Source organism: Gopherus evgoodei, chromosome 4 (genome assembly GCF_007399415.2).
Source record: "Gopherus evgoodei ecotype Sinaloan lineage chromosome 4, rGopEvg1_v1.p, whole genome shotgun sequence".
Classification (NCBI taxonomy): domain Eukaryota; kingdom Metazoa; phylum Chordata; order Testudines; family Testudinidae; genus Gopherus; species Gopherus evgoodei.
In genome coordinates, this window is record NC_044325.1 from 145,765,458 (window position 1) to 145,909,188 (window position 143,731).

Sequence of the window (143,731 nt, forward strand, 5' to 3'; positions counted from 1 at the left end):
CTCACTGCTGGAACTCATGAGAACGAAGGGACAAGATTGCAGCAAGAAGTCTTGAATCATTTCCTGGAGATGCAGGTATTGTAGAATAATTTTAAATATTGCCTTTTTCATTGAACATGCTGTTTGACTGGTAACTGTTGCCCCGGCTTTGTTTTCAGTGTCTATTTCCCCTTAGTAGTCTATTTTAATTTAAAGTGCATTGACCATTCTGAATAATGTTTTTATATAGGAAATATTTTATTGGCTTATTCTTATAAAAATTAGGGCCTGGTCATGCTTGGGTGGTAAGTACTCTCAGTTCTCAGACTTTAACACAAGGTGAGGAAATTCAAGCACTTTTTGACTAGGCCTTTAAAAGCAGACCTAAGATAAGGAAAAATATATATCCACTTTCTTGTTTGAGGGTAATAACACCTTTCACCAAACAGAGGCAAACCAGGTCTGTACTACTTGGAAGTTCAAAAACAGACATGTATTCTTCTTTCCAATAATGGTAAAATAACTGCTTTGTCTCATTATTTCTTCACCAATAATCTGTAAAATGCACTTTGATGGAAAGGAACCTTGGCTGTGTAGGTAAAGCAATACCCTCTTATAATTATAAAATATTACTTTGTTAATGTTGTGGGAGTCTCCAAATAAGAAGGTCCTAAATATATCTTCTTTACTGAGAAACAAGAATCATTAGAAGTACAGTATTCCTGGACATAAAGAACACCACCCCTGGCATATGGTTTTTATGAGATGCTCAGTACACTAATCGGTGTGCTGCAAGGTACCTGCTTCTAAATGGCCAATGACCCAAACACACAAGGTATGTGTGTATGCAAACTTTTGAAGTATTTTTCAAATGCCATTTTTTCGCAAGTTCTGTTTTTTATTTTTTTGCAATCTGTTGAATTAACTGAAAATCACTGTTATAAAACTTATTGCCCCTGGGGATCTGAACACCATCAGCAGCTTGTGTGCTATCTCTGCTATAGTTGCTCCATCTCTGGAATTAACCTTTTCTAAATTGATGCTGCTGGAAATATGCACACAGGCAGATGTATTAAAATAGTGCATTTCATGCTGAAACTGGACTGGGAGCATTGGAACAATCTGGGGATTTGTTTGTTTGTTTTTTCTGATGACAATTTTTATGTCTCAGTGAAACTGTGAACAGAAAGCAGGCTTTCATTGCGATGATTTTACAGAGAGTGCATTCTTCTCATATCTGTTCTGGAACTTTTTACCTTACTCATCAGATGCTACATCTTAATCCATAAATACAATCAATTTCAGACAGTGTCTTACAAGTTTTCAGATCTTACAGAATCTAATTGATCACCCACTTCTGAAAATGTTTAGTTATGGAGAGAGGGCTTACATGGATGCAAAATCTTTGGCAGCTGTGCAAACAAACTTGCTATTAGCTTGAATGAAAACACTCCTTTGTGCAGAAATTCCTGTCAGTATGATTCAGCATGGTCTGGAGGAATGAGTGAAGATGTAGGAGTTGGAAGGTTTTCCTACCTCCTCTATCCGAGACTTGCTTTATAGCTATGGACAAGTCATTTCAGCCCTCTGCTTCATTTCCCCATATATAAAATAAGGACAATAATATTTACCTGCCTCTTTTGGGGGTATTATGTGAATGTAGCTTGTAAAGTGCTATATTTACGTATCAATAATAAGTAGCATTTATAAACGGATTCAGTGCATAAACACTGTACCGATTGGAACTCTGTAAAGACCTACATGTAGATAGCATTCATTAATTTTGCCAGTTGGTTTGTGACCAGTAAAAATTAATTCTAACACTTGTTCACTAAGAAAAAGCCTCAGACCAATAACCCTTTTCATATAGGCTGTTGAACAAACATCAAAGGAGCACATGGAGTACAAGTTTGTGACTGAGCTTGGTATATTTGCTTTTGCAGGATGGTCCTTGGTGCTCTTTCCCTCACAACTTGGACATGGCTAGTGATACCTGAGCCCATTATTCGATGACAATCTTTAAGAAGGTCAAAATATGTCCTAGCAATCAGTAGGTAATGACACCTCTGAAGATCAGAATCCGGGTTTGAATCTAGAACCTACCACAACACAAGCTTTTAACAGCTGAGCTAAAGGAGTAACTTCACTAACTGGTAGCATTAGTAGGTTGTTTTCTTAGATTGGCCCAAATGTTAGACGGCATTAAAGACACACATTTTGCAAGTACATTATATGACCTGAAACTCACCAGTTTCTAATGTACATACCATTTCTAGTGCACATTGTTTTTGCTTTGCAGAATATACAGATCCAGACGTTTTGGAGCATGAGCTTTCGTGGGTGAATACCCACTTCGTCGGATGCATGTAGTGGAAATTTCCGGGGCAGGTATAGATATGCAAGCAAGCTAGAGATAACGAGGTTATTTCAATCAGGGAGGATGAGGCCCTGTTCTAGCAGTTAAGGTGTGAAAACCAAGGGAGGAGAAACTGGTTTTGTAGTTGGCAAGCCATTCACAGTCTTTGTTTAATCCTGAGCTGATGGTGTCAAATTTGCAGATGAACGGAAGCTCAGCAGTTTCTCTTTGAAGTCTGGTCCTGAAGTTTTTTTGCTGCAGGATGGCCACCTTAAGATCTGCTACAGTGAGGCCAGGGAGGCTGAAGTGTTCTCCTACAGGTTTTTGTATATTGCCATTCCTAATATCTGATTTGTGTCCATTTATCCTTTTCTGTTGAGACTGTCCAGTTTGGCCGATGTACATAGCAGAGGGGCATTGCTGGCATATGATGGCGTATATTACATTGGTGGACATGCAGGTGAATGAACCTGTGATGATGTGGCTGATCTGGTTAGGTCCTGTGATGGTGTCACTGGTGTAGATATGTGGGCAGAGTTGGCATCGAGGTTTGTTGCATGGATTGGTTCCTGAGCTAGAGTTCCTATGGTGTGATGTGTAGTTACTGGTGAGAATATGTTTCAGGTTGTCAGGTTGTCTGTGGGCAAGGACTGGCCTACCACCCAAGGCCTGTGAAAGTGTGGCATCATTGTCCAGGATGGGTTGTAGATCCCTGATGATGCATTGGAGGGGTTTTAGCTGGGCACTGTATGTGATGGCCAGTGGAGTCCTGTTGGTTTCTTTCTTGGGTTTCTCTTGCAGTAGGAGGCTTCTGGGTACACGTCTGGCTCTGTTGATCTGTTTCCTTATTTCCTCGCGTGGGTATTTTAGTTCTGAGAATGCTGGTGGAGATTTTGTAGGTGTTGGTCTCTGTCTGAGGGGTTAGAGCAGCAGCAGTTGTACCTCAGTGCTTGGCTGTAGACAATGGATCGTGTGATATGCCCAGGATGGAAGCTGGAGGCATGAAGGTAGGCATAGCGGTCGGTAGGTTTTCGGTATAGGGTGGTGTTAACGTGACCATCACTTATTTGCACCGTGGTGTCTAGGAAGTGGACCTCCCATGTAGATTGGTCCAGGCTGAGGTTGATGGTGGGGTGGAAGCTGTTGATATCGTGGTGGAATTTTTCCAGAGTCTCCTTCCCATGAGTCCAGATGATGAAGATGTCATCAATGTAGCATAGGTAGAGAAGAGGCATGAGTGGACAAGAGCTTAGGAAGCATTGTTCCAGGTCGGCCATAAAAATATTGGCATATTGTGGGGCCATGCGATGCCACTGATCTGGAGATATAGATTGTCATCAAATTTGAAATAGTTGTGTGTGAGGATAAAGGCACAGAGCTCAGCAGCCAGTTGTGCTGTGGCATCATCAGGGATACTGTTTCTGACAGCTTATATTCCATCTGTGTGTGGGATGTTTGTATAGAGAGCCTCTACATCCATGGTGGCTAGGATGGTGTTTTCTGGAAGGTCACCAATGCATTGTAGTTTCCTCAGGAAATCAGTGGTGTCACGGAGATAGCTGGGAGTGCTGGTGGCATAGGGTGTGAGTGGAGAGTCCACATATCCAGACAGTCCTTCAGTGAGAGTACCAATGCCCGAGATGATGGGATGTCCAGGATTTTCGGGTTTGTGGATCTTGGGTAGTAGATAGAATAACCCTGGTCGGGGCTCTGAGGGTATGTTGATTTGTTCCGGTGTTAGTGTAGGGAGTGTCCTGAGTAGATGGTGCAGTGTATTCCTCAGTGGGATCTGAGGGAAGTGGCCTGTAGAATTCCAATACCAAATGCCTTCACCTACATGTTAATATGCCACAGAAAAGTCATGCCCTCTGAAATTATACTGAGCAACCTTGCGCTCTCCAACCTCCTGGTTATCCTGACCCAGGGGATCCCCATTACCCTCAAAAACTTTAGGCTTCAGAACACATACAATGACCTGGTCTGCAAAATTACCCTCTATATTTACTGCGTGGGCAGAGCCATGAGCATTTGCATCACCTACCTGCTGGGCTGTTTCCAGTGTATCCTCATTGTCCCATCTCCTTGCAAATGGTTGCACTTGAGAGAGAACCTGCTGAAAAATCTCTCTTCAGTTATGATTTCCTTTTGGTGCTTCAACCTTTTTGTGTGCAGGACCCACCTGGCTTATTCCTCCTCCCAGGATGCTGCAAACTCCTCAATCATCAAAAGCCACACAGTGGTGTACAACTTCTGCTGCATGGTTTTCCCCAGCCACCTTTTGTACTTAGGAAACGGGTCGGTGTCTGTCACTCGGGACTTGTTCTTCCTGGGAATCATGACTCTTTCCAGCTGCTACCTTCTCTCCATGTTTTATCAGCACGGGAAGCAGGCAAAACATCTGTTGGGGCTGCACACAAAGCACGTGGAAATCCAGGCAGCCAAAGCCGTGGTGGCCCTGTTAATCATGTACCTTCTCTGTTTTGGGCTGGACAGCCTCTTCTGGGTCTATACCCTCTGTATGTACCCTGTCTCACTGAGCCTCATTGATGCCCGGATGTTCCTTGATTCCTGCTACTCGGCCATCAGCTCACTGCTGATTATCCTGACTAACAAGAAGGTACAGACAGGTCTGAAATGTGCAACCAGGAGGAGACAGTTACCAGGTGGAGACAGCATCTCACAATATATCCAATAAGAAACAAAGGGGCCAGGTAGCAACTTTTAGGCTTAAGGCTTATTCAACTTTGTTTGTAATATTGCAATTGTTTACACACACACACACACACACACACACACACACACACACACACACACACACACACACACACACACACACACATCCCCCCAGCAATTCATACTTCAAGTATCTCAGACCAACAAAACAAAAAAGAACAAAAGTAAATTCTCCATGAGACAGAGTGAAAACACAGGGTACAAAAATCTGTATTTGACAGTACACCCAGGCAATAACAAGAGAGGAAGGATGGTCTTGTAATTAAAGCACGACTCAGGAAACCTGGTTTGATTCCCACTTTAGCCATAGACTTGCTATGTGAATAGAGAAAGAAATTAGTTTCCTCCCATCTAAATAAGTACCAAAGTTTCAGTAAATATACCTGAAAACAAGGGTACATTTTCTGAAATAGTGAAATTGGAAAGTGATGCATGCCAATAACTTTGTTGTAAAATAACTTCCAGACTTATTAGATTGTTCCTTGATGCTTTGTAAATGTGCATTTTATCTTCGTATTACATGTCTAAACCCTGGAGAAGGTGTCACAAGCTTAATAGGCATATTTAAATTTAATATATGTCACTTATGCATTTTGATGTCTATAAACCAAAGATGAAAGCCACATCAGAGCCAAAACCAGTGGTAGACTTTTTGAATATATACAACACTGCAATATTTAATGTTTACAACACAAATCTCATTTTCAAATAGTAAAAACTAGATTTTTATCCCATGGTTCTGTGGCCTTGGTTTCAGAAGTGCTGAATATCTGCAGCTCTCGTTGAGTTCAGGTGGATATGTGGATTCTCAACACAATGCAAATCAGACTTTGGCAGGCTGCATGTCAAAAGTGTAACAGATGCCTATTTAAAATGTGTGAAAATTCCCCACCAACTATTACAGCATGTTAACCAATAGGCCTGCAGAATGCAAGTTAACTAGTTAGCTTAAAGATGACTGGTTGAGACACCACTACTAATGATGCAATTTCACCACCTAACACTGAGCTGTAAGGGATTGGTCCAGCAGCTTGTTAATATAGTATGTTTCAAAGTTGTGCAGGAAGTTGGTGCTGGTTTAAATGTTATAAAAAAATCATTCTGAAAAATAAAATGACAATTCTTTCTGAAAAATGCCACTGTTTTCCATTTGCTTGAATCACCAAGACAAGACTATTTTCAAGCGGATGTGGTTTTTAACAATGCTGTCCATGCTTGACACTGAAGATCATTGCACTTGTGGATCAAATCAGACATCACATAAAATTATTTGACTTTCCATCGGGGGAAAGATTCTGTTCTATTAAAATTTAATAAATAACCCCCTTGTCTGTTCTCCTGTTACCAAATACCACTTACATTCAGTGCAAAAGATTTAAGCTCCTCTCACCTTCCTGATGATAGACAGACACACACACATGTACACAATTCTTTTGAGTAGCTGTGACTAATTGTCTTGCATCTCTGTGCCACTGTGATCATTACTAACCTCCCTCATTAATTTAATAGGGCAATATTTGAATGCTGCTAATAGTGTCTCTCTATACTTGTCCTGATCATGCTCATTGATCAAATGAAGGTGCTAATTTAAACTTTGAAAAATGGAGTTTCTTGCCACCTTGCGGTGCAGTAACTCCTACACCATTCCGCTCAGGGTTATGGCCAAGAATAAACACCATTGCCTCTACTCTAAGGCATATTCTCTAGGATCATCTGCTCACATACTATTGTTCTACAGCAAGAACAGAGCCCTAATTGCATGTCCTATATTTTAAAGGTGAAATCTAAAATCCCTGAGGGAAAGGCCATCATAAAATAGCTTACGCAGAAGTGCCACTTATATGAAAAAAGTTTATCGTACAAATCTTGCATTCCAAAATCTATCAGAGAAGATTACTTCAGGTAGGTTTTATTTATATGGCTAGAAAATAATTTGTAGGAGTTGGATCAAACTTTAGAAAATAAACAGTGAGATTTGAGAAATTTTCTATCTATGGCATATTCATAAATCTGTAGAAATGTCTACAGTGTGATGGCTGGATCCAGAACTTAAACTGTTCCTAAACTGCCTCCCACGCTGGTTGTGTTTCACTAGGTCTAGTATCTCACTTACTAATAAGGCAGGCTTTTTAAGCATAGACAGCCAAGCAAAACCAACTGTTAAATCAGAAAGACACAATACATCTTCTGCTCCTTGTCTGCCAAGTGTATAAATATTCAAAGACCTGGAATTGATAAAGTTCATTAGAAAAGATTAATGGTTCACATGGGAAAAATTCCAGAAGGGAACTGAGTTGAATGTGTAGGTCAGGAAGTTATTAAAGATTTTAAAATATAATTTAATAACTATTTTCTTAATATATCATTAAAAATCAGATACTAATAGATTGCATACCTGTTATGGGCCTCACTGAAGTTGCTTTGGGTTTTAGAAATTGGAAGGCTAGCCTGTTATGGTGAAAATTGCCTTCTTTTCCCCCACATGCATCTCACTGGAACAATCCTCGCTTGAACTCATCAGTATCTGAGATATGTAAGATGAACAGCACATTTTGCAGTGTAGAAGGATCTGCACTGAAGATTCATGCCATCTCTTTTTTGGTGGGTCCTAGAAGAATCCAGTCACAACCGCAGTCGAGAACTGGAGGATAGCACATTGAGCTGGGAGAGAACTAGAGAGAAGTGTTATGGGCAAAGTAGCATTGAGTGCCTAGAGTATTGTCCTTGCTTTTCTCATACTGGATGGGGTCAATGGCTTGAAAGAAATATCTTCCAAACCCCCTTTTCTGGCCTTCAAACTACACTCCAGCCTCACCAAGCTCAACTCCAGAAGCGAACTCCCCACAGATCAGGACCCACCTACTCAAAGAGGCGCCAGACCCCACCAGAACAACAAATGCAAAACCTGCAGCCACATCTTCACTGCTATGGTGATCAATACCTTCCCCTTCCACCCCACCCCCAACACACATGCCTTTCATGATCCAACATGTGGTGTACCTCATCCAGTGCACTAAATTGCCCAATAATGAAAATGCAGGTGAAACCAGACAACCACTATGCTCTCTAATGAACTCACAGAGGAAAATAATAAAAGATAAAAGCACCATCTGCGCCCATGGGCAAAAACTTTTCACATAACGATCACTCTGTGGCTGACTTATCAGTCCTCATTCTCAAAGGAAACCTGGACAACAGTTTCAAAAAACGAGCCTGGGAGCTTAAATTTTTAACTTTGTTAAACACTAAAAATCATGGTCTTAATAATGGTATTGGATTTATGGCTTATTACAATAATCGGTAGCCCATTAACCCTCCCTTTGCTGTCCTATGATTGTAAAGATGTAAACAGGCCACTTCACCTTGAATGGTCTCTTACAACATGACTTACATAACTACTTATGCTAAACAATCTGTTCCACCTTGTATTTAGCTGTGAGGCTCAGGACTTTTCCTAGACCTGAAGAAGAGCTCAGTGTAAGCTTAAAAGCTTGTCTGTCTCACCAACAGACGTTGGTCCAATAAAAGATATTACCTTACTCACCTTGTCTCTCTACTAAGACTAAATTGTGCTTTTAGGCATAGCCCTGAGCACTGAATGGAACATGAGCCGTGCTGTTCCAGGGACAGCCTGAGAGGCAGTGCGACTCCACGTATCAGAGGGGTAGCTGTGTTAGTCTGTATTCACAAAAACAATGAGGAGTCCAGTGGCACCTTAAAGATTAACAGATTTATTTGGGCATAAGCTTTCATGAGTAAAAAACCCACTTCTTCAGATGCATGGAGTGAAAATTACAGATGCAGGCATAAATATACTGACACATGAAGAGAAGGGCATTACCTTATGAGTGGAGAAACAGTGTTGCAGGGCTAGTTCAATCCGAGTGGATGTGGTCCACTCCCAATAATCAATGAGGAGGTGTCAATACCAAGAGAGGGAAAATTGCTTTTGTAATGAGCCAGCCACTCCCAGTTCCTATTCAAGCCCAAATTAATGGTGTTAAATTTGCAAATTAATTGTAGCTCTGCAGTTTCTCTTTGAAGTCTGTTTTGGAAGGCTTTTTGTTGAAGGATGGCTACTTTTAAATCTGTTATAGAATGTCCAGGGAGATTGAAGTGTTTTCCTCCTGGCTTTTGTATGTTGCCTTCCCTGATGTCCGATTTGTGTCCATTTATTCTTTTACGTAGAGACTGTCCAGTTTGGCCAATGTACATGGCAGTGGGGCATTGCTGGCACATGATGACATACATTACATTAGTAGATGTGCAGGTGAATGAGTCCCTGACGGTGTGGCTCATGTGACTGGGTCCTTTGATAGTGTCACTAGAGTAGATATGGGGACAGAGTAAGCAATGGAGTTTGTTATATGGATTGGTTCCTGGGTTAGTGTTTCTGTGGTGTGGTGTGTAGTAGCTGGTGAGTATTTGCTTCAGGTTGGGGAGGCTGTCCAAGCAAGGACTGGCCTGCCTTCCAAGGTCTGTGAAAGTGAGGTATCATTTTCTGAGATAGGTTGTAGATCACTGATGATGTGCTGGAGAGGTTTTAGCTGGGGGCGGTATGTGATGGCCAGTGGCATTCTGTTATTTTTCTTATTGGGCCTGTCCTGTAGTAGGTCACTTCTGGGTAACCGTCTCGCTCTGTCAATCTGTTTCCTCAGTTTCCCAGGTGAGTATTGTAGTTTTAAGAAGATTTGATAAAGATCTTGTAGGTGTTTGTCTCTTTGTCTGAGGGATTAGAGCAAATGCGGTTGTATCTTAGGGCATGGCTGTAGACAATGGACCGTGTGAAGTGTCCTGGATGGAAGCTGGAGGCATATAGGTAAGTATAGCAGTCAGTAGGTTTCTGGTGTAGGTTTCTGGTATGTTACCATCACTTATTTTCACTATAGTGTCCAGAAAACGGATCTCTTGTGTGGACTGGTCCAGGCTGAGGTTGATGGTGGGGCGGAAGTTGTTGAAATTCAGGTGGAATTCTTCAAGGGCCTCCTTCCCGTGGGTCCATATGATGAAGATGTCATCAATATAGCGCAAGTAGAGGAGGTGGGCTAGGGGATGAGAGCTGAGGAAGCGCTGTTCTAAGTCGGCCATAAAAATGTTGGCATACTGTAGCCATCTGGGTATCCATAGCAGGATGACTTGAAAGTATCAGTTATCCCCAAATCTGAAATGGTTGTGGGTGAGGACAAAGTCACAAAGTTCAGCCACCAGGCCCACCATGGCCTCCTCAGGGATACTGTTCCTGACAGCTTGTAGTCCATCCTCATGTGGAATATTGGTGTAAAGAGTTTCTACCATCCATGGTGGCCGGAATGGTGTTTTCAGGAAGATCACCAATGCATTGTAGTTTCCTCAGGAAGTTGGTGGTGTCTTGAAGATAGCTAGGAGTGCTGGCAGAGGTGAAAGTAAGCAGGTACAGGCCAGAACGGAGGACCGGTAAGAAAAGCTGAGTGGGGGAGAAGCCTGCCCACTGCATAAAAATAGTTTAAACTCAGCTGTTCCCTGAGTGGTTCAGCCCTTGGGGTTAGGAGTGGTTTCTGGCATCTTTGTTAATTTCACTCATAGTAGCTGGGGGGAGTGGGGAGGGTGTGTTTGACCATGGCAGGGGCAGTCCTTATCTGCCCCTGGGATAAGGGGATCTCTCCAATACTAATATGCACAACAAATATAAGCATTTGGCTGCACAGCTTAAATCCAGAGCTAATAAAAGCAGATGGAAGGGGAAAACTCACTGTCACATTGGTTTCTCATCTCCTCCCTTCCCCTCCTCCAGCCAGGCTGCAGACAAGGCTCTGCATTCCTCCCCCCGCCCACCCCCAACAGGGGTTCTCCTCTAGGCTCTAGCTTGCAGTAGGGACACTGGCTGAGATGCCTGCTGCTGCTGCCTTCATAAGAATAGTTTAAACTCAGCTGTTTCCTGCGCAGTTCAGCCCCCAGGGTTAGAAGCCGTTTCTGGCATCCTTGATAATTTCACTCCCAGTTGTTGTTGGGGTAGGAGGTGACCATGGCAGGGGCAGTTCTTTTCTGCCCCCGGGATGAGGGGATCTCCTATACACAAAAAACACAATCAAAATCAGGAACCATTTCCAAGTTCAAATCTATCCCATTCCCTTCCCAGCAGAGGATCATGGTTGTGATGTCCAAACTGCTTGCAGATCTCTTTGAAATGTTACTGAACTGTGCAGGGAACAGCTGAGTTTAAACTGTTGTTGTGCAGGAGGCAGGCTTCTCCCTCCCTCAGCCAGTCTCCCTGCTCCCTGCTGCAAGCTAAAGGGAAGCCCCTGCAGCTGCTGCTCAGTGCCAGGCAGGGAGAAAACATGGAGCCTAGTGTCCACAGCCTAGCTGGAGGAGGAGGGAAGACACAGAAAAATGTGACAGTGAGTTTTCACTTTTTCAGGCTTATTCCAATAGCAAAGTTTTATTACTGACAGTACTGGTAGTAGTAATAGTAGCTTTATTTTCTCTATCTATGTCATGCAATGGGAGGGATCCATGAAGTACGTAGGAGAGGTGGGTTGCTTGCGATTGGACCATATGGGTAAGAAATGTAAATTACTTTCACCCCTGCCCAAACCCCAGGGCTCCCAGCTGCCTCTGCAACTGGTAGCTCTGGGAGTGATTTAAACGGCCCAGCCCTAAACTTCAGCTGAATCCCCGAGCCTTTTAAATCCCAATTTAAAAGCCTTGGGATTCAAAGACCCCACCTCTTCCGATAGAGGCCACACCTCTTCTGGTTGAGTCCCCTCCCCCTCCTCAGGACTCTGGAGTACCAGCAAGTCCTTTAAGTTACTTACACCCCTGAGTGCTGGTAGCATAGGGTCTGAGGAGAGAGTCCAAATAGCCAGAGAATCCTGCTGTAAGAGTGTCAATGCCTGAGATGATGGGGTGCCCAGGGTTTCCAGGTTTATGGATCTTGGGTAGCAGATAGAATACCCCTGGTTGGGGCTCTAGGGGTGTGTCTGTGTAGATTTGTTCCTGTGCTGTAGCAGATATAGATCTAGCAGACTCCAGAGATACCTCTGGGAGGAACAGTTCCCTCCTTTGCTTCCCCTTGATCCTAGAGAACTAACAATTTTCTAGCAATAGTAATTAATTCATAAACGTCATGAGTATATATTTGACTTTTACATTATCATTCACTCTGCTGTATTTCAAACTCTGCAAAGGATTTGCAAATGTGATTGAACCTAGCAAGGATCAGATTTCCCAGAAGATTTCATATGTGTATCCACTGGGCACTGAAGTAGATATTCTGCTGTTTCTAATACATCCAAATACAATTCTCAGAGGCACATGGTGTCTTTATCAATATCACCCTCTGATGCATCTCTGACTTTAAAGGGAAAACTCTGCTGCAGCACGAGATGGGTGTAGATGACTCCATCAGCAGGATGGACCCCAATGAAGTATTACAGTGTCCATACTGCTTAGGGGGCCCTCTGCTGCAATGGGAAGTATGGTCTTTCACAAGCAGTGTAACATCTAAGGGCTTTTACCACTCGTAACAAATACATGATCTCAAAGCACTTTTCACAACTGTCATGACGATATCCAATGTGCCTTAGCTGACGTCTACCTCCGGATGTTACATTCTGCCTCTCAATTCCTCCTGCAGTTTTCCATATATGGATTCCTCTCCTCTTTTAAGATCTTTTGCAGTGTTGTTATTGCTGATAGATACATTTTGGGGGGCTTGAATCTGAACAGGAACTCAACCTGACTCTAACATTTTGCATTTGCAACTCTTTACTTCAATTTCCCTATGTGTAAAATGGGTACAGTAATACCTACTGCCCTGCCTCTTAGTTCTGCGGGAAGGATTAACTGCTTAACAGCACCTTGAAAGTTACAGGGACAGATATTAAGCTTGAGAAAATCAGTGTGGATACACAGCAGCTGAGGATCTGATCACATAATGTAGTCTATAAATGCTTCTATGTATATAAATGAAGCTTTTTAGTCCCCCTAAAGCAGGGGTAGGCAACCTATGGCACAGGTGCTGAAGGCGGCATGCGAGCTGATTTTAGTGATTTAGATTTTAGTGGCTCACACTAAGGAGTTTCTGTAATATTACAGCTAAATAATGATAATGACCTGCAGCCACACTTGTGCCTTGATCCCACCAACTCTCACCAGCCCGGCAGGGTGTGCTGGTTGGTAGTCAGATGTGTAGATACAGTAGAGTACTGTAGGAAGGGTTATTACTTGTTTCAGAGTCAGGCTCCCAAAAGTGCTGAGCTTTTTAAAAAGAATACATTTGTGGGTTCTTTTTATTTCCCTTCTGTTTTTTAAGCATTGGGTGGCCTGTCATAAACAGATAGCTAAGGGTTAATGTCTCTTTCACCTGAAACACCTGACCAGAGAACCAATCAGGAAACCAGATTTTTTCAACTTTGGGTGGAGGGATTTGAGTGTCTGAGTTTTTTCTCTGCCTGCCTGCTTTCTCTGAGCTTTGGAGAAGTAGTTCTACTTTCTAATCTTCTGTTTCTAAGTGTAAGGACAAAGAGATCAGATAGTAAGTTCTATGGTTTTCTTTTCTTTGGTATTTGCATGACTATAAGTGCTGGAGTGCTTTGATTTGTATTCTTTTTGAATAAGGCTGTTTATTCAATATTCTTTTAAGCAATTGACCCTGTGTTGTATCATCTTAATACAGAGAGCACATTTGTATGTATTTTTCTTTCTTTTTATATAAAGCTTTCTTTTAAGACCTGTTGAAGTTTTCTTTACTTCAGGGAAATTGAGTCTATACTCACCAGGGAATTGGTGGGAGGAAGAAATCGGGGAGATCTGTGTGTTGGATTGCTAGCCTGATTTTGCATTCCCTCTGGGGGGAATAGGAAAGTACTTTTTGTTTCCAGGATTGGGAACAGAGAGGGGGGAGTCTCTGTGTAGTTTCACAGAGCTTGTGTCTGTGTATCTCTCCAGGAGCACCTGGAGGGGGGAAGGGGAAAAGGATTATTTCCCTTTGTTGTGAGACTCAAGGGATTTGGGTCTTGGGGTCCCCAGGGAAGGTTTTTCAGGGGGACCAGAGTGCCCCAAAACACTCTAATTTTTTGGGTGGTGGCAGCAAGTATCAGGTCCAAGCTGGTAACTAAGCTTGGAGGTTTTCATGCTAACCCCCATATTTTGGAAGCTAAGGTCCAAATCTGGGACTAAGGTTATGATATGGCCACATACTCAAGCTTTTCGCTGCTAGCAGAAGGGTGAGAAATGTCCTCTGCTTCTATGAAAGTGGAGATTCTCATTCAGTGCGACTCCAAATATTGTATCACTTGGGAAAAATCAGGGTTGGGAACAATGTTGGTGGTTCTTCTGTCTGGGTTAGCACTAAAGCAACCCCCCTGTCTGATGTTAAGGGCACTGTCTGTCCACACTCTTTATCTGATTCAAGGTGCCTTCATCTTAGCAAGTAGCGGCCACTCTTTTGTTGTTGGGGGTGCTGTTTATCAGCTGCAGCAGCAGCATCAGGGCAAATCCCAAAGTGATCTAGCCTCCTTGTAGATGGAGCATGTCCTAGGAGATTGATATCTAGCTAGGTCCTTAAGACAGTCTGGCTGGATGTTCACTCTATGTCTGTCACTGGCAATTTTACCACAGACCATCCGATCACTGATTGTATAGCGCAGGGGTAGGCAATCTATGGCATGCATGCCAAAGGCGGCACATGAGCTGATTTTCAGTGGCACTCATACTGCCCGGGTCCTGGCCTGGGGGGCTATGCATTTTAATTTAATTTTAAATGAAGCTTCTTAAACATTTTAAAAGCCTTATTTACTTTACATACAATAATAGTTTAGTTTTATATTATAGACTTATAGAAAGAGACCTTCTAAAAACATTAAAATCTATTACTGGCACGCAAAACCTCAAATCAGAGTGAATAAATGAAGACTCGGCCCAGCACTTCTGAAAAGTTGCCGACCCCTGGTATAATGGCATTCTTTGCTAAACATACTTTAATATAATTTTGTTGGTCTTCCTCCTAACAGTAAACATTTCTCAGCTGAAATGTAAAACTCTGGTCCTGGTTTCTGGTGTCTTCTAAATATCCCATGGCACATCCAACATTCCAAAATGTCTACCTACAGTTTTCCTGCTTTAAAATACCCTCCAGGTCAACAATCCCCCAGAAACTCCTCTGACCTGCTGTCTTGTACCCTGGCTGCTATTTCTATTGGGCTCTGAATACTGAAATGACTTAGGATTTTTCGACATTAGAGATTTTTGCAACCGTATCACTACATGGATGTGCAATGTGTAATACCCATTGTAATGTGCTGCAGTGAAGTGACTTACCCATTTTGAAGTCAGAGTAAGTTACATGAGTGTGGCAGCTTGCAGCCATGTAACTCTATAATGTAGATAAACCCTTAGAGACTCAGCTCTACACATACCCCTCCAGGCAGGGGCGGCTCCAGGCACCAGCACGCCAAGCACGTGCCTGGAGCAGCAAGCCAAGGGGGGTGCTCTGCTGGTCGCCGCGAGGGCGGCAGGCAGGTTGCCTTTGGTGGCATGCCTGCAGAGGGTCCACTGGTCCTGTGGCTTCGGCAGACCTCCCACAAGCGTGCCACCGAATCCACGGGACTGGGGACCTCCCGCAGGCAAGCTGCCAAAGGCAGCCTGCCTGCCGTGCTTGGGGCAGCAAAATACCTAGAGTCGCCCCTGTCTCCAGGTCAAGTTTGCTGGCAAGGGTCAGCATGTGGAGGGATTGGACTCGGTGCTGTGAATAAATAAAGGACTGTAGTCTTCAAGGGTATACAACCAGTAACTTTCACCAGCCATTTTAATTAAGGAAGGCACTCCCACACACTGACGGACAAAACCGAACACAGGGATTGTTTAGGGTAAGCTGCCATCGTGCTGGAAGTACAGGAATAAAAATTGTTCGGAGGAGAGGGGCCTATAGGGCCAGGAAAGTAATTTATACCAGTGCCTAATTTCAAAATGATGATTGAGATGACAATATTTTTCCCTAATATGCAAAATTCCCTGAGCCCTGTTATTAGCGTCAGGGACCTGTGATTGGAATGGGAATCCTCAGCTGCCTGTCACTGTACACTATCTTCTTTCCAAATCACGTCTTCATCCTGCATGTCATGCTGGGCTTCACTGCTCTTTACAGAACCTGGAGCCCCTTGGACTGTGCCTGTAAAGTCTCCATGTTTCCTGCTGTTTGCTTGAGATCACGTGTACATACTGTCTGCCTAAGCCTAAAGCATTGCTTTTAAAGATGGGACCCAGCGACAGCATTCAGACCCAGACCTGAATTTCTCCAGATTTCAGAGTGTTGTATAGATCCCGGCGTGTGGTAAGAAATGTTTTTTCCTATTACACATAAAGCCACACAAGCTGTGTACAGTGGTGCAGAGGGTTGCGTGTTTTCTTCAGTATTTCTACTTTCATCCACAACCCACAAGTGTAAAAAGTACAGAGGGGCTGAAGTCAGAGAAAATTAGATGTTCATCTAGATTCTTGTGAACCTCAAAGTTTTGGGGCTTGATCCTAGTCTCTATAGGTTCTTCTTCTCAGTGTAGTATCTGCGTATCTTCCAGTTGTGCAGTGAACAACGTGACTAACACCTGTCAGTGCGATGTGTTCTTTCAGCCTCTCCCAGGGCGGGGAGGACTGTGTGAGCAGTATAGGGTTTGATTTTTTCTTTTTTAATGTCCACACTACTCTGTGTTTATATAAGAGAACACAGGTCAAAGACATGTACCTGGCACTGGGTGCAGGGGGTGGGGAGGTTGGGATGGTCCTTAGTTCCTATGGGAATTTGTTGTTCATTCAAGTTCTGGCAAAGACTCACCAGTGTGGGTTAGAGGGATAGGGGTTCTAGTTGTTTTCCATATGGCTTTGACGGTTTCTAGTAAAAATCCTTTTGATAAACAGAGCAGTTGCTTTATTGGTGGTGATATTTCTTGCTAACTGATGCTGCCATCCAATTAGACATTTTGCTAATTCAAATTCATATTGGCTTCCAGGAGAAACTGACAACAACAACAAAATAAGAATTCCACTGAGGTTCCTCACTAGCAAATGACTGCATTCATCATACATATTGATAATAACCAAAGCTGTGAAGGGCTTTGTCCTAATTATCAGACTAATTAAAAACAATTCTGTATTCTGATGATTAGAAAATCAGTCAGCTGTAAGAAAACACAATTTTGGAGTGGTGTCTCTTTTGTTGCAAAATTACAACGCTTTAAATATGGTTGATGGATGATTCTCACAGCAATCTATAAAACCTTGTTTCCTGAAGTCTCATTACTGGAGTGTCCTGTTGATGGGATTCAGTGTTCCAACTTGGGAATTCAATATGACACAAATTCTGCTTTTGGGCACTTAAATTAACACTTAATCACTTGAAATGAGTAACAGTGCAGATTTTCTGTTAGGGTCTGGACCTGATATGCAAAAGTTTAGGCATGCAAATGCATCCATAAAATTGTGCTCACAATTGAGTGTCTCATTTGCAGCACAAATATCATAATTTGGGCTTGCAGCTGTGGGCAGAGTGCATGTAAAATTACCACCTGTGTCTAATTCTTCATTTGAGCATGCAGTAGTTGTGATTCCACGTGTGCACACAACTTCTGAGCCCACTATAAAGTAGCATGTATAAAAACTGAGTTTGTGATGAATTTCTTGTATTCTCCCCTGATATGTTTGCCCTTTATGGTTCCCGTGATGCCACAGAAATAATAGTGCAGTAGAAATAAAATACGTCATCAGGATCAATGAACTGGTGTTAGTAAAGCACTCTGAGGTCCACTAACAGAGGGACTGTGGAAGTGCAAAGCATTATAATTACTGGGTCAATTCCTAAGAGATGCCAACCTCCTGAACGACTCCCTGGTTTCAATGGTAGATGCAGGTGCTTAGCAACTGCTGAGGTGTTGGTCTGAATCACTTATTTTCCTGAACCCCGGAAACTGAGTTTAGCTTATGTTAAAGCAACTAAGGGGTAATGGTCCTTCCATTGTGCTCTGGAGAAGTCTAATTTCATTTCAATTCTTTTCTTTTGCACCCTGAGACAAAAAATCTTGCTGCCCTATTGCCCGTCTCCCTGGCAACATTATGAAGGTGTTTCTCTGTTTTCCTTCCTCCTCTCAAGATCCACAGAAATGTTTCCTGGCAGATCCTCAGCTGATGTAAATCAGCACAGCTCTGTTGTCTTTGCAGGGGCTGCCCCCTGTTCTTAGCTGAAGTATAGGGAACTCCTCAGCTGGTGTTAATTGACATAGTCCAATAAGTGCTGGATATTAGGAGCAGCTTCTGACTGCAGGGCATTGGAGTTGACCCTTCTCAGGTTCGGGATCTGAGAGCAGAGCCAGACTACTTCCCTTCCCAATCTCCCCTGTATGTTCTTACCCATCCATAATGGTTTATTGTTCTTCCTGATGTTCGTTGAGGAATATGCTGAAGGATACAACTCTTCTCCAATCAGAGTGCTCTAATTTCATACATGATGGTGAACAGTGAAGTGGCAAAGTTTGCAGATGATACAAAATCACTCAAAATAGATTAGTCCAAAGCTGTCTGGGAAGAGTTACAAAGGGATCTCACAGAACTGGGTGACTGGGCAACAAAATGCCAGATGAAATTCAATGTTGATAAGTGTAAAGTGATGCACACTAGAAAACATAATCCCAACTGTACATACAAAATGATGAAGTCTAAATTAGCTGTTACCACTCAAGAAAGAGACCTTGGAGTCATTGTGAAAAGTTCTCTGAAAACATCTGCTCAATGTCAGTGGCAGTCAAAAAAGTAAATAGAATGTGAGATACTATTAGGAAAGGAAGAGATAATTAGAAAATATCATAATGCCTCTATATAAATCCATGGTACAATCACAATTTGAATACTGCGTGCAGTTCTGATCACCACATTTCAAAATAGATATATTAGAATTGGGAAAGTACAGAGAGAGGCAATAAAAATTACTAGGGGTCTGGAACAGCTTCCATACGATGAGAAGTTAAAAAGATTGTGACTGTTCATTTAAGAAAAGAGATGAGCAAGGCGGGATATGAGAGAGGTCTATAAAATCATGAATAGTGTGCAGAAAGTGAATAGGGAAGTGTTATTTACTCCTTCACATCACACAAGAACTAGGGGGTTATCCAATGAAATGAATAGGCAGCAGGTTTAAAACAAACATAAGGAAGAACTTCTTCACACAATGCACAGTCAACCTGTAGAACTCATTGCCAGGGGATGTTGTGAAGGCTGAAAGCATAACAGAATTAGCAAAAAAGCAAAAAAGAATTAGACAAGTTCATGTAAGATAGGTCCATCAATGGCTAATATCCAAGATGGTCAGGGATGCAGTTCCATACTCTGGGTATTCCTAAACTTCAGACTGCCAGAAACTGGGACTAGTTGACAGGGGATGGATCACTTGATAAATTGCCATGTTTTGTTCATGCCCTCTGAAGCATCTGGCATTGGCCACTGTCAGAAGACAGGATACTAGAGTAGATGGATCACTGGTCTGACCCAGTATGGCCACTCTTATGTTCTAAATTATGCCTCTGCAGAAGCATTGGCTTTTCTTTTAACAACTGTTAGTTTTATTCAAATCCATTTACCACTCAGTGAGCAGCCCTGAATTGAATAGCCTATTTTCCCAGAATTCTAAGTGCAGGATTAAGAGGCACAATCTTGATACATTTATTTCACAATAAGGCACATGGGGAAACTTTTATTCCTGTTGCTTCCACTGGATTATTGATGTTGTTCTCAATACTTCTCTGAAGGTCAAACTCTGAATACAGCTGATGTAGGGAACTCGATGGCTCTTGTCTACCAAGTCTAAATAGAGCCATTCTGCTTGTTTCTTTGCTTGATCAACTTTCTTCGATGGCTGTTTCTAATATTCCCTCAGTATATTCATACTCCTTCTAAAGCTGCTATCATGGGCTTTGCATCATTTCTCATTCTGAATACAGTAAATACCACACAAAAGCCAAAGATCGCAGTGCAAAAAGTTTTGATTATTTTTTTCATGTTGCTTACTTTTAAACATGTTCACAAGGCAATCAAGTCATTCTGAGCAGTAAACTTTTTTTAAAAATTAACTCACATTTAACTGTCATGAAATTTACCAAATGCTGGCTGCCTTAATGCCCAGGCACAAGGCGCTCCAGCCATCAGTCTGACAGGGTAGAATCAATACCAATTCCCCAGCAAGCAAGGGGAGTGGTTATAGATTCAGTCAAGAGGAGGAACTCTTATCACCCCAGTGAAAAAAGAGGGGAAGCTGCTCCTCCAAGCCAGGGAGAGGAGGGGAGCTGAAACCCAAGCTGGGGAGGTATGTTTCCTGTGGTGTACAGTAGCTTGCTTTGAATTAATGGTTAAAAAGAATTGCTCTTAATAAAAAAACCTTGCTGTTTTGTTCAGTTTCTTCTTAGCTACACCACCAGCTTCCTTAAGGCATTTTATATTGTGCCCATCACTGTGATATCAGAATGTCTTATTCAAGTTTGGCTACGGTTAGGCATTCCCTTTTGCCAAGGTTGCCCCCTACTTAATCAGGGTCTTGGCTTACAAGACTGTTTCCTGAATGGGGCATTTTGTTGGCTGATGTGGGACTGGGGCTAAAGCATTGAGCAGTGTCATGGAGAATGTATTTTTTAGCCATCTGTGCAGGAAAAATGCTGTACAATTAAAGTGAGGTGCCCAGATTAACTGACTGCAATGTTTCCAGAGCAGAGACATAAACCAAACCCTGAACACTTGCCCCTGTGCTCGACTATGCTCCTCTTTCGTGCAAATCTGATGTACACTGCAAGATTATTATTAATTGTTTATATGCTACTAGCTCTTTGAGGCCCTAGCCAAGGCTAGTATCCCATAGTACAAAGCACTGTACATACACCTAATAAGAGAGTCCCTGCCTCAAAGAACTTGTGATCTAAACAAACAAGAAAAAGGAAGTATTTTACAGGTGGGAAACTGAGGCCCAGACATAAGTGACTTGCCCAAGGGCACAAAGGAAGTCTGTAACAAAGATGGGAAATTAATCTACATTTCTTGAATCCCAATCCAGTGTCTTAACTAGAAAACTGTAACTCCTTTGCTGCTGTCAAAATTCTAGGTAAGCTCTGCTTTGTTATTTTTTCTTTACAGAAATGAATTTTAAACTACTAAATGCTGAACATATTTATAAGAAGACCGGAATGGGAATTATGGTGAAGAGCTGAGCAGTGAATGCAACAGAGATAAATGACCATTAATAATGATGAAACAATAAAATTAATTTTTTTCCTTAAAACTAAGATAGACTCATAAACTCATAGGTCAGAAGGGACCAATATGATCATCTAGTCTGACCTCCTGCACAAGGCAGGCCACAGAACCCTACCCATCCACTTTTATAAGATGAAGGATAGGAACAGAATATGAAAATTGGCAGTTCTTTTGTTTCAGTAGGAGTTTTTCATGAGCAAGGAGTGTACATTTGGGCCAGATGTTTGTGGAATAAATGAATCTAGGCCAATTTAAACCAACTGAGAGGTCTGGTGCTTGCTTGGCTTTTAACCGAGATGTATCTGATCGGAACATGGCCAATATCTGCCACTAGAGGGCAGCATATACTTACACATTTAGGGGGCTAATGTAAACTGCCTTTTTGTGCCCTGGCAGGCTGGAGATTTCTGTTATGAAATCCATCTTTCTTTATTATCACTGTGAGGCAAAGTTATAGACTGAAGTGCCATTTGTTTTAGAGTGGAATGCAAATTTCTGAGACAGAGTCCTGCCCAATGAGAATCCTCTGGCATTTATATAGTCCAGAGCTATGAGCTAGGAAGGACGTTTTCTTATAAATACAGCATTTTTTTTTTAAGATTAACATTTCTGCTGATGAAATATTTGCTCTGTAGTGTGAGGGGAAAAAAGTTGAAATGTGCTTCCTGAGGAATAGAATTCATGGTCTCATTGAAGAATTGGCACTCAGTAGTCTGTGTATGACACAATGAACGGAACTGACCTCTTCTGACATGGGAAGAAGTGTGGGTTAGTCTTTGCATGGATTGGGAATGGGAGCCAGGGGACGTGGCAGCTATTATTTCCTATTTTTTACTATATGGAAGGTAAACACACGGTACGATTGAAAACTAGACAAAAAACATTGGCTGGTTTAAAGGAGCCCAGAGTCCCTGACAATATTAATACCTAGCTCCTCTGATAGCACTTACGGCCAGAGACCTCAGTGCACTATAAAGGAGGAAAGCATCACTATCCCAGTTTTACAGATGGGGAAACTGAAGAGCAGAGAGGCTTGTCCAAATTCACCCAGCAGATCAGTGGCAGAGCCAGCAACAGAACAGAGGTCCCCTGAATCCCAGTGCAGTGCTCTGTCTACTAGATCCCACTGCCTCTCTCTGAACAGTTCCAATGTAATGCAAAAGAAAGTCTGGCAATTTTGTATACCGAGAAGTTGAGTGTTTGAGAAAATCAAATTACTTTGCATTTGATGCAAAAATGTTTTGATATGAAGTGCTTTCCTTGAGAAAGGGCATTGTTGCTGTTATCAAAACCAATCCCTAGCTCACAAGTGGGGATGAAACTTGATAAAGCCTTGTCTGTAAAGTGCTTTGGGATCCTCAGATGAAAGGTGCCAGATATTACTGTTATTGCCAGAGGCGGAGGGGGTGGGGGGAGAGAGAGAGAGGTGCACACCCACAGACAAGCATATCCCGATAGTCAATTTACTCCCCTTTAAGTGCTGCCTGGTTACCATCTCAGGAAAGAAATCCCCTGCATTCCTCCCCTTTAATCTGAGTTTATTGCTAGCACCAGACCAGTCTCTAATCCCCACAGACCTGTAGGAGTGGAACAGGAGTCAGAATAGGAGCTGCTTCATCTGTGATCATTTGGGTAAGCAAAACATATTTTCTTAATAACCATTTGCCTTCCTTGCCTGTTCTGTGCATAAGACTTTAGGTTCTGTACAGTATTTTCTGTTTTAAGATCACTTTGATTATGTTATACCAAAGGAGTGGAGTACACTTTTGCAGAGGTGGTTAATATTTCTCAGCTTTCATATGTTACACATGTGATCTCATATAATATGGGCGGTACAGTTTTACTTTTAAACTATTTAAACTAACCTAATATATTTACCTGGAAAATGTGATTCAGCAGAAGTTCATCCCTGACTCCAAATTCATTCACTGCTTTTGTATCAGTAGTGTAGTTAGATGAATATAAGATGTTTAATGTAGGTTTGGTTTTAATGCATAACAGCTGGGTCTCTCTGCTGTTCACTTCCTCATTATGCTGTCCCCTGAACAAGTCTAACACTGTCTGTATCTGTTCATTCATTTACATGCAGAACACTTATTTTGTTGCATTTTACAAAGGAAATCCTTTTGACCCTGTATTCCCACCCTATCCTCTTTTGTATGTACTTCTTGTTCTAAAGATAAAACCACCTCTTCATTTTCCCCCCTCTCATGCATTGTTGTCGCAAGATTATGAATCAAGTGTTATGGCACTTTTGCTAAGGAAATTCAGAAGAAGAATGTCTGCAGTTGGATCTGCTACTGTCTAATACGAAAGCTGAACCAATTTCTCAGGGAAATATTTAAGCAAGATCCTAACACCACATTAAATTCTAAGCAGTGATGTGTGTCATTCCCTGGATCAGACTGAACAAAGCAGCAGTCCCATTTATTGCTCTAGACCCTGAAAGAGTAAAAAGGTTAGACGTGACAATTGAAATTACTTGTCATTTACAACACAGACACTTGTCAGTCTGGAGTAGCAGAAGGGATTGATATTATACAGTCCTGCATGGTTAATTAATTCATTGTTGTGTGGTGGCTAAATACATTAAAATAATACTTAGCACTTCAAAAGGCTTTACAAGTAGTAACTACTTAATGAGTATTTCCATTTTATTATGCAAACTCAATATACTGAAAATGAAAAGAAAGCCTATTGTTCTTGCATTGCCAAGAGGGTATGGAAAAGATGAACAGAGAAGCCTTTTCTCACTCTGACATCTAGGATTCTATAAGAATGTATTTTTCAAGTATGTATTGAGTCTATTTTGCTCCCGTTCAATCTTTCCCTGTGTATTTTCCATTGATGCAAATAGAAGATACACAAGAAACAAAAGGATAACACACATACTAATAGAGCGTCAGGAAGAGATTGGCAGAAGGAATATAAGTGTATGTTAAGTATATAGATATAACACATGTATGCAAAATTGTTAGAAAAATACACCAGGCCAAGCACAAAATCTGCTTTCCCAACTTTTACCATGATATTTTACTTCTCCATGGAAAAATAAAACTAATACAAACAAGTGAGTAGAATTAGTAAGTATTTATTTGTATTGTGGTAGTGGTTTCAGGAAAAGTCAGGGTCTGCACGCTAAGCACTGAATGAACTAAGTAAAACAAAGACAGTCTCTGTCCCACACCACACCACTTTCTAGGATTAGGGCAAATTGCAAGAGGTGCATAAACAGACCAGTGAAGGAAGGGTGGAGGACAAGGTAGGAGTAAAGATGGGTGAATTGCATAAATCACCAGCCGCAGGTCAGAGTAGTCCAGGGATTTTTGCAAGGCTTCTGTGTTGTGTGACTAGTTCTTTAGTAAATGTCTGGCGGGGGGAGGAAGGATTTTGAAAGTCTCTATGTTCTGCCATGAGATGAGGCAGATGGCCACTTTGTCAAGTACTTACACAGCCCCCATATCTTGGCACCTCATAAACATTCAGAGTATTTACCTCACAGTAATGCCTCCTATGTCACTGCTCTCCCCTCTGGGGCAGGTAGGAGACCTGGGATGGGAAGTGACTTGCTCAGTCACACAAGGTGGCCTGTGGCAAAGCATGACATGGAATCCGGATCTCCTGAGTCCCTGTCCCAACCCATCCCTAAAGCACAAGATCATCCTTCCTTTCCACAGGCACAGACAGGCAAAAAGTAACTGCCCCCATAAAATAGAGGGGATGGAAGGGGAAGCTAATCATATGATTAGATGAATGATAAAGGAATATGCAAACACATGATTCCTTATTTAAAAGCAGTATCCGTTAAAAAAACCTGTTGCAAATAGAATTAAGTATATCCCCCTTCCCACACCCTGGCCAGAGATCTAGTCTGAATGAGCAAACATCAGGCAACGCAAAACTAGTATTCTAATGAGTATAAGCAATAGAGAGAGTACATTGTGCACACAGATATAGACTTGTTCTGTTAGTAGGGAGACTAGGTAATGCTGGAGAGGGGCAGGGTATGAGCTCAGAGGTGGTTTCACGTGTCATAATTCTGCAATTGCCTGGTAGGTTTCAGATGAGTACTCACCCGGCGGGGGATCACACTGAGCCCAAGTGCTCTTTTGAATGTCACATGTTCAATCTCCTTTGTTTCTGGCCTGGGGACTGTCTCATTTGCTCTTCAGTGTTGCACACAGCTGGGTCCCAAGCGTCCCAGGAAAGGGGCTCCCTTTCTGTTTCACAGCTCACTGCCTCACATTCGAACGCTGTCTCCCACTTTTTTCACAAGCTGAATATAAGCAAGCCTGAACTGCTGGCCAGTAGCTTCCTTGCTGCTTCTCAGATGTTCCATTTCATGGCCTAGTCCAACCATCTCTCAGGAGCTTAGCTTCCTGCTGGGGCCCATGTGAGTTGGCTGGTTGCTCCATGTCGTGGGAATGCTTGGCTGGGCTCTTTCCACACACTGGCTGGTCAGTATGTCATTCCTCACATGTAAGGGGGCATGCGTAGTTCTGTTCCAGTGGTACCTACAACTACTTTGCTGCTCCGATGACAGCTGTGCAGTGGCTTGTGGGAAAAGGAATGAATGGCTGTTAGTCCATTTCCTCATGGACAGGTGACACCATCACATAAATCACCATTATAGCTGGAACCAGATGGCACCTGTGCAGCACAATGATTGGATGGGATTGGGATGTATGCCTTTGGGGAAGACAGGGCCGGCTCCAGGCACCAGCTGAGCAAGCTCATTCTTGGGGCGGCAGATTCTACGGGGCAGCATTCAGCTGAAACCTAAGGTGGCACGGCCACTTTTTTTTTTTGTTCACTGCTCTGGCCACCCTGTAAGGGGTGGCGGTGCGGAGGAGGGGAGCGCCCTGCAGCAAACTCGGCAGGGCAGCCTGCGTCCTTCCCTCCCCGCCGACCAGAGTGGCGCGGAGTCCTCCTGGCAGGCGGTGCGGCGGTCAGGGCCGCTTGGTGAGCGCCCCACTGAAGCACTGGCCGCCCCGCTTCTGTCTCTCCCCCTGCTCCCTCTCCTTCCCCCCCATTAGACCGGGTGCGCACTCTGCAGCACAGGGAGTCCCCTGGCTCCGGCTGCCCTGTAGGATTTTTTGTTTTGTTTTTCCCTTGCTTTGCCGGCCACGCCATTGTTTCTCCCCTCGCCCCCCTGCTTTCCTGCTCTAGCCGCACCGTTTTTGTGTTGTTCCCCCTCCGCTTTGCCGCCCCAGCCGCGCCATGTTCCCCCCCTCTGCTTTGCTGCTCCAGCTGTGCCGTGTCCACCCCCCCGTTTTGCCACTCCAGCCGTTCCATGTTCCCCCCCACCATTTTGCCGCTCCAGCCGCACTGTGTTCTGCCCCCCCACTTTGCTGCTCCAGCCGTTCCATGTTCTCCCCTGCCGTTTTGCTGCTCCAGCCGCACTGTTTTTGTTTTTTTCCCCCCGCTTTGCTGCTCCAGTGGCCCCGCTCCTTTTTTTTTTCTTTTTCTTTTTCTTGGGGCACCAAAAAAGCCAGAGCCGGCCCTGGGGGAAGAGAGGAGGCATATCGGAAGGGTACGGTCTCAAGGAAGTCTATGCTGCTGGTGGCTAATCTAAGTGCTAGAACTGGGCCAATAATTCATAACCAATTGGTCATTATTTTGACCAATTTCCTCTCCCCCACCCCAGATACAAAGCAATGATTTCCATCGTTCAAATTCATTCAAGCTTTGCAACTTTTACATTTGTATGCATCATATGAAACTCACTTTCAGTCAATCCTTAAGCATTCATGCTTAAAATTCATTTCTGCGAGTGATTTTTCAGAGAGCAAAGGTGAAAGTGTTGAAAGAATGATCTTGAATGAAAACCTGCTTACGAATTCAAACAAATATGTGCAGACAATGTTTTGCACTAATTGCTCCACGCTGCTAAGAACTCTTCATCAGCACTAATTAAATAAACAACAAAATAGGGCTGTTGTCCACAGGACTTGCATTGAATTGTCATGTGCACATCACAATCTATAAAGTGGATAAAAACTAAGTCTGATTTGGCCTTTAAAGAGTTTATAGACTGAAGCTGTCATTCTTTTGCAGCTGAGTCAATTTCTCTTTCAACAAAGTTGAATTAACCTTTGAAATCTCATGTTAGGGATCTGAGAATCATTGTAGCTCTGTTAATTAAGGTAACAAAATCAGCTTGGCAGGAATCAAAAATCTAAGCTAACTGTCATGAGACATTAGCTTCCAGCTTCTTTTTTTGCTTTGGTGCTCTCTGTCTCTTCTGAACACTTATTTTTTTCTTTAACAAAAGACTCCATTTTGTCTGCCAAAGATTCAGCCATGTCTTAAAGTCTTTTATGGAATGATGTGATTGATCGTGAGTAGTGAGAAATGGAGTGTCTTAAAGGCAGTGCTTTCAGCATGCAATCTGATTCTGCTAAATGGAGAATTTTTAATGCATTTCCTTAGTACATTTGACATGGGGGAGTCTCCTCCAGTATCCAAGGTCAATGTTGGTTCCAAAGATCTCTTCTCAGCTCAGCTGAGAGCCTCATTGATCATTTTCTAAATATTTCCCTCTCTGGACTGTTAGATTTGATCTTATTAAGAATGCTCATAGAATCATAGACTATTAGGGTTGGAAGTGACCTCAGGAGGTCATCTAGTCCAATCTCCTGCTCAAACCAGGACCAACACCAACTAAATCATCTCAGCCAGGGCTTTGTCAAGCCAGGCCTCTAAAACCTCTGAGGATGGAGATTCCACCACCTACCTAGGGAACCCTTTCCAGTGCTTCACCACCCTTCTAGTGAAATAGTGTTTCCTAATATCCAGCCTAGACCTCCCCCACTGCAACTTGAGACCATTGCTTCTTGTTCTGTCTTCTGCCATACTGAGAACAGCCAAGCTCCATCCTCTTTGAAGCCCGCACCCTTGAGGTAGCTGAAGGCTGCTATCAAATCCCCTCTCACTCTTCTTTTCTGCAGACTAAATAACCCAGTTTCCTCAGCCTTTCCTTGTAAGTCATGGGCCCCAGCCCCTTAATAATTTTTGTTGCCGTCTGCTGGACTCTCTCCAATTTGTCCACATCCCTTCTGTAGCGGGGGGCCAAAACTGGATGCAGTACTCCAGCAAGTGGCTGATAACTAGATTTCCCGAGTCCCAGTCCTATGAGCTGGGAAAATCAAGACAGAGAAGAGTGGGATGAGGTCAGGCCAAATTTTCAGGGTGCCACCTAAATAAGTGGCCTGATTTTCTGATGTGCTGAGTTCCCACACCTCCCACTGAAGTCTTTGCTAACTAGCCTAAATCTAGGTACCTAAGTGTAAAAGTGATGGTACAAGTGACTGCTTGATGGCCATCCTGCAAGTCAGTGGTAGAACTGGGATTAGAACCTAAGAGCTGCTGACTCCTAAGTCTGTGTTCTGACTATTAGAGAATGCTGCCTTCCTGACACACTGCACAGTAACAACAGAAGAGAAGAGGGTATCATCATAGAGACCTAACTAACTTTCCATGTAACGAGTTGGATCCCTCTTGCTGCTCATTAAATAAGATGAGTAGAACCAAGATAAGGTGCTGCAGCTCTGTCGTCCCTCTAAACCTGTGGTTCTCAACTCACGGCCCATGGGCTGCTTGTGGCCCAATCAGCACACAGCTGCGGTCCATGTGACATCCTCAGGGCCATACAGATAGTATACATATTCTGTGGATGCAGCCCACATAATACAGAGAGCTGTGTAAGCAGCCCACAATGGTAAATAGGTTGAGAATCACTGCTCTAAATTTACAGTAATTGTCCTCTAAACTCATGTGCTCACAGTCCCAGGCCTTGCACTTTGCATGCAAATATGCAGGCAGCCACCATAATGAAGAGGTCCCATGTGACTGTTGTCATGAGTTGAGATGGAGTTGGAAACAATGGAATGGAAGTCCTCTGTGTGGTGAGTCCTAAGGCAGCTGCTGATTCACCAAGGAGCATGGAAAGAAAACAAAGGGAGCCAGCGAGGGGTCGATGTTACATTTAAGGAGAGCTTGTTTGCAGTGCTGGTTGCTTGGAATGGGAATAGACTGAGCTCTATGACAGTTGCTGCCCATGCTGTGCCTGGCTGTGGATAAGTACCAGGCTACCAGCCTACTGCACTGTCAGCCTGATATCTTCCATCAGAAGCAAAATTAAGACCAAAACCAAAAGCTACATCTGTTTGTGACATCACAATTCTCTCTACAGCCATCATTGTGATGTCACAAGCTTGTGACTCCTCATAAGGAATAAGCAGTAAGGAAAGGTAGAGATTCCTAAGTAACAATCCAGTTTCCAGGCAAATATCCCTAGTAATACAAAACAAAACAAAAGAGATACAGTGCATACTAGCTAGATCAGCAAATCTTTAGTAAATTTCCTTTGAGTCAACACCAGCTCTTTAATCTATTTTAACATTCAAGCAATTAAGCAGCTCTAATATAACCTGCCTGCATCTTCAGTTGCATCTAACTTTAATCCATTATATCAAGGGTGCTTTAATAGGTTAGCATTAGCAGCCACTCAGCAGCATATCACAGCTTTAGCTATTATATATTCAGCAAAATATAAACATTTGTAATTGCCAATCTCTCACATTTGTCATTAAATGACTATCCCCAAATAACAAGTCCCAACATATGAGTGCTAAATTCTTAGCCAAGATGTCTAATATTAGTTGTAGTGCACATTTGGAATCTGATGCAATTTAATATGTAAGATCCAATAGAACTTGAAGTCTCATCTTGTTAGTGGCTGAGCGGAGCGTACTGGTAATTTTCAAGGAGAGTGATTATTTTGTGTCAAATTATCAGAAAAACAATTTTCCTTTTAAAGGGGTACAATTTGTACTTGCATTTTTGTACTGGCAATTGTGGGTAAAATTATTTCATCATTCTACCTGGTAGTCACATGATTTGCACCAACAGTTTATTTTGTGGATGCAAAATTGACATCCTTGCATCTTGGCTTTGACAGAACCAAAAGGAAATGTTCAAAAACCTCCAAAGGAGAATCCAAGCAAATGGGTACGTTGCAGGATGCTATGCAGAGGTTTAAGTTTTATACACCACTAGCTTCTGCTCTTGATACTGTGAACACCTGACCACTCAACCAGTGCTCTTCCCCTCTTTCTGGCAGAATTCCCCGCTTCAGCTCTGGAGAAAATGGGCCGCAAGGAAGTGGATGACACCCGTTCCTGGAAGAAACCGACCAACAACATCCGAAAAACATTTATCTTCATGGAGGCACTAGGATCGTGAGTACCTGAGTATCATGGCTAATCTCTGGCCTCCCCCAAATTGGAAGCAAGGCTTTTACTAGCTAGAACTTGTGGTAGAAGGAGTAATGCACATGTTACTTAAGCAAGAAAGAGATGCACTTTAAATAAAGTGAAGAATAAAACTGTTTATTTAGTAATGGAAGGTTCAGACAATCTTTGGGAAATAACATCTTTACATGACATTAGGATGGGTGTGGCAATTTCCTCCAAACATTTGAAATTTATTTACGCCTTTTCTATCCCTGCCTCTCAACTTCATCTCAAAGAGATTCCTTTTCCCTTTCCAAGGCTTCACTGTCACTCCATCTCCCATTAATTTCTGTATCTGCCAGCTATAGTCTTAGGACCACAATGTAGTCATAGGACCACATGAGAGACATCAAAAGCTGAAGTCTCAGTCAGGAACTCCTGAATTCTAATCCAAGCCTTGACAGGAATGACCTTTCTGGTGTAGAATGAGTCCCTTAATCTCTCTGCCTGTTTTCCTGGGAGATGAAGGGAGGTTGTGCCCTATTGATCCTGGGTGAGAACATTTGGTAATAAGGCAAATAATCACTGGCAGTTGTACAACCCCAAAGCATTTCATGCTATTTTCATTCATTTATGTTTGTAAAATGCTTTGAACTACTTTAATGAAAGGTGCTGGAGATGTGCAAGAATCTTTATTTGTAGTTATTTGATTATATTGCTAGGGGACTATTGTCATTGTTGTGTGTGAGACCTCCTGCCTCCATACCTGCTCACACACACAGCTCTCTTGCTGCCAGCACCTTCTTGCCCATAAGGATCAAATTCTGAAAGGCAGCCTTTACATTTGCAAGTTCCCCCACATTTACACATGCAAAACAGAAGAGTAAGATGTCAGTCCAGTTTGCGCATGCAAACATGGAGCCTTGCTTAAAACCATGTTGAAACCTTGGTCCCAATCTGCCGTAAAAAAACAGATGTCTTTCTTGGCTAAACATACTCAGATCTGCTGTGCTTCTGCATGGGACATGGATTTCAATGCAAACTGTACTTGACATGCACAGATTAGAGTACTCAAAGTTCAGTATATCTTCAGTCAATGCTTTGCTTGCATTGCAAAGAGCAGTCCCATTTCCAACTGCATGTAAGAAAAAAAGCAGGTGCCCAAGCCAGTTACTGAATGGCTGTATCAGCCCAAAGCTTTCCTTTGAAAACAATCCCCACTGCTCTAGCACTGGTGCAAACCCTGTGTATACAAGACTCCTGGGTTTAGACAATATGTGGTCTATATCTCCTTGGAGCAGGCTTGCTCAGGAATGTGCCTCCAAAGATGCCTCAAATGCACAAGTGTCACTTCCAAGCTCTCTGCTCCGTTTGAGTGAAAGGCAATATGGAAGCTGCCTGGAGGCATGGCAACTCAGCCTCAGCTGGGGTGACCAGATGTCCCGATTTTATAGGGACAGTTCCAATTTTTGGGTCTTTTTCTTATATAGGCTCCTATTACCCCTCCACCCCCTGTCCTGATTTTTCACACTTGCTGTCTGGTCACCCTATCCTCAGCTAGCGCTAGGAAATTATCTGTACAAAATCCTGCCTGCGCATTCCTATGTGGTGCTGGGTGACATCATCTTTCTGCACACTTCTGTTTTGTATGCCTGTGCCCCTTTAAGGCAAACATGCTATAATAATCTGTGAACTGCAGCATCTTGGCATTGTATTAGCCATTGAAGGGTTTGAAGCCTGTGATTGCGGCATTGTTCATTTTGGACCTTTCCTCTAGATTCACACGAGAGTGCCTGTTTCATTCACAACTCTCAGTCTGCTAGAGAAAGGTAGTGTTTTCTAATGCTTAAAACAGGAGGCTGGGAGTCAGGACATTTGGTTCTGTTCCTGGCCTTGAGAAGGGATTGTTATCCAATAGTTAGAGCAAGGGAATGGGAGACAAGACTGCTGGGGCCTACTCCTGGCATTGCCTTGCTGTGCCAATGTAAGGAGGCAGTTTATGTGGACCTGTCATCTCCAAAGAGTTTTACCAATTTCCTGAGTCTATGAATAGAGTGGTGGTATTGACGTCCTAGAGTAGTGGTTCTCAACCAGGGGATATATGTACCCTCGCAGGTACTCAGAGGTCTTCCAGGGAGCACATCTGTCATAAACAGATAGCTAAGGGTTAATGTCTCTTTCACCTGGAGCACCTGACCAGAGGACCAATCAGGAAACCGGATTTTTTCAACTTTGGGTGGAGGGAATTGTGTGTCTGGGGTCTTTGTTTTCTGGCTGCCTGCTTTCTCTGAGCTTTGGAGAAGTAGTTCTGTTTTCTAATCTTCTGTTTCTAAGTGTAAGGACAAAGAGATCAGATAGTAAGTTATATGGTTTCTTTTCTTTGGTATTTGCATGAATATAAGTGCTGGAGTGCTTTGATTTGTATTCTTTTTGAATAAGGCTGTTTATTCAATATTCTTTTAAGAAATTGCCCTGTATTGTGTCATCTTAATACAGAGAGACCATTTGTATTTTTTCTTTCTTTTATATAAAGCTTTCTTTTAAGACCTGTTGGAGTTTTCTTTACTTCAGGGAAATTGAGTCTGTACTCACCAGGGAATTGGTGGGAGGAAGAAATCAGGGGAGATCTGTGTGTGTTGAAGTGGCTAGCCTGATTTTGCATTCCCTCTGGGGGAATAGGAAAGTCCTTTTTGTTTCCAGGATTGGGAACGGAGAGGGTAGTTTCACAGAGCTTGTGTCTGTGTATCTCTCCAGAGCACCTGGAGGGGGGAAGGGAAAAAGGATTATTTCCCTTTGTTGTGAGACTCAAGGGATTTGGGTCTTGGGGTCCCCAGGGAAGGTTTTTCAGGGGGACCAGAGTGCCCCAAAACACTCTAATTTTTTGGGTGGTGGCAGCAAGTACCAGGTCCAAGCTGGTGACTAAGCTTGGAGGTTTTCATGCTAACCCCCATATTTTGGATGCTAAGGTCCAAATCTGGGACTAAGGTTATGATATGGTGTAGCAGCGGGTGGGATCTAGACAGAATCCAGAAGCCAGTAGGAAGATTATATTTTTCTTTTCTCTGCTAAGGGCTTTTTAGCAGAGAGAAACAGTTTGGTTTTAAAAGGGAACCAGAGAGAATTTTTTTTTTCTGCTCTCTCTGGCAGTTTGTGGCTTGCATGTTAAGCAAGAAGTCGTTAAGGGCTATCACGAGTCTTTTGTCACACAATAGCACTCCCATTGAGAGTCATATCAGCACTATATAAATGCAAATAAAGTGGTTTTTCAGGTTTACTTAACATTGAAGATTAGCTAAAGGCACTGTTGCTAGGCAGACTTCAGGAGGCAACAGAGCCTGCAGTTCAGAAGAGAAACACCGGAGGGCACCCCAACACAAGAAAACAGGAACCATGTCTACCAAGACAAAAATGGAGGCTGAAGAGCACTTCAAAGAAGCTGAACACAGGCGAGAGATGGAAAAACACAAACAGGAACTAGAAATAAAACAAAAAGAGATGGAGATGAAAGAAAGAGAAGAACAAATCAAAGAGGCAGCACACAAAAGAAAACTAGAAGAAGAAGAGGTGGCCCACCGAAGGAAACAAGCAGAAGAAGAGGCAGCCCACAGAAGACAGATAGAACTCCAGAGGGAAGCCCACCAACAGGCCATGGAATTAGAAAAGGCTAAGCAACAGACTCCAGCCAATCCTAACAACCCATCGCCCATTATTGCTCCACAGCACAGGAAATTTCCCACCTACAAGGCAGGTGATGACACCGAGGCCTTCTTGGAAAATTTTGAAAGAGCCTGTCTTGGGTACAGCATCCCCGAAGACCAGTACATGGTAGAATTAAGGCCACAACTCAGTGGACCTTTAGCAGAGGTGGCAGCTGAAATGCCTAAGCAGCAAATGAATGACTATAAACTTTTTCAAACCAAGGCCAGATACAGAATGGGGATAACCCCAGATCATGCCCATCGGTGTTTCAGAACCCAAAAGTGGAAACCAGAGGTGTCATTTCCCAAACACGCCTACTACATTGCAAAAAACTATGAGGCCTGGATAACAGGAAACAACATTCAAACCTTGGAAGAACTGAACCTCCTCATACAAATGGAGCAGTTCTTGGATGGTGTTCCTGAAGGCATCACACGGTACATACAAGATGGAAATCCCAAAGATATCGCTGAGGTGGGGGAGATTGGAGCCAAATGGATGGAACTGGCAGAAAGCAAGAAAGCTACTGTCAAGGGGAACGATTACCCCAGGGGGCACACAGACCATAAACCCTACAACCGAGAACAGCCAAAGACCCCACATACCACCCAAGTAAAGCCACAGACACCCTACCCTTCCACCTCACCAGTCTCCAGTAACTCACCTCGGCCCAGTGACCCATCAGATGGAAGATGCTTTAAGTGTAATGAACTGGGACATATCAAGGCCAACTGTCCCAAGAACACCATGCGAGTGCAATTCATTACACCACCATCACACCAAAGATCTCCAGGCCCGGATGCCTCTCAAATACCCTTGGAGCGAAGGGAAAATTTGAAAGTGGGCGGAAAGAAGGTTACTGCATGGAGAGACACGGGGGCACAAGTGTCAGCTATCCACCAATCCTTCGTAGACCCCAAATTCATCAACCCAAAGGCCAAAGTTACAATTTACCCCTTCATGTCACAAGCTGTAGACTTGCCTACAGCTCAACTGCCTGTCCAGTACAAAGACTGGTCAGGAGTGTGGACTTTTGCAGTCTATGACAATTATCCTATCCCCATGCTACTGGGGGAAGACTTGGCCAACCAGGTGAGGCGGGCCAAGAGAGTGGGAATGGTTACCCGTAGCCAAACCAGGCAAGCTTCCAGACCCATTCCTGTTCCTGAGCCGTCCACAGAGGCCTCGTCTGTGTTACCTGAAACCCAGACAGAGGTAGTGGACCCGGATTCCATGCCTACCACTGAAACAGCCACAGCATCTCCAGTCCCAGGCCCGGAACTGGAACAGCAACCAGCACCAGCAAGTGCAACCACATCTTCAAACTCAACGCCAGAGGGCGCCAGTGAGCCAGAGCTGGCAGAAGCAACAGACAGCCATACCCAAAAGGCTCAGCCAGAGCCTGAAATACCCTCAGGTGCACCAGCGGAGAGCGGTTCACCAGCAACAGAAACAACCCCATCACCTACATCGCTTCCAGAGGGGCCAAGCCCAAGTCCACAGTCTGAGGAAGAACTGGTGACCCCAGCCTCAAGGGAACAGTTCCAGACTGAGCAGGAAGCAGATGACAGCCTTCAGAAAGCTTGGGCGGCGGCACGGAGCACCCCACCGCCTCTCAGCTCTTCTAATCGATCCCGGTTTGTTATAGACCAAGGACTTTTATACAAGGAAATTCTTTCTGGTGGACACCGGGAAGAATGGCAGCCACAAAAACAGTTGGTGGTTCCAACTAAGTACCGGGGGAAGCTCTTAAGCTTAGCCCATGATCATCCCAGTGGCCATGCTGGGGTGAACAGAACCAAGGACCGGTTGGGAAAGTCCTTCCACTGGGAGGGGATGGGCAAGGATGTTGCCAAGTATGTCCGGTCTTGTGAGGTATGCCAAAGAGTGGGTAAGCCTCAAGACCAGGTCAAGGCCCCTCTCCAGCCACTCCCCATAATTGAGGTCCCATTTCAGCGAGTAGCTGTGGATATTCTGGGCCCTTTCCCAAAAAAGACGCCCAGAGGAAAGCAGTACGTACTGACTTTAGTGGACTTTGCTACCCGATGGCCAGAAGCAGTGGCTCTAGGCAACACCAGGGCTAACACTGTGTGCCTGGCCCTAACAGACATCTTTGCCAGGGTAGGTTGGCCCTCTGACATCCTTACAGATTCAGGGTCTAATTTCCTGGCAGGCACCATGGAAAAACTGTGAGAAACTCATGGGGTGAATCACTTGGTTGCCACCCCGTACCACCATCAAACCAATGGCCTGGTGGAAAGGTTCAATGGAACTTTGGGGGCCATGATACGAAAATTCATCAACGAATTCTCCAATAATTGGGACCTAGTGTTGCAGCAGTTGCTGTTTGCCTACAGGGCTGTACCACATCCCAGTTTAGGGTTTTCACCATTTGAACTTGTGTATGGTCACGAGGTTAAGGGGCCATTACAGTTGGTGAAGCAGCAATGGGAGGGGTTTACGCCTTCTCCAGGAACTAACATTCTGGACTTTGTAAGCAACCTACAAAGCACCCTGCGACACTCTTTAGCCCTTGCTAGAGAGAACCTAAAGGATGCTCAGGAAGAGCAAAAGGCCTGGTATGACAGACATGCCAGAGAACGTTCTTTCAGGGTAGGAGACCAGGTTATGGTCTTGAAGGCGCAACAGGCCCATAAGATGCAAGCATCATGGGAAGGGCCATTCACGGTCCAAGAGCACCTGGGAACTGTAAACTACCTCATAGCATTTCCCAATTCCTCACTAAAGCCTAAAGTGTACCATGTTAATTCTCTCAAGCCTTTTTATTCCAGAGACTTACAGGTTTGTCAGTTTACAGTCCAGGGAGATGATGCTGAGTGGCCTGACGGTGTCTACTACGACGGGAAAAAAGATGGTGGCGTGGAAGAGGTGAACCTCTCAACCACCCTGGAACGTCTGCAGCGGCAACAAATCAAGGAGCTGTGCACTAGCTTCGCCCCATTGTTCTCAGCCACCCCAGGACGGACTGAACGGGCATACCACTCCATTGATACAGGTAATGCTCACCCAATCAGAACCCCACCCTACCGAGTGTCTCCTCATGCCCAAGCTGCTATAGAACGGGAGATCCAGAACATGCTACAGATGGGTATAATCCGCTCATCTACCAGTGCATGGGCATCTCCAGTGGTTCTGGTACCCAAACCAGATGGGGAAATACGCTTTTGCGTGGACTACCGTAAACTAAATGCTGTAACTCGTCCGGACAACTATCCAATGCCACGTACTGATGAGCTATTGGAGAAGTTGGGACGTGCCCAGTTCATCTCTACAATAGACTTAACCAAGGGGTACTGGCAAGTACCGCTAGATGAACCTGCCAAGGAGAGGTCAGCATTTGTCACCCATGCGGGGGTGTATGAATTCAATGTCCTTCCTTTCGGCCTTCGAAATGCACCCGCCACCTTCCAGAGGCTGGTAGATGGTCTACTAGCTGGACTGGGAGAATTTGCAGTTGCCTACCTCGATGATGTGGCCATTTTTTCAGACTCCTGGCCCGAACACCTACTACACCTGGAAAAGGTCTTTGAGCGCATCAGGCAGGCAGGACTAACTGTTAAGGCCAAAAAGTGTCAAATAGGCCAAAACAGAGTGACTTACCTGGGGCACCAGGTGGGTCGAGGAACCATAAACCCCCTACAGGCCAAGGTGGATGCTATCCAAAAGTGGCCTGTCCCAAGGTCAAAGAAACAGGTCCAATCCTTCTTAGGCTTGGCCGGATACTACAGGCGATTTGTACCACACTACAGCCAAATCGCTGCCCCATTGACCGACCTGACCAAAAAGACCCAGCCAAATGCCGTTAAGTGGACTGATGAGTGTCAAAAGGCCTTTACCCAGCTTAAGGCGATGCTCATGTCTGACCCTGTGCTCAGGGCCCCGGACTTTGACAAGCCATTCCTAGTAACCACGGATGCATCTGAGCGTGGTATAGGGGCAGTGCTCATGCAGGAAGCAACAGATCACAACTTCCATCCTGTCGTGTTTCTCAGCAAGAAACTGTCTGAGAGGGAAAGTCACTGGTCAGTCAGTGAAAAGGAATGCTATGCCATTGTGTACGCCCTGGAAAAGCTACGCCCATATGTTTGGGGACGGCGGTTCAAACTACAAACTGACCATGCTGCACTAAAGTGGCTTCATACTGCCAAGGGGAACAACAAGAAACTTCTTCGTTGGAGTTTAGCTCTCCAAGATTTTGATTTTGAAATTCAACACATCACAGGAGCTTCTAACAAAGTTGCTGATGCACTCTCCCGTGAGAGTTTCCCAGAATCCAGTAGTTAAAAAGTGTTCTTAAAATGTAACAGTCTTTTAGTTATATACTTAGGGGTATATGTAAAGGTGCATGTGTTGTATTAATCTGTTTATTTTCAAGTTCTAGAAGGAAATTGCCGCCAGTGAGCTTCCCCACTGTCTGCAATTTGGGGGGCGTGTCATAAACAGATAGCTAAGGGTTAATGTCTCTTTCACCTGGAGCACCTGACCAGAGGACCAATCAGGAAACCGGATTTTTTCAACTTTGGGTGGAGGGAATTGTGTGTCTGGGGTCTTTGTTTTCTGGCTGCCTGCTTTCTCTGAGCTTTGGAGAAGTAGTTCTGTTTTCTAATCTTCTGTTTCTAAGTGTAAGGACAAAGAGATCAGATAGTAAGTTATATGGTTTCTTTTCTTTGGTATTTGCATGAATATAAGTGCTGGAGTGCTTTGATTTGTATTCTTTTTGAATAAGGCTGTTTATTCAATATTCTTTTAAGAAATTGCCCTGTATTGTGTCATCTTAATACAGAGAGACCATTTGTATTTTTTCTTTCTTTTTATATAAAGCTTTCTTTTAAGACCTGTTGGAGTTTTTCTTTACTTCAGGGAAATTGAGTCTGTACTCACCAGGGAATTGGTGGGAGGAAGAAATCAGGGGAGATCTGTGTGTGTTGAAGTGGCTAGCCTGATTTTGCATTCCCTCTGGGGGAATAGGAAAGTCCTTTTTGTTTCCAGGATTGGGAACGGAGAGGGTAGTTTCACAGAGCTTGTGTCTGTGTATCTCTCCAGGAGCACCTGGAGGGGGGAAGGGAAAAAGGATTATTTCCCTTTGTTGTGAGACTCAAGGGATTTGGGTCTTGGGGTCCCCAGGGAAGGTTTTTCAGGGGGACCAGAGTGCCCCAAAACACTCTAATTTTTTGGGTGGTGGCAGCAAGTACCAGGTCCAAGCTGGTGACTAAGCTTGGAGGTTTTCATGCTAACCCCCATATTTTGGATGCTAAGGTCCAAATCTGGGACTAAGGTTATGATAACATCAACTCATCTAGATCAGTGTTTCTCAACCTGGGGGTTGCAGCCCCCATGGGAGTCACAGGACTGATTTGGAGGGGTTGCAAATGCAGGGCTGGCATTCAGGGGTGGCGAGGAGGGCAGTTGTCCAGGGCCCCCTACCAGGACACACAAAGCTCAGTTACATGCTTCAGCCCTGGGTCTGGGCTTCACACAAGGCTCACAAATGAAAAACAGGCTCAAGTATCACACTGAAATAAAAGTACAATATTTATATGCCAGTCAACTTATTTTATAATTTTAGGATAAAAATGAGAGTCTCAGCAATTTGTCAGTAGTAGTGTGCTGTGACTCTTGTATTTTTATGTCTGATTTTGTAAGCAAGGAGTTTTTAAGTTAGGTGATACTTGGAGTGCGCAAGACAAATCAGACTCTGGAAAGGGGTGCAATAGGCTGGAAAAGTTGAGAACCCCTGCTCTAGAGTACAGTGGCAAGAGTACTCTTTTGAGTGATTAGAAACCTTGATTCAGTTCTTTCCTGGGCCTCATGAGAAGGGCTCTCAACAGTGACAACTCTGAGGGTTTTCATGTTGAAGATGTTTCACTTTAATCATCTGTTAATTGGGCCAAAGCAAGAGTCAAATGTAGGAAGCTCTCTATACGGTGGTGGCTAGGGTACTCAGCTAGGATGTTAGATACCCTGAATCAAGGCTCCTGGCTGTTAGGACGAAAGGCTTTGAACAGGGAATGCTAGCTGCCTTTCATGTTGAAGCGCTTCCACATTAATTAACTATTAATTGGGCCAAAGCAAGAGTTAAGTCCCAGAAGCTCTTGGTAGCATAATGGGCAGGGTAAACACACTGCAAGGGTTAAAGGCCCTGGTTCGATTTTTCCCTGGGCTGTATGAGAAGCAATCTGAACAGTGACAACCATGAAGCTTTCTTGTTGATGCTGTTCCACTTTAATTATCTGTTAACTGGGCCAAAGCAAGACTTAAACCTAAGAAGCTCTCTGTGGTGCAATGGTCACAGCACTTACCTAGGATGTTGGCCTGCTTGGTCCAAATCCCTAGTGTAGCAGCAAAGGTGTTTCATTTGAACAGGGGCACTATACAGCTTGCCTGTTGGCACTGTTCCCTTTTACTTAACTAGGAATTGGGGCAGCAACAGGCTAGGATCACCGCTATAGTCCAGCAGTGGGGTGCTTGCTTAGGAAGTGGGAGATCCTTGGATTTCCTGGTTTGAATCCTCCCTCTGCCCCTTTAGAAGGGGGTTGAACAGGAAATCCAATCTCCTAGGTGACCAGGGAGGTGGCAGACTCCTGTTTAGGTCCCCTCTCCTTCGCGGGAGCCCTTGTCTTCCTGAGAAAAGGAGGGGTCTCAGACATGGGTGTCTCATCTCTAGAGGGGGGTAGGGTGGAGGTGTGGGGGGTAAGGTGGGTGGGGAGGGGGGCAGGGCTGGGCAGTCCCTGGGAGGTGGGAGAGCCCTGTAAACAAGTCATTTTTAAGTGAGGTGAAACTTGGGATATGCAAGAAAATCAGACTCTTGAAAGGGGCACAGTAGTTAGGAAAGGTTGAGAGCCACTGGCCTAGAGCCCCAGCCATGAATGTGGTTAGAGTCTACACTGCTCCTCAGCATAGGCTTTTCATTTAGAGAAGCAGAATGCTCATTGTTCAGGAGCAGGAATCAGAAAACCTGGGTTCCTTTCTTGATTCTGTTCTGACTCTTTGTGCGATTCTGGGCAAGTTGCTTCACCTCTCTGTGCCCTGGTTCCTGCATCTTTAAAACGGGGGTGACACCACTTGCCCACCTCCATAAGGAACTGGTTAAATACCCAATGAGGTGCATGGAAACTTAAATCACTGATGAAAATTGTTTCATCATGCTCACTCTTCAGAAAAGCCACCACAAGCTGCTGAATTACCCTGAGAAAATGGATCTCTTTTCCTAACCACCCCCTTATAATTCTTTCATTCTATTTGACAAACAAAAGCACTTTGGTTTCCAAGAGTCCCTGAACCTGCTTGGCTTCAGCATCAGTTGCTTGATTATGATTACAAGGCTGAGTGAGCAAAAGATTTCTCCTTCACATGCTGCATCCTATTTAATTCTCTCTCAATGTCTGAGACTCCAGCATCGCACATGACTGTCCCTTCCCCTACCTCCAGTCCAATCAGGATGTTGCCTCGCTCCCCAGTTATTCCTCCAAAGCTGGACTGGCTCTGTGAGTAATGGGTTGTTTGGGAGACAAGCAGCTGTAATGACATAACTGCTTAGGCACTTTCTCTTAAATTTACAAATCTGCCACTTAAGTTTGCTCACACTGACATCCACATTATCAGCCAGCCACAGATGAGATGCCTTACACTCTCAGAGGCTCGTCCATGGCTCTGGAAATGATACTAAAAGCAATTTGGTCCTGTCTGCACTAGCTTCTATACACAGTGCCGTCGTTCCCTTTTGGGTATCTGAAAGTATCAGGAAAACAGAATCTCTGGAGATTTCTAGAATATCCTAAATTAGTCTTGAGGGCTCCCCTATTTTCCTGTCTCCTTTCTGGGCTCAGAATTCCGCAGCTGCATTACTCGATTCCTGTTTTTTGCCTGTCCTCTGCTTCCCAGCTCATTCCTACAATGTATCACTGCAAGGAGCATGCACCCCAGTTCAACCCTGAATTGCAATATTACAGGATTCCCCCTCTGATCACTCTGCTCTTTCAATGCCCCGGGTGAACAGTGGGGAAGACCCTGGAAGAATGTAATCAGCAAACGTGTAGCTCAGGTCCCCAGACTCTGGCTGCATTGCACTGTGCAGTATAAACAGAAGCAGCAAGTCTAGGGTGACTAGATAGCAAGTGTGAAAAATTCGGACAGAGGGTGGGGGGTAACAGGCACCTATGTAAGAAAAAGCTCCAAATATCTGGACTGTCCCTATAAAATCGGGACATCTGGTCACCCTAAGCAAGTCCCATAACAAATCATTCCACCTCTGCATTTGGATGAAGAGTAGCAACTCTGCTTTAACTATCCATCTGCTGCTACTCTGAACATACAAATCTTCTGTAATCATACGCTGGGGGGAGATAAAGGAGGGGGGATCAGGAGAAGTGGCGAAATGACATGTCTGTAGCCATAGACAGCTTGCCAATGGCCCAGGCGGGATGCAGAGAGAATAAGGAAGCCCACTGCTCAGTTTTACCACATGCTTAATGAGGAGAATGACCCAGACACAGAGAATATTCGTTTGGTTGATGTTCCAGTCTGCAGACACCACCATGTTACTACAGGGCAATGTTAGGAGGAATGAGAAGGGCTGCAATGAATGCAAAGCACTTCATTAAGGCCCCTCAGGCTGCTCTCTGGAAATACTAAAATAAATAAGTGCAGTTTATCATTCACACTGTAATGGTTTAAAATCTGAGGGCCTGGTTCCCCTGAAAATTCTCTGGAGCTGACAGCGGAACCTGGCCCCAGCAATAGGTCCAGATCCAAACGTGACTGTCCCTGATTCTAAACAACCACTTGGATCTGAGCCCCCCCACTGATTAATGGGGAAAGCTCAGATCCAACCCCTAGTTCTGCTAAGAACTGATATGGCCAGTGCTCATGATTAATACTCACTGAGCAGAAAATATGCGGTTTTACCTCTTCCCTTATCCTTTCTGTCACATTAGGTTGTCTTGTTCGCCTGTTGTAACCTGGTTTGTACATTTTCTGTGACACAGGCACCATACGAGCACTTCTTTAAAAGACAGCCCAGTGCAATACAGCCCTAATTCCTTGACTAGAACCCTTTGATGCTATAATATTATGCTATAACATGAGAAGAGTTTTATTGAATTAAGATTTTAAATGAAAATTTCTCAGCACTCAGAAGCACTTAGATGCATTTTCCATTCACAATAGAGGCTTCCAAGCAGACCTCAAATATGTATGTTTCTACTCTTTTTTTTTTTTTTAGTTGCTTGGAAATTTGCTTGTTTTCCTCTCCTCTCCCCACCATATTCCATCTATTTTACCACTGATCTGTTCCGTGCTGAATGTTACATCTTTGGAAGTTAACAGCTTGACTAGTTCTCATGTGTACACAAAGCTGGTAAAACTTTAAGGCAGTGGAGTGCGAATAGAGCTGCTTTTCAGAGCAGGGAATTCTATAAAATGAAGCTTTCCTGTGACCTAAGAACCTGCAGCTGAGCCTCTGTGAAATTCAGCATTGTCTCCAGAGTTCAGCCCCTTGACCCTGCTGGGCGTGTGCCAACTGCTGCTGTAGTATAAAAGGGAGCAGTCTAGCCCAGTCTGGGCTGACAACTGAGGAGAAGCTAGGAACCTGGACCGAGGAAGCAGGAGATGCTGAGGCCCAGGTGGGCACCCAGGCACCTGTGGATGCCCTAGGGAAATTGCAGTTGCCACCTGAGGTGCCCTAAGACTCTGAAGACACCCTGTCTTCAACTACAGGAGTCATGGTAGGAAGCAGCCCAGGGAGGGACTAGCCAGTGTCCCTGTAGCAGTTGATGTGTTGTGGGTGGCTTCTCTGGTGGCTTTGTGGTGAACTCTGTTGCCACTATCAGGGCCCTGGGCTGGGATACAGTGGAGTAAGGAGGGTCTGGGTCCCCTTTGGGGGGCAGCCTACTAATCCCCTCTCATAGGGCCACTGGGCTGTGCTTCCCTGCTGCTGAGGGGAGCCCTGTGGCCTCTTGGCCATGCAGCCTTGAGGCTGAATGCAGCCATATTGACTTAACCGTGGGACTGTCATACCCTTGCCCCACCCCCTGGTGATGGGGGTGTACTGGCCCTGTGACAAGGGAGTGCATCAACTCATCTAGATTTGCCTAGTTTTACAACAGGCTGCACAAAAAGCACTATAAACAGTGACTTGTTCATACTACTTTATACACTGAAATGTAAGTACCATATTTATATGCCAATTGATTTATTTTATAATTATATGGCAAAAAATGAGGAAATCAGCAATTTTTCAGTAATATGGTGAAACACTTTTGTATTTTTGTCTGGTTTTTTTTGTAAGCAGGTAGTTTAAGAGAGGTGAAACTTGGGGGGATATGCAAGACCAACTGGACTCCTGAATGGGGTACAGTCTGGAAAGGTTGAGAGCCACCGAGTTAAATTATCCAGCAGCACTGTCCTGGAGGGGAGTGAGGCTCAAGGAAAGCTTTGTTCCCTTTTAGCCAATTTGTTGATCCATACATTTTTAATATGGGGGTGTAATTATTTGTTTAGGAATGAAATGTGGAACAGATGCTCTAGCATCTGATCTGTAGGTTGTTCATTTCCTACCATTGCATTACAAACCAAGATGGTATTAGAAATGAGGATTTGTGTCACATGCAGTGGGTGTTTCAGTAGGGCAGCATTAATTAGCACTGAAGAGAACTGAGTAAAATAAATGGAGATATCGATTTAAAAAAACTGAAATAAATGGAGGCATCAATATCCTAGGAAGTTCCAAGGATTCTAAATGCAATAAAAAACCAAAGAAGTAGCTTAAACCATTTGAGTGGCTTTCCAAGGGAGATTATCCTATCAGGCAGAGTGGGTCCCAAAAAACCCACCTGTTTTGTGATCACTTATTTAAAATTATTCATGGAAAAAGTGTCATTGCAAATCCAGTTTGTCAGGATTTCATTCTCAATGTGACGCTCCTGCGAGGGAGACAGGCAGGATGGACAGATGTGAGTATGAGGGACCAGTTTGTCTGTGCATATATGAAGATGAGTATGAAAGAGAGAGCATGGTGGATACTGAGCCTAAAAGTGTCCCAATGGGAGAGGCTGGGTGCTGAGAACTCTGGAAAATCTGGTCCTTGGTTAGGTGCCTGTAAATGGAAGTGGAGCTCTCTTGGAAAAATGGGGCTCCCATTCCAGGTGCTGAGCATTTTAAAATCTGGCCTTATGTCTATGAGGGTGTTCAATGAATTAAAGATTGGGAATCAGGAACACAGGGAGATGAGGGCAAGACAAGGTTGAGCAATAGTGATTTGTTCTATGGAGTTGCAGAAAGTGCTGGGGGGGGACCAAACTGAGCCTGGGCACAGCACCAATTGAAGTCAATGGGCTCTCACCTGCTGGAATCAATAATGCTGGATTTGGTCTTGAGGGTGAACTGTTTTTCCCTTGGAAGCCTTCTGTTTGATGTCAGTCTGGATTGAGCATGTGGCTTTGGGGAGTTTTCTGCCCCAGACCTGCTCCCTTCTGGAAGGAATGTTCAGGGAGTGCAAACTGAGAACAGTATTGTGATGGTTATGATGATGGTTATGATATCCAGAGAAAACCTCCCCTTCCCCCCTAACAGCTCACTAAGATACGAGAGGAATCTCTTCGGTGCAAGATGCTCACACCTTAGTGCCAGTTAATCCTCAGTTGATTCAGTGTGAAACTCTACAAAGGTTGTATCCTTAACTTTTAACTCCCTAGACTTGCTGCTTCAAACTTTTCCCTGATTTCTGCTTCCAGATTGACTGGAAATTCTCTTGGACCATCCCTGCTCCAGGGCCTGATAAAGGGCCCCTTGCACAGCTCCAGAATACAGGGAGCCCCGAGGTTGCTTAGATCGGGGATGGTCTAATTTGAGAATCAGGAGCTTGCACTATTTGTGCCTTCTGCCTCCATACCCTGCTGGACCCACAGTGCAGGAGAGACCATGAAATGGAAGGAGAAGTTCTCCACTCCCACCCACCTCCCAAAATGTTTGAACCTCAAAACATCTCAGGATTCACTCTGTTTCAAATAAAGTCACAGGCTAGTTCTACTCCAACTCAGTTGGCTCTCCTCCAATGCTGACTATTATATAATCTGCACTTCTCCAGGCTAAGCCAGCACAGTTGCCCATCTGTGGGGAAGGGCAAAAAGGACATGTCAGAGGCTAAGATACATGGGTAGGACCATGAGCAGCTTGGCTCAGGAAATCTTCTCCCTACTGCAGGCAAGTCATGCCAGGAGCTGCTTTTGTCTTTCTCTTCTTTTTGTGCATGAGTTACTGCCACTGGCTAGCAACTGAATACAAAATCAACCAGCTGTATGCCAGATGGGTGCCAAGCTATCTGCACAACATGCTGGGCGCATTATTGAGTGGGATATGAGAGTGGCACGTTTTCTGTTCTTGCTAGTTATTTTCATTACCATAACATCTATAGGTCCCAGCTGAGAACCTGGCCCCATTGTGCTGGGCACTATATGGACACATGGTGTGAGACACTCCCTGCCTTGAAGAATTTACAGTCCAAATACACAAGACCGACAGAGAGGAAGAGACTTGCTCATAGTCAAAGAGCTGAGAACAGACCCCAAGTCTCCTGAGTGCCACTGGATCCCCATTGGATCACACTGCCTCTTAAACCATTTTGCTCTTACATTTTCTTCTCCAGCTCCCTTAAATGCTCACAGCTGTACTGGCAATTCTGTGTCAACACCATCAGTTAATCTGCTGTGCAGGTGATGAGGATTACTTGAGAGGATCTTGGTGCAGTGGCACCATCACCTGACTCGTTTAGCTGCCTAAGCAAAAACCTTTAACAAGATTGTAGGCTTTGGCAATGTTATAAATATTCACCCTTCATTGTAATGAGTTGAACTCTGCTATGAGGGATGCGTTGGACACTCATCCATTGCATTAATTCAGAGCATACAGTTCTAAGCTGGTTGTGCGAGAAGCCAGGGCCCAAGCCATCCGATGCCAAAAGGAAATGTTATATAGTGAACTGGGGTTATCCAGATATTTCGTATTTGATTGGGAGAATTTGGATTAATGCACAAAGCAGTTTTTTTCAAGAAATAGGTAAAGTAAAGCTCTCACCTAGCTGACATGCACCACCTCTGGGGCAGGACACAGCCATTCAGTTCAGCTCTGAAATGTCACTAATACAGAGCTGGGAAAATGAATATCTGCCTTAACTGAAACAGCAGAGGGATGCTGAGGAGGCAAAAGATAATAAATCGTTCATGTTAGAATTTGGCTGAGATTTCATGAATGCCCCTGCCCTGGCCCAAAAAAAGTGCTGCAGGATCTTTAACGGTAATGAGTAGATGGGTCTTTGGCTCTGTGCCTCATTAGACAGTTGTCAATACTTTCTCCTAGCTGAGATTGCATTAGCATTTAGCATGGGGAAATCCTGACAGTGGGTCCCAAAAGATTACGGTGCAAAAGCTGAGAGGCAGTAAAATACCATGCCCTCAGATCTATCTCCTTCCTCCTGTTCAGATACTGATCACTGAATACCTGTGCTGTCAAGTGGTATGTGGTGCCTGCCTTTTCCGAGATGGATTCTAAACCTGACACCACAGGAGTTGTCTCATGGGTTGGCATGTACATAAGGAGCTACTTGATTGTCTTTACTGGTGTGGTGGTCTCCTGAATGTTGCTACTGTGATTCTGTATCGAATCTCTCTTCCTTTTATCCATTTGTCAGAAAAGTTCCATGCTAGATGTTCTGTGTATTCGGCCCTTTCTCTACTCACTACCTTCTTTTCAAAGAATGACCCTACACTGGGGACCTTCACATTCTGGAACTGATGTGGGTTCTCTATACTTTTAGTCAAACCATGATCCTGAATCAGAACACACCCTAGATTTGGGCTGCCAGACATTCACATCCAGATCTGTATTTTTCAGCTTTAACTTATCTAAATTAGGCACATCTTTGTCTGCCCCTTTCAGAAAAGATTGTTAGGTGTCTGCAGGTACTGATCATTTTACATACATCATAATAAATATATTGAGTACTATAAGTTGAAGTGAAACTCTACCGGCTTGGTTAACAAGCTTCAATCAAATATTTTCTTTGTTTTTAATACATCTCAGGTTCTTGTTTCCCAAATGTTGCTGACACCTTGCACAGTCTTAAATTGTACATTTCCAAATGGCAACATGAAATCAATAGAATTTTGAAGCCATATATACATCACAATAATGGTATCCTAGATATGTGGTGGCCAATTACAAATGCCATCCACTTATCGTGGAAGCTTTAATCATTATTTGATTACTTGCCTGCTTTTTACTTCAACTGCTTCTCCACATGTGTTTGCTTCCAGCTTACAACTTTGCCATCTATTGAAACACCTTTGTCCTTCATCTGTGTTTTCTCCATAGAGGTGCTTTTTCAGAAGTTTTCCTAGTGAAGCAAAGGATCACTGGGAAGCTCTTTGCTCTAAAGTGCATCAAGAAGTCCCCTGTCATCCAGGACAGCAGCCTGGAGAATGAAATCGCAGTGCTGAAGAAGTGAGTATAATTTTGGATGTGAAGCAGAGCAAACTATTTTTCCACAACATTCACCTTTAGAACCAAAACCATCGATCACCCTAAGTGTAAGGTCCATTTGCCATTGTTGCTGCACAAATTTGCATCTCATTAAAGGTGGAAGAATGAGATGAAAGGAAGATCAATATTTAAATTCTCTGAAAAGAGGAATATTTGTAAAGTTTAGTTACATATGCCCCTTGCCAAGCCCAACAGTTTTGCAGGAGAACCAGAAAAAGAAACAGGCTAACACCAAACAGCATAAAGAGTGACGTGAAAATTAAATTTTCAACACTGTCTAAAAATAACAAAATATAGAGACTTGTCCTTCACTCACCGAAGGAGTGTAAAATGCTACCATTTTGCTTTGACAGTGTTTAACACCCACTTTGTACTGGTGTAAATGGCAACACACTGCAGGAAAGGAAAGCATCAGCCACAAAGGAGCCGAATGCATGTCAGCCAGGCCTCCGTGGACAGTCAGTTTGTCTTCAGCAGGCTAGTGCAGGGTCAATTCACACCTCAGCTTGCCACAAATTAATGTTCATGCAGACAAGCCCTGATTCTCCTCTCTCATAGATCAGGAGTCACTCTTTTGGAAGTGAGTGGAATTTTGCCCAGAGTAACTGTTGTGAAGCAAAAGGAATCAGGGCTGGCTCCAGGCACCAGCCCAGCAAGCAGGTGCTTGCGGCGGCCAATGGAGAGGGGCGGCATGTCCAGCAATTCGGCGGCGGGTCCCTCAGTCCCTCTCAGAGCGAAGGACCAGCCACCAAATTGCTGCCGAAGACTGAAGCGGCGGTGGTAGAGCTGCAGATCATGATCGTGGCTTTTTTCTTTTTTAAACACTGCTTGGGGCAGCAAAAACCCTAGAACCAGCTCTGTGAGGAAGATTAGGGGCATGACTTTCAGCTTCATAATGCATCATAACCTTTCAGGTACATAACAGATTGTTAGGAGGAGGGTGAAATATCGTTCTTTTTAACCTCTAAAGATAGGGCAAGAAGCAATGGGCTTAAATTTCAGCAAAGGAGGTTTAGGTTGGACTTCCTGTCAGGGTAGTTAAGCACTGCCTAGGGAGGTTGTGAAATCTCTGGGTTGGAGGTTTTTAAGGACAGGTTAGACGAACACATGTCAAGAATGATCTAGTTATTAGATAGTCCTGACTTCAGTGCAGGGAACTGGATTAGATGACTTATCAAGGTCCTTTCCAGTTCTACACTTCTATGATTATCCTCATCAGATAGGTTTGTAACCTCTGTTTGTCTTTGTCGGTTGCAGAATAAAACATGAAAACATTGTGACTTTGGAAGACATTTACGAAAGTGGAACCCACTTTTACCTGGTCATGCAGCTGTAAGTACCTCTTTCTATGCTTCATAGAAAGAACCATAACATTTTCCTGATGCTGAGTGTCCATATCAGCATCCCCATGCAGGATTCAGGCACTCACATCTGAAAGTCAAATGCACAAAAATATCCACTCTGACATGTTCTTCATCAATGAACTGTGAACAATGGGGTTTGAGATGCAACTACCCTAGACATTTCTTCACTGTGCATGGGCCTTTTATATTAGTATGTTTCTAAACTCAGATCAGGATCTGACTCCTCAACATTTAGCAGGACAGGAACAGGCAAGTTTCTAATTAAAGCTATGCTATGTACTGGGGTCTGTGAAAGGGAAAAATGGGCAAATGTCTCAGCAGTAAAGAAAGCAGATAGCTGTAAAGAACAGCTGAAGGTGTCCCTACTGTGACAGATAGAATAAGTGTGGATTCCTCTAATGAGGATTGTTTTACTCAGATTAACTCTCAATAAATCAGGTCATGTGATGGGGGCTGGAGACAGCTCAACACACAAGGCTGAAAGTCATCAGGGAAACCCTTCAAAGCCCTTGGGGTTCAGACAACCAGGTAGCAGCATCACAACTCAAGGCAATTTGAGTTTAAGAAATTTTCCAGTTGTACTTATTGGCTGCACAGGAATTATACTAGTGAATTATTTATGGAAATGCTTGTTTCAGATTGAAGAGCCAAATTGGCTGCATCAAGGCAATAGGTTGCAGGGCTACCTCAAACCTTGCTACATGCATTTCATGGGGCCGGTACACCCTGTCACCCTTTGGGGCAAGGGTGAAGGAGCATTATGGCCCCCCAAATGAGCTTAATTGACCACTCCTAGTCTTGGAGCAGTATGGCCTAATGTTTGGGCATTGTCAAGGTGGTCCTCCTACACTGGGCTGCGTGGCCTAATGGCCAGAGTCCATATAGCTGCCTTCTTAGTCAGGGCTGTGTGGCCTAGCAGCCAGACTGGTTGGAGGGGTGGGCTGCTGCCTCAGAGTGGATGGCAGCCAGGGTAGGAAGACCAGGGCCTTCCCCACTCCACCAGGTCCCAACCTCGGGATCCTGCCAGAACACTCCGAGCTAAGCCCAAGTTTTATACCTGATTCCCTTTTAAGTTTCCCTGAGTCACTTACTACCTGTTCCTCCATGACTTGTCATCTTGAGATTCCCACAGCCTCTCCTCTTCCTGTGGTGTCAGATGTCTGGGGGTCATGGGTCACCACCGTCTGGCTGGCCTCCATGCCCTGAAGTGCTGCTGGCACTCCCTCTGCAAGAACCTGCAGTGCATGTCCCTTTCCTTTGGTGGTCAGTCCCACCTGAGCTGAGTTGCTCCCTTTTATATCAGTGTTCCAGCTGGAAGATGCCCAGCAGAGCTGAGGGGATGTGGCCGCCTTGGCCCACAGAGCAGGATTAACCCCTGCTGAACCAGTATTTATGCATCCATTGGCACTTGAGCAAGGAAAGCCCAGGTACCATAGTGATGAGTGTGAGCTAGATAAAGATATAGGTTTTTTTTCATATCTAGGTCAAGTAAAATTTCCTGCTCTTCCTTTTATTAGTTTTTAATAGTCATACTCTTTAGCTGATGACGTGTACTATCTGACCTTCAGGGTGTCTGGCGGGGAGCTATTTGACCGAATTTTGGAACGAGGAGTCTATACTGAGAAAGATGCAAGTGTAGTGATCCAACAGGTCCTGGCAGCGGTGAAATATCTGCATGAGAATGGAATAGTTCACCGAGATTTAAAGGTATGTAGACACTGTGCTCTTTGGGAACAGAATTGCCCTGCGATATTAACAATGTCTGCAATGCAGCACTGCAGGGTTCACTAAAGCACACAGTGAAATTCTACTAATGCTCACCAGCTTTTTAGGATCATGCTAATGTCACTATCACCACCCAATAGATCATCCCCTTGGACTTTCATCACCAAAAGCACATAAGGCTCCTATGTAAGGTGCAGGGGCAACTCCATTTGGTGGTAACAGTAGCAGGTTGCACCAAACACACTTATCCATCTAGTTGTGCTCAGTGAGTGTTAACCTGACTCCTGAATTCCAGAGCCATTGCCTGGAATTGGAACCTCACTCTGTATTCTGTGCAGTAACTTTCTAGAGGTTTTAGTCTGAGTCATCCTCCTGCTCATTCTGCTGGCCTGGAAGTCAAAGAGCTTCTTGAAATGGCAAGTGAACTGTTTACAAACCAATTAACTCCAATGGCTTTCATGACATAAAGGCCTCTAAAGAGAGGTCACTAGCATAATCCATTGTTTATACAAGTGTCCCCTGGCGCCAGCCCTAGGAACTACATATACAAGCATATGGGTATGTAACAGGGTGTCCATACCTGGAGTCATTGCTGGTGAGAATGCAGACATGGGCCTATTCTGGCCTGGATTCTTTAGACAATGTCACTTCAGCTCATGATATCGGAAGTCAAGATTCTCTGTTTTTCCCCAAATAAGGCTGCAGCATCAGCAGCAAAATACAGAACTCCTTTGGACTGAGTGTCAATATTGAAGTAAAACTATTTGTACTATCATAAGGCCCAGGGGCCCCACACATGTAGCACAAGGCAGCCCAGGCCCCAGGGAGCTGACAGTTTAGGTTCTAGAAGGGTGCTTATCTGATGCTCATCTCTGCAGTATCTGAATGCCTTGCTCTCACTGAGGGGTTTTTATCTTCAACAGCCCTGTGCAATAGGGAGGCATTACCCACCCTTACAGAAAGGGAAGTGAAGCACAGGCTTGATGAAATGACTTGCCCAGGTTCACACACAGGCTGTGTGGCAGACGGAGCCGAGAAATTAACTTGGGTCTCAAGTCCCAGCCCAGTGCCCTACCCACTAAAGCATCCTTCCTACCTAAAATAAAACCAATATAAGAGGAAACAACTTGGTAGAGCAGAAAATAGGTATGGTGGGGAAAGCCTAGGAATGTATTCATCATTTTACTGCTGTGGTTTTAGAAAGTCACCTTTATATCCCTGGCCACGATTATTTTTATTCGTGCATGAACAGAAGCACAAATGAACCTACCATTTGTCAATTGTAGCTGTCCCTCTTTGATTGTCGGGGCAGCATTTAAATTCTGACCATTTCTTACCAACAGCCTGAAAACCTGCTTTACCTGACTCCGGAAGAAAACTCCAAAATCATGATCACAGACTTCGGCTTGTCTAAAATGGAGCAGAATGGCATCATGTCCACCGCTTGTGGGACGCCAGGATATGTTGGTGAGCAAGGAGGAAAGGATGGACTCTCACTGATGACCTCCATGACACAGGCCCACATAAGCCTCCCAGGCACTTTCCAGAAGAAAGCAACGAAATAACATGCTTATGCATATTAGTAACATGCTAATAATAAATACACTGTGTAGGCTGCAGAAGAATCAGATTAGGGACATGATTTTAAGGATGGCAAAATTTCAGAAGACTTAAAAGAGAAAAGATGTGCAAGATAAATGTTTTATATTTTCATCCTAATCTTGAAATTATTCAAGAATTCATTTTATAATTTAAAAATTAAAATCAATGGAAGTTTTGCTTGAGTAAGGATTTCAGGATTTGGCCTGTAAGTAGTAATTTTTTGGGACATTCCCTTATATGGTTAGCAGAACGTGTCTGAGACAGCTTGATCTAATGGCTTGAGAGCTCCAGCATTCCAGCGTTCTAAACCATCTCCAAATTGCACTCTGGCCTTGTGCAAGTCAATCAGCCTTCCTTTGTATGTTGCCCATCTGTAAAATGTATTTACTTCATATGTCTAAAATGTAACCGTAGGGAGCCCATCCTAGGCTCTGGACCGCAGCCCATAAATTGAAAATCACAATATAAACAAATTAGTATAATGAACCATATATCACAAGGGATGCCAGAGCTAATTAATGTCCAGACAGCATTTTGAGGCTATAAAGTTCTGTAAGAACAACCAGGTATAAAAGGTAAAACAGAGAACCTGGCTCTTCGAAACACACAGGAACTGAGATCCAAAGGTTGAAAGCTGAAGCTAGACAAATTCAGACTATAAGGTAGAAAAATTTTAACAGTGAGGGTAATAATCATTGAGAGTTTACATGGTGGATTCTCAATCACTTCAAGTCTATAAATCAACACACAATGCTTTTCTGAAAAGAAGGGGCCTATAGCTCAACCAAAGGTTATAGGCTTGATGCACACGTTACTGAGTGAGGTTTTCTGGCCTTTGTTATGCAGGTCAGACTAGATTATCATCATATTTTTTCTGATCATAAAATCCGAGTCAGTCGTCTTGCTGCTGCTTGGGTTTGGTGGGTGGCAAATGCACAGAAGTGTTTGTACACACAACAGTCACTAACTCCTGCTCCAGTATGAAAGCCTCACAAACGAGGTCTGAGAAGCCAATTTTTTTATGTCAAGTCATTCACTATCTTGAAATGATTTATATTGCCTATAACTTTGATTTGCTTTTGATTTCCTGTAGCTCCAGAGGTCCTAGCACAAAAGCCATATAGCAAAGCTGTCGATTGCTGGTCTATAGGAGTCATTACCTATATCTTGTGAGTATAAGCCAACAGCACCCTTGCTTTTTTGACAGATGCTCAGGATTCTTCAGTGGTGTGGCCCCTTGGGTGACCCCCACATACGCTTGTGCAAAATGGATGACATGCCACCAGCTTAGGAGCCCTGATTTGTTCCCAAGGTGAAAGGCAGTGAAACTCAGTGTAATAAAGACCGCAGGCCAATTCACTACAGAACCCACCCCGTGCACTATTTCTTCGGTACCATAACTATCACTCAGCATCCCCTCTGTGCTTTCTAGGTTCGGCTGCATTCCATTAGCTGCACACCAGCTGTGGCTTTGTCCTGACATTGCTGCACCAAAGCTTTTAGCTTTTTTCTGAATTGTTTCGCCCAGACCATGCTGTGTGATGAGGATACATACAGCATCGTCCTCCATTCTTCACTTATCCCTGGGATCCACACCAGCTGATCGGTAGAGTTAAAAAAAAGCTTGTGTGTGTGTGGAGAGAGGAACTAATCAACTTCTTCCTGTTCTGCTCCAGGCTGTGTGGATACCCTCCCTTCTACGAAGAGACAGAATCCAAACTGTTTGAAAAGATTAAAGAAGGCTACTATGAGTTTGAATCTCCATTTTGGGATGATATCTCGGAGTCTGGTAAATCTCACCCACTGGGAAGCACTTTATTAGCACCCTGTCCCCTCTCAGGCATACAACATCCAGAACTCTCCTGATCCTGGATGGTCTGAAATCTACAAGAGAGTGCAAGTGAAGGGGAGTTAAGTGAATCACATCCTCACATTTTCCACAGCAAGTTATTTTCTTTGCTTCGTGGCCACAGTCAGGGTTTCCATGCACCTTCCTCTGAAGCATCTGGTACAGGCCAGGGTCAGAGATGGGATACTGCAGTGGGTAGGCCACAGGTCTGATCCACTCTGACAATCACTACATTTTAGCAATAAACCTTGACCCATCTTGAGTTACATTGCTTAAGGGGCCATGTTATCTCCATGGAGCACGTGTCCATTTTACCTTTGGGACGGTGTTACAATACTGTGGGTTTAGACATGGAACATTTAACGCTTAAGCAGCAGGTTTTATCTGCCAGCATTTGTTGTCAGCTTGAGGACTACTTCCTGCACGTGCTAAAACATGTTTCTATCTCTGTTTCCCACAAACAGCCAAGGATTTCATCTCTCATTTACTGGAGAAGGATCCAAATGAGAGATTCACCTGTGAGAGAGCTCTGAGGCATCCCTGGTGAGAGGAACAGGTCTCCTACCATGTGCATGTGCACCTAACATTGCCAGTCTCAGCATTTAGTACTAGAGGCCTATCTGTAGCCTACAGAATAGTGATGTGTTACTATTCTCTAATATTTTCTTTGCAGTCTGACTTGGAATGTTCTGTCTTTCTTTTCTGTGAAGAAAGTGGCTATTTGTGCACAGTTCTCCTTTAAGATGGAAGGGAAACAATCCCACACTGATATTTCCTCAACTCTGAAGTGTGTGTTTTTGTATTATGTTTTGTTGCTGTTTTTCTTTTGGGTTTAATTACTCTTGATTGAAAGTACAAAGCCGTTAGCTGCCTCCAGAATATGGAATGCCTCTCAAATGCCATCTGCCTACAAGCTTGTTTCTTCTCTCCCCATCTGCAGGATTGATGGAAATACAGCCCTTCATCGGGACATATACCCATCTGTCAGTGCTCAGATCCAGAAAAACTTTGCAAAGAGCAAATGGAAGGTAGGTTGTTTGCCATTGGGAGTGCTAGAGCCATTTCCAATGCAAATGCCAGTTCCTGCCCTCTAGCCATGAGCACACTTTCAACACCATGAATAAGCACCCACAAAATGGACCCCTTCCCCAGAAATCAGTTTGCACATCTTACATGACGATTATTTATGTTATGGTAGGACCAAGAGGTCTCAACTGAAATTAGAGCCCCTCTATAGTGCTGAACTTGATACAAACACAGCCCCACACACAAAGGGTGGGAAGAGGAAGGATTACAGTCCCATATTACACATGGGGAACTGAGGCACCAAGCAGCTGACTTGCCTGTGGGAATTGAACCCAGGTTTCTTTTCTTACCCCCACACCTGTCCTTCCTGTCAGCTAAGTGTGTGAGATTGGCACTGCTTCCTGGTTGCAGTGAGGTTGGCAGTGCTGCAAGAACAGCCTCTTCCATGGTGTTTTAGTTACTTTGTTGAAAAAAGTGAAGTGAAGCACTGGAATGGGTTCCCTAGGGAGTTGGTGGAATCTCCTTCCTTAGAGGTTTTTAAGGTCAGGCTTGACAAAGCCCTGGCTGGGGTGATTTAGTTAAGGATTGGTCCTGCTTTGAGCAGGAGATTGACTAGATGACCTCCTGAGGTCCCTTCCAACCCTGATGGTCTATGATAGGGTTCAATTTTGAGCTAAATCTTGCAGCTCTGACCAGTCTGTAAGCAACAGCTAATTCCACAGCTGACTTATCAAAAAGGGGTTGGGTGAAATTCTCCCCTACCTTTGCTTATGCCAGGGTTGAACTTGGCCCATCATCAGAGCAGCACGGCACTAGGCAATGCAACTGCAGTAAATCACTATTCAGGAGATATCCTCCATTGACACTGCAGCATCCAGGTAGCTTTGCAGCTTGGGAGATCATCATGGTTGTTTTGTCTCCTCTTGCTCAGCAAGCCTTCAATGCTGCAGCTGTTGTGCGCCACATGAAGAAACTCCACATGACCTGCCATGCACAGGCTGACATGAGCCTCCCTATCATACAAGTGTCAGAAGTATCCAGACTCAGCAGCCCTATGGGCACCAGCCAAGAGATACCCATTCAAGACAAGAAGATGCTAATTCCCATGTTAGCATGTCAAATTCCTCCCAGCCAGCTTGACCAAAACACCCAGATGACACAGAGCAAGTCACTAGATCACTTGGTTAATGAGTCCTTGATCTTGCCGGACAATCAGAGCCCTCCAACTCTAACTTCTTGCGGTTGCAGTTCAGCCTCCGAGGGGCACGAGAAGGTGAAGACCGTCTTCTGTTCGGAGTCAGCACTACTTAAAAAAGATGCCAAAAACCAGTAGGTAACCACTTTGTCCATTCTAAATACTGACCCAGGTTTGTCTTCACAGTACTGTCCCTGCAACCAAGCGGCACTGGGCTTTGTGGAAACCTGGTGGATGCATTCAGTTCCAAGCACCAGGTGTTGGTGGGAAAGAGGGGAGGGAGAAAGGACAGATGAGAAAAGGACAGATGGAAATTTGTAGTGGCTCTATAGGTTTGGCCAGCCAAACTCCCTCCCACTCCCTTGGAGGAGAGCCTGGGGCATCAGGTTGAGACACATTGGCCAGGTGACATGGCAGAGCTTGCAATGTACTGATGAACCAGAGGACTTCACTCCCCAGCATCCTCAATCTGGTGCCTTTCCATAATTTGGAAGGGCCTATGACTTTTTTTTTTTCAGTTGCTAAAAATACTGGTCCTGCTCCTCAGCTGGCATTAATCATAACTACACCATCTGAGTAGCTGGCCCACTGTTTATATTAAAAAAAAAGTTATTTCTGCTCAATTGAAAAAAGTACCTAGATTTTGCTCTTCACTTTTTGCATTTTTCTCTTTCCACCCCTCTCCCCCATAACCAGTCACTTCAAATCAGAGGTTATCGTACCCATGAAAACCAGTAACAATTCATACCGTGGCACTGGGCAAACTGGTGTTTGTTTGGTCATGTGATTTAGCAAGTCATCCATTTGATCCAACACATCTTTAACGGTAAGTGCACCAAGATCAATATCATTATTGCTGTAAAATGATGAAGCAAGAAGTCTGGATTATAGAGTTTTCTGAGTGAAATACATTTGTTTTGGTTGTAATCATAGCCGATGGATGTCGTGGCAGCAAGGGTCTGACAAATCGAAGCATCTTTCAACTTCTGTTAAGACCAATTCTGGGAATCCAGGGGCCAGATTGGTTTCCATGGGAGTTGCTCACATCCTGTTGCATGAGAATAGAGGCCCTCTAGGTTCTATTCTGTAGAGGAGAGGTAGCACATAGGCCTGCCATTCTGAACTATACACAATTGCGAGTTATTAAATCAGAGCAACCACACACTGGCCAGGTCTGTGACATGGGATAAGGAGCCTTTGGCTAATGTCAGTAGTGTCCGTAAGCTGTTGCCACATGACTGCTCTGTGGTGGCCTATATAAAATGTGATTGAGGGAGTCAGTCCAGCTCAGAGGAGGTAAGTGTCCACATCACACAAACCACTAGCACGGTCAGCACTAACTGGCTCCTCTGGCATTCTCAGCAGACATCCAGGACTGATTGGGCCATGGAACCTGAACTATTTTCCCATCCTTAGCTGGAATCCACCCAAGTCAGGTCTGAGGCACAGTGACCCCGCAGCATAGGGAAGCCTGCACTGCTACCCAAAGCTCTGCTCTTGATTAAAAGAGATCACATGCCCCAGGCACAGAAATGTCTGTGTGACTTTCAGAACTGCAGATGAGATGAATTATGGATTAGTTAAGCAGACACTTGCACTATTGTAAGGAAGCGCTAAGAAGTATTACCATTAGACATTGCATGAAGGAAAATATCCCCCAAACAAAGGTAAAAATGGTAGCTCAGTTCTACTCCCAAACAGATGTTGAGAAGTCAGTCTTGCTTTATATTATGGTTCCAATTTTTATATAAAGGGTTAATAGATGGTAGACATGAGCATATGTGTTATAAGTGGCTTTATGCATATCAGTAGAAGGTTATCAGCCTGTTGGAGTCTATTTCAATTTATTAATCTTTTATAAGCAACAGATTAATGAAACCAAGAGGGCCCTGGTGCTGTTTGTTAAAGGAATGTGTGCTGGAGGAACTGTCCACTGAAACAATTCCAATAGTGACTTTAAACTCTCTCTCCTGTTCCAGAAGGGCTGATTTATTCATTTCTACACTTCGCAGCCAGACAACAATAGCACAAACAAGAGGAGAGGAGATTGAATCCTGGCAGAAGCAGATGGAGAGCCATTTTCTCAGAGGAGAGTGGCCATTGGGTGGGAGAGCTGCACACTTTTTACTCTTAAGTAATCCTTCAGAGCAACAACCCTGAAGAGTATCTGACTCACTAGAACATGGAGCAGTTACTTGAGAGAAGGGAGGTGTATGGGCACAAGGCTTCTGCTAGCACCTTCCATGTATATGACACATACATCATTGCACAAGGCTGTATCTTGATTCTTAATATATATTGTGTAGTTGTTCAACATGTAATAAATATGCTGCATGGTATAATTCTTTTAAAGCAAAGCTATATGGTGTTGGTTTAATCATAGGCATCCCAGCAGTTTTACAGTCTATACCTCTCACTGTTAGGACTTTAACAGGCTCGAGCTCAGATGTAAGAAGTCCAGTATCAATGGCCTGTCTTGGGTGTGCAGTTTTCATTTTAAGCTGTGCAAAGAGAGAGCCTGCTACCATCCTTCACGTGGCTGATGATAATCAAAGTGAGTTCCCTGTTTCCAAGTCTGTAATTGTGTAATAAACACCATGCTTAATAAAGCTGACTTATTTTGTAAAGTGCCTATTGGTTAGAGGTGGACGTGGTCTCCTAAATCTCCCAAGACAAATTCTTACTGCCAACGCAGAGTTGTTCCCTACACTCTTCTGTCTGCAAAGTATTGATTGAAAATAAGCAGGTGCTGATAAAATCAATGTGGGTGGTATTTAATGCCACCTTAAAGCACCACTGCTCTTCCATTAGTGTAAATAGGGCTCTTAGTGTTTACCTCAGTTATCCTTCCTGGGAATGGTCTTATTTTCATCCTGCCCCTCTTATGACTTTCTTTGAAGAACTAAATGCAATATACCAGAAAAGGTTTTTTTTTTTTAAAAAAAAGTCAGAGTTTCAAAAGGTGAAATCCACATGCTAAAATAAATAAACATCCCCTGTCTAGTTGGCAAACCTCATGCAGAAATAACTCCTTCCAAAAGGCTTTATTAGTTATTGACATTAGATCCACCTTCCCACTTTCCTCGAGCCACTCAGTGTGGCTTTAGCAAGGCCACATAACATTCATTCCTTCTAAGGGCTAGGGTGACCAGATGTCCTGATTTTATAGGGACAGTCCCAATTTTGGGGCCTTTTTCTTATATAGGCTCCTATTCCCCTCTTTCCTTCTCCCCCCCCATCCAAATTTTTCACATTTGCTGTCTGGTCACCCTACTAGGGGAGCTTGTTCTTTTTGGCTCCATGCTAGCTATATTCTAAAGGTATAGTAGTTCTATTAGCAAAGGTCTTGAGAACAAGAAACTTCTACAAGCGAGGAGATGGGACTAAGGCCCCCAGTCAGTGTTTGAGCAGAAGGCAGACAATGCAATTATATGGCGAGATGGAGCCCCAGCAGCTCATTGATTAGCAACTGATGTAGTACGCAATTCGTTCATGGATATGATTGTTGATCTTTTCCACCTGCTCCTCCAGGCCTGCGAGGCTGGCTGACTTGACGATTAAGGCGTTGTTGCTTTTCTGAATTTCCGTTTCTATAGCTAAGGAGAGAGGCAGTTGGAGTTAGGGGAAGATAGTCCAGGAAAACGATATTATGCCCTCAGGCCTTCATCACCCTTCTGAAAATCTACACCCTCTCAATGTGTGTAAGGAGAGCACTATCAGAATCCAACAGAACAGCCAACCACACGAGCCCTGCCTACAACATGCCCAAACCCAAACAAAAAGTGCATCATAAAGCCACTCCTCCAATGTCCAGGGCACCAGATAACATCAGTCAATGTTTCTTTCCAATAAAGCCTGCCCCCCACCTCTCCAATAAAGCTACTCCAGACAGTGAGCATTGAAGTCAATAGAAATTCCATTGCTGACATCAATGGCTGGGCAGAAACAAGCCCATACTGTATGCACTGCATGTTCTGGAAGGGAAATTGCACACAGGCCTATTTAGCAACACTAAGACTCCTTCCTGAGTTCAGCAATCTACAAGCAGCATTAAGTGCTCGGTACAAACAATAAGCAGCAGCATCCAATCAAATCCCTGACACGGGGAGGCACCTTTGATAAATGATGTTCACTAGAGCCACTGCTTTATCACTGAAAGCAGTGCCAAAGCTCTAGCCTGATAACTACTTGGGATCAGTGCCATTCTCCACCAGCTTGAAAGGCTCGAGCCTTCTGGCCATGGCACTTAATCTGCACCGTGGCTGGCACCCAAAGCATACTGAATGAGGCCCTTAGACATGAGAGCTGGAAATGGAAATGAATGCATGGCGCATCAGTGTACAAGAGGTGAACTAGAGAAGCACATTATTGAAGCTAGTCCATGGGGGGCTGAGTGGCACAGTGGAGTTGGTACATTGGCTTTTGCTCTCCAGATGCAAGTTCCGATCCCTGCGTGGGCCACAAGGGATTTGGTGGCATCTCAGCCTCAGTTCCCCATACATGCCTCTCACAAAATGCCTATGCCAATGGCATGGAGGGGAAGGTCCTGAAATTACACAGTAGGGTCCAAATTCATTCTGGTGAGGCCAGGGATGAACATGGTATGAGATTTCTATTACTCAACCCCATAATGTTGCACTGCAAAATTATCTAGGAGCAACAGAAGCGGCGATGGGAGCTGAGCAAAATGCTGTAAGGTTCAGTGATGTGACAAATGGTGAGCACATCAATCAATCCCTTTGTCGTGAAAACCACAAAGCAGAATCCTTTGTATTCAGCGCTAAGTTTAACCAGTTGTCTGGGTTTCTGTGGCTAACACATTTGTCCTCCAAGGTCTTTACTTAGGAGGATGTTTCTTGTATCTACAAGCAGAATCACTCATTCAGGGCTTGGCTAGATTAGAAGAAATTGTACTCACATAATTACATTACATTCCTGGGGCCAAACAGGGTTTACATAGGGGTAATTCACCCTGCTGGTTTACCAGCCCCTTCTTACACCAATGGATTACACCTACAGTAGGGCTTTGGATCAATGTAGAGGGAGGGGGATGAGGAACCTAATATAGACAGGGCTTCAGCCATCTAATTCGGCACCACTCCCGCACATTCTTCTGTACCTCTTCGGGTTCCGTTCCCTCACCAGTGAGAAGCAGCAGCCCCTTTTCTCCACTTGGAATCATGCTCTGACAATGCCTGCACAAATTTACTTACTTTCCATCCTGAGCATCATAGCCCAGGTTTCTTCAAAGAGCGCTTTTGCCTCCATGTCGATACTTTGGATTCTGCTGCCCTGCACTCCCAGCGTCAAATTCTGTCCCATCCGCCTCTTCAGCTCAGCATATTTTTGTTTCACATGTTCAAATCCCTGGAGGAAAGCCAATGAGCAGTGCAGGTGAATTCAAGCAAATAAATGAGGTCCAAGTGATGAATGACCTCTAGACACTGTAGTAGATCATTGTGTTATAAATGGCCATTATTACTATTATAGAGATATTAAAGACCATATATATTTACATACTGGTTTCCAATGCCTTTATAGAAACTCATAATTCAGCATCCTCTGAATTAATGTGTGGAGTACTGGTCACTCCATCTCAATAAGAATGTTGCAGAAATAAGTGTTCAAAGAAGAGCAATAAGAATAACCGAGGGCCTGGAAAACTCTTGTGTAAAGAGAGGTTGAAAAGATTGGCATTGTTCACTATAGAAAGGAGACGAAGAAGAGGGACAAGGTAAATGCATATCAACAAATACATAGTTTAGAGAACGCGAGATCAGGAACTTCTGTTCTCCCTGTTTCATAACACAAGAAGAAGAGGACATTCAAAACTGATGAAAGGAAATCCTTTTTCATGTGTAATGAAATTGTGGGACTCATTGCCTTGGGAAGTCATCGAGGCCACAAAATTAGCTAGATTCAAACAGAGATTGGACATTTCTATGGATAACAAGAATACGCAGAGTTACAATAGTTAATGCTAACAATTTTTGGCAAGGATATTAAACCTCATGCTTCAGGGCTTAAATCTAATAATTGTTAGACCAGGATGAAAACTAATGTGTGGGCAAATTATCCTACTTCTGCTACTGCAGGGTTCTTACACCTTCCTCTAAGACCATTGGGTGCCGGACATTGGCAGAGCTGAGATAAGTAGACAAGAGGGACCTTAGGTCTGAACCAGGCTGGCAATTCCTATGTTCCTAAAAACAGAATAATTCACTTTCCCTGCAGCAGTCAAATATGTTCTGCACTTATGTGACTTTGCTCCCGCATGAGAATAAGAAGCTAGTGAAAGATTATGGGCAGAGTCATTCCTAGGCTGCTACGAGACCTCCCTTGTACCTGCTGAGTGCTCCTTGCTTGTTCACTGGCTTCTTTTGCTCTCTGCTGAGCATCTGTGGCCTGCAACCGATTCTGCTCCGCCTTGTGCCGCAATTGATGGATTCTCTCTGTGAAATTATCCAGCTGATCAGTAATGTCTCTCATACTCTTCTCCATTGGACCAAGGACAGCCTGGATCTAAAAGCCAAAGGTGTTTGGTATTTTAAAGAAAAGCTCCTCCCAGAACATCATTAATGATATATCATCCTCAGAGGCACTCTTATGATTTATTATTGGCCTGTAACACAGACTCAGAAGTGAGTACAGCCCCCAGCCAAGGTCCCACTGTGATAGACTCTGTTCAGTCGACAGAACAAAGACAGTTCCTATCTCACAGAGCGACAAGTGGACAAACAGACAAATGGGGTAGGGAACAAGGAGAACACACAGAGAAAAACAGTCTGACTTTTACAGCAAGCCAATTTTGCTAGGATCCAGCCTCTTTGTCATCATTGCATCAGCAGGGTAGGATGAAAATGGGTGGGGATCAAGGATGTGATTAGTAACCTACCCGCAGTGGCAAGGCACTTTGCAGGGAGTTCCACGAGAGTTTCAAAGGAGCAGCATGCAGGCCACGCAGCGTTACAATGCTAGGAATGCAGCATACATCACTCACCTCATCAATGCGGAGCTGGATGAGCTGAAGGGAATAGCTGGAGCCACTGATAGCATCCTGGGCTTCCTGGAGCACTGTTTGTGCTTGTCTCAAATTCTCCACCACTTCTTCCACGTTGCCCTCTACTGCGTTTGCTCGGTTCCTGAGGAAATGCAATAGGGAAGTATGATTAAATCAAAAATGTATCATTGTAACTATAATGCTACTGCTACTGCTTTGTGGCTCAAAAGTTAAAAAATGGCAGAGGGGAAATAAGCTGGATAAGTGGAACATCTTGTAAAGAGAAGATGTGAAAAGCTTGTAATAGAAGCCAGAAGTCCTCAAGCCACTGTGCTTTAACCACTTGACCATGCTGCCTTCCAAGAAGAGAAGCAGTGCTGTACTTCCTACCACTAGGACGAGGAGGCAGGATGGGAAAAGAAACCAAAGCCACCTTTAGAAGCACAACTGCTTTTAATAATTGGTAAAGTGGGGAAAGATGAACTATTTCAGGGGAAAGAAAGTGCCCAATTAGTTGCTAAAAGTTTTGCGTCCATTATACTGGCTGCCAGTTTGAATGAAACTTTTTACTTTCCCCTGGAATGTCTGCACGCAAAGCCAGACTCCTCTAACTCATCATGCTCAGCTGGGGTCAGATGCTCTCAATGGGTTTACACTCTTATCCCATTAACCTTCTCTCCAGAATATTGCTACGATGGAGTCATCATAAAACAAACCCATTGCAGCTCTACAAGGGTGCTCTGGTGGTGGTTGTTTTAAAGGGACAAGCCTCCACACTTTCATCAGGATAGTAAATATTTCATTTAATGCTCTTGTCCTCTCCCTTAGTAACTGTGCAATTATAATGGAGATCCCATTACTGAGTCCCTGGAAATCCCCGTTCAGCTCTATCATCTCTCATGAGAGGTACTCAAAAGAAGCAAAAAAAGTCCCCATTGGTCAGGGAAAGATCTCCCCACCCCAGTATCTATAATGAAGGGATGTCAGACTATTGTTATTAGCAGCAGAATTTATTATTTGCTTTGCGATATCAGCTAGAGGCACCAGTCAGGACCGGAGTCCCATTTCTCTAGATACTGTATGGACACACAAGCTATTGGCTAGAATCTCAGCTGATAAAAATCAGCACAGCTCCCCTGAAGTCAATGCAGGTTTACACTAGCTAAGGATCTGGCCAGCAGTCAAGTGCAATTTGGTTCCAGTAATTCTGGCAGCATTATTCCAACCATGCTGTGTAACGTGACTCAGGCACAAAGAAGGTGAATCTGAGTGTGGGAGTTGTTGGAAGGCCACATGGACAGTGAGTAGCAGAATTGAAATGGGAGTCTCTCTCTTTGGGAGGGTCTTGAGGAATGCAAATATAGGGCCACTTCCATCCATTTCTGTGGACTCTGGGTCAGGCCCCTAGACTTTCATCCCATTAGCTTACCTTGCCTGTTCAGCCTCTTGCTGAAGCCTCTTGGCCTTAGCAATATCACCAGCTGTTTGGGTGAGGATGCTCTCAGGGCACTGCAGCTTAGCAGCCAGGTTTCGGATCTCAGTCATTTTCCTCAGGACCGCAGCAGTGTCAGTTGGGAGGCGGAGTGAGAGCACATAGTCGCTGACCTCCTGGATGGTAGCAGGATCAGTGGCTGGGTCTAGAGTGTTTACAAACAAACAGAAAAAAAGTCAGGAAGAGCTGCAAGAATAGAGTGTGGGCAGGTCTGGGAGCACAGCCTGGGGACCAGAAATCCAGGGGGCAGGCAATGCAGCAGGTGACTGTGAACACCAGGTTCAGGGGTTACAAATTCCCAGCTCCTCTAGCTCCTGCTACCTCCTCCTTCAAAGAGTTGTGTGTGTCTGCCAACAGGCAGCCAGGTTACTGCTAACTTAGTCCATTAGTGTATCCCCCATTTTACAGTCCCTCCTAAGGGACCTTAGGCAGTACTTCTGCCGGAGCCACTCACTATGCAGATAAGATGTTCTGTGTGTCCTAGCTGTAAGTCTGTCTTTGTGGCTCCTACCACACAGGCAGGGTTTCAACTGTGTGAGAAAATCCAGGAGGTGATTCTTTAACAACTGAACCATCTCAGCCCCGGGGTCAGATCAGTTGAGCAGAGAGACAATGGGCCAGATTCGGCTTTGCACAAGTCAGTGCAGATTGCTGCACCAGCTAACACTAGGCATAAACCTGACCCATTGCCTGGAATAAAATAAGAACTGGTTGAGATTTAACTGAGGACACTGCCAAACACTTCAGCCAAGCTTCCAGCCAGAGCACTAAAACAATACCTTTGATTTGACAAAGAAAGCTGTGAAGCTAAATGTGGAGTGCAGTCTGACACTAGAAGCAGACTGAGCAGCTCATGTATTCCAGGACAAGCCTTTTACGTCTACACTACCCGCCGGATCAGCGGGTAGTAATCGATCTATCGGGGATCAATTTATTGATTCATCGCGTCCCATCTAGATGTGATAAATCGATTCCCGAATCAATGCCCGTACTCGGCAGGAGAAGTAAGCGGAGTTGATGAGGGAGCCGTGGCGGTCGACTTGCCGCTGTGAGGACGGCCAGGTAAGTCGAACTAAGATACTTCGACTTCAGCTACACAAATAGCATAGCTGAAGTTGCGTATCTTAGACTGACACCCTCCCGCCCAGGGTAGATCAGCCCCTAAGGCGGCACGCGAGCTGATTTTCAGTGGCACTCACACTGCCTGAGTCCTGGCCACCGGACCGGGGAGCTCTGCATTCTAATTTAATTTTAAATGAAGCTTCTTAAGCATTTTTAAAACCTTATTTACTTTACATACAATAATAGTTTAGTTATATATTATAAACTTATAGAACGAGACTATCTAAAAATGTTAAAATGTATGACCAGCACACAAAACCTTAAATTAGAGTAAATAAATGAAGACTCAGCACACCACTCCTGAAAGGTTGCTTACCTCTGTGTTAATGATTAGCTGGGACTTGGTAATCTCTGTAATACCAGACAGTGCCGAATGACCTGATTTTCTTATTCAACTAATTCTCATGAGGTTGATCCGTTATTAAAATCTGCTTATGAATTATAGATCATCCCACTGGATGTTGGGCACAATAAATTCTTTCACCTGGTTAATAATCTGCACTATAGAAGATTTGCTTGAGTTTATTTAGGTCAGCAAGTGCTGCTGGAAAGCTGGTCTGGCCTGAGTGCTGTGCAAAAGCCACCATCATAACTGATGCTAATTGAGGGCCCTCAGAGGCTGTCTCAGCATCAGAACATAAGAACATAAGAACGGCCGTACCGGGTCAGACCAAAGGTCCATCTAGCCCAGTATCTGTCTACCAACAGTAGCCAATGCCAGGTGCCCCAGAGGGAGTGAAGCTAACAGGCAATGATCAAGTGATCTCTCTCCTGCCATCCATCTCCATCCTCTGATGAACAGAGTCTAGGGACACTATTTTTACCCTTCCTGGCTAATAGCCATTTATGGACTTAGCCACCATGAATTTATCCAGTTCCCTTTTAAACATTGTTATAGTCCCAGCCTTCACAACCTCCTCAGGTAAGGAGTTCCACAAGTTGACTGTGCGCTGTGTGAAGAAGAACTTCCTTTTATTTGTTTTAAACCTGCTACCTATTAATTTCATTTGGTGACCCCTAGTTCTTGTATTATGGGAATAAGTAAATAACTTTTCCTTATCCACTTTCTCCACATCACTCATGATTTTATATACCTCTATCATATCCCCCCTTAGTCTCCTCTTTTCCAAGCTGAAGAGGCCTCGCCTCTTTAATCTTTCCTCATATGGGACCCTCTCCAAACCCCTAATCATTTTAGTTGCCCTTCTCTGAACATTTTCTAGTGCTAGAATATCTTTTTTGAGATGAGGAGACCACATCTGTACGCAGTATTTGAGATGTGGGCGTACCATGGATTTATATAAGGGCAATAATATATTCTCAGTCTTATTCCGTATCTCCTTTTTAATGATTCCTAACACCTTGTTTGCTTTTTTGACCGCCTCTGCACACTGCGTGGACATTTTCAGAGAACTATCCACGATGACGCCAAGATCTTTTTCCTGACTCGTTGTAGCTAAATTATCCCCTATCATATGGTATGTATAGTTGGGGTTATTTTTTCCAATGTGCATTATTTTACATTTATCCACATTAAATTTCATTTGCCATTTTGTTGCCCAATCACTTAGCGAAGGAGAACGTATTCTGCTCTCAGATGCCAGGATAGAGATACAATGGCAGGAAAGCATGTGAGGAAGTGTCTCCCTGCTGCCACTCTACTGTACCTACTCTGCAGATGGAGTGCTTGGTGCCCCAGAGCTGCCAATTCAGCACTTTTCACCTCTGCTAAATTCAGTTAATTTGTTTTGAACTGTTTTTTTTTTCCCCACCTTGGAAAAGGAGAGTGATTCCTGAACAGCAGCAGGAAGCGAGGCCAGATTTCTCATTAAGTTCTACAGTACAGAAAGCCGAGGTCTAGAAATTTCTGCCCTCCCTACAGCCACTTACGGTAACTTCACAGATGGCATTTGGAGGTCATTAAGGCAATGGGCTAAATCTGTCCCTGGTGTAACTCCGTGGAAGTCACCAGGGTTACAACACCAGTAGTTAATCTAGTGCTGTGTGAATGGCACAATCAAAGCTTGACTCTGAAGATGTTGGTCCTGGTCAGACTGTACTTCTACTCCCCGGGGGAGAACTAATTTAAGTTTCAGGTGCTGAAGGCTCAAACCTATCTAGATGTAGTCAAATACCAGAGCTGACTACATTCAACTTATATCAAGGTTAGTCCATTTTTGAATGCAAGTCTGCTATCCGGGGTTCACAGTGCATTAGTGACATTAACACTCTTAGGCAAAACAAAAGCAGCACTCCCTTTAAAAATGGTTGTATCAGTTTAATAGCATTAGAGTAAGAATATTAACCACATCTGGTTCCCTAGACAGTGCAGTGTGAATGATGTAATATTCCCAATATGCTATTGGGAATTGCAAGATATTAGAACTAAGAGAACTGTTCACAAAAAGGCCCAACACCAATCAGAATTTGCTTGTTCTCAGGTCTCATTGAAACTCGGACAGCAATTCAAATATTTGCAAACCTTTTGAAAGCTCCTAGGCCTTTTTTCCAGTAAATCTGAGGCCAATTTATTGTTTCCTTGCAACACGAATTAGGTGAAACTGAGCCATTTTAACTGAGTTTTGGGCTTCATTTGAGCTCTAAATACAAAGCAAACCTTGGAGGTGTTCAATGTACATGGATCAAAACCAAAGCAAATATTTGTACCATGAGACAACCCCCTGGGTTTCACACTGCTGTGGTTATCATTTCCCCTGCTCTTCAGAAAACACATCTAGGGAGCTAGAGCTGGTGGGGATCCCAATGGCCCAGTGATTATGTAACTTTTTGCCAGGATTCCATTTCTCAATGAAACCAAGAAATCCTCTCATGAGATTTAAAGACTAAGCAGAGACTACAAGGCCAGATCTTCAAAGGCTTCTTTATCTGTACTCAGAACTGGCACATCCAATGAAACCAGCCAACAAGCTCTTGTCCAGGTGAATAGGTGTAAGCCAGGTTGGGGGAGTAATTCCCTGACCTGTTCTCACCCCTCCCTGTTCTTATGGCTAAGGTTTTCCATCCACAAAGGGACACGCATGGGCATGCTGTGGGCTTAAAGAGTCCCTTAGAGCTTTCCCCTCAGTGTCCTGCGCTCGCATGCATGGAGACGGTTGGATTTACCTGACAGGAAGTTGCGGACTTGCTGGATGAATTGCTGGATGCGTCGGACGTCTCCTTCTATCTGGGTCCTGGTTACACTTACTTGGTCCCCGAGACGTCGTGCATTGCTTTGGATTTGGTTTGCAGCTGTTTCTGCTGCCCTGATCTGCCAACAACAGTGCCCCCGGTAAAGTTAGTTTCTACTTGGCACAAGACAGCCTAGAAAGCTCACCAACCCTGTCTGGGCTATGCCACCAACATCCTGGGCGACCTTGGGCAAGTCACTCCACCACTCTGTGCCTCAGTTGCCCCATTGTCAACAGATGAGAGGAGAGCCTTGAAGGACAAAGATTTAAGATGGGATTTTCAAAACAGATTTTCCAATGGGACTTGGGCTTCTAAGTCTGAGATACTCAAATGAAAATCTGTAGGAAGGGGCTAATGTGGCTAATGCGTATATGCTGGATCCTAACTAATGATGGTGCAGAGACTGTAGCATAAGAGCAGCGTTGAAAAGCTTGACAAGTTTAAGCTTTCCAAACTCCCTCCCCATTTTGCATTGCTGCCCTGGAAATTCAGTGAGAACAAGGTCCCTGGTGACCTCCCCTGAGTGCTGGAAACACCAGGAGAAGAGCTGTTCCCTGGGTATTTCAGACCTTTGGCTTCCACTCTAAGAGGGAGCCAGGACATGCGAGTCAAGCACAAAAATGACCATTTTTTTAAAGAAGTTCTACTCACATTTCCCAGCCACCCAGGAAATTCAGGTTTGGGTGAAGTTTGAGGTGAGTTATTTGAGCCCTCCCTAGCCCTGCCTGGGTAAACATGCCAGCCACCCCCCTCTCTGCTTAATGAAGGTGACATCTCCACTGCAATGTATCATGGGAGCAGGTGAACACATAGTGTTTACCCTAATCAGCCCCTCCTTGCCGTTACCTGTGGAAGCAGACACCCCTGAGCTCCTCATTTCCTGTACCTACCATCTGCATGGTCTGCTGGAGCTGAGTGTTTAAGCCCTGGAGCTCTCTGGTGGTCTTCTCAGCAGTTCTGATTACGCCCCGTGACAGCGGAGTGATCCCTCTGCAGCTGAGGCCTGTTCCGCACTCCACTGTGCTGTCCTGCGGACACAGCTCCCCGTCACAGTGCCCAGGGGTACAGGGCTTGGATCTGACACCACTGCAAATCTAAACACAGAGAGAAGCTGCACGCTGGTGAGAAGGCTCTGATGGTATTGGTGCTTCACCATCAATGGCATAAAGACCACAGTGAAGATGAACCTTCCAACACAGATACAAGAGAACAGGTGTATTTGCATATCCATGGGTGCACAATTCTTTTAGGACTATTTCTGGTGTAGCATTCAGTATGGGCTTAGAGGAGAGTACAAGCAGGAATGGCTACACAGGAGTGTAGTGCAAGAGTGTAACAGAAGATGCACACAAGAACAGTTCATGGAGAGCAGTGAAAGGTATGTCTTGCAATACAGAGCAAATACATTGTGTGGGGAAGAGTTTATATAGAGCAGTGGAGGGTATGCACAGATAGCTGTATGTAACTCAGGGTGAGCATACCTGGGTACACTGGATGGCCTATATATTTTTGGAGGCAACTCACTATTTGGCAGCTGTCAGTGGCAAGGAAAAAATGGTATAGATTCCTGTGCTCCCGTTATCAGAAGAAGCTCCATACAATGCACAAGGGTGTCTAGAAATAAGCTAATACCCTTCAAAGGGCCAGGGCATACCTGGTCTCCAAGTTATATGTGATAACCACGAACACCCTGTAACCCACAGGGTTTGCTTGTATAGAGGTTATAGACTGAGAAGTCCTAAGCGGTACTTCTGTATGAATGGCAAAGGTTTGGGACTGTACGTCGCCTTCTAACATTATCACTGTGGTCTATTCAGTGAGGAGGCCAAGAGGAGCAGCTGTGAGGGTTCAGAACTGGGGCATTTACCCCTTTCCTGTCACAGGCAGGGATATTTCACATGGAGGTGGCTCTGATGTTGTGAAAAGCAGTGAGATGAATGGGTGATGGTCTCCACAGCAACATACATCAGGAGATGCTGAAATGTGTCTCCATGGCAATAGCAGAGCAGCGTGGGGAGGAAAAAGAAAAGGAGACCTTGAGCAGAAATCAGACAGCTCTTGGAGACATAATGCAGTAAGAACTGCTAGGGAAAAGTTTCACTGGTGGGGAGACCATCCAGTGACTTGGTATCTGCTGTTGATCTGCTGTATCAAGCTTGGCTCAGCTGAATAGCACCTGCCAAGAGCTCCAGGACCACACCCCTTCAGTACATAAAACGGGGCAGTGATGCATTCTGTGGATGCTAGAGATCCCAGCATACCATGCTAGGCTGCTTGGGTCAAGGTGGAGTAGTGCAGGCTGGGACCTCTACCCTCTGCACTGCAAGCAAAGGTGCGAGTACAGCACGTGTAGACATGCTCAAGCTAGCTTTGATCTAACTAGCTCAAATACCAACAGCAACTAAGTTGTGGCATCACGACTAGCCACTTAAGTATATACCTAGGGTCCTGGGTGGGCTTGAACAGCCTGTACTGACACATCTTCAGTGCGATAGGTGCTCAAGCTAGAAAGATCAAAACTAGCCCTGGTTTGTACACACATGCTGCCATCACACCCCTGGCTGCAGGTAGACGTATCCTTCGTCAGAGATGCTTTGACCACCTCATTTCAGCCTGCGATAGGATCCATGTCTGCTTCACCTTATTTATAGTTGGTGTCAAGTTGGGGGAGGAGGCCATTTCGCCTTGGAGGGCCTCCAGCCTGGAGGTGTGGTCTGTAAAGCTGCTTTCCAGCCCCTCGGTCGTTCTCCGGTTCTCCCTGGATCGAGTCAGCAGGCTGGAAGTGCCCGTTATGCGGTAGCTGGCATTGGTGGAGCTCTGGTAGGCAGAGCTGACAGTCTTGAAGGCTCCTGCAGAAATAAAACCATGTGCAATGTGAATGGCTTCATGACTCATCAATGCAGCAGTGCAACCTAAACCATGGGATTGATTTTAGCCTGCTGGAGAATGTGTGGTGGGGAAGGGGGAGGAAGCTGCAAGAGTGGTTAGTCACAAGGAAAGTGATTAACGATCCTTCTATTGATTGTTTCGCTGTGAACTGCAGCCTCCCTTGTGTATCTAAGTCTGTCTTTGAGCAATGGCTGTAAACAAAACCAGAACAAAATACAGACAGGTCCCAATTCCAGCCACCCTCAGTGCAGCCCAGGAGCAGCAGCGTTATGGCACATCTGTGGCTTTCCCACGCCAACCCTGGAGACTGACAGGGCCTGGAGTAGTCCATGGGGGGCTACTCTATATCACACCCATCTAAGAGCGACTGTCCTGATAGCATGATTCCCTGGCCATTCCCATGTTCCCCTAGTCAGAAACTCTCCATTGGGAGCCAGAGGAGTGGGTGGCACAGGTGCAGCTGTAGGAACTTCATACCCCTCTGTGGTTATTCTCCTTTGCTGAAGCGGAGCAGTGCGAAGTGGCCATAGAGGAACCAAGGATGTGGACCCACAGACGGAAAGAGAGAGGTGACCCCTACAGGGCAATGAAAGAGTGAACTCACTTTAAAGCAAAACAAATCACTGGTAAAACCTTGGGTTGAAAAATGCGGAGGATTCTGGGTGGGGTTCTAGATTTCAGCTGAACTCAACATCTCAAAGGGAAGCTCACTATAAAACGCCAGGAAGCTCACTACAAACTGCCAGGCTTTGCTAGGTTTCCTGCTGAAGCTACTAAGATTCTCAGGTTGTCCATCCAATCCCACCAATCCACCCATCTGGCTTGCTGAATAGAGGACCCCTTTGGAATCATGGCAAGGGAGACCTGCTTCCTCTCTACTGCTCAAGAGACACACACACTCCAGCCCTCATAGACTCATAGACTCATAGGTCAGAAGGGACCAATATGATCATCTAGTCTGACCTCCTGCACAAGGCAGGCCACAGAACCCTACCCATCCACTTTTATAACAACCCCTAACCCAGGACCGAGTTATTGAAATCCTCAAAATTGGTTTGAAGACCTCAAGCTGCAGAGAATCCACCAGCAAGCGACCCATGCCCCACGCTGCAGGGGAAGGCAAAAAACCTCCAGGGCCCCTGCCAATTCGCCCTCAATGGGAGCAATCAGAAAGAAGCAGACAGAACTGCACAGAAGTCTCAGAGGTCATTCTCCAGCACTACAGATCACTGCTTTGCCAGCAAATCCGAACAGACGCACAATGAGTCAATGAGGGAAAGCAGAAAACAATAAGAAAAAATAAGAACTCGTTAGGGAACTAGCTGTAGTAGGGATGTGGAGGAAACCCACCAATATCATCCTCACAAGGCTTAATTAGCTCTTCCCAACAGCATCTGACAACCACTTGACTCTCTCTTCTACCCCATCACCTCTCCCATTTGTGCAAAAGCTTCATTCGTTCAGCTTCCTTCCAGTCCTGGTGACAGATTCTCAGAGGGGCTTTTATTTCCCATTTTTAATTAAGCTCAGGCTGTGTTTTAGAAGGCGAGGTGCTTCTGTAACATCCAGAAGAAAGTTTGTGCTGTCTGAGAGGGAAATCAGCTGGACTGCCTGTGGCTGACCTTTCTGATGCCTAAGCTTTGGAGACAAATTCTACCAGCTGTAGGTGCAAAATTGCTAATGAAAGCTTAGAAGTTCGGTGGAAAGAGCACCTCTAGCCTGCATAACTATTTGCTGATCCTGAATTGCCCATTGACACAGAGATGCTCCTCACCCATCCAACTGGTGGAAAAGTAGCCAGAATTGCAGTCACCACAGATGGTTGAGTACAACTGCATTGAGCCAAAACTGCCTACCTGAAAGGTCTGTGCGGCGGCTGGCTTCAAACTGGGTCTTCTTAATCTGGTACTGCCCATTAATGAAAAGCAGGCTCTTGTCCAGGGCTTCAAGATCATTGGCTAGAGACAAGGTGTCATTCACAAAGGGTAGGTTGGGATTTATGTCCTGGACCTGCCGTCTGAAATCGAGAAAGAAGAAAATAAAATGAACCATGTCAGAGCGCACCGTCTGTCTGTCTCATGTGTATTACACACATAGCAAGAGAGAACTGAGAGTTCCTGCCCCAAAACTTTAGCAGTCGAATAGACAAAAGGTGCGAGGGGAAACAGAGGCTTAGGCAGAGAAGGGATTCCTCCCTCTCACAGAGGAGGTTGGTGGCAAAGCCAGGAATTCATCCTCAATCCAAGGTCAGCACTGCCTCTCTGCCTTATATGTCTATCTAAACATCTGGGACGATAACTTCACTAGAATGACCTGTGCAAACAATGGGAACGAGGGGCTCACAGTTGGTTCTACCCCGTCTGTGGATTAGGAAGACAGATATGTTGGCAGGATGAGCACATATGGCAGGGCCTCCACATTGTGCGATTACTGAGCCAAGCAGACCTATTTTAAACTGAAGAACAGGCAAGAATGTTAGTGCGATTAAATGTGCAGCATGCTAAGCCTGTATGTTGAGCCTCTCTCCAGTATTAGGTCCACACAAGATAAAAGCCTACTACTGCAGCCAGCCCAGGGAGTTCTTCCTTTCGTTCAAGTGCTAGAGGCCAATATGGGGTTCTTGGCACTGTGAACAGATCATCTGTACAAGTGAGGAGGAGTCTTTTACCTGATTGCAGTGAGCATGCTGGACACCTGACTCAGGCCCTGCTCCGTCACTAGGGGGTTGCCAAGGATCCCCTGGATCTGCTGAACATTGCCTTCCGCTTCCAAGATGCGGGTGCTGAAGCCAGCACCCCCCGTTCCCCACTGCAGTCGTGAGGTGGAGTTTCTCAGGCTGGCTTGGCGCAGGCCGAACTGGTGAATTTCGCTGTCGTAGGCCTGGAAGCAGGAGTGGCACGTCTCACAGTGGGGGTAGTTGCTACAGTAACCCCGCTGGCACTGGTCACAGCGAGGCCCGGTAAAGCCAGGGCGGCAGAGACAGCTGCCTGTAGTCTTATCACACACCATCCCCTCCGTGCCCTGGAAACTGCAGTCGCACTCTGTTGGGTGGAGACGGGGAGGTGAAAGTCTGTGACAGGCAAAACAGTGCTGCTAAATCAGATCCCCATTGTATCCCACTTCCCCTGCATGGACCCTCTGTGGAAAGGAATTAGAGTGGTGAGTCCCAACCTCTCGCACCTTATCCAGGATGCAGAGGGGAAGGCTCTTGCATGGAGGGTGGCAGGAAAGGACCCAGCAGGAGGCAGTACTAGGCACACGGAGGGATGGGAAGAGGAACAGAGAAACACAGGGGGGCTGTTCCAGAGGGGAACGGTCTCGTCTACCAAAAGCAGCAAGGTTTTAAAGTGGCAGGACAAGGGCCAGGAGATATTTTTAGAAACAACAATTCCCTGGTGCTGAAAAACAGTGATAAAAAACGATTGTACGGACCTCTGCATCCTGTCCTGACGTCACCATGGGACCCATCTGGACAAACCCGCAGCTGGGCAGCAGAGCAGGTACGCCCTACGAAGCCTTCCCGGCACTGACACTGCCCTGTGAACTGCACCAAGAGAGGCACAGCAGTGGGGAAACAGCTTTGAAAAATGTCTGTAGGGAGACAGGGGGAAAGCCCTCCCTCGCTTGTTCTTGAACCAACAAATCACACATCCCCTTAGCAATGTCCCCTTGGTAGCAGGACTAATATACAGAGGCCCCAGCAATGGCAATCCCATGCTTTCCTGGGGGAGAAAGTCTCATCAAGTAGTGGGAGTATGTCTCCTGGGGTTGGGAATCACACTCCCAGCTCGGAGACACCTTAAGAGGCCTGAATCCTTTCAGCCCCTGTTGGGTCGAGCACTTTTGACAACCCACATCACCAATGTTTGAAAACATTGGCCTGAGTCCCATGCTAGCTGTGATGAGAGTTCTCCACCCCTCCATGTCTCCTGCACCATGGAGACCAAAGAGCTCTCTCTCCATTATCCAAGCCCTTCTGCTCTGATTCATCGGCTCAGAATCTTTACTAGGCCACGGGCAAGAAACAAAGAATGTAGCACAGGATTTGATGTTTCTGCCATTGGAAGATGCTGATCTTACAGACTGTAGATAATGCAAATGCAGGGATATTACCATATCTCACATTGACTGTATGGGAAGGAGGGGGGGTGGAGATTGTGGAGAGATCATTCATCGGCTTACTTTAAGGAGGGAGATATGAGTCCTTAGACACATGTCCCCACACTGCTCTGACTGGTAACCGCAGCTTGGGGCCCACTCAGTCTCTGAATCACCCTCAGTACCTCAGACCCCTGCAGTGCCCGGGGAATGCAAGAACACTGAATTTCATTTCCCTCCATCTCCACTGTGCATGCTCAACCCAACAAGGCCCCTTTCCAATGCTTGTGTCAGCTGGCAGTCCTCTGTAACCAGTGTCTGTTACTGAATTCATTGCATGTTCCACTCTCCCAACAAAGGGACTATAATTACGGGCAAAATACCTGCCTGCTCTGCTTTAAAAGCAGATGATTTTGCAGGAGCATGCTGCCCCTTATCCTGCCCTATACAAGGGTGAGGCTCAGTCTGCAATGGGCCATCCCAAAGGAAAACTCCAATATACAGTCCTTGGTGAGGAAGACCTGACACTCAATTCTCAGGGACAGCTCTACTGCAAAAATACAACCTAGGTCTGAGATTGGATTGTGATTCAAGAGACTTGGGCTCAAATCCCTGCTCTGCCACAGACTTGCTGTGACCCCTGCACAAGTCACTTAGCCTCCCTGTGCCTCAGTGCCCCATCTGTAAAATGGGGATAATAATCCTCCCTTTGTCAGTATCCTCTGTTTTGAGTGCAAGCTCTTCCAGGCAGGGACTGTGTCTTATTACAAGTCTGTGCAGCTCCTAGTGCAATGAGACACCAGTCTGAGCTAGCCCCTAGGTGTGTCTACAACACAAATAATAAACAAATAATGTTGATTCCAGATTTCAAACAGCCCCACGTTTGAGATGTTCAGACCTCAGGCTTTGGTTTTATGTAGGATAGAGGAATCAACCACAAAAACTGGATCTGGGTTCAAATCCTGAATCCTCACAAAGCTTGCCCCCAGTTGTATGTTTTTGGGACACATCTCCAATTGTTAGAATTGGTATATTTTTCCTAATACATAACCTGAATTTTCCTCGTTCTCCTCTCACTGATTAATTAGTCCCCCTTCTCCCACATCTTAAGAGCTCCTATTAGGAATTTTTTTGCTAAATAGCAGACCTTTAAAATGGCTTAGCCTTGTCTTTGTAATTACTGGTTTATCTTGCTGCACTGTATGACGGGCATGATGGACTACAGACAATTGCCGGGTGCTTTAGGGACACACGATGCAGCACTTTCCTAAAGGGGAGAGGCAGGTTCCACAGAAAAGCAGCAAGATGAGACCATCTAATAAGCGGTCTCAACTCTGTGATCACTCAGTGGCACAATGCCATGTCACCACGGCACATAGCAGGGGCCATGACTTGTGCTGCTGCTTGTGACATCCTCAGCTGTTCTAATTAACCAGCCAGCCCAGTTCCCTTCTCAGAAAGATCCATTCAAGCCAAGAGCAGTGCCAGCAGCATTAACAGGATTCTTTTTAGAATTGACTGAAAAACAGTGGGGAAAGACAGGAAACTGCAAAAAATGTGCTGAATTTTTTTCCTATCTTTTTTCCATAGAAAGTTCATCAAAATTTTGAAATTCATAAAATTCCAGCTAGTTCTAATTCATATTATTGCCCCCTACTTGTCTATCTATGGAATTTATATGGTCCCCATTACTGCAGTATTGGAGTGCCTCACAAATTGTTCATGTATTCATCCTCACAACACCTGAGGGTTGTAATCCTTATGGGGAACTGCAGCACAGAGACACTAAATGACTTGCCCAAGGACACACAGGATATTGGTGGCACAGCAGGGAACTGAACCCAGGTCTTTCTAGTGCTAACCTAGTATCCTGACCCATCATCCCACCCACGGCACCAAGCTAATAGTGCTGTTACACAGCCATGGTCACTATTGGTCTAGGTGCAGTCTAACATGGGGCTTTAGAAGCTACCGAAGGGGCATATGGAGCGCAAAGTGCTCCCCAGCAGCGTGACATGAGATACAATGACCCGGTAGCACAATGCCTGTCCACGCCCAGGATTCCCACACTGCTGCTGCCAAGCAAGCTCCCTAGGATGAAATCTGGGGTCCGTACCTGGTTACACTGGGGGCTGAAGGCGTTGCGAAGGTCGCAGTCACATGGTTGACAGCCTTGACCGCTGGCGATCTTCCAGTGATTGGCAGCGCACTGATCACAATTGGCTCCCATCACGTTGGGCAAGCAGAAGCACCTCCCTGTTTCATCATCACAGGGTGCGTCCTGGCGTGTCCCCAGGATGTTGCAGGCACATTCTGAAAGGTAAGGAGGCTTGTTCAGCCAGCACCATCATTAGAACCGGGCAATGACCACTCCAAGGCCGGGGGGTTAGTCAGGCTGCTTGGGGCTCCAGATTCCTGAAGGGATGTCTGCTTTAAAGGGGCAATGAGCATGCAGGAAGGGTGCAAGAGGTGGGTTAGTTCAGGGGTCCACAGGACGGAAGCACAGGAATAAGGTCTCTGCAGGCCTTTCCCCCAACATTCAGAGACAAAAGGAGGCAGCTACTATACTACCTCCCCTGTGACAGAGCCTCGACACTTTGGTGCTTCTTATTTGGTTTAATATGGTAGTGTCCAGTCAGGCAATGTACCATGACATTGAGATTATGACTCCAAAGTCTCTATGACCCTGGGGTCTCTGTTCTCCCCCTCCTCATCCCTATCTAGTGCATGATGGAGATAATTCCATCCAGTCTTTTGCTGATCTTGTTCCCCATGCCAATGACTGAATGTGAGCTTACACTGCCACCTGCTGTAGCCCAGACGCTGCCTCGCCGCAGCACTGCACTGTCTTTAGCAGCTTCTGAGGCATTAGTAGAATCCAGTGTGAGATGCACATGACTAGCCCTGGGCGAATGTGGATCTGGAGGTCCTGTCTCTGTTCAAATGAGCACGCAAGGGTGTGAGTGCATGACACCCCCCACGCTCTGAACCACCAGCCAGCAATGCTCAGCAGAACACGTTTTTTCATCAGGTCACAGAGGGCCCTGCTTGTTGCCAAGCTGAAAACCAGTTCTCTTCCTCAAGACTAGGACACAGCCACTGCAGGGCTGGGTTTCGAAAACCTTCGCTCGTCGGGGTTTTGTTCTGGAAGCCCCATACTGAGGCTGGCCTGGAAGCAGATCCTATCCAAAGCTCTCCAGGAAGCTACATAAAAGGGCTGGGTTGGACCCACCTTTCTCTTATGCCCCTGGAACCAGGCAGCCGGGACGCACCATGAAGAGGCCTCTGCTCCAGGTTCAAGCACTGGCAGAAAGTTCAGGCCTCAGGGTGATTCTGAATTTACCCAGACAAGCATGTTCCCCACCACCTTAAAAACCCACCTTCTCCTAAAGCCAATCCTCATGCATCTGCTTTTCCTAGATTAATTTGTTTCAAGGCCGCCTCCTGCATAACCCAGGCCAGAGGTTGCCCCTATATTGAGCACCTTGTATCTGACAAAAGCATCTTCCAGAAAGTGGCAGTAGTTTCACTCACTGTGGCATCCCAGGGGGTTGGCATTGGTGAGCTGGGTGAATCCAGGCTTGCAGAGATGGCAGCGGTCCCCTTGCACGTTCTCCTTGCAAACGCAGCGTCCGTTCAGAGGGTCACAGCTGGACCCAGGCACTGTGCCATCCGGGTCACACTCGCAAGCTGAAAAACACACACCTTACATAAACAACAGCGACAAGGAGACCACGGAGAAGTCGCTGGAAGTGGAAGTGGAAGGGGAAGGTCTCCCAAGGAGATGGCCAGCTCCCAGGGAATGCCACTTACGCAGACAGGCTTCCGGATGGGTGACATCTTGTCTCTGGTTGCGGAAAAAGTAGGCCTTGCAGTGTTCGCAGTTCCTCCCCGCTGTGTTGTGCTGACAGTCATCGCACACACCTCCACTCATCCCACCGCTGGCTTGGTACGCAGCTGGGTCAAAATGGCACGTCTCTGAGTGACCATTGCAATTGCACCCTAGAAAGTGAAAACTTCCCTTTTAAACTCTGATCATTCAGAAACCACCAGCAGCTAGAGTTCTTCCAGCTCAGCACTAGATGGCACTCGATCCTCGTGCATCACATTCACAATAGCTTTTAACTATATCATAGCGTTTGGAAGCGGGCACTGCCAGGTTGTATCTTTGAGGGAGGCTGTTGCTGAGGCTGTAAGTGCCTTGGGACAGGGACTAAGTCTAGGGGAGGGCTGTCCAGCATGTTAGGGCCCTGATCCTGACCGGGTCCTCTATGCACCACAACAATCCTAATATAGCATAATGTAAAATAAATAACAGGAGCAAGTATTTCTGGGACTGGTTTTGCAAAAGCCATATGGGATGGTTTGGATCAAGGTCCATTATTATTCTAAACCCTCAAGTTGTTCAAATGAATGGATTCAGATTTTTGCCCCACTCTAATTATTGCAATGCAATTAGCGTCTTAAGAAGATTCAGAAAATTCTCAGTGTCCAAGTTAGTTCTACCCACAAGAACTGGGCATGCTTTCCCAAGCTGAGAGTACACAGAATGGGGGAGAAAAAGCCATTCGTTTTGGGTCAGGTCTACTGGTGAGAACCACCCATTTTTAGATGGTGATCGGAAATAATATAAAATAAAGGGAATTAAGTTCATTGTCCAGCCACAGCCCCAGAGTTACATCAGACAGATTTCAACTGGTCTGATGGGTTTGGCAACGGTAAGAGAGGGAGAGAGGAAAAGAATGGCTGGACGGTGGACACACATACTCTGGCATTCATTGGGGTTGCGGTCCTCTGCGGGTCTCCAAGGCTGGTCATTGTAGAAAGCTGCACAGCGATCGCAGTGTGGGCCGGCGGTGTTGTGCTGACACATACAGTGTCCGTGAACCTGGAACAGAGATAAAACTTCACACCCTATTTGCAGCCAATCTGTTAGCTCACTGTGAGACACACACACACACACACACACACACACACACACACACACACACACACACACACACACACACACACACACACACACACACCCTACCTTGCTGGCAGTAGCTACTCCTTCTGGTCCCACTGCTCATTCCCCAGTTAGACTCACCTCTCCTTCCTGTCAGTCTGTGTGGACTAGAGCAGCATGGGGACAAACTGCTTCTAGGAAATATGTGTAGACATGTCCTGATGCTGTTAACATGAATTCCTAGAGTGGAGGGATAGCTCAATGGTTTGAGCATTGACCTGCTAAACCCAGGGTTGTGAGTTCAATCCTTAAGGGTGCCATTTAGGAATCTGGTGCAAAAATCTGTCTGGGGATTGGTCCTGCTTTGAGCAGGGGGTTGGACTAGATGACCTCCTGAGGTCCCTTCCAACCCTGATATTCTATGATTCTACACAAAGTATCTAATGGCAGGAGACTAGTACGCCAGCAGGCAGAAGCCTGTATTGGTGAATGTAATTTAGGTATGAAATAGTCAACTAGGAGCTTCTGGGTCTCCAGGAGCCAGGGAAAGTGAAGACTTGCAGTGGCGAAAGGTGCAGTTACATCCTCACTTGACCACTGATGTGCAGCCTGAGCCCTGGTCTACATTACAGAGGTAGGTCGATGTAAGGCGCTTACGTCAACCTCATTCTGTAAGTGACTACACTAAAATGTTGCTCCCGCTGATGTAACTCGCCCACTACCCCGACTTATCTCCACCTCCGTGAGAGGCAGAGTGCTTAGGTCAACGCAGTATCAGTGTAGACACTGAGTTGTTTACATCAACTTGCCTTTCAGAAGCCATCTCACAATGCCAGTGAAATCGGTGCGAGTGCTCCTGGTGAGGACGTGCATCGCTGATGCAAGGAGCGTAGTGTGGACATGCAAAAGCAGTTTAATTAGTGTGATGGCTGTAAATCAACATAACTTAGGTCCACTTAATTTTGTAGCATAGACTTGCCCCAAGTAAGAATCCATGCAATCAACAAGCACCACTTCGTAGAAATTTCTGCCTTCCTCTTTGTGCATTAAAACATTACGCACAACGTGCTTTGCCCTGAGCAAGCAAAAGAGCTCTGTTTTCCTTGGATCCTGTATTATTCCCCCCCGCCTCCTAGCTCAGGTAAAATGGATCAGCACTGTCCCTCAATTGGCATGGGGCCTCTGTTAAGCAATGTGCAGCGCTCCCTCCCTCCTAAGGGCTGATCTTGCGGCTGAAGCAGCACTGACAGTCCCTAGTCCCAGTGGAGGGCAGGACTGGGACAGGATCCTGGTGTTAAATCTAGAACTCAGGGATGGTACTGAGAACTGACACACCAAAGCACTTGTCTCCTGGTTTTCCTTTGTGCTCTAACCTGCATCATGGCATTGGGGTCTCTGGATGGGGCCCTGGAGGGTGTACAGCGGTCTGCGTGTCCATGGCAGAAGCAGCTTCCCTCCACTTGCATTTCAGTCACAGCATAGAAGGCGCTGGGTGAGCGGTAGCCCTGCTGCGGGAGGCGAGGTAGCTGGGTGAAGTTAACTCTCAGGTTGGTGAATTCTCCCAGGTCTGTATGGGAGAAGCGGACAAATGAGGAGAAAGTAGCGATGAAGTCACAGGCTGGCAGGGAAGCGCATGAGGCAGAGAGAACCAGTCATGGCACAACTGGCATTAGCTGGACCACTTCGTTGGCAGCATCAGGACAGAGATCAAGGACCAGAGAAGACTGAAGTATTCTCCTACCCATGGGATATACGTCTCTCTCTATGGCAGGTCTGCATTATATCTGTGGGACATTGCCGGGGGGGGAGGGGAAGTGAGACCACTGCTGTGTGGGCTGTCCATGCTCTGTGGGTTCATTGTTTAGAGGTGCCAGCACAGCACCTACTACTAGCATTAAAAGCTGCTTCGGAAGCAGAGCACCTCGCAGTGCCACGTCATGCACAGCTTTGCAAAGGTTGACTCATCTCCAGAGTCCAGCATCCTCCACCTGGTGCTGAATGCCTACAATCTTCTCCTTTGCAAATCTGTGGCTGGACGATGCACGAGCAACCCTGGGAAACCCCCTTCCCCCAGGTATAAATGAGGAAATGTGCATACTACTGATGCTTTGGCTGCGAGATGTGGTGATGTCAGATGCCAGGTCAAGGGAGTTGAATTTGACCTGAGGAGAAGAACACAGAAGCAACAATTAAGATGGTTAAAGGAAAAAAAAAAGGTGGGGCTTTCTTTTCACCTCCCAACCATCTAAACAATGAAATGCCTGCTCTGGAGCTGCCTCTTCTGGAGAGCAGCAGTTGCTGAGTACCATGCTGAAGGGCAGGTTAACGTTGCTGAGAAATCAGCAACAATTCCACCAAAATGCCCAGCTGACCACAAGTCAGTAGGTGTCTTTATGCTTGAAGGAACATGAATCTTAGCACAGGACACTCCTTACGCTCACTAGCCAGTCTCAACACCCTGCAGAACATCAGCAGAAGGTTCTCTTCTCACTGCATCTGGATGATGCCAGTGTCAAACTATAGACTGTGGGGGCAGAGAATGCTACTGGGAAGGAGTGGGGGCTATTGGGGAGTTGAGAAGGTAAAAACTGAGAAGCTAGGTGTTGGAACAATAGATGGTCATGCGGCTCCGAGTCTGCTCTGTGTCTGCACAATAAGAAAACTGAACAACCACTTGGCTAGACCCCCCAGAGCATATAAATAGGGCAACAACATTCCCGTGTTTTATTAACGTCTGAAGAAGATAGAGAGAGTGGAGGTGAGCATTTTGGTTCGTTAGTCACAGAGCTTCACTTTGTTCAACAGCCTGCAGTGGGCATTGTGTCCCTCCCTAGCTTCTCCTGTCCTTTTCAGATCTCCCAGCTTTCCACTTAACCCAACGGGGAAGAACAACTCCCTGCACTGCAGGAATTACTGGGTGAAATTCTATAGCGGGTGCTATTCTGGCGCTCTGAGGAGCTGATCATGTTGGCCCCTTCGTTCTGACCTGTGAATCTATGAAGTGCTGGGGTAGCCAACTCCAGTCCATGGGCCATAAGCAACCAGAGGTTTCCACAATCAGTCCATGCTGTACTAATGTTGAATATGAAGGTGCATCCAGAGAATCTACACTTCCCAGTAAGTGGTGCTCCCAAAGGCTTGTTGCTTGGACCAAGACAGAGCATCACATGCTGGGAGCACTAGTCTTCATGGGAAGCTCCTCCATATTCAGGATAAGCATGGCTACAGTCTGCCCTATTTTATGGCCTTCCGGGTCCTGGCAGGTTGCTAACCTGGCCCTCCATGTGGACCTGAGGCAATGAGTATCACAGACATTGTACCTTCCCCCCGTTCAGAGGGTGCCCCTGGTGGGTCCGCAGTTCCTGACAGCGCACGTCCTGCCAGCTCTGGGGGGAGCCTACGGGGATCCATGGAAACACAGCGGCGCAGTCAGAGGCCAGGTACTGATAGATGGTCCAGGTCTCGCCAAAGTCGATGGAGCGCTCAATCAGCATCCCTGCAGGCAGAGGTGCCTGGAGGAGGGAGGATGGGGATGAGATTGCAGAAGTGCTGAACACACACAGGGCAAGAAACCCATTTTTAATTCCTCAGACCCCTCTCCCACATGAGATGTCCCGATTCCCCATGCATCTCCCCTTCCCTCTCCACAACAGAACTCACCCCCTCACAGCCCTACTTCCTTCTGCAAAGCCTTCCCCACTTGGGACAGCTCCCTCTCTATCCTCTGCCATTAGCCAGAGCCTCCCCTGAAGCCTGCTCCAACTCAACCCCTCTCCCTGTGCTCATGGCCTTCCTCCTGGCTGGCTGACCTGGTCAGGAATCACTAGAGATGCACAGGCTGCAGATCACTGAGTCATCTCTAGAAAACAGCCAATTATTTCTGGATGAATCAAGAAACCAATCTTACAAATACAGTGGAAGAAAGGGGGATGGGAGGCGCGTGTGTGCACATCTGTGTGTTTTCACACTCCATTTCCAAACACACTTTTTATAGCAATAATAAATCGAGCTCTGGAAGGAGCAGAATATATATTGGTGCCTTTGTGCCCAAGTGGAGACATTTGTTTGCCTTTTTGTCTCATCTGGAGCCGGGGGGGTGGGGCTGTGGGTTTACATTCTCCTCTGCTTGCAAGGGCTCATGGGCCTCTCCCAGCAGTTTATAACCCACTAACTAAAGCGCAAGCTGCTCACATACCCTGAAGTCCAACATGATGCTGCTGAGCTGGAACTTTTTGTCGAGATCCAGCTGCAAGGAGACCTGGTTCACATCTGAGGAGACACAAAAGGGCAGTTTTCAGAGCTGCAGACCTCAGGGAGTTTAGAAAAACAAAACCTTTATCCATCAGAGCCAGGTCATACATTTTCCTCTTTGCTTGTAACCTGCACAAACCAAAACCCTGTTTGCTGAATCCACAACCCTCACCCTTCCGTTTCCATCATTATTAGCCACTGGGGCTTCTTGGAAATACACTGGCATCCTTCTGGTGAAAAGCTGGTGATTTCTAAATGTCTCTTGTCCTGTTTGTATCAGCGATGGGTTCCTACTAGAGCCCAGAGCCAAACCACCACTTTGAGAATGTTCAGGTCTAGATCCAAATGCACAACCAGAGCTGAACTTCATGCAAACAGATCCTCAGCTGGTGTAAATCGACAAAAATCCAAGGATTTCAGTGGGATTCTTTATACCCAAGGTGAGTGCGAGGAGTTTCACTGTTGTGATTAGAGCTGGTCGGGATTTTCTGATTTTTTTTTTTAAATCAGACGATGCCAATTTGTCAGAACAGAAACTTTTTGTAGAAATGTATCAGTTTGGATTAACATTCTGTTGGGAAGATTTCTCAGGTGCAGGATGGAATTTCAGAGGAGTGGAGAGCCACAGAGACCCACCAGAACAGACAATAGCCCAGTGCAGGGAGCAGGGACTTGAAGCTGGTTTTCCAACCCACTTTCCTACCAGTTGTACAGAGAGCTATAGATATGGTCCTCGCAGACCATGTGCCAGGATTTATCCCCTGAAATCTTTTAAGGTATCCGTAATGGAGACTTGTAATTATGCTAATAAGCTGCCTGTAATTTATAAAGCAAGCAATGCTAGCTATATCGTCCCCAGGATATCAGTGATCACACCCATAAGGTGTCCATGAAAGGCAGCTGCAGCTTCTGGGATGGATCCTAGCAGCTTAGAAGAGAATCCAGTACCTACCATTCTGGGACTGCCACCAGCGCATATGTCCTTTGGAGGAAAGTACATTCTCCACTCGGTGACTGTTGTGAGTATGAGGCACTCGGGAGTCGCATCGGCAGCATTTCATCCTCCACTGAAAGGAAAAAGGTGGCAATCATCAGATCCTGACTATGGGCAAGGCCCTGAAGACTCTGTAGCAAGTGGAAATGAAATTCTGTTGCAAAATCTCTGGATTTTGCAGCACTCTGGGCTATTTCTATAACCTCACTGGCAGGAGGACAGAAGATAAACCCATATGTTCTATTACATCGGAACTAAGAGAACATAAGTGAATAAGCAACATTTCTTTGCTTAGATTGCTGGCCATCACCAAACCACTAAGGGAAAACACAGGGTTTTCCAGCATTGCACTATGAGACTATTGCATGAGACTCAAACAAACCACCCAAGATTGAAAACTGGTGCATAAGATTCAGATAAATGGCCACACTCAAAAAGGCAGCTCTCCACACACTTAACAAACAACCTGTGAGATTTGGGCCAAAGTTTTCAAAAGCAGCTGCTAATTTGGGGTGTGTTTGTTGTTGTTTGGAGTCCATCTTGGGCCTGATTTTCGGAGCAACTGTGCAGCATGTTACTGCAATGGCTTCTGTAAAGGTTGGCAATTGTCAGCTGTCTTCAAAAGGTGTCGGAGGTTTGCTCTGGCAATGCATCCAAGAATTCAGCCCAGAAATGAGACTGTAAATCCCATGAGGTCAGGAGGAAGGAAGGGACTCAATTTTTCCAGTTATTTATTTGTATGGTGGTTGGGACTGGAGACCCTCAATCAGGGACCAGGGACCCATAGTTCTGGCCACTATACAGACAGACACACACATGACAATCCCTGCCCCAAAGAGTTTATAACCTGAGTAACCCAAGTTACACTTAGCTAAGCCTGCCTCATGGCCTGCCAGGTTTTTATGGAATTTGTACCTGGAGAGACTGTTGGTTAAAGCTCACCTAGCTTTCCCCTGACTTTAGGGGTTGTTTCCCCTGCATTGAGCCTAAAGGCTGCTTTGACTTACACAAAATGCCACCAATCATCAGCATGGCACTGGGCTGTCCCAGCCACTCCTTTCCTCCAGCCACACCTGCAACCTGGTGGAAGAGTAGCATAGGAATCCCTACAGCCACTCTGTGTCACCCAGGGCCGCCTAGAGGGGGGGGCAAGAGGGGCAATTTGCCCCAGGCCCTGGGCTACGTAGGGGCCCCCACGAGAGTTTTTTGGGGCCCCTGGAGCGGGGTCCTTCACTTGCTCCAGGAGCCCCGGAAAACTCTCACGGGGCCAGTGCCTCCGGAGCTGCTTCTGCTCCCAGTCTTCTCCAGTGGGGCGGTCCTTCTGCTCCGGGACGGAAGGACCCCCCCGCCGGAGAATTAATGCCGAAGCGGGACCCTTAATGCTGAAGCTGATGTGCAGCCCAGTTTTCGGCGCTAATTCGGCGGTGGGGGGGCCCTTCCACTCCGGGACCCACCGCCAAAGGGCCCTGGAGACCCGCAGCGGGGGCCCCCTGCCACCGAATTACCGCTGAAGACCCGGCTGCACTTCGGCGGCAGGTCCCACTTCGCCAGTAATTCGGCGGCAGGAGGGCCCGGCCGCGGTCTCTGAGGGACTTTGGCGGCGGGTCCCGGAGTGGAAGGGCCCCCCCCCCCGCTGAAGACCCCAGGTCCCCGGAATCCTCTGGGCGGCCCTGGTGTCACCAGAGAATCACCACTTAGACAGAGTCAGTCTTCCCTGGAGTAGTTCAGCTGGATTTAGGGCCCAATTACCCAAGCAATGCAGCTGCATCACACCAGGAAATGAAGCCCAGTATGTCCCTGTTTAACAATGAGCTCCTCAGCGCAGAGAAAAGATTGCAAAGCTGGTCTGTGATCTTCCACAGTGATAGACGCCTTTGGGCCTTGCCCAGAGCTGACAGCCACACTGGATGGTCTGAAGGACATGCAGTGTGTCAAGCAGAATTCTCAGTAAGGAACTCAGGGTGACACAGAGCAAGTGTAATAGGCGCCTATACAAGACAAGGCCCCAAATATCAAGACTGTCCCTATAAAATTGGGACATCTGGTCACTCTAAAGCAACTAATCATACTCCTGCTCTCTGCTTCCCATGTTACATGAACCACCAACCTGCCTGGGTGGTGGAGGGGATGTTGCAGAATGGATCGCTGAAACGAAGCATGTGGCGAGTGAGCAGATGTAGTGGATCTATTTGGTCCTGCAAGCTCTGGAGTGAATGTTGCCAACCATCCAGGATTGTCCTGGAGTCTCCAGGAATTAAAGATTACTCTCTAATTAAAGATTATGTCATGTGATGAAATCTCCAGGAATACATCCAACCAAAACTGGCAAAACTTGGCTCATACAAACTCCAGAATGCTATTCTGCATGGTGCTGTGTTGCCTGCATAGCACCACTGGGCCCCCTTGTAACTGGCATGATTTGCATTTGTTTTGACAGATTTGAAGCATGTGGGGAAGGGGGGTGCAGTTTGTTTATTTTGACATTTTATACCCAGGAGATGGTACATTTAAGACTCAGTGCCTCTGGGTTCTAGTGTGTGGCAAATGCAAACACAAATCTTAGCCTGAGTGCCTCCCTAGAGGGTGTTTAGACGGTGTCATGATATTGGTGATGAATATAAATCACCCAAGCTTGCCAGGAAATTATGTATTTTTTGGTAACTGAAAACCAGTTTTGGGGGTTTGAAAAAATCCCAAATATTTTAGCCAAAACTTTTTTTTTTAGTGCAAAAAAAATTGTTCGCAACAAAGCCTCATTTTTTGACTACAAAACTTGTTGAAGAAATTCCACCAGCTCTAGACACAAGTTTTCAGTGTCAATGAGCCTTTTCCACACAATCCAGTGAGGCTGTTTATTAGGGTGAACAGAAAGGCCCTTATCTAAAATGCTACATCTTAGCCCAGCCTCTTCTGCTCCCTCTCCCTGTCAGAGGAGCAGAGTGCAAACAGCTTAGTGGGTGAAAGGTTACTGGGTGGAAAGTCAAACGGACCAAAGTTCATCCCTTGAGAGTGTAATTCAAGAAGCAAAGTGACACAGCAGTCAGGCAATGTGGGATATGTACGAAGGATCCATTATAGGCTGGTTTCTAGAGATGAGGAGAAACAGGGACTTTAGGGGCACCACAAATATGCAGGGTAAGAGCGATCAGGCAAAGCTAACGCCATTACTTTTGGACAGCCTTTTGGGTGAAGCACCCTTAGGCTTGGCTGTATGTATATGGAAATCCATGCAGTAGAATTTGACGGAGGGGAGCGACAGGGCCAGGAAATAGGATAACAAGGTTTGACAGAGAAGCAGCAGGGTTGATGGGGGAAACTGGTTTGCACGGGAGGAAATACTTTACAGAAGAGAACAGATGGAATAAATGGACACAAATCTGACATCAGGAATCATAACATTCAAAAACCAGTGGGAGAACACTTCAACCTCTCTAACCACTCAGTGACAGACTTGAAGGTGGCAATTTTGCAACAAAAAAACTTCAAAAACAGACTTCAAAGAGAGACTGCTGAACTCGAATTAATATACAAAGTAGACACAATTAACTCAGGCTTAAATAGAGACTGGGAATGGTTGGGTCATTAGACTAATTGAATCTATTTCCCTATGCTAAGTTCTCCTCACACCTTCTATGGGTCATCTTAATTATCACTTCAAAAGTTTTTTTACTCCTGCTGATGATAGCTCGTCTCAATTGATTAGACTCTTCCTGTTGGTGTGCATACTTCCACCTTTTCATGTTCTCTGTATGTATAAATATCTACTGTCTGTACGTTCCATTCTATGCATCCAAAGAAGTGAGCTGTAGCTCACAAAAGCTCATGCTGAAATAAATTTGTTAGTCTCTAAGGTGCCATAAGTACTCCTGTTCTTTTTGCGGATACAGACTAACACGACTGCTACTCTGAAACCTTTACAGAGGAGGCAATACAGTTTTGGGCGGATATCCCAGCTGAGATGAATGTTAACATGGTTGACAGAATGGGGCTCAGATACTGTAGTCATACGCATGGTATAAATCCCTTGATTAACGGAGGTACGAGGACTGGTGTAGAAAGGGCATGGGGAACAGAACTGGCGGTGGGGAAAGGACGAAGGCTGGCAAGTATTACAGCTGATAGGGAACAGGCAAAATGAGACTCTTCCATTAGAGAGCTCTCAGCCATGCTTGTAGCAGGTCCATTGCTTCACACTGACTCAATAAACATTCTAGGCTTCAGAGTGACACAGACCGACTGACAATCCTGGAATCTTTGCATATAGGTCCTCACGTGGTAGGTCAATGATATTATCTCCATTTTAATGGTGGGGAATGAGGCCCAGAGAGACTAAGTGATGGGGTCTGTGGCAGAGCAAGTTCCAGGCTAGTGTCATAACTACTGGATCTTCCTTCCTCTCCTCCCTATCCCATAGAAGGATGTGACTTATCCCTCAATTTTGGGCATAAACAAAGCCCAAAACTCAAAGGAAAATCCTTACCCAAATCTGTCATTCATTGCCTGGGTTTATCAGGAAACACATGAAGTTCTGTCTGGTCTATGTGGATTAGATGCTCTTTGGAGCAGGGACTGTACTACTCTGTTTTTGTACAGGACAGTCTTGGTTGGTCCTCAGGCACTACCCTAATCAATACGATTAATAAGAATAAAGCAACCTTAAAATGCATAATCATGAGAGTTCCCTGTTAGTAAGAGTTACGCTCACCCAGTCAGGGAACAGAGAAATACCACGTGTCCAATAAAAGAATTCAGATTTCAGATTCTGTTTACTCATAATGTACTTCTCACCAAGATGCTACAGACCCTGGATTATCTGCAAAAATTAGTGAACAATTTCCAGTCAAGATTCAATGTGAGAAAATTTCTGATGCGACCACAGACAGTCTGAGGGGAAAGGAAGGGTAAATTCATCAGATAAATTATTCATTAGGAATGATGCACTCAGCTTTGTTAAGACCGTGTCACACAGACTTCGGCACAAGCAGCTCCAAGCAGCTCAAACACAATGTCAGGTTCTGGCAATCAAGCTTTAATTGTTTTTTAAAACACAGCTCCACATAAAGCCATGGTAAAAATGTCTGGGTCAGACTGAAACCATTAAAGCTCAGCTTAGGGATCACTGAGAAGCTGTTTCTTAAGCAAAGCTTCTGTTTCAATTTACTGGCAAAGGCTCCCCCCTTCCCTTGGTGCTTCAGTGACCCGAAGCACTTTAAATCACACCTGTTTTTGCTCAACATAGCTCTGTTACTGTGTGAAAGGTCTGCCTGCTGCAATCCCAGCAGAGGCTGGCATTGGCCAAAAGCAACATCAAGCCACTTTGGCTGAGTGCCCCATGCCTCCCAGCCAGAATGAACATGTCCGCACTTGGAGACTGAAATAATCGTTACATGAAGCAGCAGCCTGGAGTGTTGAAATCTCACTCGCATTTTAAAAAAAACAAACCTATTTTTTTGGAAAGCTAAAATTAACTTTGGAAGCGAAACCACATTTCGCTGGCTTGGGACAAATTGGGTAACTTTTGCATTGCACAAGAGCATTTTGCCATTAGAGAGCCTTGGGCTGAAAGCAGAAACTATGTGTCTCAAAGTTCCCCAGGACAGAGGGAATTACCAGATATCACAATAGAACTGTTGATTAAAGGGAGGTTTATCAAGAAAAATCCTTCTTTTTCTGTCTACCTCTCTTTCACTGCACTGTCACTGCACTGTCACTGGCTTTCAATAGAGATTCATTTAGGGTGCATTTCCCACGCTATGTGGTCTAGTGGATAGGGAATTAGACTGGGGCCTGGTCTACACTACGCGTTTAAACCAAATTTAGCAGTGTTAAACTGATTTAACCCTGCACCTGTCCACACAACGAGGCCCTTTATATCGATATAAAGGGCTCTTTAAACCGGTTTCTGTACTCCTCTCCGACGAGAGGAGTAGCGCTGAAATCGGTATTGCCATGTCGGATTAGGGTTAGTGTGGCCACAAATCGACGGTATTGGCCTCCAAGCGGTATCCCACAGTGCACCATTGTGACAGCTCTGGAAAGCAATCTGAACTCGGATGCACTGGCCAGGTAGACAGGAAAAGCCCCGGGAACTTTTGAATATCATTTCCTGTTTGCCCAGCGTGGAGCTCTGATCAGCACGGGTGGCAATGCAGTCCCAAATCCAAAAAGAGCTCCAGCATGGATCGTATGGGAGATACTGGATCTGATCGCTGTATGGGGAGACAAATCTGTTCTATCATAGCTCCGTTACAGAAGATGAAATTACAAAGCATTTGAAAAAATCTCCAGGCTATGATAGACAGAGGCCACAACACAGTGCTGTGTGACAAGCGTAACGGAAAGCCAAAGAATCAAATGGACACTCACGGAGGGAGAGAGGGGGTACTGAGGACTCCAGCTATCCCACAGTCCCCGCAGTCTCTGAAAAGCATTTGCATTCTTGGCTGAGCTCCCAATGCCTGTAGGGTCAAACACATAGTCCGGGGTGGTTCAGAGTACATTTTGTCAACTTACGCCCCACCCCCTGTGAAAGAAAAGGGAAAAACATTGTTTCTTGACTTTTTTCAATGTCATCATATGTCTACTGCAAGCTGCTGGTAGGCGCGGTGCTGTGGCACTGAATAGCAGCATCCTATCCCCTCCCCTCCCCGGCGGCATACGGTACAGTACAAAATGACTGATAGCCCTCATCATCATCCTGTGAGCGCTCCTGGCTGGCCTTGGTGAGGTCGGCCAGGGGCTCCTGGGTAAAAATAGCAATGACTCCTGGTCATTCCCGGCAGATGGTACAGAATGGCTGGTAACCGTCTTCATCATAGCAACTGGGGGCTGAGCTCCATCAGCCCCCCCACCTTTCTTGTCTAAAGAAAAGATTCTGTACTGCCTGGACTATCATAGCAGCGGGATGCTGGGCTCCTCTCCCCGCCACCGTTTAATGTCCTGCCTGGACTATCATAGCAGCTGGAGGCTGCCTCCCCCTCATTTTATCTCACTAAAAAGTCAGTGTTTCTTATTCCTGCATTCTTTATTACTTCATCACACAAATGGGGGGACACTGCAACGGTAGCCCAGGAGGGTTGAGGGAGGAGGGAAGCAACAGGTGGGATTGTTGCAGGGGCAACCCCTAGAATGGCATGCAGCTCATCATTTCTGTGGGATCTGACATGGAGTGGCTGTGCTCTCTGGTTCTCTGGTACACTGGTTCTCTAGTACACTTGCCCCATATTCTAGGCAGGACTGACTCTATTTTTAGATAAAACATAAAGGAGGGAATGACCCGGGGAGTCATTCCCATTTTTGTCTTTGCGCCCCCGGCCAACCTCAGCGAAGGCCAACCAGGAGCACCCGTGACAGTAGCAGACGGTACAGAACGACTGATAACCATCATCTCATCGCCAATTTACAATGGCATAGCAGATGGTACAATAGGGATGGTAACCGTCTCTGCTACCTTGCAAAGGCAAATGAATGCTGCTGTGTAGCACTGCAGTACCGCCTCTGTCAGCAGCATCCAGTACACATACGATGACAGTGACAAAAGGCAAAACGGGCTCCATGGTTGCCATGCTATGGCGTCTGCCAGGGCAATCCAGGGAAAAAGGCCGCGAAATGATTGTCTGCCGTTGCTTTCACGGAGGAAGGAATGAGTGACGACATTTACCCAGAATCACCTGCGACACTGTTTTTGCACCATCATGCATTGGGATCTTAACCCAGAATTCCAATGGGCGGGGGAGACTGCGGGAACTATGGGATAGCTACAGGATAGCTACCCACAGTGCAATGCTCCAGAAATCGACACTAGCCTCGGTACATGGACGCACACCACCAAATTATTGTGCTTTGTGTGGCAGTGTGCACTCAACTTTATACAATCTGTTTTACAAAACCGGTTTATGTAAAATCAGAATAATTCTGTAGTGTAGACGTACCCTGGAAGAAGGAGATAATGATTCTGTTCCAAGCTCTGCCAGTGTTCTGCTGTGTGATATTGGACAAGTCACTTCACCTTCCTAACTTTCTGTTCTGTCTACTCAGATCACAAGCTCTTTGTGACAGAAACTGTCTTCTGCTTTGTGCATGTACAGACTCTAACACTGGCTGCCCCAATCTTAGTTACAACTACCATGTGCTACTGTAATATAACAATTAGGTTCTAGATTATATAAGAGTAATAATCCTTCGTGATCCTGGGCTAAAGAGTGCTACAGAAATGCAAAACCCTTTACAAACATTAATTAATTTAACCTTCCCAAAAAGCAATTTCAGATAGGCGAATAATAATATCACATTTCACAGATGAGACCTTAGGCACAATGTGGTGTTGGGACATAACCAGGCTTGTGGATGCAGGCACAAGCTGAATCAAGGGTTTGAACTTGAGAAGTTGCACCTCTAACCTAAAATTGGGGCAGGTTCTCAGATTCACGACAGCAACTGAATTGGGAGCATACAGATGTAGGCACAAGTTATGCTCACAAAAGGAGACCAAGGGAAAATTTGCCCCTGACATTAGATAAGAGATTAGATACCTGTAGATAGATTGGAAGCACTCAAGTGAGGACATAGGGTTTGTGTGGGGTATCAGAGATTGTGTGTGTGTGGCTGGTTTGCACATGTTCTAAGTCAGTATAAGTATTTACATGCTTTTGTGCTTTGTGAGAGTGTTCAAAGCAGTAATTCCTTCATACAGGGGCAAAACTAAGCTGTTGCAATCCTCGTTCACCTCCACTTTGGTCTCATTCTCCGGTGACCTTGTAAAACAGCTGCTGCTTACCCTCGCACTGCGGGGGAGGGGTGGGGAGAGGTTATCAGACCGTAGAGAATTTTAAGCTGACAGATCGACCAGAAAATATTTTAAATAGCTCTAGCTGCCAATGTAATACTGGCTTACAGCCCCTAAAAATAGAACCTCCTGGTGCAGAAACCAATCTAAGATAGAATTACTGATCTCTCAGCAAAAAGGGAAAAACTTCCTCTCCCGCCAGCCCCCTCTGGCCATAGTATGGAGCCCCATGATTCCTCTTGACTTTATGGTCACGTTTTTGACTCAGCTTCTAGAGGCATCAGTGTCAGTTTGGCTGCCAAAATCCAGCTTCCCCTCTTGGGGCCTTGCATGAGGTCTATTATGGGAACAGTTATTGCTGGTCTGTGCTTTATCTGGGGAGAAGCAGAAAAATGCAGGGAATTTTTTTTTAAACATATAGGCCTGTCAGGAACAATAGCAGTAGCCAGAATAAGTCATGTCAAGACAAGGGCTGCCAGTAAAGCTAGGTTACGTAATATATTATGTCAATGTATTTTAATTCCCCATTAACAACAAATATATGGATAAGTTATGCCAGGCTGGATAGTCTCATTACGCCCGTAAAGCACCCCATCAAACAATAGATGCCCTAAGCTTTTCAACAAAAAGCATTGAAGAAATACTGGCCAATCTGCTGTCTGTGTTCCAGCTCCAAGGATTCAAGTAAGCAGCTGAACGTGAAACGCAACCCAAATCGTTACATTTCACATCATTTCAAGTCAGAACCAGAGGTAAGGCAAGGAGGAGAGGGTCAGGTTGGCAAAACTATGGGTGATTTAGACCCCAGTTTGATTTATCTAGCCCCCAAGGTCTGAAAAGGGATGGAGGGAGAGGAATGCCTGAACAACCTGACCGCCTTTTATGATGTGATAACTGGCTCAGTGGATATGGGGAAAGCAGTGGGCATGATATATCTTGACTTTAGCAAAGCTTTTGGTACGGTTTCCCACAGTATTCTTGCCAGCAAGTTAAAAAAGTATGGATTGGGTGAATGGACTATAAGGTGGATAGAAAGCTGGCTAGATCACCGGGCTCAATAAGTAGTGATTAATGGCTCCATGTCTAGCTAGCAGCCGGTATCAAGCGGAGTACCCCACAGGTCTGTCTTGGGGCTGATTTTGTTCAACATCTTCATTAATGATTTGTAGGATGGGATGGATTGCAACCTCGGCAAGTCTGCAGATGACACTAAGCTGGGGGGAGAGGTAGATATGTTGGATGGGAGGGATAGGGTCCAGAGTGACCTAGACAAATTGGAGGATTGGGCCAAAAGAAATCTGATGAGGTTCAACAAGGACAAGTTCAGCGTCCTGCACTTAGGACGGAAGAATCCCATGCACTGCTACAGGCTGGGGACCGACTGGCTAAGCAGCAGTTCTGCAGAAAAGACCTGGGGATTACAGTGGACAAGAAGCTGGATATGAGTCAACAGTGTGCCCTTGTTGCCAAGAAGGCTAACAGCATATTGGGCTGCATTAGTAGGAGCATTGCTAGCAGATCGAGGGACTATTCCCCTCTATTCAGCACTGGTGAGGCCACATCTGGAGTATTGTGTCCAGTTTCAGGCCCCCAACTATAGAAACGATGTTGACAAATTGCAGAGAGTACCGTGGAGTTCAACAAAAATGATTAGGGGACTGGGGCACATGATTTATGAGGAGAGGCTGAGGGAACTGGGCTTATTTAGTCTGTAGAAGAAAAGAGTGAGGGGGGATTTGACAGCAGCCTTCAACTACCTGAAGGGGGGTTCCAAACAGAATGGAGAACACAGATGACAGAATAAGGAGCAATGGTCTCAAATTGCAGTGGTGGGGATCTAAGCTGGATATTAGGAAACACTAGTTCACTAGGAGGATGGTGAAGCACTGGAATGGGTTACCTAGGGAGGTGTTGGAATCTCCATCCTTAGAGGTTTTTAAGGCCTGGCTTGACAAAGCCCTGGCTAGGATGATTTAGTTGGTGTTGGTCCTGCTTTGAGCAGGGGGTTGGATTATAGATGACCTCCTGAGGTCTCTTCCAACCCTAATCTTCTATGATTCTATGAATGTATAAAGGATTTCAGCTTTGCTCTATCTCTGAATAGGCAAAATGACATCAAAACCCAGGGCAAATCAGATCTGGGACCTCTTTTATCCAACCCCCAAAGTTTGGGGCAATTGGATACCAGGCTGCCTTTTTAGTCAATCCCTTGCAAAAACATCAACCTGCCCCATGATTCCATCTGAAGCCATCATTCTGCCCAGGCTCATTACAAATTAGGCTTACATTTGCTGAGATTTTGGCAAGCTTTCCAGCAAACCTGATGAACTCTGGGGTCTGAAATGACACCCAAAACCAAGCAAAGCTCACTCTCACTACTTATGGAATTTCCCTAGTAACCTGAACAAGAGAAAACAGTTTTGTTATTGCATACAGAGCTACTGAGTTGAGCTAAGTAATTTGTCTTCTGAAGCTAGCACTGGCCAAAAATCATTGCTGTCTGGTAACCTGAGTGAAGTCCATTAGGTGGCTTGTGACTGATTCTTTGTTGGCAAGGTGGGACCAGTAATTTATCTTTTATGGGACCAACTTCTGTTGGTGAGAGAGACGAACTTTCGAGCTTACACAGAGCTCTTCTTCTTTGTTGGCAATCAAAGCAGAGGCAGGGACTGAATGGGCCATAGACACTAAACATCCCTCCGATTCCTAGTCTTTCTCCATCAGCCTCACAGCAGAGGCATGCTTTCTGGAATAGTGCAGGAAACTTGCACTTTTGCTTCTTGTGCTCCACATAGTTTGTGGATAAGCTGATTCCACTGCTGGACAATAATTCAGTATAAGGTACTAGGTAAATCAAGAAATCGGCTTTGCTTGTTCCCAGTGGACCCACTCTTGTCTCAGCGTTGTCTAATGTATTACACTGTGCCCTTCCCCTAATAAATATTCCAATGACACCGTGGCTCCCGCTGCTGTGACAAGAGTGTTACGCTGCTGTGAGCCTATTTCATTTGGGGTCTGATTCATTGTCATATTGAGAGTTTGGCAGTTTAACCAGATGTCATTCAAGGACAAGAGCACAATCATTTCAGGAAATGGGTGATATATTCCTCCTGGGAGATAATCATCTATATATTTTAGCATGACTTCCTTCCTGCTTTCCCACAGTAAACACACAGCTCCATAGTGGAGGTTTATCATAACCATTTCTAATCAAGAAACATGCCTAATGGCAAACACCCATAGGGTATCTGGGGACAGCATGAAGTCTGTTCGCAGTAAGAACAGACATGTGGTGCATACATTTCTAACCACCTCAGGCTAGACCTGATACCTTTCTTCCTGGGGAATAACACTTTACCCCAGAAATGATTCCTTCCGTTGGTTTCAAGGAAAAGGAGTAGATTAAATAAACAAAAATCAATTAAGAACACACGAGGTTTCCCTTCAAGCAGGCATCAAAACTAACCAAGGGCATCATTTCCATTTAAAGGGGAAGCACATTTAAACTAGGCAGAAGGAGATATCTGTTCATGAAATGCTAACCTGTGGAATACTCTGCCCCTGGATGCTAACAAGGCAAAAGTTTCAACAAACAGGTAACTATTCATCAGAATGAGATTAGATCCTATAGTTACACTAACTAGGATAAACATTAGAGGATCACATCTTTGGTATTAAAGAGTAGCTAGATATAATTGAAAAGGCATTTGCAAAACACTAAAGTGGCAGGATATATTCACCCTATGATCCAAGTGTGTAACACTCACATACTTTCCAATAAGTTTCAGATATTGAAGGGAGAGGCTCCTGTCTATCCACCTTAGGCATTTACATGGGCCCATCACTGTAGATCTGAGTAATGCCCCTGGGAGGTAGGCCAGGGCTGGAAAGAAAGGCACAGAGAGGCTAAGTGTTGTGCCCAAGGTCTCACAGGAAGTCTGTGGTAGAGCAGGGACCTGAACTCAGGTCCGAGGCTAGTGCCCTAACCACAGGGCCATGCTACCACTCCAGCAAGGCCCCTAGTAAGGTGCTCATTACTCATTTCTTACGGCAATAAATTTTCATTTCTACTGTAATCGGTAAATGCCGCTGATTTTCCTGCCTCACTGCCATGGGGCGACTATTGGCAATCCTTAAGTAAACAATGCCAAAGGTCTGCTAATGAACTTCTGACCCCTTTCCTGCTCTCTGTTGGAGGTCATCAGGTAGACATTGCATGACTGGAATCAAAGGTAAAATATCCTGCAAGCTGCCAGGGGCACCTGCCCTACAGGTATCTCATAGGTATGCATCTCATAGAAGTGCCTGGGTCTAGTTAGGCAACATTCAGTTCATTCGCCTTTCTGAAAAGGAAACATGTGGGCACCTGTTTTGCTTCTTAGAGTCAGTTCAGTCCCCTCAGCAAGACATGATTTAAAATCTGCTAGCACAACAATCTGGAGGAACCATACGGTGCTGTTTATTCACACACAAAAAAGTCTGTTGTTAGGGTGTTAAGTTGATATATGGTACTCTGCTGTAATTTGTTTATAAAGCAGGGTGCTGTGCTGTCTAGAAGCATATGTAAAGGCTAGCATTTCTGCAGCTCAGCACAGCTAAAGTTACCATAAACAGAAAACAGGGAAAACCAATAGGAATGGGTTTTCCCATTGTGTGACCCATACAGGTTGAGATGTATCCTTTGTAGGACTGAAACAAACACAGTGTGAATCAGTGGAAGAATAAGAAAAGGTTAGTCACTGCAATTCCCATATCAAAGTTTTCTGGCAAACCAATCCGACAAGGCTAGCCTTTTACCGTCAGAAGGACAGAAATAAGAATGCAGTTATGGATATAGACACCTTCTATGTCCAAGGCATTACAAAGCAATGCCTTAGAACTAACCTTTCCCCAGAGAAGAGCTGAGTTTAATCCTGCCTTGGGTCACAAATGAAAAGAAGCTTGGTGACTCATGGGACTGGGAAAGGGATGCTGAATCTTTTCCCATGAGGTTTCTGGTTCTAATTTGCCCAAGGACTGTAGTAGCATCAGATGGCTGTTTGGTGGCCTCTGGGAAGTGAGCTGGTGCGGTGAGACAGAGGAGTGTACTTTCTACATTCCATTCAGTCCTTGGCCAACTGGGGTTTCTGTGATACAGAAATTGTACTGAGATCTACACTCAACTCAGATAGCCTGCATACTTGAGCAGCCATCAGATGGTAACAACAAGATGACCAGCATGAGGATCATCGATACATTCCCTTTTACTGATATTCTGTCTATTTGGCAGCAGTCAAAATGTTCCAGTGCTTAGATACTAACATGATGGGTTCTATGAATAAACCAAAGAATGATGGACGAGGTGCAGAAGCACCTCACCAGATTGCCACTGTATAGCTCTCATTTGTCATTCAAGGATTCTCCCCTGTATTACAGTCTCCTCGCCCTGCATTTTGGGGATTAGGTGTATCTATCACTTCACACTTCCTCACCTGCCGTGCGCATGTTACGCAGTCCTGTTATCACTCTGTATCTCAGTACGATAAAGATGTCTTCTCACTCTTTGTGGCTGTTATGCATTGACTGCCCAGCGAGATAATAAAGGAACTATCCTTGACCTTATGCAAACAAGGTTTTAATATTCAAGGTTTTTCATACAATAAACCTCTTGAGAAAGTTAGGGTGGCAGGATCACCTGTAATCCTTACAGATTAACTGCCTCACCATGCAAAACTGAGACTCCAAGCAGCACTTTACAGATGTGAAAGCGTAATTTTTGTTTCTATTAGACATTGTGTGCATTTCAAAAGATTTTTGCAACGATGTTCAAGGAACTTGGGGTGCTTCAGTAACCAACTAACATAGAACGAGCAGCAAACTCACAGCTATTTCTAAACCCAGGCTATGCTTTTATGCCTAACGTACTCTGTAGTCATCCAGGAAAGTTCCAAAGATTCCAAGTGGAGCACCGCTAGCCCAGTGGCCCGCCATCTTTGCCTCTGCTTCATATCAAGGAAGCAGCAAGGTGCCGGCGGCACTGCCCCAGGCTCTCAAGAACGAGAGATCTCACGATTAAAGGGGAGATTTTCAAAGACCAAAAACCCCCAGCCTAACTAGGCACCTAACTCCCATGAAAAATCACTGGGGATTAGGTACCCTACCTGCTATTTGTGTTATAACTCAGGAAGGACGTCAGAAAGGTCTGAGTTCAGCGTCTACCTCTGCCATTGACTCACTGTGTGACCACAGACCTGAGACACATCACAATCTCTCTGTGCCTCAGGTACTACTTCCTTTATGTGATGCTTTGCCCGTCCTGTTTATTTAGACAGCAAGCTCTTTGGGGCAAGGACTCTCTCTCACTATGGGGCCCTGATTTGACTGAATCCTCTTCCTGCCACCAAATAAAAATAACAAATATAAATAAAGGGTGGTTTGGGGTTTTTTCTTTTTTTTTTGGCTGGGGGGATTGAGATTTTGGATTAATATGGTATGTAGGTTCTGTTGGCCAGAAAGGGATGAGAACTGAAGACACAGCAGACACAGGGCAAATATATCATAACCAATGCTGTTGAGCCAAGCTAGCCATTTTTGCTCAGCCAATCTTCACAGGAATACGTGACTCTGGGAAAGGATCTAAAGCCTTGTAACAGGGTGTGCCGACTCAGGGGCTAAACTGAGCCCCCTGTCACTCAATCCACCCCTCCCCGGATTACATGAACCAGGTACTGACTGAACAACAGACAGTTGACAGAAAGCCAATTAGCTGAGTGCAGATACCCACTTGGGGCTAATTGTGCTGAAGCATCCCCAGCAGCTAGTACTATATAAGCAAAACAGGAAGGAGGTGCTGAGAGCAGAGACACCTGTAGTTACACTACAATAAAATACAGTGGCGGGGAAGGAGGCTTGGCTTTGTTGTGGTGAGTTGCCACAGCCTGGAAAGGCCCCTCAGGGGACTACCCCATGACAACGCCAAGTCAATCTGTGGAACTCTTTGCCAGAGGATGTTGTAAAGGCCAAGACTATAACAGGGTTCAAAAAAGAACTAGGTAAGTTCAAGGAGGACAAGTCCATCAATGGCTATTAGCCAGGATGGGCAGGGATGGAGTCCCTAGCCTCTGTTTGCCAGAAGCTGGGAATGGGTGACAGGGGATGGATCACTTGATGATTCCCTGTTCTGTCATTCCCTCTGGGGCACCTGGCATTGGCCACTGTCAGCAGACAGGATACTGGGCTAGGTGGACCTTGGGTCTGACCCAGTATGGATGTTCTTATGTTCTTAAGTCTGTTGAGATCAATGGGACTATTCATGTCCTTAGCCACATGGCTGGATGAGGGCCCTCATCAACAGGGGTGAAATCCGGGCCCTATTGAAATCGATGACAAAACTCCCATGGATTTCAATCGGACCACAATTTCCACCAGTGTTTGAATCTGAACTGGCTCCTGTGCACACAGTCCAAGGAATGAATGCACCATGGAGACTGCCCTCCATGCATCACTCATAGAGTGGTTGTCCCAGGTGAGGGGGGAGGCATCTAAGTGGGGTTGGGAGGGGGGAGAGGGTGTTAGAGAGAGACCTCTTATCTCCACTAGGATTTACTTTGTCTTAGTGGACATATGGTAACAACACCTTTTTTTCCTAGTGAAGACAAGGCAACTTGTAGTTCTGACATGGTGGCAGCTCAAGGCAAACATCTTGGCTCTCCCTGTGTCTTTACCACAATTTGCTGACACAAGTTAAATACAAACTGATGTCTTCACCAGGAGTTTACCTCATGTTAGTTACCACATGTTAGCGAACACGAGTCACAGAAACACACCCTTTCCCCCCGTGAAATACTGTCCTGGATATTTAAATATAAAACGACTATAGGAGGCTAATCCAAATCCAAGGAAGTCAGTAGGATTCTTCCCCACTGACACAATGGTACTGAATCATGCCATGGTCTCCTTTCACCAGCACCAATCTTCCCTTAACAAGATTTGTTTTAATTCATTCTCTATCACACTTTTACTTTCTCTGCTGACTAAACTCTCCCAAATTTTAAGTGTTTTTCTCCAATGAACTCTTTGTTTTGTCAGATTTCCTCCTCTCTCACCCTTCTTTGCTAGATATGGCATCATCCCTCCTGGACTTTGCTCTATGCCTGAGTTTCAGGCCCTGACTAGCAGCCAGTGGGTATGAAGTATAAAGGTTAGAGGGAATCACACTCAGAGCACTGGAAGCAGACCATGGACCAGGGGCTTGGGATGATGCCAGCATCAAGAGACCAACTGGGATTGCAAAAGAGCGCACTTTGGGACAATTCACACTGGCACCAAAACCAGACAGTACACACCAGCCAGAAGGCTGGCGAAGGGGAGGGAGCAACACGGGAGACAGAATGATAGTAACCCTTCATTACATGACCACTGCTGAGGTTGCAAAATGGACTCTAAATCTGCCGCTATTTGGCATGGAACAAGTCACATAGCACAGTTGTCTAAAGAGCGGCAAGGGAATAAAATGGGAATAAATAAAACAAGCTTTGTACTGAGGGGGGTATTCACTGCATAGATTCATCTTAGCTCAGGATGCTCTGACTCTAGAAGCATTTCAAGAGGGGAAAGATTAGGGAACAAGGAGTGCATGGGGAGTGGTCCTTCTAGCTAAAACTGAATAATTCATAACACTCATTGGTCACTGCAGTTGGCAAAAAGGAGCAGGAGTGTATTTTCGGTGACAATGAGCCTATCTGTTCAGTAAGGGAAATGATCAAGCACGTGCAAATGCCAGAAAATCAAGAATCACCAGACACAAACAGATAGACTCTCCTCTAACTATAACTCCATCTCAGTTATCCCAAACCAAGGGCTTGATTGTGCATGGGGCTGAGTGAGTCCTGGGCATCTCTACATTTTCACAGGAGCGGAGGCCAATCGGGGCTTCACAGAATAGGGCCCTAGGGCTGGCTCAGTTTGAGCTGCAGTTACAGACAGCAAGAACTGTATTGTTCGGATTATTATTATTGTACAGCAGGCCTGATTCTGGTCTCTTTTAAAGAAGGTGGATGAGGGAACATAGGGATTCAAATAATAGATTCATAGATGGCCAGTAGGATTATCTAGTTTGAAAAAGAATCTCACCCAATAATCTCTGCATCAAGCCCATAACTTCTGTTTGAACTACAGCATATCTTTCAAAAAGGCTCTTAAAATTGCAGGCAATGGAAAATGTACCACGTCCCTAGGTAAATCAATGTTTTACACTGGTTTAAGTGAGAGATTAAGGCCGTTATATCTACCATATGCAGATCACCAATTTGGGTCCAATTAGCTTAGCTTTCAGAAGCCTCCACCCAGTATGAGCCTCAGACACCCACTGTATCTATCAAATGGAAGTTGGGTTTGGCCAGATGAGCATCATAGCTTAGATGCTCATTCTGAACTTTCCAGGTCTGTCAGATCTCACATAAGATTTTAGATACCTTCCTGTTCCCTCTGGGCCCCCAAATGCCATGAGAGGAGCACAGGGGTAGGAGGCTATATGGGGCTTCACCCTAATATTGTGGAACCAGCCTGCAGTCAGCAATGGCATTTATAGTAATAACCTGGACTGGTGCACACTGCAGCCATGTGTATTAATGGGAATTGGGAAAAATAAACCCTGTCTAGACTCATAGACTCTAGGACAAAACCAGAAAAAAAATGCACTACTTGTATAGTCCAAGAGTCAAGGTGACAGCCAGTAGGGTTTTTTAAGTAAGAAGTCTGCTACATTCACAGCAGCAAAGCAATTCGGTGTAAAGGTATCTGGACACACACAAAATCCCAAAGCTCAGCAAAAGGTCTGTCTAAAGTTTTGATACTGCACCGGATTACAAGTGTTCAGGTCAGAGATTAGGCTAGATTATAGACAAGAGGCATTCAGACTCCAGGCTCTATTATGTCCAAACTATGGCAAGTAGTTGGATAATTTCAAACACCTACAGAAGTGTGTAGATCTTTGCACACACAAACATGGTTGCTAACAAGTAACACTCATGCATTTCCTGTCATTTTCCAGAAAATAACTCCAGTATAAATCTGACTCAGCAGCAGAGCTGTAAAATTACTGTGCAAAATACGTGACCAATAAAGGTCCATCATTACTCCCCAAGCATCCCTCCTTTATGGGCCACACCTTCTTTCATGGACCCCAACTTCCACTCCGGCACTAAACCCACTCCTATCTGTGCTTCCATTGGTGGCAGTTATTGATATTAGAAATCCACTACAAGGATCTAGGAAATGGTCCATGCTAAGGAAATTAACCCACAAAGAAACCAGTAACTCACTTGGTTTGGGAGATTGTTAAAAAAACCAAACTGAGGCTAGGTTAGTGAAGTTCTTTGGCCCATTGTGGTTGAGTTTCAGCTGAGGCCTAGGCAGATATCTTTGAGATGACCTAGGACAGAGAGCTGACAATCTTTGAGTAAGTCTGAGCTGATTCAGTTCTATGTGAAACCCCAAGGAAACTCAATGGTTTTCCATAGTTTCAAGCTGAAAATGTTGCTTTTAGGACAATTTCTAGTTGAGCTTTTGGGTTCTAACAAATCCAGAAGTTCAAATGTACCTTACATGAATCCAACCCGCTGTACCAGGCCTTTTCTACACACACAAGCTGTACCTCTGTAATATATACTGCATAGCCAACTCAACACAACGCCCCTATTTTGGACACAGTTATACCCATATAAAAGTACTTATCCTGGTATAGTTCCCATACAGGAAGGGGAGAAAGATATACACATATAAGAAACCCTTTCACTGGGATAGCTGCATCCATCATAGGGGGTGTACAGAACATATCAGTAAAAACATCACACTCCAAACTGAAATGGTTATATCAGTATAGGGACTGTGTGTAGACAAGACTTAAATGGTTGAAAGGTCTGACTCAGCTCTGTTTTATAGTGGGGAAATGTCACATCCTGTGCTGTCAGTTACTGTTAGCAGCTAGAGTTGTTCTGGGTTTATTATCCCAGAGTTTGTCCAGATGGTTGGGGAACTGGCCTCTCTGTACCATGTCCCAAAGAAATTAAATATTGTCTAGTTCAGGAAGCCTCTTGGTGCCAGCTGCACTGTGCTGCACCCTGTTATGAAAGGCCCTCTTTCCCGGCACCTGTCAGCTGCTTTCCAGTGGCAATCACCTAGAGGCAAGATTAGAACAGTGGCCTTGGACTTGGGAGACCTGTGCTCAACTTTCAGTTCTGCCAGACTCCCTGTGTGACTTTGGGCAACTCACAGTCTCCCTGTGCCTCAGCTCCCAGCTGTAAAACAGGGATATTAGCACCACTCCCCTGCCTGGGAGGATAAATACGTTAAAAGATTCTGAGATGCTCAGGCACCATGTAACTACCTAAGTCAGACAGAATGCAGCAGTACTCAGAGGAGGGAAAACAGGAGTATAGTTAGCTTCCCTAGGTGATGTCTATGAAGGCAGAGATATCTGAGTTGAACGTACTTCCTCATATGATGTGCAGTAGGTCTCGGGCTTCACAAGGCCACATGTCGACGAGGCTTTTAAGTGATGGATTCTTCCTACCAGCAGGTCTCCCCGCTGGTGGGGTAACAGGCACCATGCGAACAGGAGCCCTGTGCATCCAGGAGCAGCGGCAATGCTAAAACAACACAAGAACAGCCTTAATAATGTTCTATGCTACATGACAAAATCACCACGGCTGGTGGCAGTAACTGGTCTGGCTAACTGGCATCCTCCGAGATAAGGGAGAGGAAAGAATGGGTGACTACATGAGCCCAAGCTGAGTGTAAAGGCAAGATGAAAACACTCAGAACGAGTGGTGAAAAGTAAATTCATTTTCTTCCTGAGTTGCACATAAGGAAAATGGGTTTTAAACAATTGGTCCTTAGTAACAATCCCTCCTGAAGCTCTCCTCTGCCAAGACGTCTCCAAAAAACTTAATGTCAGTTAGGGCAGCTGGTGTGCCGAGACACTGCCGTCATGCTGACCAATGGAGTCTTGCTGTTTCCTTGTGCTCTAGCTGTATCCACCTGGTATCACTAACTCTTTGGGACAGGACCGTCTTTCATTCTGTGTTCGTACAGCACCTCGTACCCTGGGTCTTGGGCCATACCAGAGCTCCTAGGTGCTAAGGCAATGCAAGTAATAACAGCAAATACATAGTTCATAGGCTGGCAGCAATCACGTGAATCTCAGAGGCAAGCACACTCAAGGTCCAGCTGCTCGTGAAAGACTAAAATCATTTCTCACAGAGGACATCATGAATCACTTTATGTACTAATTACCTCTGTGGGGAAAGTAGGCAGCTTTCACAAACCACTGGACTGACAACAGTTTTTACAGGAGCGAACGCCAATGTGGCTCATCCCAACCCAAATAGCCTGGCCACTTTCAGTAAAGCACAGCAAAACCACTACTAACAGGGCAGATATTAAGGTGGGTCTCCTCAAGGCCCCTTTAGAGGCACAGATAGGATGGTAAAGCTTACCCAGCAGAATGACGCATGTCCATACAATGGGTTGGGGGGAGATTCCATGCCTCTGAGCACTCACCTGAGACAGAATTGCAACATGAAGAAACAGTACAGAAAACGACAAGTTAAAGCACAAAGCACCATCCTTTATCACTCTCCCTTCCCGTTTTCTGACAAGATAACTTCCTTGACTTCAACAAAGTTCAACAAGCGCAAGTGAGAGAGGAGAATCAGCTCTCTGGATTGTCCAGAGTGTATATTTAACATTTAAAACAATAGACAAGCCCCTACTTTTTTTTTAACCTTTTAGTATAAATATATGCTTATGAATGATAAAAGCTCTTCAATGAAGTACTGGCTGTATCTTTGCATCTTTATTTTATTCTCTAAAGTGACCAATAGATATAAACAGAATAATTTTCCTCTGCTAGGATTCTGCTTTCATGTCTAACAGCCTGCTTTTTCAGAGGTGCCAAGAACCCACAGTCTCACGGACTATAATGAGAGTTGTTTGTGCATAGCACCTCTGAAAATCAAGTCCAAATACACAGCAAGTAGACACATTTTAACAAATTAATATACTCCAGCCAGGCCACTTCTCACCTGCCTACAGTGTAGTTATGTTTGCAGTCCCACCGTTTGTCCCTTCCTTTTCAGGCTTTATTCCAGCTCAAAATTTGCCCCCACTTCTGGAGGTTCAAAGTCTTTTACAGGTTTTGCAAAGTTTAAAAAGTGCAGCAAAGTACATGCACTATACAAACACTTTCCATTTGTGTAAACTTAATCACATACATGTTCTCGATGCCTGCAGGAAACGCCTGCCAGCCCTCCAATCTCGAAAGAAATCTTCTCCCGGGGCTGCCTTTCCCTGTGTAACATGCAGCACTGGCAGGCTACTGCTTGTCCCTGTCTCCTATGCAGTGCTGTACATACCTGGCTCAGGAACTAGACTTTTCTTTCCTCTTTCCCCGTTATTGAGCTGCTGATATGAATTCTCACCTGAGTCCTGATGGGCTGTCTCCTTCACTCATCTTCTTTTAAATGCAGCCTCACCTGAGGAAGGAAGTTCCTGTGGTGTGGGTGCAGCAATGATAAAGGGAGGTGATTCAGGAATCTTCAGACGTACACACCCATTTACTGTGTAACTCATTACACACTCCCCAGACAGCATGCACAGCCTGAGACAGAAGTCTTTCTGCACTGTAATGCATGTGAAAAACCCTACAATTAGCCAGCAAGTGGACCTCCGAGCTATGAATATACACTTCAACTTTAGGACATCTAAGAACAGTGAGACAGTTTCACAGATAATGTTCATGTAGATCATTATAATCCAGACTGATTCTGAGCAGCTCAGATGTTACCTGGAGGGCACATATCTTGACAGGAGTTTGGAGATTACCTCATTATTAGCCCCATTTTACAGATGAGGAGTTGAGGCACAGAGAAATTAAGGGCATGTTTTCAAAGGAGCTCAGTTCCCATCTAGCCATCTAAATAAGTGGCCAGATTTCCAAATGAGCTCATTATCTAATGTGCCAGGAATAGAACCCAAACCCAGTCTAGTCCCTCAACCACATCCTTCCCTGTTTTGGATCCAATTCTGATCTCATTTACATGATAGCATCAAAGGCCTCATTTAGTTCTGAGCTGCTGTGATAAAACTGTCCACTGTTACGCGAATACTAATTCACTCGGAGTTGGATTGAGACCCACCAACTCATTGCACACAAGAGGCTAGCCTGCTGCTTGGAAAGTAGTGGCTTTCAGGCACTGCCTCTGTGTGCTGCATTGGAGCAGATGCAGAGAGGCAGAAAGCTGTGTGTTCGTTTGCCAGTCCCCCAAAAGCCATGCAATTCTCTGTTCTCACTCCCTTCTTTTAGGGTGAGATCCAAGCCCCATGAATATCGATGGCACCCAGATGAGGCCCTTAACCCACTGAAACAACCACCCCAATAGATATCTGGTCTCCAGCTGTTAAAGCTATTGCACCACAACACTGGCTGTTAAAAAATTTGACTTTTAGATCCTCAGCTGGTGTATGCTGGCATAGCTCCATTGGCTTCGCTGAGGATATGCCAATTTGCTCAGGCTGAATATCTGGCCCTTAATGTAGAGAGAACAATGAAGGTTCTAAAATAATCTGTCCCCTAAGGCTACAACATCTGAAACCTTAGCTCAGAGATTTAGGTGTGCCAAGTATGCTGTGTGGGCAGGCAGCAGCCCTGGGCGTGCCTGCATTGGACAGACTGTTCATAGGCTGATTAATAATGATATAATACCACATTTTCCACTCTGGAATCTTCATCCAGAAAAGCCTCACCCCGCAGCCAGCAGCTCATAGCATGTCAAAACCAAGCGACTAAAAGTCCCCTGGCAGATGTAAACTCAGCGTCTGAACACTAGTGGCTTTGTGGAACACTGCATGTGGAGCAGCCTAGCTGTGGGACCAACCCCCAAACTCCAGATCCAAACCCTCCCAAGCAAATCCACCCATGGTACTAACATTTTGCACTCATAAACACTTTTCAGCAGGCCCCAGATGATAACAGTGACCTAACATGCCAAGTACCAACTGGATCCCTGTATCTCCTGGTGATAAATGCCCCCACAACCAAGCTAAGATGGGACTTCAGAGCATTGGTACCTAAATAAAAACTGTACCATATCCTTCGGGACCAACACTGACTAATGGACCAAAGAGAGGCTTAGAAATCAGAGATGGGTCCAAACCCTAGAGCTGACCCGCTACAAACCTTGAGGAAGTCTGGATCGGATCTGATCCAAAATCTGTCGCTGCCGCAGACAACCACTGCATATGATAAAGCCAGTCCTGCTGCAGGCAAGAGACCATCAGACAGCCCGTTGCCTGTGACAAAATGCAATGCCCCCCATTCTGAATGCCTAGCCCATATATCAAAGGGTGCTCTTGTGATCAAAGGCACTGAAAACTGAGGCAAAGAAGATTCAGTGACTTGCCCCAGGTCACACAGGCAGTGTGTGGCAGAGGTAGGAGTTGAACCGACCTCTCCTACCTCTGCCACACACTGCCTGTGTGACCTGGAGCAAGTCACCAAATCTTCTTTTGCCTCAGTTTTCTATCTGTGAAATGGGGCTAATAGTCTACCACAGAGAGGTGAAAATAATTCATTAACATTTGAGATGCCAGGGAACCACATATGTCTGAGCACCACTGATGTGAAGTACTTAGGGACTGTTCTGATCTGTTTTGGTGGGAACTGGATCCGGGCCTTATACTCCCTGTGAATTTTGTTATCATAGCACCCGAATCCCATTGTGCTAAGCACTGTACAAACATAGAACAAAAAGACAGTCCCCTGCCCCAAGTCTTGTACTCATTTTCCTAGGATTTCCTCTAACGGCCTCTTCCAGAGCCAAATTGGTCACCTCGGTAGCAGCACACTAGACAGCTTGAACAGCACTGCTCGAAGTGTCCTGCGTGCTCTCCCCATTACATCCGGGGATCCTGAGCATTAGATGCCACATACCATGGTGATTCACAGCCTGATAAGGGGATGCGAAATCCCAGCCCACCATAAAAGGCAGAGTGTTGCAATTCTGTGGCACAGACGGGGTGGAGCAGAGAAACATAGACCCGCAAAGCAGCTCAAAGTCTATACAAAATGTTTTATTCCACTCACCACCTTCTGCCCTAGGAGAACACAGACAGGAAATAAACAAGCATCTGGTTAGTCCTGGCTGAAGCAGGAGCAAAAGTGAGGAATAGCCTGATTTCAGGAAGGTGGAATAACAACAGCCACTGTAACAGAACTAGGGCCTCTGGTGTAGGATGGTCCGGGGATGAGAGATCTAACCTGGGAGTCAGGAGAACGGAGTTCAACTCCCCGCTATACCGCAGACATGTGCAATGTGGAAGAAATCACTTACTCTCTGTGCCCTCATCTATAAAATGGGAATAACAGGCCTGCCTGTTAAATACTAGTGAGATAAGGTGGGTGAGGTGATACTCGTTATTGGGACTAGCCGCTGTCAGTGAAAGAGACAAGCATTGTGGCTTGAAATCTTGGCTCTCTCACCAGCCAGAGTTGGTCCTATATAAAGATACTATCTCACCTGCCTTGCCTTTCTCATATCCAGGGGCCAACCCTCCTCCACAACACTGCAAATAATATTAATAGCAGGGAATAAAATATATTAAAGACTGGGGAAAGCATATAAGTACCTAAAACAGATAGAACTGCAGCACAGTCCGTGCAATTTTATTTATTTATTTATTAAGAGGGAGCATCTGTGGACATAGGAGGAGATTGGAGGGACACAACGCCAGACAAGTTTTAAATGTGTTTTTTTTTTTATCGTCTACAGCTGCACTCCCACTTGCTGAGGTCCCTTCAGCTCCTGCAAGCTAAGCAGGATTGGGCCCAGTCAACCCCCAGATAACTGACCTTCAATGCAAAAATGAGTCACGTCAGGAAGTGGTTGCGGTGATTCAACAGCTAGTGCTCTATCCTCTTAATCAGCACAGAGACGGTGCCCCGGGGTGGTGCTAGGCTCCTGACAGTGCCCTCTGTGGGGCGCAACCCCCAAGACACCGAGTACTCATGGCCACTAACGATCTTATGGCACTTTTCCCCTAAGCTCGTTGTCCTGGCTGGACTGACCTAGGATTTCAGTTTTGCCTCCCTAAACCCCCAGTGAAGTTTCATTTGGATCAGAGAGTCTCCACTTCCTGCCCTAATCTGCGGATTAGTGTTGCTGCGAGAAGCCAGACAGCTTCCATATTCCACCGCAGAGGCAGCACTTCAGAACTGGAAGAGCTCTCCGTCTTGAGAGGCTGACTGCTGAGCAGCAGCTGGGTACAGACAGAGCATCCATGTTCACGTTGCTGCCAATGGGACATAGATTTTAAAAGACTCCATCCGTCCTGCACTAGCAACAACCAATAAAGACGCTGCTAGTCTGAGTTCAACTGCAATGTGGAAACGGCCAAAGTGGGTTGAACATAAATGCTCCACAACCTGTTCCCTAGGAACTAACCTCCCAACAGAGGCAATTGATGGAGCAAGGGGTGGAATGATCACTCACTCTTCTAAGAGAGACACACACAACGCTCTTCTTCAATTAACACTCTCTGCAATACATTGCATACTGGCCACACAATATCACTGCGTCCTGCCCAGCCCAGGTGAAAGGAAACAGATGTAGGTGCCACAAGTCCAAATTCCATGATTAAACTAGAGCTGAATGTTTACTGGCAAAAGTTAGAATCCCTGGCAGCAGAGCTGGAAAAGCCCAGCACTTTACCTCCCAAACCAGTTGAGTATCAATGCCCTGCGCCACAGGTGCTGGAACTAGGGGTGCTGGGGGTGCAGCAGGACCCCCTGGCTTGAAGTGGTTTCCATCATTAGGGTTTATAGTTTGGTTCACGGCTCCAGCATCCTCACTGTACAAATTTTCCAGCATCACTGCTCTGCGTGCGCACTCCACAGCTGGAGCCAGCATAAACCCAGGTACAAATCACCAACTTCAATGACGGTACACAACGGATGACTTGGCAATGACTTTTCTTTTTTCTAAAGTCAGTGGGAGCCAAAACTCATGAGCATGCAGCTACTCCATGAATGGTTTTGTTTAATTAATTTATTTACTCTTTCTGATTCAACTTAAAATTATTATTAGAGACTAGCAGTTTCAAGGCATAGAAAATAACCCCGAAAGGAATAGACAAGAACTCTAGTTATGTAAGGAAATACTATCTGAGTCCATAGCTTTTGATACAGATCAGATGTTAAGTTAAGACGGGAAGTCTTGAATGATTGTTTTCCATTATTTTTTGTCTAGTTTCTCTCCACAGCTCCAGGTGAAAGATAAACTCAGTTGAAGGACAAGGGATGAAACGGCGACAAAGCTGGAGAACAGCATGTGGAACTGCTTAAGCCTCTCTTGAAAAAATCTAAAACCTGTTACTGTAGAAAGGATGATGAATAGGTAGAATTTATATTAAACCATTTAAAAAAGAAACAAAGCTGTAGTTTGATATCATCATCCATCAGAAGAACTCCAAGTGCTTTACAAATGGGGTGACCAGATAGCAAGTGTGAAAATCTGGACGGGAGTGAAGGATAATAGGCACCTATATAAGACAAAGTCCTGAATATCAGGACATCTGGTCACTCTATTTACAAATGCTTAGTGATCTTCACAAAACTCCTGCCACATAGGCACCATCATTACAACCATTTTACACATTGGAAAAATGAGGCAGAGAGGTTAACTGATTTTCTCAAGGCCACAAAACAATTCATTGACACAACTGGGACTGGATTCTAGTAGTCCAGATTCCTAGTCTACCCTGCTCTAACTACTAGAGACCCCTTCCTTCCCAGAACTGTGACTAGAACCCAGCTGTCTTGACTCTCAGCCTGCTCCTTGAAGCACTAGGCAGATGTAAAACACAATCCCCCAATCATCATATCACCTGTTTGATGCTGTGACATAGTAGTTTCAGATACTGTATCAAAGCTGAGGTGCTAAAATGAAAATTGTTCCCTCCCCATCCAATCCACTTCCCTCTGTTTCTCCTCTCATTTTAAATAGAGCTGGTCAGGAAACTATTTTTTTTCCCTTGCAAAAAATTGTCAAATTTTCTTTGGCATTACTTGGGTTTTCAGTGCCAGATGATCCTGGTTTTCTAACGAAAGCCCAATAAATCTCAACAAAAATGGATGGTTTTTGTGAAAATATCCATATTGTCAGAAAAAATCTATTTTCCGTTGAAAGAAAGATTCGGCAGAAAATGTTTGACCTGCTCTAATTTTAGTCTTTTTTCCGTTATCCAAGAGTTCATTCCAGAGGGGTGTGCCGCACCTGGTTTATGTAGGCCAATGCCTTTGCTTAGGATTTGAATGCAGTGAGTCAGATATTGATAAATAGCCTCAAACAGGAAGCATATCAGGCCTGCTTATTTATTGCTTTGGGCAGACAAGCTCTGAAATGATCCACCCCTACCAGTTAGCAATGGCTCAGAAGAAACCACCGTTTGATTAACTGGTCAATGGGAAAACATATTACTAGATATTAGTCACTGATCTGTGCAATTGAATTGCCCAAATGCTGGGAATGGACTATTTTGCAGTGCAGGTAAGTTATAACAGCTAGACCTCCCTAGAGAGAAAACAACAAGCTTGGGACTAGAGCTACTGGAAAAATTTCCATTGAAGTTTAAGTTCTAAAATCAAACAATTTTAGTTAAATCTAAAATAAAAAACCCACTTTTTACAATTTTCAAAAAACAAAGATTTTTCAACATTTTAAAAAGAATTGAACAAAATGAAACATTTCATTTCTTTTAAATTTTTCATGAAATATCCTTTTTAACCAGCTCAACTTGGGGGACAGATTAAACCAGTTCTGGACAAGTCCACACCCAAACCTTCCCCTAAAAGGAATTTCAAATGTTTAGGTAACTTTTTCACCCATTTTTTTTTTCCATTTTCATACCCTTCCAAGCTTCCTGATACCTTCTCTAACATTAATAAACAATTTTAAATTAACTAGGCAGTCAGCAAAATAGTATTCACTACACTTTGTCTAGCATGTAGCTAAAGGAACAAATTAAAATATGTCCATAATATATGTGTCACTTTCAATAAAAATTCAAGTTAGTTTGCAGCATGTATAATAAAGATGGGTGGATTTTTTCAGATTTTTAAATTTAAACAAAAAACAGGAAAAGCCTTTTGTCAGAAAAAAGGTGAGTTTTCTCCCTCTTTCCCAAACAGCTGGTGTATATAGTCAATAGTTTATAATCTACCTTCAAAATGTTTCATCGCAGTCCAGTAGCAGCATAACATGTATACCGCTGGTCAGATTTGATGGATAAGGGCATGGAGTAGAGCTAGTTGCAATTTTTCTGTTGAAATATTTTTGTCTTTGACAAAAAATGGCTGTTTGACCAAAATGAAAATTTTCACGGATAATTTTCACTTTGAAATTTTTCAATTTCTTGACAAAATCAGTTTCTTGATTGATTCTTCAGTTAAAATTGCTGATAAACATTTTCAGGTTTTCTCAAAAACTTAACATTTTTAGTTTTGCTTGCTTACATTTTTTTTTATACATATGTAATTCTTTTAAAACTTCTCTGAGTTTCTGTTTGTTTTAGGTTTCTTTGTTGATTTTTCCTAAGTTTTCTGAGAAAACTTAAGTGGTATTTTTTGATCCACTTCAGTTTGAGGATCAGTCTTTGAGGAAGGCAAGAGGCAGAAGTCCCACTACTGAATAACTCAGGAGTGACATTAATGAACATCACTTGAGAACCACATCCGGATTTTCCCCATCCACAAGGAACAGCTGGCCCAACACAGCACTTCATGGGAGGGTTAGAGAGAACAAATGATGAAATCCAGAGATGAGTTCTGCCTCCCAAACAGCCCAGGAACCCAACTGAAATTGCAGTTGTGAGCAGCAGTATGGTTGACAATTACCCATTTTCCACTTCTAAATGCTGATTTGTACACACAAATGTTGGCTTTACCCGTGCAATTCAGGCAGCTGCTTTGGAAAACTGGGCCTTGTCTGTGGAACGCTTCTGATCCCATCTATGCAAAAGGTGATTTGCTTCATTCTTTTTGCAACCATTGCCACTCTCAGAACCACAGACCACGTGCCTTAGTCTGCTACCTGACTTCCCTACTAGTCCCAGCAACTACATTTTCCAGACACTATTGCCTTTATTATGTAACTTCTACTCCAAGCGGGGAGCCATCAAATCATTTACCTACTTGAACACGTGTTTATTAGAGACAAAGTCCAAACGCATCTGACCCTTGCCCGTATATAGGACATGTGGAACTAGGAGATGTGGCAATGGGCCCTTCTGCTTTAGCAATACAAGAATGAAAACAGTGCTGTGCAATATTTGGGGAAATTTCGCTATCTGCCAGAAAGTGGGCATTTCCCTATGTCTGACTGGGCTGAGCTTCTCTTGGAAATGAAATGCAAGATACTTGTGCAAAACCAGCATTTAACTGAATCATATTTGAGAATTTCCCTCCAACTCTTAAATAAGCAGGGCCGGATTTCCAACACACACGACAGCCTGATTTGCCTCTTTCTGGTCTTGTTGATAAAGCTGTACCAGTTTAACTAAAGGTGGCAGGCTGTATCGATTTAGTTAAAAGGTGCATCTTTGTGTGTTCATACGCTTACATGAGTTTAAACCTGGCTTGCGTTGGATTAGCTTTCACGGATGTAAGAGCCTTCAGCGCAAAGTTGCACCTGTTTAACTAAACAGATGCAACGTCACACTTTGAATTAAGCCAGTGCTTAAACAGAGCAGAAACTGAGGGTGAAACTGACAGTTCACTCCAACATTTGCTACTGCACAGAGGGGCCAACACCTTTACTTCCTGCAGCACCCTGAGAGTTTCCCATCCAAGGCCTGACACCGTGCTAGCCTGAGAGCCCTGACAGGATCACAGTACAGTTTAGTGTGTCTGCAGGCACAGACAAGCACATGACATCCTACATACTTACTGATGTGCCTTTAACAGTGCTTACGGCTGGACAGCTAATGATACCAAAGCAACATCACTAGGGCTATACTACAAGCTGTGGAATGTTTACAAACATAAAGGGTCATTAAAGATCAATGCAAGGAGCTCAGCACAAGCCCTGATGGTCAGTATAACTTTACGACTCAGGATCATTAACGAAACAACAGATCAGCAGCCAGACCTAGGTTCCTGATGCTCCATCCCTGCTGATGTGTCTGCAGGCATGAGCCACACAATGCACCTGTGGGCTTTACTGCAGCAATAAAGATTACACAAGGACACTTTCCTCGCCACACAGGTCTTTGATCGCAAAGGTCCCCGATAAGAGCTCCGGTATTTTCCTCTCTGGGATGGAGTGACAGGGTGATAGGTCCAACTTTGGCAAGAGAAGGGAGAGAGCAAATTGCATGCTTAGATGATCCAAACAGGTCTGAAGTGTTGAGCCGTGCACTCATAAGGAGGATGCAAGGATAGAGTTGGGGTAAGGCATCAGACTGGGATTCTGCCAACACAGTGATTAAAAAAATCCTGCAGCACTGAATCTGAGCCTGGGGCAGCTGACATGGGCTCGGGTTGCGGGGCCTATACAATATCAGCGTACATGTTCAGGCTCAGGCTGGAGCCCAGGCTCTGAGACGCTCCCCCTCTGGGGTTTCAGAACCCCGAGTCTGAACATCTACATTACAATTTTATAGCCAAGAAGCCTGAGCCCTGTAAGGCCAAGTCAGCTGACCCAGGCCAATCACAGCTGTGCCCTGGATCTTTTCTCACAGTGCAGCCATACCTTGAAGCTTCTGTTCCTTGTTCTGCCACTTGGTGTGTAGCTTTAGTCATGTCACTTCACCTCTTTGCTTCTGTTACCTCTCACTGGGTAAGTCACTTCACCTCTCGGAGCCTCAGTTTCCACATTTGTAAAATGGGGATAATCGGGGTGGTGAGCTTTCATTCATTACTGTCTGGGAAGGTTTTGAGATGTTCCGATGGAGCGTGCTGTACACAGATGCACAAATGCCTAGATATTGATGCTATGGTACCTGTGTTCTTTGTCAAAACTTAGAAAAAGGGAAAGGAAATGATGAGGTTTGCTAGCTTCCTTGGCTCTGCTCTCAAGCTACGTTAATCTACAATACCTGCACATGACAAATCCTTTCCTGTCACTTACTACAGCCTCGTAATTGCAATATTTATTTGACTGAAATGAAAACTGAAATCTTAATAGCAAATGACTAATGCCACCAGCTGGTTTGCTATTATGCACTCCCTTCCTGTACACAAATCACAGCGTTTATGCCCACATGACCAAATAAGAAAATAGTCTTATTTGCACAGAACTATGTGCTGTCCTGTCCTGTGGACAATAAAGGTGTGACCTTTTTTAAAAGAGTGGGTAGTCAGAAATTGTAAAACATTTCCCTTCTTATTCAGCACAACTTTGAGAAGCAGCTGCTCACTCTTCTGACCAAGATGTGTTTTTTCCTGCTGGCACTGTAGAGTCTATGCAGCTCTGGGACACAAGGCTGGATTTTGTTGTGCCTGAAGCACACCAGTATTTTGTTGTTGTTGTTGCTGCTTTAGACCTGATCATGTCTAATGGAAAAACACCACTTGCTTGTCATCACATTTGCTACGTGCCATCCCACTAAGACAAATCCTCAACCTTTTAGCTAAATTCCAAACCCCCTCATTCCTTGCCCATTGCTAACAGAATTAGACAGTTTGGCCCAGGTTGCATTTATTTAGTTGCAGATTAATTGTTTTCCCAGGGCCAATGTACATGGATTCTTTTTCCTAGGGAACTATTGCGATCTCTCAGCCTTATTTTCCTTGAAACCCCTTTATCTTTGATTATGCATCTTGCACTTTAGTTAAAATGGATTTATCCAGATTCTCTGTAACAGTGATGTCCATGTGTCTGGCGCCCAGATATTGCTAGCTCTAAACTAATTTAATTAAAAAGCACATAATTCCTATTTATTTAACTCCATTTGCAGCAGGATACCCAGTTAAGAGAGTTAACTGTGTTGTTCTTTGCTTGTTATGTTTTGCAGCTTGGTTTCATAGCTTGGTTTCTTAGCACTGGGATTTCCCCCCTTTTCCATTATACTTATTTTCTCTCACCTTGAACTCCGCAGTTCTACAGACTTGGTTTGACAAATCTTTCCCTTCAGACTGGCTGCTCAGCAATTCTCAAATCTTTACAGAAGAGGGGAGATCAGTCACCCTCCTATGTTACAGAGCTCAGAATTCACCCTGCTCCTATGTCCATAATGACAGGTTTCAGAGTAGCAGCCGTGTTAGTCTGTATCCACAAAAAGAACAGGAGTACTTGTGGCACCTTAGAGACTAACAAATTTATTTGAGCATAAGCTTTTGTGGGCTACAACCCACTTCATCAGATGCATATGATACTGTAAGTTCCATTCTATGCATCTGATGAAGTGGGCTGTAGCCCACGAAAGCTTATGCTCAAAGAAATTTGCCAGACTCTAAGGTGCCACAAGTACTCCTCGTTCTTTATGTCCATAATAATCATCTTCTCAATTCCCCTTGCTGTTCACTCCTTTTAATGTTCTTCCTGCCACCTAATTAACATCCTGTTAAATTTCATGCCCATAGCAGCTTTAATCTTCAGGCATTAACATTAATCATAGACATTAACCCTCTGCATGACACTCCTTCTCAAGTGTCTCCTTCCCAGTCTGAACACGAAAACTGCACCAATTTAACTAACTGGTTTTTAAAGGTCTAGTCTACACTTAGAAATTAGATTGGCCTAAGATACATTGCTCAGGGCTGAGAAAAATGTTGCGTCTTGAGCCCTGTAGCTAGGTTGACCTAACCTCTAGTGGCTAGGCTGACATAAGAATTCTTCCATTGACCTAGCTACTGCCTCTCAGAGAGGTGGATTAACTCATGAACCACAGCTATGGAAAAACACCTTCCATTGATGTAGGAAGCCTACACTACAGCATTACAATGGTACTGCTACACTACCAGAGTACTGTCGCAGCTGTAGTGTAGCGATGCCCTGATCTGATTTAGGGCTTCTCCATCCAGGAAAGTGGTACTGGCATCACCTAAGGTGTGAATTTAAACCAAGCATGGTTAAAATAAACCAAAAGGAGCTGCTCTTAAACTGAAATAAGAGTGTCCATACAGAGGTTTGCACCAGTTTAAGCTGATTGGCAACAGGTTTCATTTAAAGAAAAATAACCCACTTAAGCCAAAATAAGAGCAACCACACAGGGGTTTTCAAACTGATTCAAGTTGAACTGGTGCAACTTTCCTGTGCTGACAAGGCCTCAGTTAAACCTGTATAAATGCCTTGGGTTGGACACTCAAATAAAATTAAGAGCAGCTAAAATTAGTTTAATTTAATATTAAGATAATCAACAGTAGCCCCTCTAAATCCAGTTTAAACATATCCACACAGTGAGGTTGCATTGACTTAACTAATGGGATGTAAAAAAAATATTTTGTTAAATAGATGCAATTTCTGGGTGTGATGTGCGGTGGGATTGCTGCCAACTCACTGGATTTGATCACGAATCTCATATTCATTTGTTTTTCTTAACTCTGTGACTCCAGGGGCTGAAGCTTTATGTGAAAATCTCTTTCTCAGCTTTCTTTTTAAAAACTAAAGTAGCTGCAGAGAAAAGCTGAGGGACAAACTCTAAATGCTCAAAAATCAGAAGGGAAGGGGAAAAACAATTTTTTTTAAATCTCATGGTTTCGGGGAGCCTGAGTCATAGTTTTTGAACTCTTGGGATTGCCAATACAGTTGATTAGTTTCTGGTTGCATCTGCAATGTACTAGGCTCTGTACAAACCGCAAAAGGCACAGGCACTTCCTCAACGAGCTAATACAAAAAGCTATGACCAGTCTCCCTTTCAGATCAGACTTTGTTCCTTAAGGAGCCAGTACAGTCCTGTCCTGTCAGACAGTGGCTATATAGCAGTTAATAAACAATCTGGTAATAATTACAATGCCCCTGAACTTTCTCTATTTGCTGTCTCCTCGGCATTTTTCTCTGTAATGCTCACTTTTCAATGTACTGAAGGAGAAAAAAAATGTCTTAAATATAGTGACCAGCTGTAAAATTTGTTGCCAAGTTGGAGGAAAATGTAAAGAATGTAAAAAGAGCAACCACAGAGACCAAAGAGAACCAGCTGGTTCTTTAGCAACCTTTGCAAAAAATCCAGCAATTCAGTTTCAAAGTAACTTGGGGAATCTGTGCATAAAACAACAGAGCAGTTTCAATATCATAATCTTTCAAGGGTCCTTTCCCTGACTGACCGTAACCTGTTCCCAACAAGTAGCACCAGCAGTCCTTGGAAAGGAGACGAGAGTGTTACAATGGTGAAGAAATTATAGTGCTTCTGCTACGTGCAGGATGTGTGGGGAAAGTATGTGAGTGACTCACTGACTAGCCCTCGCTCACATACTGAATGAAACTCTGGGACAGAATAAAGTCCCAGATTTCAGTAATAAGTATCTGTACATGTTAACCGCTGTACATTTACACCATGACCCAGATCCTTGAGACTGGCTATTTAGTGCCTCATGGAGGTCAGGGGTATAGGTAGGGGGACAAACCACCTTTATGCTCTTTCCCCCCAATCACTCTTTGTCCCACAGTGCTGTCCCAAGGATCCTCACGGCTACTCCAAGTTGCACTGGCTGCCTGCAGCCCCAAGATCATGCTCCCTCCAGTCCTACACCGGAAGGTCTGAGGAGTGGAGGAGGCTAACACTGCCTTCTTGGCTGCTTCGTACAACCACTGTAGCTCAGAACAATTTTGACAGTACCGTTGCATTTGGGCACACACACAGTCACAGTGTACAAAGTGGGATCCACACCCACATCCCCACCCAGTGGCTCTGCTAGAACAATCTCTTTGACCCAGCTGTATATTACACTATTTTCTCAATGAAACTTCACTTCTCTTTCCACTATAATCAACCAGACAAAATTTCTCTCTTAGCTCCACACAGTCAATCTTGACTCTGATATGCTGTTCTCCCTGGCAGATCCACACATGGGGAGCGAGAACAGACTATCTGTATCCACATTCAACACTACCCTCTGGATATGAGAGGAGAATTCTGCCCAAATTTCCCAAGCAGCTCTGAGGGATCAGAAGGCATAGCGGCTTTAGCAGGTATTCAGACCATCAGTCCATCAAGCTGCGTAAGGCTCTTTCAGACAAGGAATCGTTCTGTACATTGCTCAGCATTCACTGGCCCAATGGGTGATGTAATCTGCTTTATGCTGATGATGCAATGCTCTTACGGAGCAGGCAGCAGAGGAAATGTCCAAGTGCTACAGACAGTGTCATGCTTCCCATGAACATAGCGTACTGTACTGTACTTTCACACTCATTTCAGTAGAAAAGATTGCATCCAGCTGGCTCTCTTTTGGTTTCAGGATCGGAGAACTGAAGGCAAGAAACTACATTCAGCAAGTGGGGTGGATGGGATGCAGCAGAGAAAGGGAGGGTATGTCTACACCAGGGGTCCACAACCTTTCAGAAGTAGTGTGCCGAGTCTTCATTTATTCACTCTAATTTAAGGTTTCGCATGCCACTAATATATTTTAATGTTTTTAGACGGTCTCTTTCTATAAGTCTATAATATATAACTAAACTCTTGTTGTATGTAAAGTAAATAAGGTTTTTTAAATGTTTAAGAAGCTTCATTTAAAATTAAATTAAAATGTAGAGCCCCCCGGACTGGTGGCCAGGACCTCGGCAATGTGAGTGCCACTGACAATCAGCTTGCATGCCGAAGGCGGCACGCATGCCATAGGTTGCCTACCCCTGGTCTACACTACAAGACTACAGCGACTGTAGTGGAGATGCTTCCTACTTGGGCAGAAGGGTTTTTTCCATTGGGATTGTGTGTGGTTAATCCATGCTGAGACGGGGCAGCTAGACTGATGGAAGATTTTATTATATGCAGCATTTAGTTCATGTTGTAACTGAGACAATCCATGTAATCATTCAACATGCTCAGTATTCAGCTGCTAGTTTCCGTTGCCTCTTTTCCTGCCCATGTTTTGCTGTATGCCTAGGCTGTGCAATTTCAACTATAAAGTACCAAAAAGACAGTGATCAATGCATTCCCCAAGCTCCTACATACATACTGTAAATCAGGGATTCTCAAACTGGGGGTTGGGACCGCTTTGGGGGTCTCAAGGTTCTTACATGGGGGGCTGTGAGCTGTCAGCCTCCACCCCAAACCCCACTTTGCCTCCAGCATTTATAATGGTGCTAAATATATTTTTAAGTGTTTTTAATGTGTAAGGTGGGTCATACTCAGAGGCTTGCTGTGTGAAAGGGGCCACCAGTACAAAAGTTTGAGAACCACTGCTGTAAATTACACTTTTCTGAAACACTAGGTTTCTCCCTGAACTTGATAAATTACCATCCAATGGCAATATTCCCCCTTTAAAGCCACACTGCTGCTGACTTTCCCCAAGTACCGGGAGGGACATTACAACGCTTTTTACACCAGTTTAGGAGAGACCTGGGCCGGTTCCAAACCTTGTGAATTTCCTACATCCTTCCCCCGAAGGTGGTGATTCTGCAACTTACACAGCCCAAGGCGCGACCACCCCTGCACGCCAGCCCACCATAAAGCAAACGCACCAACCAGCCCACTCCTCCCTGGCCGACCGCCCGAAACTGGAGAGTGCAGAAACGTTTGCTACGTGACTCCCATGCTCCAAGCCTGCCCAGAAGCCCCCTCCCGCTCCTTGTGCCCCGAGGATGGGTTAGGCGGAGTGATGCCTGCGTGATCCGGTCGTGATTCCCCCTCCCCCCCATGGTGCCTCTGCTCTGCAGCCGGCGACCCCAACCCCCGCAGCGAGCTTCGGAGCAGGGGGGCGGGCGGTCACCCAATAGAAACCCCGCTGGGTGCATGCTCCCGGGGCGTGCACAGCCCTGCTGGTCCCCCGCCTGCCTGAGCGAGGAGGAGCCGGCCCCGGGAGGGGAGGAGCCGCAGCCACCGGGGCGATATAAGGCTCGGGGTGCCTAGGGGAAGCCACTGGCAAGCTACAGCGGAGAACTGAGCTGGGATCCCTCGCTGCCAAGCCGCGGAGCAGAGCGCGCCCTGCGGTAAGTTCAGCGGGAGCGCGGTGTGGTCCCAGGCCCGCTGAGAAAGGGGAGTTCAGTGGGAGCCCCGGGAATTTCAGACCCAAGCACTGGCGGTTGGGACAGTTCCGATATTTGAGGCTTTTTTTTTTTTTTTAGTATGGGCACCTATTACCCCCACCCCCGTCTCGATTTTTCACTTATCTGGTCACCCTATTACTATTGAGCCATGTCTGGGAGTTCTTCAAACTCCGCTTTGCAACGGGGACTGGCCCCTGTGGCTGTGGCTGGAGAACGGCTGAAGGGATCACTGTGCGGTGAGGTTTTTGTACTGCCCATCACCGCCCTAACTGAGTGTCTGCATTTTCCTGAAACAGACACTGGGCAATGACGGTGTTAATTAGCGTTCCTGCGTGTGCCTTGCTGCCTGTGCACACGAGGCAGACTCCACTTTCTCTTGGAACCAGCCCTGCTGCATGCAAAAGGAAGCAGCACTAAATAGCAGCTGATGGGTATCTTTTTTTTTTCTTCTCTTGCTCTCCAGGTTTTGTGACCTTCCAGGTCTGCGGCCCCAGATGGAGACCATGCAGGAGCTGATTCCCTTTGCCAAAGAAATGCTCAGCCAGAAGCCCAGCAGCAAGATGGTCAAGATCTATATGCTGGGCAGCGTGCTGGCTTTCTTCGGGGTGGTTATTAGCCTGGTGGAGACAGTCTGCAGCCCTTTCACCTCTGAAGAGCAGCTACAAGAAGAGAAGAGACCTCCCCTGGCCAAAGAGCATATGGCCCCCCAGAAACGGGGGGATTTGATCGTGGAGAAGAGCAAAGAGCAGGATGTAATGCAGAGGAGCTTAGTGATCAGGCAGCGTGCATCCTAAGAGAGACTGCCTAGTTAGTGATAGGCGTGCACAAGAGACTGCTGGTCTGTCTGATCACCAGGTGTGAACTCCAGGGAGAAGGGAATTGACACTGACTGCAGACGCAAGGGACTCTAGACAAGTGATTATTATTTGCTGCCATGCAGCAGTTGAAAAATGCCACTCGTTGAATATGTACCCTTTTGTTGGTATAAAAAGGTGTAAGGTGCTTGGCCTTTTGCACCAACATGTTTTTTATTATGAATAAACCTTACAAATATATTTTGCATTATAAATAAATATTTTATACATTACCAAGCCTCTGTCTTTTGTCAGTCTCCAAAGAAGGATGGAGTCTTAATTCAGCTACAGTTATTGAAATAAATTTTTCACAGCCTAATGCCTCCTGCAGGGTGGTGTTTATCAGGGCACTTAGGGAAGCATCCTAAGTTTGGCAGTGAAACAGTTGCTGAATGCTCTCACCTTCCAATTAGTATAAACACACACTCAACAGTGGGAGACCCTGGGTGGTTGGTTTGTTTTCTCCCCCTTTCATTTTCTAAAGCCTAATTTTTTTTATACAAATCAGATGTTAACATCTCTATTTACAGAGGTTGGTTGGTTTGGGTTTTTTTTAAGGAGGGAGGTAGGGGCAGTGTAGCCAGATGTTGATCTGTTACATGGGTGTAAATACAGAAAGGGATCTCTTACTTTAACAAGCTGCAGGACTAATGAAAAGAGCCTGATCCTGTCTCCATTAATGGTTATGGCAAAGCTCTCAAGGACATTAATAGCCACCTCTTACATAGTACTTTTAAGTACCATTATCCCCATTTTGCAGAGGGCATAACGGACACAGAGCAGTGAAATGACTTGCCCAAGGTCACCAACCAGTCCAGTGGCAAAGCTAGGAATAGAACTCATGTCTTTGAGTCCCAGTCCAGTGCTCTACCCGCTGGAACACACTGTTCTCACCACATTGTCCTTTGATCACAACTGTCCTGCAATTTCTCACCTGCATGGTCTTGAATGCAGCAGACTGTTAGCACTACATGCTTTAATTAACAAGTGAATAGGTTAACTGTTTCCACTGTTTGTTTTTTTTTTAAATAAGATTGGTGCATATATGCTACATGTAACACAATGCTAGCAAACTCACCCATTCAGAATTCAATGGGTCATCTAAGTATGGGAGGGGCACATCATTTTAAATGTTGATTTCTACTTGCTAGAATTTAGAAGCTGCAATGCTATCTCCAATACCCCCAAGGAGGCAGGGCAACCATTTCTCACACTAATTTCCTGCCGGGCACACATCAGGAAAACACACAAGCAATGTGCCTCTGTCTAGCCACAAGGGGAGAAAAGATCCCTTTTCTAATTGCTACAGAAAACGGGAGACCATGGAAACAAAAAAGATAAGAAAGCAGGAAGGAACATGCTAGAAATAGCCTGTATGGTTTCTAGATGCTAGTCTTATTTTAAGAATAAAAACATCCAACTTCAACCTTTCATCCATGTAACCAACACCTGTTGTCAAAAAGGGCACATTATATGGGGAGAATGTCTCTGAGCCTGTAAAAACTTCATGTTCTGAATTAAAATGCAAGGGTGCACGTACATTTTCCATCTGGGAAAAAACTGAGATAGAAGTCAACATAAAATAGCACTTGAGAAATATCATGTTTTATGTGCCAATCAAGCATTCCTCAGGGTTTATTTCCTAGACATGACAGACAGGGGCCAATGCCTCAGTCGCTTCACTGGGTGTTGCGTGTGCAAAGGTGAAGGCACAATTTAGCCTGAAGAAAAGAGTTAGCTGAACCATGTCCCTGAATAATGCTAGATCAAGGACACTGATAGTTTTACAGCATACACGGATCCTTATGCTGCAGAAGGCCCATGGCAGTAGAAAGAAAAACTCTGGGCCCATACTCCAATCCCCTTACTCACCTCGCTGTCCAGTCCTGTACCTTACTTCAGAAATAGTCTCACTGAAATTGATTTTCGTTGTGTTTTTACAGCTCCTAATAGCACAGGTGTGAATGTGATTTAAGAAAGAAGCCAACTGGGTCTTGACTTTATTCAAGCCTTTATGGCTTCAAACTCTTAATATCTTATTCATTCACAGGACTAGACCTGCTTCACATGTTATACCTGGTTCAGGACAATAGGGAAACCTAGAAAATTTCTTCTTTGCTGTCATAACAGGAAGCCCCTGTGATGCAGAGTTCAGAGGCTTTGGATGAAGCCTCTCTGTTGAATGACCTGAATTTAATATGAGCCAGCAATTACTTTTATCACCCTCCAACTCTGTGCAAAGGGGCATTTCATTTTGTCTGTGATGACTGGGAGAGGGCAATCCTGTCCTTCCACCCGCTCCCCCTTTGAATAAAAATAGAGTTATCTAATTTCAGGGTTTATGAGCTTACAGCAGAGAGATTTGTGCAACTGTCAAAATAGCTGCACTTCAGGCGGTTAATGGGATTAGACAGCTAGAATAGCCATGACTATGCCAGTATGTCTAGAATCTTCTGAGCAAGTCCTTCCAGGATGCAGCCTTCTGATCTACTGTGATCCTGGAGGTCATCCCCTTGCAAATATTTCCCCCAAAGATCAATCTGAAAGATCAGTTCTGTATCTCATTGATTCTGCAACATGAGTTTGCACTTAATGCACAGAAAACTGTGGCTTTCTACAGCCGTGCAAATTAGGCAAGTGTCAGTGGCTAAACTGCCGTGCAATAATGCCAGTGCAAAGTTTTACATCAAGCCGTGTGTAGTAGTTCCAGTGCTTGTGAATTCAAAACAACAGTGGTGGGTTGCAGGAATCACCCACTAAAGAAGAACAGGTTTCACCAACCCCCTCTTTCTTCATTATGGCTAGAATTTTCAAAGTAGCCTGTCCTTTTAGTGCTTCAGTTTTTGAACCCCTAACTTGAGGCACCTAGCAATTTAAGACACCTTCACTTGGGCATCCAAAAGCAGGAATTCTTGTGATGTTTTGGGGCTATACAAACAGCACAAACACTGTCTTTTGCAACAAAATGCCATAAGCAAATGTATGTCAGATAGAGGATAAAGTGTTGAATCTGCATCATATATGTCCACGTGCAACTTCCAAAAAGATAGAGGGATTTTTTTTTAACATGGGCTATTGGGATATAGCTAAGAGCACTGGGATGGAATTGATTAGAGGGAGATGTAGGCTCAAATTCAGGAAAGGTGAAGTTTATGGTGTGAAATAACATCACTTGGACCATTTGAAATTGGACTGCGCTAAAGCATTTAGGGCTAAGCTTTAGGAACAACCGGGCATTGTCTGACGGATGAATGACATCCCCTAATATAAGTTTTAATTTCTATTATTCTGTACTGTTTAGGGCATATCTAAATTTGGCTTATTCTAAACAATGAATCAGGAAAAATCCCCTAGCACGTTACATCCCCAGGGAATGCAGCTGGAGTGAGATCTGGTGTACAGCTTCCCGCAAGCTCACCAGGCACATCTCAAAAGAGGTTATGTTAACGCTGAGACTTCACTCAGGTTTTGGTAGCATGATGGTAGCGTGCTGCAGGCACTGCGACCTTCTCTCACCTGCCAATTCACTGCAAGAGCATGAGTGGCTGGTTTTTTAGAAATGCCTAACTTGATATTTGCACGCTGGGATCCGCTTGGTTCAAGGGCCTCCCAACTAAATTTAGGACTTCAGCAATCAACAACTCGAGAGAAACAAGCCAGGATTTTTTTCAAGGGCACAGGAAGCATGGCCAGTGTCCAGGGCTCCCCCGGGCAGGCTGTAGTCAGGGTCCTGGAGCTTATATTTCCCAGGAGTGAGTTGGGTTAGGTCACCCAGCAGATATGAAAATCACAAACACACTATTCTCCCTGTACTAGCGATGTGCAAACTCCGGTGGTACTTGTACGTGGGGAGCGCTCACTGAGATCTTCGAACAGGAATACCAGCTGAAACCTGCCCCAATCTTACCTCTACACAGGCCTTCCCACCTTCTCTGCTTAACACAGATCTTCACGCCACTTGCCAAGCACTGTCCCCATTTTGGATAGGGGCATTTTGCTGCTTCATTAATCCAAGATTTAGCACATAACTGGGATGAGGCTTGACACTGAAATGAGGTTTTTCAATGAGGTGAAGTGGTCTGAGGAGTGGAGTGTCAGTCCCTTTGGAACAGTGAAGGCAGTCCCATACCTTCTCCCTGAAGAACTAGCAAGGCGAGTCCCCAATCTCGCAGAGCACTCTTCTAGGGGCGTCCCCTGTCCTGTCACCTGAACATTGCACCTCATCCAACTGCTGCCCCTGCAATGGCTTCACATGATCGCCCCCAAAGCACAAGGCCCTCAAGGCTCATAAGAAACACAGAAGCTGCTACTGAGCGGAAACCTCTCAGATACACAGCAGATTCCCACGCACCTGCCACCGCATTTGCGTTGTCCAGCTGCTTGTTTTCCCAACTTGCTCTTTTGTGGTTTTGACTGAGTTTCCCAAATCACCTCTGGAAGCACCCAGTGGCTCAGGGGGCTGAGTGAACTGACTGTTGTCTCAGGCCCATGTGAGTTTAAGACAGCAGAATCAGCTTCCAAAAGGCAATGGTGCAATGTTCCTCACAGCCACGTTCATACGTGGCATTGCACGGTGACGGGGCTTGGGCTCAAGGACAGGACGGGGGGGAAGGTGTTTGAGGCATAAGTAACCCTTCTTGCAGCCCTACTGTCTACGCTGACCCAGCAGTGAGACCTGCACCTACACAAGCACATGTAGAAAATATTTTTCAGTGCCAGGGTACTCGTGTGCTGTGCACAGGGTTCAATCATTTCCAGTATGGGATTCCTAGGAGCAGCTACCCTGATGCTGAAAAACAAACACTACGTTGTCCTGGGAGCTCAGGTTCCATGGCCCATTCAGTCCTAACCCCTACTAACACTGGGCCAAGCAGTACCATGGTGATGCACACCTCTGGCCACTCTGAGCTGCACTGTACCCAGGGGCGGCTCCAGGCACCAGCACGCCAAACGCGTGCCTCGGGCGTCAAGCTAAGGGGGGCGCTCTGCCTGTCGCCGCAAGGGCGACAGGCAGGTTGCCTTCGGTGGGATGCCTGCAGAGGGTCCGCTGGTCCCGAGGCTTCTGCAGACCTCCTGCAGGCTGCCACCAAATCCACGGGACCGGGGACCGCCCACAGGCAAGCCGCCGAAGGCAGCCTGCCTGCCATGCTAGGGACGGCAAAATAGCTAGAGCCGTCCCTGACTGTACCTGCCTTTCGTTGAGCAATGGTCTAAGGCTCGATTGTAACCAATAATGACCAGAAAGTAACATGCCCATATCCCATTCCCAAAGCCCAGGAAGGTCTCTCTTTAGTAAGCACCAAAAGTTCAGCTGGCAACATCAGCTTTTTTCTTTATGATGTAACAGAAGCAAAGCTGCTTTTTTAAAAAGCCATTTTAATTTCTACTATTTCTATTTAATTTCAGACTATTGCAAATCCACCAGTTTTGCCTTGCATACATAAACCTGACTACATGTTTTCTTCCTGTTCACTGTATTTGCTTCTAATACTCAGGCCAGGGATGGCTTGTGTGGAGAGGGAAGCTACAGTAGATATGATTTACAGCTTCACTGACCATCCATCAGGACATTTAAAAATGCACCTTTAAATTTACATTAGATCCTCTCTCTAACAGGCTATGGGTTTCAAGGAGTGGAAAGCATCCCCTGTGCAGAATGGCCAGCACGTCTATGCACCATTTATTTCCTTCAAGTGGGGCATAAATTGGACTTAAATGGTACAGAGCTGACCCTCTGCACCAGGGTGCATTTCTCCAGAGGGGAACAAATACAATAATGCCGCTGACGTTGGTTCAGAAGCAGGGCCACCCAGAGGATTCGGGGGGCCTGGGGCAAAGTGGGGGAGCTGCAGTGCTTGTACTCACCCGGCGGCAGTCCGGGTCTTCGGCGGCATTTCGGCGGCAGGGGGCCCTTCAGTTGCTCCGCATCTTCAGCGGCACTGAAAGGCCCCCTGCTGCTGAAATGCCGCCGAAGGCCCAGGACCGCCGCCGGGCCAGGGCTCGTGGGGCAAATTGCCCTACTTGCCCACCCCCACTCCCCAGGGTGGCCCTTTTCAGAAGTGGCTGCGTATTCTGCATGCTGCCAATGGGCTCACTTCAAGGGCACTCCTCACTTGCTCTCATAAATACTTTACTATCAGGTTGCTGGTTTTTTGCGATGTGTTCTGCATACCTCTGAGCTAATTTAGAAACTACGGGCGAGAAAGGGAATGAGAGAGGTGGTGCCTGGCACACATGTGCGTGTTAGAAATGTGACTGATAGTTATAAGATCTGCCCCTTTGGCAGCCTTCTCAACCAAGGAGGACGTGTTCATAGCAGCAGCAGCCGCCGCCAGGAAGGTGCTGTTCACAAACAACATTCTACATTTGGAGAGCAAGCTTTGCTGCCTCAGTTTGGTCTCCAAACATATGAAACCGAAGCCTGGCTCCTTGGTAAAAGGGAGATGGTGGCCGTTCAATGCAAACCACGTTCCAGCTACAGTGAGCGAAAGCGACAACGTGCTCTGAGTGTAACAGAGCTGGCTGGACAATCATTTCCCCCTCCCCCCCACACCCTCTGTAAAAGTTATTGAAAGCAAATTGTTATATAGTTCACAGCAAAAAAGTTAGTGATGTGTTTACGAAAACATTGTATAAAAGCCATTTTCCACTAAAAAACGGTTTCGATGGAAAATTCTCAACCGATTCTAGAGCTCAATCCTGAGGCTGGAGTCTGAAGAATCCAGAGTGGGGTGGACTACTTGTCAGTCTTTCTGCTTCCAACCTTTCCCTGGCTCTCCTAGCACCCGGCAACCAATCCTGAAGCCTTGTAAGGCTGACAGCAAACCTGAAACGCCGAGCTGATCAAATGCTGCAAAAAAGAAATTGTGTGGGGATATGAGGCCTCTTCCTCCACACACAGGCTTGGAAACCAGGGACTCCTGGGTTCTAATCCCAGTGCGGAGACCAGGCCCTGGGCAAATCACTTCTTTTCTCTCTGTAACTGTTTTTCTGGTTTTGCAAAATGAGAAATAGCAACACTTGTTTACCCCTTAATCCTCCCAAAGCACCTGGGAGCCAGGCAATGTCTGTACTATACACAGAGGATGTAAATAGCTACACAGAAGGGCCTTTTATGTTTAAGAGAGGTGTTAGATTTCAGGCAGCACTCAATCCCCTTCCCTCCCTGTGAGCTCCTTCAGTTATTCAGGGTAGCAATCTAGGAAGAGCATGTTAATTACACTAGCAGATGATGTTAAACCGGGGAGGGGGGAGGGAGAGTGTGAGCCCCAGTGAGAACAGATAAATAGGGACCTTGAGAAAGATGGGCAGAATAATAACAACAGAAGACAGAACATCAGGCGAGCCTAGAATCTAACCCGCTTTAGGAAATGCTGCTAAACTTTTCTCTTCAGAAAAGGCTTTCCCCCTATCACCTCCTCCTCACCAAACACCCCAGTAAAAGCAGCCTGAGACCAACAAGTCAAATAACCAAATAAACAACATTTTAAAAAACTCTACCCCCAAGCAAAGTTTTTGCCCTGAGAAGGGAGATGAGCCAGAGACTCCATGGAGCTCACTAAGGACTTCGCTATTGATTTTACACAGAAGGCAATCAGATAGCATAGTGCTGGCCGTGGTGTAAAACCAACCATTAGATTAAAGTGTTCTTATTACCCAAGGGATTAGTGGGTGCACTAAGCCACAGATGCCAAGTGGGATGGAGGAACCTGGGAAGGGTGACAGTCAGCCGATGAGGTGAGCTCCCGTTTCTGCGTAGCCTCCAAAACAGGCCCGTGTGATCTGGGACTGCATCTCATACCCTGCTCTCTGGGGACGCCACACCAAGAATACTGGGCTCAGCTCAGTTGTATGTAAATGTTTAGATAAAGTGAAGGGATGGAGGGATCTAGAGGAAACAGCGAGGACCTAAAGCAGTCCAGTCTGGCAAAATAATGGGCAGGTGCTAATCCTCCGTAAGTATTGGAAGGAAGTTCCACACCACACCATGGGGGGAGATGAATAATTAGGGGGGGCGCAATAGAAATAACAGGAGGCAATTAAAGAACAAGATATTTGGAGTAAATAGCAGGAAGGCAAAGCCTCTTGAGTGAGAGCCAGGCTGCAGAAGAGCCCTCCAGGGAAATGATGGAAGACCCACTGTTTCAGAGGCATACAATTATACTGGATAAACCTGGATATTGAAATTATACTGGATAAATGTCCTATAGAGGACAAACCTTCCTTGCTGGAGAAGGACTGGGCCAGATAGGACATTTTCCATCTCTAGATCCCATACGTCTATGGTCAATGCAAATCACTAGTTCCCCACAGGTTTCCATACCAACCAGTGCCATTAATGGTTTCTTCTGAAAAAAGCCCAGCTATTGGGAGGTACTACAGAGGCCAGCAGCCAAGAGCCACTCACCTGGAGAATGAAAGGTGTGTGTTAGCACCTCCCCCTATCCCAGCAAGCTCCCCCCTGCCCACCTGTTGCAATTACAGTAGAGCCAAGAGCAGCCTGTAGGTTAAAGCTCCAAAGCAGCTTTGTGGGGAGAAGGATCGGATCCCAGTCAACAATACACAACAGCCTAGGGACATGGTTGGGCAGCACATTAACCAAGCACGGCTGTCAACCCTATGCATTTCACCAGCCCTGCATGTTACATTGTTTGCACTGTTAAAAAAGCTGTCAGCCCACTGCTCAGACTCTGAAGCCCACCCCCGTCCATGGGCTTCAGAGCTAAAGCGCCATCTATGCGGCTAGTTTCAGAGCACTAGCACAAGTTCACATCTGACAGCTGTATAGACATACCCAAAGAGCACTGGACTGGGAATCAGCAGACAGGGATCTATTGCTGGCTCTGCCAGGGACCTGATGTGAGACCTGGGGCGAGGAATTTCCCTTTTCTGAGCCTCTGTTTCCCCTCCCACCCTTTGCCTATCCTGGGTATTTAGATTGCAAGGTCTTTGGGAGCAGGGGCGGTCTCGCTGTGTGTGGGGTTTTTTTGGGCACAGCATTTTGCATGACAGGGATCTGAGCTCAGCTGTGGCTCTAGACCCTACAAATACAAACAACAATAATATCCTAAGAGAGTGACTTGCCCATCCCACATAACATATGTATCTGGCCCGCATTGCTGTGGTATCTCAACGCCTCACCATCTTGAATGTTTTTACCCTCAACATCCGCCGAAGAAGTAAGGATGTGCTATGGTCCCCATTGTACAGAGGAGGAACTGAGGCCGGGAGAGACTAAGGGCCAGATTTCCAAAGGTATTTAGGGGCCTAACTCCCATTGCAATCAGTGTAAGTTAGACACCCGGAAACCTTCGCAAATCTGGCCCTCCCTGACTTTTCCAAAATCACACCAGAACTCTTCAGAAGAGCAGGGAATTGACTCCACCTCACCCAGGTCCTAGAGCCCTTGCCACTGGACCATCCGTCCTTTCCACAAGTGCTGCAGGCAGTAGCGCTGGCAGCCTTTTTGGTGCCCTAGGCAGCAGAAGGTCCCACCCCCAAAATGGCGCCCCCGACAGAGGGGGTGGAAGGTCCCACTCCCAAAATACTGCCAACAACTGCAGCGGCTGGATGTTCGTCCACCGCGGTCACCACCCACCAAATGTCAGTGCGGTCGCCTAATGGGTTGCGCCAGCCCTGGCTGCATGTAACAGAGAGTTCATTATTTTATTGTTCAGCCAAGAAAAGGAAGTGGCCAATTCCACGAACTCAGGGGTAGAACAAAAGAAGACAACCGAGGAAGTGGCAGGGTTTTCCAGAATGCAATGACATTTATCTGACCAAAATGTATTCTAAGTGCTTCTTATCAGCAGAGGATAAGTTAAGAGTGAAGAGAAATCTACACTTTAAGAGCAGTGTCCCACTGGCAGCTGGACAGACCTCCTGAGTCTATTAACAACCCAAATCATTTGTTCCTTCAAAGTTATAACAAAGCAATGTCCCTGGTTCATCACTGAAGGGTTGCTTGTGTGTGTGCTGTGCTGCACACAGCCACTGGTTTGTTATTGTAGGGTTGCTCCTGAGTGCTGAGTTGGTTATAACCCCTGATTGGTTATAGAACTGGGATGTTTGGGGAGGGTGCGGTACTTCAGGTTAACTCATTGGCTATATGGAAGAGGATATGCACTGAGGTTTCTCAAAATAGATGGGGATGGGGTGTACAATTTCAGACTCAGCCGGAAGGACCACAGGAACCCATTGCATTGTGCATCTGTAACGCAAACCATCTTGCCTTGCAGACAAGGCTTTTTCCTTGTAAAGAGAGCTTTCTCCACAGGGTCCAGAGAGGTAATCTCGTTAGCAAATGCTGTAGCCCATGAAAGCTTATGCTATAATAAATTTGTTAGTCTCTAAGCTGCCACAAGTACTCCTATTCTTTTTGCCACAACCTATATGTGCCATGGCACTGAGCCCAGAACAGCACATAACAAGATGTACTGTACTGTCCAGGAAGATCCCAGAGCTACAGCTAGGCTGATATTAGCTTAAACTGACACCTATTATAAGACCTCTGTAATTGACTTTACTGACCAACACCCTGAGCCTTTGGCTGTTGCTCTGGAGTTCTCTTTGATTTTTCCTCTTTAATCGGAGAATGAATTGAGTGCTAGTGAAAGATGCTGGACAGATTCCCCCGGAGAGCAAAGCCCTGCGTTTACTCACACAACAGGGTACAGCATGCACAGCATCACAGCAAGTTTCCCAGCCTCCATCCTGAACTGGAGGGATCACATCTAGCAGGGAGTTCAGTCCGGACTCTCTGAAACGCTGGCTCCTCTGGTGAGAGCGCCAATTAGTGGCAGTCAACTAGACAATAGGATACAACAAGCTAAATTTGGAAAGCATCTTCTGAACGACCTGGGGCCTCCAGCTCAGCAGCCACGATGGTGACCATTTGCTGACTCAAGGCTCTAAAGGGTCTGTCTACACTGCAGCTAGGGGTGAGCCTCCCAGGGCTGGGAGACAGACTTGCGCTGGCACGGCTTGAGCTAGCACGCCAAGCATAGCAGTGTGGCTGTGATAGCTCAAATGGCAGCTCAGGCTCTCACGCTCACCCAGCCCCTTGGGTCAGAGCCTGAGTCTCTGACCGTGCTGCAGCATCCACACAGCTATTTTTAGCACACTGGCTCGAGCCTTGCTAGAACGAATCCATCTACACAGGCTGGAAGGCTCACTCCCCAGCTGCAATGTGGACACAACCAAAGTGTGTTAATTAAACGATACCCAATCCAGAGCACTGCAATGCTGAACCAATACCCCCAACTGGTGGTTTTCATGGGACCTAAATTGCTTTCCTTGTGCCTGAACTGCAATACAATTATAAGCTCCTTGGGGCAGGGTCTGTGCCCTCTTATATGTCTGCAATAGTGCCTGAGTGCAGTGTCAATGCTTAGCAGACAAATGATAATACAACGCAACGTTCTCCCACTTTCAGTAGCAGTCTCCGATGCTCCCTACACTGAAATCTGATGCTTTCCAGCAAAGGCACACCTCTTCCAGGATGTTGTGCAAAATTCTGTACATTAACGTAGGGACAGGAAATATTAAATAAGCTGGCCAGAACCAAATCGAAGCTGTCACTTAGCCTGAGATTTATCAACTCTGAAGAGGAACAAATTAAAGATTTTGATGGACCCATCAGTCCCACCACCGTGATTTTCCAAAGGTTGAACCTTTGGGGAGCTGCAGTCGTTTCACTAATAGGTTTTTAAAGATTAGGCATTGGCGCTTCTGTCTGGAGCAGATCTGCGGAGGAGTAATTGTTTTTTCCTTTTTCTTTCATGCTTTATTATTTCCTGATTCTGCAGTGGGATGGGTCTGTTGAGAAAGATTTTCATTCCCTTTGTAGGATTGGTCTTGGCCTTCTGTTTTTATTCAGCAAGGGAGGATTTTAAACCTGGTAAGTTATTAAAAGTGAATGTATTTTAAAAATTAAACAGAAAAAGCCACGTTTGAATGTTTTACACAGAACGTGTACAGAGCCTGAAATGAAACATGTCTGGGCATTTGTAACACTGCAGATAAGAGAACACTCTGCTTTGCAGAGCTTTCGAACTACATCAAGCAAGTAACACAGAAAAATATTTTCTTAGGAAACAGGTGAAGTAGGAGTTATTATTATTTAGATTTACGGGGGCTTTTAACATTCAGTTTCACATGGTTTATGTTTGTAAAAAAAGCTAGAAAAAGGCTATTTTACAAATATATATTTTTTAAAATATTTAATAACTTTGAAAATATCTTTTTTGAAAATGGCTGGAAATTTTAATTATCACAAAAAAAAATTCATATCCTGATTTGCAATGTGATGGGTTTTTTTAAATGATCTGGCCATGTCCCTGTTAATATTGCTTTATTCACATTAGGAATTTTAACTATTCTTCTTATTGCAATTTTCTTGGGACAAGGCAGAGAGTTTGCCTGGTGCAGGGTGGGCATGCTGGTTTGGGCAGGTTGGATTGACTTGTTATCCACTTTGGTTTCTTGACCCAGAGGGCACAGGGCGGGGGGGAAATCTTTCTTTGGTATCCTGGTAAATTAATATCCCTGGGCCTTGCTTTCCAGAGATGCTGAAAGGGAAGCGAGTGATTGTCACTGGAGCAAGCACTGGAATTGGAGAGCAAATGGCTTATCACCTGGCACGGATGGGAGCCCATGTTCTGGTCACAGCACGGACGGAAGCCAAGCTTCAGAAAGTACGTACCAAGCACACACGCACAGGTCAGTCTTATGGCACGCACATAGATGTACAGACACGCATGCACACCCACCATTGCAATTACATGATATGCGGATCAGTACACTCACATGCTGATTCTCACACATGTACAGACATACACACATGCTTGTGAGTGCGCAAACACATGCACGTATCCATGCTCATGGTCATGCACACGCATGAACTCTTCTTTTTATACATGTGCTCGTATCCATGCTTACACCTACTCATGTACACACAATCTCATGTGCACTAGCACACAAGCATGCACACTCACTGCATTGCAGTAATATACACACGCCCCCACTCATCCTGCAGGCACAGACTTCCACTGCGGAGCAGATTATACTGGTAAATAGCTAGGTTGCTTCAGATTTCCATGGTACATAGACTTTGAAATCCCAGGAGGCTTCAATCCCATTCTTGGATCCTTCAGTGCCCACTGTTTAAAGCCAGAGCCAGTGTGTTCAACATAGTAACACTTGGCAGGCAGAATGTACTCATTCTACCCACAGAGCCATGTCTATCTAGGGTGACCAGATGTCCCGATTTTATAGGGACAGTCCCAATATTTGGGGTTTTTACTTATATAGGCTCCTATTACCCCCCATGCCTGTCCCAATTTTTCACACTTGCTGTCTGGTTACCCTATGTCTATCCGACCACGGATGTAACACACTGAGGCTCTCAGAGGGTCATCAATGGGAAATGTGTTTCTACAACATTCCATTCACGTGTTCCAGGTCATCACCCGGTGTCTGGAGCTGGGCGCAGCCTCCGCGCAGTATGTGAGAGGCAGCATGGAGGATGAGGCCTTTCCCGAGCATGTGGTGAAGAAGGCTGAACTAGTGCTAGGTACGTTAGCAGTTCACTGTCCGGAAATTGCCATCTGACCTTTAACAAGTGATCAAATGCAGAGAGATGTGGCCTCACTCCTTAGCCACATCACTGTCTGCCACATTAAAAAAAAACAAAGAAGGAGGGCAGGAAAAATAGGAGGGATGGGGAAATGTCCTTCATCCTTCTCATGACATTTGTGTGTGTGTGTGTAATAAGAAGAATGAAAGAACGAAGGATTATATTCCTATTTGTGTCTCACATCACAAGTGACCAATCCATACATTTAGTAACTATTGAGTTATGGTTACAATTATTATTAAATGTATTAACAGGCCACTTGTGAATGTGAGATACAAATAGCATTGGAGAGAGGCAACCATAGCATAGACAGGCTCTGTGCATGTACCCACCCCAGCTCTGCCAATGCAACTCTGCCCTGATTAGAACCACCATCTGCTGTGACAGTCTTTGTCCTGCTAATGGACCGCAATCCTGCCCTGCTGAACCCCCCATGCTGTTCAAAACCTGGACCCATACACACAGCTCTACCACTCAGGCTTGATCTCAAGGGCACTCTTGATTGCAGTCCTACATCTCTGTAACACACTGCTCCTGGATCCTCATCCCAGAGCAGTGGGCATTACATTCCTAGGCCTTCCATGCTCTTTAAACTGTAGCAACCCTGCTACGCCAGTTATAGGTCACTGCACAAAGCTGTACAAAGACACACCTGTCTGCTTTCTCTTGCCACACATCCTGATGCTGCACCTGTGGGCCCACATGCAGGTCAAGGAGGACCTGTGTGTGTCCCCGCCACCCACTCCATCCTAAATGAGCCGAAAGTACAAATCACAACAAAGTGTTTTTGTAATGTAATCTGAAGATTTGGACTTGGTGAGTGCGCACCACCTGATTGCCACATACTGGCAAGCAGAATCAGGATTTTGACCCAGCTCTGCAGAGATGAAAGGCCTGTGCAGTGACCCAAGAGCTTCCCTTAATATTAAAAATAATAAGAACAATAGATGTATTTCATTCCAAGGAGTAGATTCCTGCAGAGATTCATAGTGACTATAGGAAAAGATATGTAGCGTACACAAGCGGTGTGCTCTGCACTTGCTTCATTCTCTTCCCCCCTAAACTAAAGCATCACTGGCTCTCCTCTTGGCTTTCAGGAGGCCTAGACATGCTGATCCTCAACCACGTTGGCAACTCGTACTTCAATTATTTTGACGGAGACGTGGGGCACGTGCAGAAGCTTCTGAAAATTAACTTTCTCAGCTATGTGGCCATGACCGTCTCGGCTCTGCCCAGGCTGAAAGACAGTGGGGGCAGCATCGTGGTGGTTTCATCCATGGCAGGTGAGCCGTCAACGGGGGCAGGCAGAGACCTTGGGGATGATTTTCAGAAATGATGGGCACCCAAAAATCCAAGGGGTGTCAATGGGAAAGGCAAGTCCTCGGCACCTTCTAAACGAAATCACTCTTCCCTTGGGTTTTGCTCCCCCTCGTGCTTAGTCAATAGAAGCTGAACACCTTGTCGTGCTTCTTGATTATAAGCAAAGGGGCTCACTGGAGGAGAGCAGCTCAAGCACTTCAAATATTGGCATTACAGTCTGACCAGAACAGACTGGAAATATGTGGCTCTCTCTTTGTATTGGCTATTTGACTGACTAGACAGGGTCATTTTGTTTCTGTGGATCAAGTTCAATAGCCGGCTGACCCTCTAGCTGATGGTTCGCTGACTTACATGAAGCATCTTAGGTGACAGGTGTCCCTATTGTAAACCTGCCATCTTAGTCAACCCCTTGCTGGTGAGCTCAGCTGAGGAGCCAAGAACCCAAAGGGCCACTGAGACTGATTCAACATTGTAGGTGATCTCTCTAGGTCAGGTCTGAGCACATCAGCTGAGAGCACTGAAGGTGGGAAGCTTACGCTGCTGCTGCCCTCTCTGTGCATGAACAGGACGTTTGGCTGGGCTATTCAAAGGACCTTAAGAGAGTTAAAAGCAATAGGATTTCAGTGCCTATTTACTTTTGTGTCCTCTGAACCCACCAGCCTGTGTCTCTGGGGCAGTTGGCATGACACTTCACCGGCACTCAACACACTTGGAAAGAAAGAATGTTCCATTTAGTGCAGAATCAAATAAAGCTTTATGCAGCACTGCCACAGAATTTAACCGTGTCAACATTGTTGCTCTGTGTCTAGGTAAAGCTGGGTTTCCATTTACCGCTCCCTACTCTGCAACAAAGTTTGCCCTAGATGGGTTTTTCAGCTCCTTGCGGCAGGAATTAATCATTCAGAAGGTTGATGTTTCCATCACGCTCTGTATACTCGGCTTCATTGATACAGGTAAGATCAGTGCCTTGCTGATTTGGAACTAATCACTCTCCAAGTTCAAGCATTTTGAACTAACTTTCAAGCTGCTTCACAGCTCTCCCCTCCATTCCTTCTCCTCTCTTGCCTCTGCTCCACCAGAGCTACTTGTCAACTCCCCACAAACATTCTTGTCTTCTTTCCATGTATTTGAGGTGGCATGAATGTCCTCTCTGGACTGATCTGGAAGGACACTGCCCCCACCCTCCTCCAAATCCTAGTCTCAGCCTGGCCTACACTGAAATTTTATACCAACATAACTGTCAGTCAGCAAAAAAGCCTGGCATAATTATTCTGACAAAGCCAGCAGTGTAGCTGCAGGTATGTTAACTGAAGAGTGCTTCCATAGACATAGCTAATGTCATAAGGGGAGCGACAGCAATAGCAAAACTCATTATCTGGCTCTACTGCGTCTACACTAGGGGGCTATGCTGGCACAGCTTCAGTGACATAACTATGATGGTATAAAGCTCTGTAGTGTAGACATACCCTCAAGACCCATTTCTGACTCACCATTTCAAAGAAATCAGCCAATGAACAATGGCTAGGCCAACCTGATGTGCAGTTAGGGTGAGTCTGCGTGCCAGATCCTCAGATGGTATAAATTGGCATAGGTCCACTGAAGTTAATAGAATAACACCAATTTACACCAGCTGAAGATGTTGCTGTATATTTATGTACTGATGTAATTATAATGTGAATATATAAAAAGTGAACATGTATGCACGAGAGTTGCTTGCAAAATGGGAGCAGCGGGGGGAATTCACAACATTTTGCAAAATTCTCTTCCTCTGTTGAAATCTCCAGATTTGATTGTGTTTTGTCTTGTTTTTACAGGCTCTAGTATGCCTATCAAAATCATTGAAAGTGAGCTGGCTCCCTCTCCCCAATCCTTGTGTGGCTCATCTGCTTAAATCAGAAGCTCTTGGGGGCAGGGATTCCATCGACCTCTACATCTGTACAGGGCCTAGCACAATTGGGGCTCTTGTCTAGTCTTGACTGGGGCCTCTAGTGTTACCACGATACATAACAAGAGTGGGGTTATGCTGGCTGTTCCCAGGCTCACTAAGCCTCACAAGGCCCAACTCATGTTAAATGGCTTAAAAACAACAATTAAAATAAGCAAATCCAAGCTGGGTTCAGCTGGCCCCAGAGGTGGAGGGCTCACTAGGGGAGAGCACTGCAAATCTAACCAAAGCTCCCTTTGTTCTATTGTGCTAGAAAGTGCCATGAAAGCAGCTTCCGATGTGGTGCTGGTGTCCCCAGCACCGAAGGAGGAGTGTGCGCTGGAAATCATCAAGGGAGGTGCCCTCCGCCAACGGGAAATTTACTACAAATACGCAGCTACCAAAATCCCCCTCTTGATCAGAGACTGGGCTCCAGAACTCTTGGATTATCTGATCAGAAGAAGCTACAACGTGGAGAACC

The 143,731-nt window shown here is 45.3% G+C and overlaps 5 protein-coding genes across 6 annotated transcripts in view; 4 read left to right on the forward strand and 1 right to left on the reverse strand.

Moving 5' to 3' along the window:
- The first annotated feature begins 4,172 nt into the window (after nt 1-4,172).
- LOC115651279 (olfactory receptor class A-like protein 1) lies at nt 4,173-5,030 on the forward strand. Its single transcript, XM_030562218.1, has one exon. It carries the CDS (start codon nt 4,173-4,175, stop codon nt 5,028-5,030), a length of 858 nt encoding a protein of 285 aa, XP_030418078.1.
- A 17,856-nt stretch (nt 5,031-22,886) lies between these two features.
- CAMK1G (calcium/calmodulin dependent protein kinase IG) lies at nt 22,887-60,204 on the forward strand. Of its 2 annotated transcripts, none has more exons than XM_030561686.1 (13): nt 22,887-22,957; nt 30,450-30,567; nt 48,646-48,774; nt 50,071-50,145; nt 51,746-51,884; nt 53,246-53,369; nt 54,598-54,673; nt 55,181-55,293; nt 55,818-55,896; nt 56,294-56,381; nt 57,311-57,708; nt 58,271-58,400; nt 59,554-60,204. In XM_030561686.1, exons 2-12 carry the CDS (start codon nt 30,476-30,478, stop codon nt 58,359-58,361), a joined length of 1,404 nt encoding a protein of 467 aa, XP_030417546.1. In that variant the 5' UTR covers nt 22,887-22,957; nt 30,450-30,475; the 3' UTR covers nt 58,362-58,400; nt 59,554-60,204. The 2 variants fall into 2 exon arrangements, with proteins under 2 accessions (XP_030417546.1, XP_030417548.1); XM_030561688.1 differs by having other exon boundaries at nt 59,557-60,204.
- A 578-nt stretch (nt 60,205-60,782) lies between these two features.
- On the reverse strand, nt 60,783-110,210 carry LAMB3 (laminin subunit beta 3). The gene is given in 25 exon segments (XM_030562219.1): nt 60,783-61,170; nt 62,788-62,941; nt 63,920-64,096; nt 64,575-64,716; nt 66,004-66,211; nt 70,312-70,456; nt 71,268-71,471; nt 73,018-73,226; nt 75,123-75,283; nt 75,935-76,307; nt 76,699-76,810; nt 79,481-79,677; nt 80,899-81,054; nt 81,178-81,366; nt 82,132-82,252; nt 83,686-83,879; nt 84,411-84,474; nt 85,633-85,824; nt 86,508-86,581; nt 87,516-87,630; nt 107,813-107,905; nt 107,908-107,969; nt 108,819-108,882; nt 109,803-109,824; nt 110,206-110,210. Coding segments are annotated over 25 exon segments (3,567 nt in total). The 3' UTR covers nt 60,783-61,036.
- A 15,171-nt stretch (nt 110,211-125,381) lies between these two features.
- Nucleotides 125,382-126,603, forward strand: G0S2 (G0/G1 switch 2). Its single transcript, XM_030562712.1, has 2 exons — nt 125,382-125,459; nt 125,980-126,603. The coding sequence occupies exon 2, from the start codon at nt 126,011-126,013 to the stop codon at nt 126,308-126,310; it is 300 nt and encodes a 99-aa protein (XP_030418572.1). The 5' UTR covers nt 125,382-125,459; nt 125,980-126,010; the 3' UTR covers nt 126,311-126,603.
- An 11,358-nt stretch (nt 126,604-137,961) lies between these two features.
- Nucleotides 137,962-143,731, forward strand: part of HSD11B1 (hydroxysteroid 11-beta dehydrogenase 1) — a 5,784-nt gene continuing 14 nt past the window's right edge. The window contains exons 1-6 of the mRNA XM_030562713.1: nt 137,962-138,269; nt 138,935-139,065; nt 139,832-139,943; nt 141,104-141,289; nt 142,136-142,279; nt 143,525-143,731. The exon at nt 143,525-143,731 is cut by the window's right edge and continues 14 nt beyond it. Coding sequence (XP_030418573.1) covers nt 138,182-138,269; nt 138,935-139,065; nt 139,832-139,943; nt 141,104-141,289; nt 142,136-142,279; nt 143,525-143,731 — 868 coding nt within the window. The 5' untranslated portion in view covers nt 137,962-138,181. The remainder of the gene's footprint in view (nt 138,270-138,934; nt 139,066-139,831; nt 139,944-141,103; nt 141,290-142,135; nt 142,280-143,524) is intronic.

What these genes read in the sequence shown, in the direction of transcription:
- LOC115651279 (XM_030562218.1), top strand. Translation starts at nt 4,173, where the DNA reads ATGTTAATATGCCACAGAAAAGTCATGCCCTCTGAAATTATACTGAGC.
- CAMK1G (XM_030561686.1), top strand. Translation starts at nt 30,476, where the DNA reads ATGGGCCGCAAGGAAGTGGATGACACCCGTTCCTGGAAGAAACCGACC. An exon ending in TTCATGGAGGCACTAGGATC is followed by an intron (nt 30,568 to 48,645) that starts GTGAGTACCTGA and finishes TTTTCTCCATAG; the next exon opens with AGGTGCTTTTTCAGAAGTTT. An exon ending in AGAGCTCTGAGGCATCCCTG is followed by an intron (nt 55,897 to 56,293) that starts GTGAGAGGAACA and finishes CCCCATCTGCAG; the next exon opens with GATTGATGGAAATACAGCCC.
- G0S2 (XM_030562712.1), top strand. Translation starts at nt 126,011, where the DNA reads ATGGAGACCATGCAGGAGCTGATTCCCTTTGCCAAAGAAATGCTCAGC.